Source organism: Oculina patagonica, chromosome 1 (genome assembly GCF_052425735.1).
Source record: "Oculina patagonica isolate OP01 chromosome 1, crgOcupat, whole genome shotgun sequence".
In the NCBI taxonomy this organism is placed as follows: domain Eukaryota; kingdom Metazoa; phylum Cnidaria; class Anthozoa; order Scleractinia; family Oculinidae; genus Oculina; species Oculina patagonica.
In genome coordinates this window covers 42,046,400-42,190,578 of record NC_135758.1, presented here as the reverse complement: position 1 = coordinate 42,190,578, position 144,179 = coordinate 42,046,400, and the positions used below count along the sequence as shown (strand labels likewise).

The following is a 144,179-nucleotide window of genomic DNA, read 5'->3' as shown; positions in this document are numbered from 1 at the left end:
TCACGCTCGAGGAAGAGAAGTTACTTCAGTTCTCGGGCGCGATATTACTCAAATGGCGCCGCAGGTTTTCATCTGGAAAATTTATTGCTTTCAGGAGATATTAACCCCAATCCTGGACCGAGTGCTAGTTGCAAATGAGCCACAGTGAAGTGCCACTCGTGTTCCAGATCAATAGCTGCAAACCACCGTGCCATTCCATGCAGTAAGTGTTCTCAGAGGGAATTTATTACTCCCCTACCCTTCATCACCCCCACGAAAGGTGTGGTAAGTAAACTCACTTCACATACTTTACGTGTTTTTGTCATTTCAACTTAAGAAGTGGAGTTCTCGTGAATATAAACCTAGTACAATTCTGGTGAAGTTACTTTAAGTACCGAATGTTAAGTGATTATCCGTACTTATAGGCATTTTTTCCTTTTTTCCTACTCGTTTTAGATCGTGAAGGACCCACAAGTTAATAAAAAACCTGCCCTTCCACCGAATGTTGGGCAATACCGGGACATTTTCAATTGGTCAGCCACAACTTCTGAGCAAGAGCTCATAAAATTAGCCTTGTCGTCACCCGGATTTTGTGTGACACGTTGGCAAGTGTCTAACATTTCAACCCATCACAAGCACAATTGGTCACTTTAAATCAATTTAACAATAAATTACCCTGATGCGGTGTAAACGCATCGAAATGACCCCATAAAATAATTGTTAAAAACGATTTCATTACAAGATCAGTTGCCACGGGCGTAGTGGGTTGTCCTGTAAAAAGATTTTTGTAGTTATGAGGAAAAGGAGCAATCATGTAATAGATAGATAAATAGATAGATAGAAAGATAGAAAGATAGACAGACAGACAGACAGACAGATAGATAGATAGAAAACTTTATTTAACGACGGTAGCTTTGTTCAAAAATTACAAATAATTGCACTTTTGTTTTTCACAAAAGCCGTCAATTACTATATTAATTACATTAAAAAAATAGTGACTAGATTACAATACAAGTACAATATAAGTTATATTACAATATAAGTTACAATATAAGATAGATAGATAGACAGATAGACAGATAGATATATAGAAAGATAGACAGACAGAAAGATAAATAGATAGAAGGTGGGAAAAATGGATCACATAGAAAAATTTCACACCATCCCTTTCGCCCCCGCCAGCTCTTCGTTCTTCTACGCAAAGAGGAAGAAGGTAAAGGATTTAATTAATTTAACGCTTAAATACCCTGATGTGATTTAGGCACATAGGAGTGATCATCACAATTAAGATAACTTTTCAAAAAAAAAAAAACATTTTAACATGATGTTCGCCGCGGCGTTAGGAGTGGTCAACCATGCAAGACAATCCTCGTTGTTATTAGGAAAATAAACAACTTTATGATAAATGCATATCCCATCCCTCTTTTTTTTATTTCACAAGAAATGAGTTAAAAAATCTTATTCATTTAACAATAATTACCCTGATGCTGTGTAAACGCATTGAAATGATCCCTATAAAATAAATTTAAAAAAAAATTAATTACAAGATCGGTTGCCACAGGCGGAGTGGGTTGTCCTGTAAAAAGATTTTTGTAGTTATGAGGAAAATGAGCAATCATGTAATAGATAGATAGATAGATAGATAGATAGATAGATAGATAGATAGATAGATAGATAGATAGATAGATAGATAGATAGATAGATAGATAGATAGATAGATAGATAGATAGATAGATAGATAGATAGATAGATAGATAGATAGATAGATAGATAGATAGATAGATAGATAGATAGATAGATAGATAGATAGATAGATAGATAGATAGATAGATAGATAGATAGATAGATAGATAGATAGATAGATAGATAGATAGATAGATAGATAGATAGATAGATAGATAGATAGATAGATAGATAGATAGATAGATAGATAGATAGATAGATAGATAGATAGATAGATAGATAGATAGATAGATAGATAGATAGATAGATAGATAGATAGATAGATAGATAAAGAGAGATAGACAGAGAGACAAACAGACAGATAGAGAGACAGACAGACAGACAGATAGAAAGTGGGAAAAATGGATCACATAAAAAAAATTTCACACCATCCCTTTCGCCCCCGCCAGCTCTTCGTTCTTCTACGCAAAGAGGAAGAAGGTAAAGGATTTAATTAATTTAACGCTTAAATACCCCGATGTGATTGAGGCACATAGGAGTGATCATCACAATTAAGATAACTTTTAAAAAAACATTTTAGCATGATGTTGGCCGCGGCGTTCAGAGCGGTCAACCATGCAAGGCAATCTTTGTGGTTGTTAGGAAAATAAACAACTTCATAATAACTGCATATCCCATAGTGTAGGTTGCATATTTTTGTTTGCTCTTATTTTTATTTCACAAGAAATGAGTTTAAAAATCTTATCAATTTACTAATAAATTACCCTGATGCGGTGTAAACGCATCAAAATGATCCCCATAAAATAATTTAAAAAAAAGATTTGACAACGATGTGATTGAGGCACATAAGAGTGATCATCACAATTAAGATAACTTTTAAAAAAACATTTTTAAACACAAACAAGTGAAAATAATCGAAAGTAACCGACGTTTTGGGGTCTTCATGACGCCATTGTCAAGGTAGGATTAAAAAAGATTACAAGTTATGCGATTTCAAAAAGTTGAAATAAATAGAAAATATATATTGTTATATAGAAGGGTATAATATATTAACTTTTAAAAAAAAAATTTAACATGATGTCGGCCGCGGCGTTGGGAGCGGTCAACCATGCAAGACAATCTTTGTGGTTATTAGGAAAATAAACAACTTCATGATAAATGCATATCCCATCCCTCTCTTTTTTATTTCACAAGAAATGAGTTAAAAAATCTTATCAATTTAACAATAATTACCCTGATGCTGTGTAACAGACAGATAGATAAATAGATAGACAGATAGATAAATAGATAGACAGACAGATAAATAGATAGATAGACATACAGACAGTTACACAGACAGACAGGCAGACAGATAGAGAGACAGACAGAAAGTGGGTAAAATGGATCACATAGAACAAATTCACAGAAATTGTTCATAATGGATCATGTTGAACGATTCCATGTTCTACCGTTTGCGCCCATTGGTTCTTCGTATTTTTATTTCTCAAGGAATGAGGTGAAAAATCTAATTAAGTTAACCGTAAAATACCCTGATGCGGTAGAATCGCATCGAAATGACGCCAGTAAAATTATTTTAAAAAAAAGATTTAACTATGAGATAGGTTGCCACGGGCATAGTGGCCTGTCTTGTAAAAAATATTTTTAGTTGTAAGGAAATGGAGTAATGAACTAATCACGGCATACCCAATACTATAAGGTGGTGATGTGCGTGTGTGTGTGTGATAAAAATAATTTAAAAAGATAGGTAGGAAAAAATATATGAAATCATAAAACTTGACAAAAATCGCGCCTAAATTTCCCGCCTACTTACCAACTACCCGTCTCTGCCAAAATACCCCCCTCCCCCTATCCAATGTTGTAAAAAATACCCCCCTCCCCTATCCAATGTTGTAAAATGGTAGCAAAGGACTCTTAGAAACAAACTACAACATTGATTGGGGGGAGGGGGGTTGGAAAGGTGGGGCAAAAGGACGAAATTGGTCCATATAACAATAAAAAGGGCGTAAATTGACAATGTGTCAACACTTTTGTCAATGATTGTAGCTTTTTACTTTTTATAGCACACAGCATTCATATAAAGCAGAGTTATGTTATTATAGATTAGTATTGTTTAGTTTTTAATATTGTATTTATTACCATTAGTTTTATAATTATAATTGCATTTCTGATGAATTTACTGGTATAAATAAAGTTACTATCTATCTATCTATCTATCAGCTGTGTCGGTCGGGCGCCCTCTTCCAAAGTTTTGGACCGCGGTTCTCTTGATACATTTCTGCCAATCAAGTAAGCTTTGTTAACTGAACATGTCTAATAGAAGACCTCACGCTCATTGCCGAGCAGCTCACTTAGAGGCTTTCCTTCGGACAAAATGTTTTATCTGTTTCGACGACCCTTCAGCGGGGATACCATCTTCTTGATTGCCCTGTAGTAGAAAGTTCGCGCATGAGTCCTGTCTTCTACTATGCTTCGAGCATGCTTTCAATCGTATGTACGAACACCAACGCGGGCGATATAAGTTCACCTGTCCGCACTGTCGTGGAGACCTTGTCCTGTCTAATCATGATGAAGACAGACCTCATGTGCCTGACAACGCCTTTCACTTAGCGTTTTACCATGTTCGATACGTGCCACAAATTAACCATGAGGCCTTGATAGATCGTTTCGAACAGCCACCCCCACCCGAGCGACCGTCCTTATGGAAAGTTGCTCGTCGGGTATGGGGAAACGGACTCGATCGTAATTTAGGGATGTAAATAACGTACTTACTTACTCACTGCCCATCATGCCTGTGTGGCACATAGGGCAGCAAATAACGTACTACCTTGTCTTATCCGAGAAAAGAGGTATCAGAAAAACAGAAAAACGCATCGGGGGTCGTCAACTTCCAGTGGATGGATTTCACAAAGAAAGTCAAACGGTTTTCCAATTTCACGGGTGTAACTGGCACGGCCATCAATGTCATTTAACTCATGGAAAAGAAATGAATGAAAAACAAGAAAAGTCTATGGCGGAGCTCTATGATGGAAAGAAAGCAAATACGAAGTATATTAAGGACCAAGGATATTGGGTAGTTAACCTCTGGGAGTGTCAGTGGTTGCAGATGAAGAACACAAACAAAGATCTTCAGCGCTTTATTGCCACCAAATTAGGCAGACCGTTTGACCGAGTCCATTCTCCTTCCCAGGAACAAATTCTGGAGGCGGTTATGAAGATATTTGGCTGTGTCCTCTGCGATATTGAAGTACCTGACTCTCCCAAGGAATACTATGCAACACAATGTAATGGGGCGCCCCATACGAAGCTTGATAGGAAGCATGAAAGGAGAGAAATTTTTTTAGGCCACACCCTTATTGAAGTGGTACTTGGAACATGGTCTCAAGGTTTCTTGTGTGTACAAGATTATTGAATACACTCCAGATCGATGTTTTGAACCATTTGGCAACGCCGTCTCTGACGCACGTAGAGCAGGTGATGTGGAACCCTCAAAGGCCATAATTGCTGACACCATGAAATTGGTAAGAGGTGGTAAAAATATAATAAGAAAGTCTATAATGTTTAATTTCTTTTTTATTTACTTGTCTAATTCGATTTATTATTTTTCCTAGGTCGGTAACTCGTCTTATGCCCGTACTATCACCAACAAGGAGCGCCATAGGGAAGTTAGATTTTGCAGTGAAGCTTCTGTCCACCAGTTAAACAACAGTCCATTTTTCAGAGACCGGATCCTATAGACGGAGATACGTATGAAGTGCAATCTTTCAAGACAGAAATTAGGCTAGATCTACCCAATTAATTAGGTTTCTTCGTATACCAGTACGCAAAGTTAAGAATGTTGCAATTTTACTTTGATGGCATTGATAAATATTTTGACAGATCAGATTTTCAGTACCGTGAAATGGATACAGATAGTGCCTACATTGCAATTTCTGGAGACAGAAAGAAAATTTGACGGACACAAAAGTAACTGGTTTCCTAGAACTAACACATCAGCGCACAGGGCCTATGATAAACGTACACCAAGATTATTTTAAGTAGAGTGGGAAGTGGATCGTAGCACTCTGTTCAAAAACAAACTACTGCTGGGGAAGTAAAGATAAGTTTTCATGTTGAGGTGTCAACAAGCGTTCCAATGAAATTAACAAGGAAAAATACATCAATGTTTTGTTGACTAAGGGTTTTCGTGTTATGAACAACAGCATGTATACATCTACTCAAGTAAGAGATGCCTTTTCATATTTTTACCCAAAGAGAAAAGTTTTAGAGGATGAGTTTAGCAGGCTTCCATTAGATATTAATAATAATAATAATAATAATAATAATAATAATAATAATAATAATAATAATAATAATAATAAAACATTTTTATAGCGCCTATCCAGGTCTGCTCTAGGCGCTTTACAAATCTATAAAAATTCGTTAAAATTAGCTGAATAAATCTTAAAAATTAAAAATGTTCATTAAAAGTAATAAAAAGTAAAAATCGCTTAAGGAGTAATAAGTTTTTTAAAAAGATAAGTTTTGAGTTTTGATTTAAAAGAACTTAAATTGTCACATGAGCGGATAAAAAGAGGTAGACTGTTCCAGAGTTCAGGCGACAAAACAGCAAAAGCTCGAGACCCATACGACTTAAGGTGGAATTTGACAGGGTTAAGGCGTGAAGAGTGTGATGATCGGAGGGTTCTTCAAGGTTGGTAGTGCATTAACAAATCTTGAATGTAGATAGGAGATTGTTGATGGAGAGCTTTGAAGGTAAGTAGCAGAATCTTAAATTTAATGCGTTCAGAAACAGGAAGCCAGTGTAGTTCTTTCAATATCGGAGTGATGTGGTCGTATTTTCGGGAACAGGTGATAAGTCGAGCAGCGGCGTTCTGAACAGACTGGAGCTTTTTTAAGGCATACTTCGGCACATTGTATAAAATAGAGTTGCAGTGGTCGAGTTTGGAAGACACAAAAGCATGGACCCAGATCTCGGTTGTTTTCGTGGATAAGTACTTCCTTATACGGGAGATGTTTCGGAGATGATAAGAGGCTGCTTTACAAATGGAACTGATATGCGGAAGCATAGTCATATTGCTGTCAAATATTAAGGTTTTCGTTAATAGAGTTGTAAATACAGTTTCTATATTATAACAATATTTTTTTTCTTAAAAAAGTATTGTTGTACGTAGTATTTTGTAAATAAAGATGGTTTGATGTAATAAACATGGCTTAATTTATGTTTAGCCACGCGCATATAAACTCCGCACGAGATCCCCACGCATGCTTCCAGAGTAAACACATTAAAATTTGTTGCCCTTGTTGCCTTTGCTGCCTTTATTACCCGAAAAATGTAATTGACTATCAGATTTATTTCAGTTGCAGTCCAACTTTCACACCGTAAACATGAAAAGACTAAAATGTAAGCACTGCCCATTTCCTAGCTGTGGTTCTAAATTTTAAGTTCGACTCGCAAATCATTTGACCAAGTGCACAAATTATCAGAGTTGGAGCGGAAGTATTGGCTACAGTTCTCAAAATTACAAAACACCTGCATGATTTGTGTTTACGAGAAAGGGGCTGAAACTTAAACAATCTTTCTATAAATGAGAGAGCACACAGTTTTCTAAATCAGTAGTGATCATGAATCCGAGGTGGAAACATCCTTTTCCCGCTCTCGTCTCCAGGCCCACGTGTAGCGAAAAGTCTCGATTTGTTAAACGCTTGCTTCAATTAAGCGAAGACATGTTTGATGGCGCACCTGAAAACATCATCTGGTGCTATGGAATTTATCAACCCGCTTATGATGAGATGCAAAGGACTATTCCAAATATTACATTCGTCGAAGGCCTTCACGTGAATTAGAGAACATGATTAACCCCTCCTTAAGAAACCTAGTGGTCATTGATGATTTGATGCAAGAACTGGCTAATGATCAGCAAATTACCAATATTTTCGATGCATTTTGGACTGTTTACAAACAAGAAGCGATGGAATAGATTGAACGAGCTGATTGGATCTCCTGAGGTAACTATGATGTAAAAATAGAGTTCAACATTTCAGAAACCTTTAAAAATCTTGCATACGTATTATCACTAACAAATGTTTTATAAAATTTTACAAAAAACGACTTAATGAGCTTTAATATTTGTTAAACAATAGTTTCTTTCTTAGACACCTCAAGCCAAGTACAATATCTCACTTGAACCATAAATTAGGAAGCCATTTTAAATTGTTTAAAAGATTAAGAAGGGAAGACACTCAAAATAATTTATTTCTTTGTTATCAGTCACGGATAAATATTCTTACATATGCAAACAAAGTCGTCCATGCTGTGGTGTGTCACTTCATATACATGTATTAAACAAAATGAGCACAAAGGACAAGTAAAGAGAACAAGACAAGGACACTTATTCAAACTATGGAAACTGGAAGCAATTTTAGAAACATGCTGTGGCTCAATATGTGGACAATATTTCGACCAGGAAGAGCAAGCATGGAAGGCCGTTTTTCTTGGCAACTGTGAGGAACAAGCAATTTCGAGAATAAAATATATAGGTACAATAAATTGTGTAAATCATTTATGTATTCAAACATGGGTGACTTGTCATTAAGAGTCACAAGTCCCTTTTGTGATTACTGTTTCAAAAAAAGCAGGGAAATTGTTATATTTTTTGTCTTTTTTTTATTACATGTCTAAAATGGTGACACCAAGCGTACATCGGATGACAAGCTTGTAAATGCTCTATCATCTCAAAATGATTAAAATATTCTTCGCACACTTTGCAATAATGAGTTTTATCCTCTTTAAGTTCAGGTAGCCATAGTGAAATGGCACTTCGTTTTCGTTGGTGACAAATTGTATACAGACAGGACACGCTTTCACCATGGCTTACCTTGTGTTTTTTCTTTCTCTAAACTTTTTTTCTTATCTTTTACAAAAGCTTCACTGCTGGATCTGTTGTGTGTTTTTAACGGTTCCTTCTTAATTGCTCCATTTATTGAAGAGACCGATTACATGTGATCACTTCGAATAGGGTAGAGGGCACCCCATTGTTTTTCTTTGAAGTTAATCTGTGGTATTAACTCTTAAAACGAACTAAAAATAAAAAATCAACATAGAGTTAACTCTAATAATTAATTGTTAACGTACGTGTTAAATAAACGGAATGTAACTATTAAAATTAACTTTAAACGAGCTGATAGAATGAAATCAAAATTTAAGGTTTCACTAACACTTAATATGAGGTTAAAATTAGCTCGTAATTCAACAAATGATTCAATGAGTTACAGGTGATTGGCTGTTCCCAAAAGTAACCCTTGATTGCAGGAAGTCTACCTAATTACATTCTAATTTGCTCTTTATTTTTTCTTTTGTTTTGATTGGAAGAAACATCCTTATATAAAAAAATGGTGGGATTACGCAGGGAGGGCTACCACATGATTGAAATGTGGGAATGTCAGTGGAGAAAAATGAAAGAAACTCGACCAGAAGTAAAAGCCTTTGTCAAACGACTGGAGATTGTAGCTCCACTTAATCAGCGAGAAGCTTTTTTCGGTGAACGTACCAATGCTATTTGTTTAGCGAAACAAGTTGACCCGGATGAAATAATTTTATACCAAGACATCCCTTTACAATTCTGGTGAAGTTACTTTAAGTAGCGAATGTTAAGTGATATCCGTACTTATAGGCATTTTTTCCTTTTTTCCTACTCGTTTTAGATCATGAAGGACCCACAAATAAATAAAAAAAAACTACCCTTCCACCAAATGTTGGGCAATACCAGGACATTTTCAATTGGTCGACCACAACTTTTGAGCATGAGCTCCTAAAATTAGCGCTGTCATCACCCGGATTTTGTGTGACACGCCGGCAAGTGTCGTTATATTTTAACCCATCACCAGCACAATCGAACATTTTAAATAATCACTTATGTAACAGTTTTTTCTTCAGGACCTCTGACAATATAAAATATTTTCCTAATTTAGGAAGAAGAACGAAGACCGACGACCTTGAAAACGAAGACCTCGAAAACGAAGACCCCCTAGAAAACAGCAGATAGCAGACAAACTTGTTTTGCTGCAGTCCCGAAATTACGTCAAAGCAAAGTGAAAGTTTGCTTGCGGATGAAATCTGTCTTAGAGCTCATCTCATGAGAAATAAAATAGCGGACATCATAAAAGACATTTTTGCGAGGCAGATGAATTATCTTGTTTATGAAGTGGTCAGAAAATGCTGCCAAGGATGCGAGTTAGACGACCCAAGTCAGCTACACCGTGAGTGCTTGATGGTCGAGGAAGAAGAAAATTGGATCAGATACTACGAATCAGCAAAAGAACATTTAAATGTAGACAAACTATGGACTGCAATTGAAAGAGAGATATTGTCTTAACTAGATTTGTATTTGGAAGACTCGTGGTTTAAGTATTTACTTAATCTTTTAAAAGTGGATGAAACTTCTGTCTTTTTGCTGTATAAAGATGCTCAACGTAGAGAATATGAGAGTGAAGATGAATGTCTGAGACTGGAATGCTATGGTTACATGTATCACTAATTGTATTACACACAACTCTTGTTAATTATCTACCTTGTTTGAGTGAAAACTTTCATGTTTACAAGATGTTTTGATTGTTTATGAATAAAGACAAGTTAGATCAATGGTTGTATGTCTTTGTTCTATTCAATTTTTTTTAATCCTTCGAAGTACTTAAGAGTATCGTATGCTCCCAGATTGCGAAAGTCATTAAAAAAGCATAGAAATGTGAATATTTTATTGCTTGATCATGAATCACATCAAGCAGCAACATATGTTACCCTATGCAACATCTGGGTCAGCTACCTTTGTTTCTCGAGAGGTTAGTAATGTAAAAGGTTTAATAGATAAAACTATTATCGTAAAGATAAAAGTAAAATAATTTTAAAGAAAAAGTTTCATTATATCATTGGGTACCATGGTTTGTCTGGTAGCCGCTGTAAGGTATACCTTTTTGGTATAATACCTTTTTGTATTACTTGTAGTATTAAAAAGATAATAGATAGATAGACAGACAGTTAGACAGACAAACAGACAGACAGAGACAGACAGAAAATGGAAATGGTTGTATGTCTTTGTTCTATTCAATTTTTTTAATCCTTCGAAGTACTTAGGAGTTTTGTATGCTCCCAGATTGCGAAAGTCATAAAAAATAAGTAGAAATGTGAATATTTTATTGCTTGATCATGAATCACATCAAGCAGCGACATATGTATTTGGTAATATTTTTCTAGTAGAAGCCTTGACCTTATTTTCTCACGTTCTGTAAATGACAAAAACCGTTTTACCTATTGTACAATTTTTTTATTAATTTTTGTTCACCTTTGTTTGACCAAACCAGGAACGCAAGTATTCTTTTAAATTCAGCTTGTACAAACGACTGCTCTTAACTTGTAAACAACATAGTATTCATTTGTGGAAAGGGTTCGAGCTTATGGTGCCATGCTGCATTGTATTCTGCGACCTGCCATGACTTCTGTGAAGCGTTCAATCCAATGTCGGTCTATTTACCCTGTTGTAATGGTCTCAGAGGACCACTCGTTGGAACATTTATTGGCGAGAGAAAATTTAAACTTGATTCAAGTCACATAAAATCGCTCCGAGCGGAACGTGGTTATATCAATGATCGAGGATCTATTCTGGAAATTCGCAAGAATTATGAAGAACAGCTGTGTTACGTCTGCCCTCGAATTCGTGGTTTGATGTTTTACAACATTGTTCACAAAATGGATCGGACGGACGGAGTTTCATGGCGCATTTAAACACGATGAAGTAACGCGTAACCAATATACTGCTATTCAATGGCAGTAAGATACTTTGAACTTTTTTTTAATGTAAGCAAAAGGTCTTCAGTATTGTTTGTTTTGAATGCACTAGAAATTGCATTCATTAAAAATACATTTTTGCATTTACGAACGTCTGCCAGTCTGACTTTTTTTCGCTTTGTAACCGAAATGACCTGTGTGCATTCTTTTGTTCACGAGTAAAACATCTCACTCAGTCGCCAGTGAAGGGTAATGTAAGGGGTCGGTGACGTTAGGGTGTTATGCTTTGTTTGAGTCACGATATTGCCGGATAAAAAAAGGAGCCGTGATTTTATTGTCATGCTTTATTTGAGAACCATAGGTCAGTATTGCTGGATTAATAAAAGAGGGGCGGTGACTAATGAACGGGGTGGATATAAAGGGGGAAGCGATAAACGGCTCATTACTTGTTGAACTGATCACGTCTGAGTGCTGAAAAAAGAAGCAAGATGGCAGAACAGAAGAAGCAAAAGACAACTAAAGCGAATGCATGGACATAAAACTGGGAACCCCAGCATCAAGTGAGTATGGATGAATGTTGGCAGAAGTTAGGTAGGTAGGTAGGTAGGTAGGTAGGTAGGTAGGTAGGTAGGTAGCGACAGACAGACAGACAAACGGATAGCGACTGACAGACAGACGGATAGAGACAGACAGACAGACAGACAGACAGACAGACAGACAGACAGACAGACAGACAGACAGACAGATAGATAGATAGATAGATAGATAAATAGAGGTAAAAAATCGTATCAATTTAACAATAAATTAACCTGATGGGGTGGAACCGCATGCAAATGACCCCATAAAATATTTTTTTTTAAAAGATTTAATTACGAGATTGCAGTTTGTGTGACTTGTGTGTTTAATCTACATTTTAAATTTAATTCCATTACCCCACAGCACCCAAACCAACGGCAGAAACATTTGTAAAAAGAATCGTGCACGCAATATTAAAAGAAACTGAAACTGTACAATGTTGTGTAACTCTCAAAAAAATATGTTGTGTGACTGTTTTTATCTTTCTAGTCATGTCATCCAAGTGCTACGTATGTAAGCAGAACCGACCCTGCTGTGGAAAAACTCTCCACAGTTTGTACTCTGAGAGACACTTTAATAAACTTACAAAAGTGGACAATCAACTGTCTAGAAAATGGATCCGTGGCCCCGTATGGATCACGTGCTGTGGGTCCTATTATGGAAAATATTATGACATCGAATGTCAAAGAAAACATTTCATTTTTCTCGGCGATACCATGGAACAAGCATTGATTAGATTTAAATTAGCACTATCGATTGCGATAGGTATAAAGAGATAGATAGATAGATTAAGATAGACAGACGGACGGATAGAGACAGACAGACAGACAGATACATGGAGGTATAAAATCGTATCAATTTAAAGATAAATTATACCGATGGGGTGGAACCGCATGGAAATGACCCCATAAAATATATATTTTTAAAGATTTAATTACGAGATCGGTTGCCACGGGCATAGTGGGTAAATGTCCTGTAAAAAGATTTTGGTAGTTATGAGGAAAAGAAGCAATCATGTAATCATGGCATAACCAATACTGTAAGGTGGGGATGTGTGTGATAATTTTTTTTTTTAATTTTTCTTGATATTTATACACTTAACATTACATAGGTGATTGAATTAAAAAAAGGAACAAGTATTAAATTTACAATTAAGTAACAGATGATGGCAATTTCTTACTTAATTGTGTGTGTGATAAAGATAAATAGACAGATAGACAGATACAGATAGATAGAAAGATAGACAGACAGACAGACAGATAGACTGAAATTGTATCACTCAATGTTTCCTGTTTTGAAGGCTATTTCGACTTAATTGGCACAGACGAAAATTCTATCAGGCTTAATAACGTCTCGTTTGAAGAAGTTGCTTTCTTGCTTATAGTTGAACAGGATCGGGCTCAGTGCCTTTCCTAGTGACAGCTTTGTCAAGAAAGACTGTAATCCGCCCTGTTATGGAGCCCTTGCGAGTTACAGTTTTCCAAACCAAATATCGCGGCCAATCTTTTTTTCTTTGACAGTGAAATAAGGGCACAGCCTCACCACAGCATCCACTTCATTTGCTGATACATCTTCCAGCAGCGATTTTCTATCAAAGATTAGATCTCTATCAAACGCCTCTTCGCCTTCAAGGCTGACAAAGAAACTAAATGTAACCAGCCATTCGCCATTTTTCAAAAAAGCAGATGTGTTAATCTTTTAATCTTGTCCGCATTTCGTACAGCAAGGTGTGGTAATGCTAATAATATTCTTTTCATGGTAAGTGAACATGCATGACACGTGGCTTGTAATCACTCTTTAAAAGCTATAGTGTCTAGTTTGCGCCATTACACTTCTCGGATAGCTGAAAGATGGATGCAGCGAATCAAAGGGTGAATATCGAATTGAATTATGAAGACTTCTCCTTGAACACAAGCAAGACGTTACAAAATCAATACTGTCAACACTCCGCCTATATTACGCTGCAAGCAGTTTTTGGAACAAGAGGGTGAAAATAGACGGGCTCAAAATTCGGAGAGGTTTACTTCCTAGGGCAGTGCATGTAGAAGATGGAGAGATAAGTTTTGGACACAAAACCTCGGAACTTGAAATAGAACACTGTGGTCGAGCTGTAGAAACAAGCCCGCACGCAAGAGGAAGGCAAAGAAAATTTAGATGTTGATATAAGTGATTTCCTTTATTTGCACTATACATAGTTTCTTCTGTTGGCACACAATTTTATATATTTCATATTAGATTTTATATTTCCAACTTATAGTTGGTTTGGGTGTTTTGAGTGATTCAGCATGTTATACGCCCTCCTCTATGCAATTTGTCCCTTGGCAGGCCGCTGTCTCAAATCGTACCACAGTGCGTCTGTCCCATCCAGTATTCGACATACCTTCTCCAACCAAACTCAACACAGTGGTCTTGGCTGACCTTGATTTAACCATGGCTATGTTGGATAGAGAACTGACGTCTATTTTGATTGCTAATGACCAAATCGACTCGCTTACAACTAGAACCGCAATGATTTCCTCAGACTATACATGGCAGGCGTCACTTGAGGCTTTAGCCTACTCAGCTGCCTGGGAATAACTTATCTTATTTTCCAATACAGACAACATGGCATATCAAAACGAGGGAACCGCCGCTGTCAATGCTGTCAATGCCCATGAGGTCCCTCCGGAAGACCAGCGGCTGGAGCTGATGACCCACCAAGACAGGATGGAGATCAGCACCTTCACGAACACCCTGATAACCAAGCTATGAGAGTTTAGTGACTATATAAGAGTCTGGGATGATCAGGACCGATCAAGCCGGCCCAAAGTTTCGATGAACTTTGGCCTTGACCAGATTTGCCAATTGACAGTGACATTTTCTATTTCAAATTCTGTTCGCCAGATGAAGAAGAAATCATAGAAAGAGGGAAAGAGAATGAGCAGACAGAAAGATGATTGAAGACAGAGAAAGGCGTGACAGAGTACAGAGAGAGAGAGAGAGAGAGAGAAGAAAGTAAAGAGTGTGATGAGAGAGAGAGTTCGCAAGAAAATTGTTAAAGATTTTGACAAAACCTCTTAAATAGGGGTTCAAAAATAGTCGTTTTCCCCCACGCAAATCCTTACATTTCGACTGCGGTGTTGCACACAATACGGACGGATGGTATCTCAGTTATTTTATAAAATAATAATTTAAACAGTTAAAACGCGTATAGATCAAATAAAAATAAAGATTATAAATGTCGCTCCGCGAGGCAAGGGAGAGTACTTTCTTACGTATTCTTTTACTTTTGGATTCTATTTTATGATCCTATGGGTTTTTTTTTCTCACATGTCACGATTTACTTGCAGAAAAACCAAACATAATTGTTCCATGGCCAGTTGTGAGGACAGTACCAAGTCATGTCATGTGGTGTTCTGCTGGGGGGTTTCCACCTATTAACATGTCATTGCTTTGGAACTCTACATCCTTGGCTAATGGAATTGGAAGGGTAATAAAAACAGCAGACAAGGAAGATATCTACACTTGTTTCGCTAGGAATGAGGCCGGCACAGACTCAAAAGAGTTCCCAGTAACATTTGTAGGTGAGTCTCTCCTTTTTTTATTAGTCACACCTATTTAATAGATTTAGACAAACCTAAAAGCGCCCGGTTGGACCTGTTTCACGCTCAACTAGAGCGCAAGGATATTGCTTCAGAGAGTCGATGGACATTAACTCCGCTGAATTTTCCACCTTTCCCAGAAGAAAATCTTGAAGAGAAGCCTGAAATAACACGACCAGTGACCAATGAACTTTTTAATGAAATATATAGTTTACTTTATGATAAAAGGTAAATTTTACAGCTTAAAACGATTGAACACATGTTCAATTCTTCAGGAAATTGTTCGCTTTTTTTATTGAATGAAATACACACATTTACAGTAAATAGACACACACAAAATACAGGAAATAAAGTTCGCTTAGTTTCAGAAAAAATGTGGTAAATAGCATTGTTGCTACGGGTATATCTTTGTAAATAAATATATTTTTCCTGTAAGTCGGGCACCGGTCATTAGGACCAGAGGCAAAAATCCCACAGTGTATACATTTAGGTTATTAAAAATAAAAGGATTTTGGACACTATCTGCCATTTGTCATTTTGACTTCTGGTCCCTGTCAATAAAACTCACTTGCATAACACCAAAACGAAGCTTAGCCCGTAGGAACACCAAAATGAGGCTTCTCTTTAGGAAAATTAGGTCACTTCAGCTTTTTTACATGCGGTCATGATGTTATCCCCCATTATATGTGCAACATGAAAGCGAGGTTTTTGCCAGAAATAATGTTGGAAGAAACCCCGCCACAAAGTCCATCGGGCAATTCATCTACCAATTTTTTGTCAGAAGTTAGAACTAAATGCGTAGAAATTTGAATATTTTATTGCTTAAGCATGAATCACATCAGGCAGCGACATATGTTACCCTATGCAACATCTGGGTCAGCTACCTTTGTTTCTTCAGAGGCAAGTAATGTAAAAGGTTTAATAGATAAAACTATTATCGTAAAGATCAAAGTAAAATAATTTTAAAGAAAAAGTTTCATTATACCATTGGGTACCATGGTTTGTCTGGTAGCCGTTGTAAGGTATACCTTTTTGGTATAATACCTTTTTGTATTACTTGTAGTATTAAAAAGATAATAGATAGATAGACAAACAGACAGACAGATAGATAAATAGATAGACAGACAGATATCAAAATAGATAGATAGACAGACAGTTGGACAGACAGACAGACAGACAGACAGAAAGTGGAAATGGTTGTATGTCTTTGTTCTATTTAAATTTTTTTAATCCTTCAAAGTACTTAAGAGATTTTTTTTCCCCCAGATTGCGAAAGTCATTAAAAATGCGTAGAAATGTGAATATTTTATTGCTTGATCATGAATCACATCAAGCAGCGACATATGTTACCCTATGCAACATCTGGGTCAGCTACCTTAATTTGTTTCGCGAGAGGTTAGTAATGTAAAAGGTTTAATAGATAAAACTATTATCGTAAAGATCAAAGTAAAATAATTAAAAAAAAAAAGATTCATTATACCATTGGGTACCATGGTTTGCCTGGTAGCCGTTGTAAGGTATTGCTTGTAGTATTATAAAGATAATAGACAGACAGACAGACATTCTGCCTAAAGTCGACGGCACCAGTTGGTGCAAACAAGGAGCCAACACGGCCATACGTACATGGCAAGTTATGCTACAAAAAAAGGTCAATGTGTGGTTTAAAAATTAGCGATTTGCTGTGTTGCTTGATTTGGGATATGCTTCAATCAGGTACAAGGATGGCACTGACAAGACAAATCGACTAGAGGGCTTTAAGGACTGTACCATTAGAGAGGCAGCAGAGCGAGTAAGCAAACAACTTAAGGGGATGGTACCCAAGTGGGCTGAGCTCGTCAAGTCGGCCCAAAGTTTCGATGACATCACTTCCAAGAACCTTCGTCTTGACAAGATTTGCAAATTGACATTGACATTTTCAATTTCGAATGCCATTTGCCAGGTTATTAGATCGACACTTCCAGGTGAACACCCTTTTGATGTGGAGGTCATCACCAATAGATTGTCTAGCTCGATTTTCAAGGGTCTTTTTTTTACTTCTATGACATTGACAGACAGACAGACAGACAGGCAGACAGACAGACAGATAGATAGATAACACAGACAGACGGACAGATAGATATAGATAGATAGACAAACAGACAGACAAATAGATAAATAGATAGACAGACAGACAGATATATAAATAGATAGATAGACAGACAGTAAGACAGACAGACAAACAGAGACAGACAGAAAGTGGAAATGGATGTATGTCTTTGTTCTATTCAGCTTTTTTTAATCCTTCAAAGTACTTAAGAGTTTTGTATGCTCCCAGATTGCGAAAGTCATTAAAAATGAGTAGAAATGTGAATATTTTATTGCTTGATCATGAATCACATCAAGCAGCAACATATGTTACCCTATGCAACATCTGGGTCAGCTACCTTTGTTTCTCGCGAGGTTAGTAATGTAAAAGGTTTAATAGATAAAACTATTATCGTAAAGATAACAGTAAAATAATTTAAAAAAAAAGTTTCATTATACCATTGGGTACCATGGTTTGTCTGGTAGCCGTTGTAAGGTATTACTTGTAGTATTAAAAAGATAAAAGACAGACAGACAGACATTCTGCCTTAAGTCGCGGCACCAGTTGGTGCAAACAAGGAGCCAACACGGCCATACGTACATGGCAAGTTATGCTACAAAAAACGGTCAATGTGTGGTTTAAAAATTAGCGATTTGCTGTGTCGCTTGACTTGGGATACGCTTCAATCAGGTACAAGGATGGCACTGACAAGACAAATTGACTTGAGGGCTTTAAGGACTGTACCATTAGAGAGGCAGCAGAGCGATTAGGCGAACAACTTAAGGGGATGGTACCCAAGTGGGCTGAGCTCGTCAAGTCGGCCCAAAGTTTCGATGACATCACTTCCAAGAACCTTCGTCTTGACAAGATTTGCAAATTGACATTGACATTTTCTATTTCGAATGCCATTTGCCAGGTTATTAGATCGACCCTTCCAGTTGAACACCCTTTTGATGTGGAGGTCATCACCAATAGATTGTCTAGCTCGATTTTCAAGTGTCTTTTTTTTAGTTCTATGACATTGACAGACAGACAGACAGTATCTCCAAGTATAGGAGATTGTTACGTTCTCTCAGGCGTTTGGTGAACATTGCAAAACCTAAGATACATAAGATAGAATAATATAGATAGATGAGACAGACAGACAGACAGACAGACAGACAGACAGACAGAAGAAGAAGTAGATAGATAGATAGATAGATAGATAGATAGCTAGATAGATAGAAAGGAATATTCTAATAATAAGAACAATGGATCATGTAGAAAGATTTCACATCATGCGGGTTGCTCCAATTAGTTCCTCTTATTTTTATTTCACAAGAAACGAGGTAAAAAATGTTATCACTTTAACAATAAATTACCCGGATGTGGTGGAACCACACCAAAATGACCCCCATAAAATAGTTTTTAAAAAAGATTTAATTACGAGATCAGTTGCCACAGGCATAGTGGGTTGTCTTGTAAAAAGATTTTTGCAGTTATGAGGAAAAGGGGCAATCAAGTAATCACGGCATACCTAATACTGTAAGGTGGGAATGTGTTTGTGTGTGTGGGATAAAAATAGATAGACAGACAGACAGGCAGACAGATATTCTTCAGAAATTCTCTCTCCCGTTACAGAAACGCGGAATTCCAACCGAGCAGACAGGAGGGGGAGATCTTTTCTCCCCACCAATCTCTCAAAAGGCATTGATCAACAGGTTCCACAATTGTGTCCTTCAAAACCAGGTTTTGTCGATTTATCTTTCGATTTGTTAAGATGTCGATTTATCTTTTGAAAAATGGAATTGTGGCATCAATACAGAAGTTGAAGAATGACAAGAAAACTGCTTATAGACAACTTTGATGTGTTGCTTCTCAGTTTCAAAATCGTCTTTCATATTGAAATGAGCTTTTATCATTAAAAACACTCCATGCTTTTCATTGAGTTCTCTTTCGTGGACTGGAAAAATTAATACCACCTGCATTTTACGACTGTCTTCATGGATAAAAAGAAGTCTACAAGTAAAGATCCTTCTTACATGAAAAAATGGAGGGCCGAAAACAAGGAAAGAGTTCGACTTTACCAGGAAAAGTACCGTGCAACGCACCTTGAAGAAAATAAACTTTATATGCGAAGGTACAGGGAGAGTAAAAAGCCAAAACCTGTCGATAAAGGGAACGTTGTCCAGCAAGCTATGGATCTTGCTTTTCAAACTTTTAACCCAGCGGAGGAATTAACTGCGGAACTTTTTTTAACCTCCCGGAGAATTTAACAGATAATCCTTTTCAAAAAAGAAAAGCAATAAGCTTCATTATTATCATCATTACTATTATTACTATTATTATCTTTTTATTATTTATATTTTTATTATTATTATTACTATTATTATCATTATTACAATTATTATTATCATTATTAGTATTACTATAACTGTTATTATTATTATTTATCATTTTTATTATTATTATTACTATTATTATCATTATAAGACATTATTTATAATAGTGCTTATAATTGGTTTAATTCCAAAATATTATCATTCACATTGTTTTGCAACTTGCTTATTAGATTTTGTCGGATTTTCAAAGAAACTATTTTTTGTCTCTATTCTATTTCAAAAGAAAATTATTGTTACCAATATGTCTTTTTTATGAGAAAACGATTAGTACTTTTAAAATTAGTTTTGATTTGTCTAAAATGGTGCTGACAAAGAGTCTGTCAGACTTAATAACTTCCTTTAATAAGTTGTAGGGGACTAGATATCAACATGCCTTCATCAAAGGGAGTTTCCAGAAAGCGAGTGCAGAGATGAAAGGAACTTAACCAGGATAAGGAACAGAATTGCATGTACATTTGTAACCAGAAAAAGACATCTTGTACTAAAAGCTCTAGAATAAAATAAGAACAGCAGAGAAAAACAGAAAGAGATAAAGAGCAAGTATAGAGAAAAGCAAAAAGCAATCAAGGCAAGATTCCTTCAGTTTAAAACAGTGCGATCTATGAAGGGAATTTTAAAATCTTTATAATATTACTTCATTTATTCTTATTATCTAAATTCTCAAACACTTTTAACATAAGCTTTTATTACTTTTACTTGATAATCGTTTTTAAACAATTTCCAAATGAATTATAAATGTTGTAAACATATTAAGGAAACATTTTGAATGACAACAATAAATGCAGCTAATTCATTCATTTAGAAAATATTTATAACTATCTGCACTTTGATAGTTACACCAGTTAGTTTTCCGGAAAGGGAGACTAGGCTTGGAGGGATCTAGAACTAGAGAAGGGAAGAGAGGATAACAGTGGACTTAATTGCTCAGCTAGCAAAATCCGAAACAGGCGAGGTCTTGGAGGAGGAGGTGGTGGTCGAAGAAAAGACAGATTTTGAAGGTAAACTGGACTTCTCTTTTCTTTTTAAGCCCAAAAATGATGTTGGAAGATACCCCGCCACAAAGTCCATCGGGCGATTCATCTACCGATTTTATGTCAGAAGTTAGAACTATCTGGGGAGAACGTCCATTTTGGATTGATGATAATGGAAGATATATGGGTCAAATTCGAGACTCATTAGACGATTACTTAATGACAATTTCGTTAGGATTGCATCCATCTGATGTGCTATTTAATATGCATAGAAACGAGTTTCATTTCGATTGTAATCAAGAATACAATGGCTGGGAACATTACCAAACATAGTTTTTTTCTCCCACAAACAGCCTTAGAAAATCTGACAGTGTGGATACTGCGACCGCTCTGGCGAAGAGGAAACATTTATTTTGGACAAATGATAGTTGCGAGATCTAGAACTGTAATGACAGTCATGCTTGGAGATATGAATGAAATTGAACGCAATGCAGAAAACTACATTCTTGAAAATTTTCCTCAATAGCTATTCAGTAGCTCATATGATTTCAATTGCATCGACGAACTGAGATTTCATTATACATTGTTCTTGATTCGCTTTTACCAGAGAGATTTGTGATGATTTGGCACCATCGTCCGTTTTGGAGGCAAGGAAACGAAGAATATTATGGAGAAATCTTCAACGCTGTCAACGGAATACTTATCATCGTGGAACTGGGCAAAACCGAGGAAAAAAATTCTTCGTAATATGTATAGATGATGGGCATTCCAAAAACCCTTTCTTGTTGAGCAAAGAATTATGCATCTGGAGTTATCAATTTTCTCGCTGCTAAAAACATTGTAATGTTAGAAGAAAATGATTTCTTTGGATCATTTTAATCTGTGACTAAAAAAAGGCGGGAAATATTGGTACAGGGAATTAGAGTGTACAAAAGTACGATTTAAGAAAATCAAGATCTTATTACAATTTTTTATTTCAACGTTTTACACCGCAGCAGGTTGGGCTGATAGCTGTATAACCCCTGCATGTCAAGTCCCATGGTACGTGACAATGTATGTAATGTTGCGACTAATCTTGCTTTAAACTGCGAACAAGCCTCTGAACATTGTTCTTGATTCGCTTTAAGCAGAGAGATTTGTGACGATTTGGCACCATCGTCCATTTTGGAGGCAAGGAAACGAAGAATATTATGGAGAAATCTTCAATGCTGTCAACGGAATACTTATCATCGTGGAACTGGGCAAAACCGAGGAAGAAATTCTTCGTTATATAAGAGATGCTATACGAACGTACAATCCTGAACAATTGTATACAGAAGCATCTGATTACGTGCTCTGGAATGTAGACTCAATTATAATTTTGTAGAGGGACACTAGTCAATAGGAGTTTAGCATATACTCCCGCTTGTCAATAGATTTCTTGTAATAAAAGAATGAATTGAAAAACAAGATCTGTTGTTACGTGACACTTATTGCGTGACTGCAACCTGTCAATCATGTTTCCTTGACAACCAGATTACTTGAAAACTGCAGTGATAAGTGCTTGTAACATAAGCTTGATTGTCGAGCTAAGAAACTATCGCCCAGTTTCATAAATATATTTCAACACAGTTTTGCTACCTTTTGACGCATGGAGCGAATGATTGATCAAGACAGGATGAAAGTGAGCATCTTCACAGATAGCATGATAACGAAGAAGAAAAAAATAAGGGACTGTGACTGTCAGAAGCTGTTCCCTTTCACCTGCTCTTCAAGGAGGAGGAAGTAATACAAGTATTTTTGCAGGATTTCAAGCCTGTAAATGCTTGAACGGATTCTACTGTGTTCATCGACTTTTTGAAGGTTTTTTTTTATTATTTTCAAAATTATTACCCTTACAATATTACAATGAACATTTTTACAGTAACATCACCTTTTACATTACAAGATTAGATTAGATAACATAGATAGTTTAGATACGATAGATAAGATAAGATAGATAAGACAGGCAGAAAGAATAGTCTAGAATTAGAGGAAGGAACAAGATCAAAATTCAAACGAGAATAACTTAATTTATTTGAAAGATGAAGCATGGAAGAACAGGAAAAATAATTTAAGAAAAATAGGGACTGTGACTGTCACAAGCCCTGTGGACGAGGAAGTTAACTCAAAATACAAGTATTTTTACTGGATATCGAGCATGTAAATACTTCAATGGATTCTTCAGAGTTCATCTATTTGAAAGTTTTTTATTATTTTCACAACCATTACCTTAGTATTACAATGAACATTTTTTACAGCTACCTCACAGGTCTATTAAATTACAAGATAAGATTAGATTAGATTAGATAGATAGATAGATGAGCTAAATTAGATAAGATAGATAGATGAGATAGATTAAATTTGATAAGATAGATAGATGAGATAGATTAGATAAGAAAGATAGATAAGATAAGATTAATTGGCATACAACGACCATAATTAAGTACATGAGCTCATAAATTACCGTTGTGCCACGGTAATTCAAACTGTCAGCATTGTTTCAGCTTCTATAGTTTTGTATTTTTTTATTTTGTTGTACTTGTAGTTAGGTAGGTAGGTAGTTACCTAGTTAATAATATATTTTTAAAATAGGCTAATTGAAATATCACGTTAAAATAAAGTTATCCTCAGTACAATACTGAATCACAAACGGGTTCTATGATTGTCTTTTAAAACCAGGTTTTTATTTCAGCTGTGATGCTCTCGATTCATCTTTAGAAAAATACCATTGCAACATCCTCCAGCCCAAGAAAACATGAAGAAGAAAAGAGGAAGAAGGAAAGAGAAGTGAATAGACAAAGAATTGAATAGAGAGAAAAGCACGGGAGTCAAAAGGAACGAATCAATGGGCAAGTGAGGGAGAGCATCAGGGAGCTCTTAAATGAATTTTTCAAAATATACCACCAGGGCAACCTCAACCAACACAGCACCATCCTCCAGCCTAACCTTGAAACTTTGAAAGAACTGACTTCTTTTCAGATTAACCATTCCTTGACGAATATCTTTTTAGTCAGGAGTTTTGCTCATCCTCGTTTCTTTTTTTTAACTTTCCACTGGTATACATTTGGCAACATATTTAGAGATACCATACTTAAACTCTGATTGCTAAATTTTTTAGACCCACCAGGAAAGTACAAGCACAAAAGAGTTTCAAGCTAAGGTTGGAGGAATGTAAGGAGAAAACATTGATTATTTGATCTCATTTTACTTAAAAATTATAATTAATTTGTTGTGTAATGGTACATTGTTAGCTGACATGTACAATGTGTAAAACAATATTGGCAATAGGATTAAATGTATGTAGCTACAGGTTTTAATTGTTATGTTAGTAATAGTTTTGTTACAGTGTCCCCCATTATATACAGGAGCTGATGAACACTTCAATTGACACTTAAATAAAGTTTTCATTACCTAATTTAATTTTATTATTGTTTCTATTGGTTTTTGGTTTGGTTTTTCACATATTTATCCCATAACTTTTCCTCTTAAAATGTTTTATTCACATATAATAAACTTGTTTGAATTAATGTTTTCACTGCAGTAATTAAAAGTCTACCATGATGGCTTGAAAGCCTATCAAAATAAGATTCATGCAGTTTTGATAATATAAAGTTAGGCAGGTTAAGATCCCACTCATTTGGGGATAGATCTTGGCAATTAAACCAAACTCTGGATCAGAAAGCAATGATGGAGGTGTAGTAATGAGGGAACTCTCTCCCCAACAACAGCTTTAACTTCACAGAGAGACCCACGGTCTTCAGCAGAATTGTCAATTTGTGTAGACAAGAAAAACTTATGGCAGATGTGACAAAGCCATGCTTAACTCACATTCAAAAGCATTTCAGGCCTTGAAAGTGTTTGAATTTAAAGTATTCCAGAGAAACCATAATAAGCTTAAGTTGACCTTCCAGTTTAGGAAAGGTCTTTACAATACCGATAGAAAAGAGGATAGAGCATAGTTTGGTTTTCAATGTCATAATTAGGGTATTACAAGTTAAGTCCAAGTTGATTTGCTCAAGGTTCAAGTAAACCTTCTTAATATAAAATTTTCAGTAAGTCATTATACATCAAAACGTTTTCAAGTAAGCCAGTTGTTTAGCTTACAAATTTAATCATTGTAATTAAATGGCTATAATTATAAATCCTTACTAGTATTAGATTTCCCATTTGTTTTTTCTAATATTGTATAATATTATATTGTTATCAATGTTGTGTGTTGTATTTTACTTCATTTATCTTGTAATAGCATTTAAATAAATACTATTGCATACAGTTCATTTGGTTTTCTAATAATTTGGTTAAACAATAACACCTCTGTAGTTGTATATTATAACATTTGTATTACTTTTAGTGGAACTTTATAAAACATTATGTAAATTTGAGCATGCCACCATTAACCCAAACTGCAATTATTTACAGGTTGCTATTATTGTTTCTAAAGTGTTGTTGTCACAGTAACAAACAAGAGACCCCATTTTTGTGTTGTTATTTCATGGGCAAAGCAGCAGAAGACATTTCAACAGAATATCTGTTATCAGTTTTATCTAAGTAATCTACAACCCGTTTGAATCATAATATTAAAGATGATTTCCAGTCCGTACTGCGCAGACTCAGGGTTTGTTTTCATTTTTGTTTTGAATTAGTTGAAATGTTACACTTCGGTGATAGCGTACATGAAGACTTTTAGTTCACCATTACGGATCGTTTCGTTCAAGAATTCACGATGAGCTAAAACGTCCGTTTGAAATACGTCGAGCTTCTTTTACTCGTTATTATTGTTTTGCAAGGATATCTGGCGTTAAAAATGAAGAAAAAGGTAAGTTTTGTCCCGGAATTTTTATTTTTGCTAGTAAACATTCTTCTGTTTGTGAGACTCACAAACATTGCAGGCGGAGATTGCGCAGTACGGACTGGAAATCATCTTTAAGTCATGAAGTATAAAAAATAATTCTTTACCCATCAGAAAAGCGAAGAATCAATACATTTATACAATAAACTGCATTTCATTGGTTCACATTATGGGGCAGGCAGTTACAAATTCAGTAATTTTTTCTTACTTGAATATGGTGAAAGAGAGTTCCCACCACTGAGGAAGAACTTTTCACTGCATAATGATTGGAAAAAAATATTTCAAGGTTAAAAACACTTACCAGTGAGGTCCTTTTCTGATCAAAATGCCACAGCATCAAGTGTGAAATCAAGGCCATGATTATTATCAATATAGTACTTTATTTCTTATCACAAAACACAACATACTTTTCATTATGTGTTTTGAAAAAAGAAATAAATACTGATAACAACTGACAAGCCATTGATTGGTCTTGAATGACTTCCATTGCTTCACAGAATGCACTGTGTTTTACTCTGAACTGGCCTGGAGACCACTGAATCTAGAATGATAAAATAAAATGTATCAAGACAAATAATCTTTAAAATAACCATGTTTTCTTTTTAAATTTACACCTTGTGATAATTAATATCCACAAACCCAACACACCAAGAATAATGATATCAAGCATGCACTAGTTTGGTGTGAAAACTTGCATGAAAAGGCAGGAGGTTTGGCAATGACAAAATACATAGATCATTTGCAAACACTTGAAAACGTGCTTTGGAAAAGCTTTTGATATGCAGGCAAGTGGTATCCACATTTGTTGAAACTCAAAATGAAAAAAAACAGGAATCAAGAGCAATATGAACAACAATTTGCAAAAAATTGCTCAGCAGTGTTTGGGTAAAGCAAATCCATCCCCCATGGCAACCGATAATTCTGGCAACCACTTTTGTTTAAATTTTATAAATCGGGAAGCTCAAGTAATGTCAGAAGATAATTGCTCAAGAGTTTTATTAAGATTTAGCATTTTAAATTCACTTATTCATCAGCACACAACTTCTTGAGCTTAAAAACAATAAAAAGCTACCAACTCTGCCTAAAAACAATGACACGTGTACAATTATTAACTTACATTCCAAAGTTTTCCTGGCATCAAATAATTTTTCGCGTATCTGGCCACTGCTGGAGTGAAGACATCTAGAAAAGACAAAAGTTTCAAATTAAATTCGAAGAAAGAATTCAGTTAACCTCACCAAACACTAAACACGTTAGAACAGTTTGAGAAGTTTGGGGGTAGCATTTGCATAATGGCGGGGCGTTCGCATGAAAAACGCGCCATATTGAGTTTAGATCGAAGTTCGTTCAAAAATCAAAGTTTTATGAAAAGAATTACAAAAACGTGCTTTCACTTTTAAGCGACAACGTGGCCAAGTGTTTAAAACTAGAATGAGCCCACAGAAGGTAGGAAAAGAGCGCTCGCGAGGGCTTCGCGCTTCAAATTCGTTCGCCAGCTCGCTTCGCTTTAAGCCAGCGACACACTGGACGATTTTATTCGCCGATCGCGGCGAATTTGATCGCCAGATATCGGCGATTTTATACGCCAGTCGCGGCGATCGGTGAAAATCGCAATCGCTGCACCGGGCACACTTGGCGATTTTCGCAATAAAATCGCCAAGTGTGTCGCCGGCCTTATCGAAGGTCTTGCTTCTACAAGCCTGTCGATCTTTTTAAATTTATATTCTGCCCTTCAAGAGTTTCGTAAACTGACAAGTAAAAATACTAAACCGAAGGGAAATGGTTGACTTACCGTTGTATTTGAATCAGCAGCGCGCAGATAGGCGAAGAAGAAACCAGTTGAATCACTGCCGTTTCGACCTGTTTTCCTCAGCAAGGATAACCAAATGGCGCTTTGAAGCAAGCTTGATAATGACTTTATCGGACGCTTCTATTGTTCAGATATCGTAATATTCATATATTGGCGTTCTTTCAGCGTCTTTTGTTTGAATAAAAAAGAGCGCGATGCGTCCACTTTTACAATAGTCCACACTGTCAAAAGCAAAATGTCGCAAAGCGCCGGTTCCAAACTTTGTCAACCCCTTCAGCTCTTTGCTTGAAGTTTATCGCTTGAAGTTTAAGCGCTGACTTTCCGGATTCCGTGTTAAGATATTACTGCTTGAAAGAAACGAAAATATTAGCCCGCGTGCAAACAATCGTCCAACAAACAATATGGATAATGGACGTGCAAGATATTTGCATGACAGTGATTTCATTGGCTTTTCTGATTGGCTAGAGTACAATGAGTGGCGTTCTTGGCCGTACTAACGTGACATATACCTTCGATTAAAACCCTTCGATTACCCCGTACTTTTTGTAAAAAATCTAAAAAGCCGAAACGCCAGCCTCCGCCGCGTGGTTAAGAAACTATAAACTTGCTTCACTGCTCCAAAATTTAAGTGCTGTTGTGCAATTGTCTTAATTAGAAAGCGGCACAATATTGTTCTGAATAGTCCCCATTGCTTGAGAAGGATTAATAAAAGAATTTAAAAAATGAAGTGGCTATTCATATCAAAACAAATGTCAGACCAAAGTACAGTTTTAAGTTGGTTTTAACGTTAGGGGGTTCGCCTTAAATTTACAATCAGAAGTGTAGAAACCGAGTATAAATCAATTTTCCACTTCATGTCCATAAAAGGGGTACCGTACCACTTCAAGTCCATAAAAAAGGTACCTGATAAAAGTTGGTAGCTAGGCACCCAATGGCTGGAATAAATCTCTTCGGCTTCAATTGTGTACCCCGAGGGAAATTAAGTCTTTTTGTGGAACACGGTTTACATTCTGAAAGGCCTATGCAAATTAAAATTGCCCTGGTTGGTGGTACAGATCAGTGTAAAAACGCTAAATTTACGGCCAAATTTGATATTCCAGTTAGAAAAGAACATTCCTCGAGCTACTGTTCGCCTGCTCCTTCGAGGACCGGGAGCTCTTATAAGAACAAAACAAGGAAATATTTTTCGGCTGTCCAATATGAATCGGTAAAAAACAGTTTATGATTGCCTAATACATAAATAGCCGAAAACATTTTAAACAGTACAGAAATACTTTTCTCATTTTGCAAGATGGTAGTCTGTGGTAAAATCAGCAGACGTGTCAGTCATGACGGCGAGCCGCGAGCCGCGAGCCGCGACTAGCTTGTACACATGCATATGCTAACCCTCGTATGTTTGGGTTTGTTTGCGCGGTCACAGCTTGCTAATATAATTATTCTAATTTCTTCGTTAATTGCTTCTGTAAATACATGAATTTTCGCCTCCTAAAATCGTTTAATGCGGCTGTTTATTTGTAATAAAATGGAGTAAGAATATTTTCGCATTGTTTAAGTTTGTTTTTATGTGGTTTTGTCGGCGATTTAAAGCATGTAAAAGCAGTTCTATGATTTTAAGTTTTCGACTCGTATACAGCAAAGACAAATATTTACACAAGGCGTACACCTTCTACATCGAAGAATCGGGTACCGCCTCTGCAATGTAACCGAAAAACGTTTTTCCTCGACTCACTTTCATCAGAGCTCTACCGTCGTCGAAAAAACAGTCCTCGAACTGTAGGCGGGCCTAATTTGAGTTAGTCATAAACTAACTGCAAAAAAAAAAATAACTCACCCAACGAAATATCAAATTAAGTCGTAAATTTGCCGATTTACGATGATCTGTACCACCAGCCGGGACAATTTCCTCACTGACATTGATCAAAATTTATACTGCCTTCTGCCCTTCATATCGCCTGTGCCCTTCCCAGAAAGAACATCGTTGAAAAACCGGGCAACGCGTAGATATTTCTCCTCCATTTTATTACAAACACACAGCCAAAAAGCTGATTTTCGAAAATTTGCATATTTATATTGGCAAGCTATGTCCACGCAAACAAACACAAACATAGGACGGAATCCTGTGGTTCAGGGCTCCCTGTTTTCGCGTTCGATTAATTTTTTGAGCAGATGAGACTGCTCGCAGACTTCAACATGCATGCCTTGTATCTACGTACTTAAAACCGCGATGTTGTTATTCACATATTCGTTTCGCGCGTTATTTGTGCTTTTACTGGGTAGAGTTGAACTTTTGTGGCGGGAAAGGGCGCAAGTAAAGAGAAAGACTTTACTTCTTCTTTACTTCTAATTTGTCCAAATCTAGTTTGGACCCACCGTTTTCGCAAATTCAAAGAAAAAGAACATTTTAACGATCACACACCTCCAAGCCAGTGGTTTCTTACGAGAAATGTCATTTTTAAAAAAGAAAGAATGCAAGGAACTAAGGCAACTTTTACCGCATTTACTTGTTATTGTTTGTTTTTTGTAAGAAAGTGTTACCAAAGAGCCGACTAAAACATTAAAAATTCCACTTTATTTCTTTTCAATGTACCTTTACTGATACTTGGAAAGAATGGAACCTCCCCCCTCTCTCCTCCTGTGGCCTTGAGGCTGAGTTTGCCGCTGGTGACCCCACAGTAACTTCGGGTTGCGCTCGGGATATTACGATCCATCTTCGGGTTTCAGAGCGTTCAACACATTTGTAGCTGGTAGTTAACTTCGGAACACTCAGGCAGTGAGTTCAAAGTTTGTGTGTTACACCATAGCTGGTAAGGGAAGATGTCCCAGGTGGGCACCGCGAGCTGTGCTCAAATTTCACTTGAGAACTTGATGCCAATTAAGTTCACGTGATTCCGTTCCAGTCCTGACCCGTCCAGGCAAGGTAGCTCTAACGGATCGTCATCAGATATTCCTGTAATGAAATAGTGTGGTAAGTAACCCATGCAAAAAAAGTTGTCCTCGTTAATTACCATATTAATCTCTCCTATCCAGTCGGGGAAACTAGTGCCAGTTGATAGCTACATCATAGCCTGCGAGCAGGCTCACCTTGGGGCACGCGCACCGCTCACGTGTCGCGACTTTGCCTTTCCCGTGTAGCTCTCGAGTTTGCCCCAGAGTGAGCCTGCTCGCAGGCTAGCTACATCACTTCTTCAAGAAGTTGCTGAGCAAGATGACGTATTTGTTCGCGCGGTTGCTTTTGGAGTACTCGTGAGCGGTCGCGCTAGTTTTTAAATTGGATGAAATAATTCAGATTCTTCGAGCGCTTCAACGAAGAATAGCCAAAACTGGTACTTATTTCCCCGACTGTATCCTTAACTAAACGATTTCTATTCTCGTCACCTGTTGCTGGGAAATGTATTGTTCTTAGAGGGGGGATCGAGGCGTTGATCAATAATAAGACCAGGGCTTGGGGTTGAAATAGAATTTTAAGAAAGCCTTTATAATGGGGTTCTAAGGAAATGAAATGAAGGCGCGGTGTCCTAAAGGTTAGGACACGCGGTCCGAATTGAGCGGTCCGGGTTTGAGCTCTGACCGGGCTCATTGTTGACGTGTTCTTAAGCAAGTCACTAACTCATAGTGTCCCTCTCTACCCAGGTGTATAAATGGGTACCCGGCGAATTTAATGCTGGCGGTAACCCTATGATGGACTGGCATCCCAATCAAGGGGACGTAGAAATACTCCTAGTCTGAAGCCTAGTCGTCTCATGCTACAGAACCCGACGTTACTAATCGAACAGTTCGGTAATCGAACTTAATCGAACTGAATCGAACTTAATCGAACGATTCGGTTCGATTAGTTCGATAATCGAACAGAATCGAACCCAAAACTTTGTGTGAGAGAGTTCGATTCCGTTCGATTTCCGAACTAATCGAACCAAATCGAACTTAATCGAACACAAAAGACAAATCTTAAATTCACCCTCATACAACCAGATAATTGAACAGTCTGTCTAAGTAACAGTAATAAATGAATAAATTTTTTATTTATGGACTTTCGGCAAAAAAACCCGAAACGCAAAGTTCAACAGACAATAGAAAATAAATCCTCCTTCACTCTAGTTGCACGTGGTCAACTGGGGCATCTCGAACGTGTGCTTGTTGCACCTTTCTGGCCAATTCGGGAGGAACTAAAATGGTAAGCAGTTTATTGTAAGTTTGACATTTGACACAAAGCTTCTCGGCCGAACAATTATTTTCTAGGAGGTAAATCCTAGAGTTAATCACTGTTTTAATCCCGTACATTTTAAATTTTTAGTGTGGTTACTGGACAACCATTTGACGATCCCAGAGGACGCTGGCGGGTTGGCGGGGGAATAAATGTTCCACTCAAGGTCCAAGTGCAGATGACGAGAACTAAAGCCAGAAACCTATCGAGAGCCTTGAATCAAATTGGAGTACAAAACACGTTGAAAGAATGTGAAGAAATAAGCGACAAACAGTAATAAAATTGACATCAATTTCCTTTCTGTTTATTTATTCGTTGTTCTGGGCTAAACAACCGCGCCTGTGACACTCGTATTCACACCCGTTTATTGGGAACATACCGTCATTTGCAGCCAAATGTAATTAGACCGTGAATTTTACGACCGTTGTTTTTTAATCAACATCCATTTTCCATGATTTTCAAATCGAACCCAGTCGAACTTAATCGAGCCTAATCGAACTTAATCGAACGTTCGATTTAGTTCGATTACTCAAAATTTTTTGTGAGAGTTCGATTCTGTTCGATTACCGAACTTAATCGAACCTAATCGCGTGATTACAGTTCGATTCAGTTCGAGTAAGTTCGATTAATCGAACGTTCGATTTGGTTCGATTAGTAACGTCGGGTACAGAAACAGGAAAAAGCTCCAGTCTCCGGGGTCACTGGGCTCGAACGCAGACATTACCTTTTATACCCCTTCCGAAAACACTCGGGCGATTGAGCTCACTATCACGATGGAAGGAGTTTTGTGATTATTTACGTTACACACTTGCAATATGAGGGTTTTGGCGCAAATCCAAAAAAATGTGTTCGGGGCTTCGCCTGGCTCGCCTGCCGGCTTCGCCATTCTCGCCCCTCACTGTTTTTTTGGATTTGCGTCCAAAACCCTCATATTGCAAGTGTGTCGGGGTTAGATGACAGCCTTTCAACCCATGCACATGTATCTAGGCAAAAAGGCACCCTTTTAACACTTGTTGAGGACTGTCCTAAAACAAGTGGCCCCCGCCAAGCCCCAAAGAACAGGCGCGCCAGAATTATTTTTCAATTGAACAAATATTTTTTACTTTGTATATGCACCAAATGGCTGCCGCAAGATATTCGTCAGAAGTTTTGCAAGCTATGATGGAGGAAAACCTCCGTGAATTTCAAAGAAACCCGCAAAGAAATTTGTCTTTTTTACTGGCCAACACCGATTTTAACGATTGGCTCCGAGTATGGAAAATGGACATACCCGAAACCGAAAAAAACAACAAAGATCTTTTAATTTTTGCAAAAAAACACAAAAAAAAGTTTTATGATCTTTTGGAAAGTGAAATTGAAGAATTGAATGACATAAAAGCAAGCTTCGGGCTTAAAGTAAAATTTTCGATGAAAAGAAACGGAGTTACGCAACACATGGAGCACTATTTCAGAGAAAGAGAACCGCGTCTTTTTACAAAAAACACCAAAGACCGAATAAAAAAAGAGTTTGACGAATTTATTGACAAAGCAAAGGGAGAAATCGAGGCTTGGTCGGAGAGGGGCTCGGGGTGGGTTGTTGAAAGAATAACAAGGGCGTACACCTATGTTGCGCGTTATCGGCCATTGCGCGGAGGAACTTACTTGCCTTTGCCTCCCAAACTGGCAAACAAAAAAGCAATTATTAACGTGCAAAACAGTGACAACCAGTGTTTAAAATCGGCTTTGAGAGCTGCTTTATTCCCGCCTGCGAACGGAAAAGATCCTCAAAGAACAAGTAAATATCCCGTTGATGACGGCATAAACTACAACGGAATCGATTTTCCGACACCCCTAAAGCAGATTGACAGGCTTGAGGCGCAAAACAGAAACCTTGCAATAAATGTTTTTGGGTGGCACTTGAAAGACGGGTGTGTGATACCTCTCAGACAAAGCGAAAAAGAAAACAAAATACCCCGTATAAACCTTATGTTGATTGAGTCAGGATTGAAACAGCACTACTGTTTTATAAAAAGAATTAGCGCTTTGTTACACGACCAAACCAAACACAGTAACAAAAAACACTTTTGCATGATGTGTTTGACAAATTTTACAAGAGAAGACTTGCTTGAAAAGCACAAAAAGTATTGCAATGGGGTCAAAGGCAAGCCAACAAGAATCGAAATGCCAGATGAGGAGAAAAACACCCTTTCTTTTAAAAACTACCAAAAACAAATGAAAGCGCCTTATACGATTTACGCCGACGGCGAGGCATTGTTAAAAAAAGAGCGCCGAGAAACGCCCGAGAACCGCCAGAAAAGTTACACGTACAAAACAGAAAAGCACGAGGCATGCGGATTCGCTTACACGCGTGTAAGAAGTGATGGTGAACACGAAAAACCATTCGTTTACAGAGGAGAAAACGCCGTTGAAGTATTTTTGAACTGTCTTTTAATTGAAGAAAAGAAAATAAGATATGAATTGTCAAAGCCAAAACCTCTCCTTATGACGCAAAAAGACTGGGCAAACTTTAAAAAAGCCGAAAACTGCCACATCTGCGAAAAATCGTTGGTGAAACAAAACTTTTTAGACTCTTTGCCGGTTTGGCTTAAATCTAATAAAAAGGAGTTTGATTACTTAGGACAGTTACACAAAAAATGCTATTACGAAAGAATAGAATTGGCGAATACTCTTAATAGCGGGAACCATTATAAGCTAAAAAAGCTTGAAAAAAAATCACACAAATTAGCCGCTGAAAACCAAAAAAACTGCCTAGCGTGCAAAGAGCCGCTTATCCAGCCGAACTACAAGGATGCGGTGAGGGATCATTGTCACATAACAGGCAATTTTCGAGGAGCCGCGCACAACGTGTGTAACTTAATGATGAAAATAAATCCAAAAAATATTCAAATACCAGTTGCATTTCATAACCTGAGTGGCTACGATGCTCACCATTTGATGCAGTCAATTTCGAAGATTTCAAAAGAGGCACAGAAAGAGGTAAAGTGTGTTGCAAACAACATGGAAAAATACATTACATTTTCACTGGGGGGTTTAAGGTTTATTGACACTTTGAACTTTTTACTTGGAAAGCTTGAAAAACTTGTAGAAGATACGCCGAAGGATGCATTAAATATGACGAAAAAGGTTTTCTTTGAAAAAAGTGAACTGTTGTTAGACAACGGAAAATATCCAAGCGAATACGTTGAAGTGTGGGAGGAATTTAATTATAACAACTTGAGTGAAAGTTTTTTTAAAGGTGGGGACGAAACTAAAGAAAAATGGCAAATTGTCAATAACATCCACATAACAGATGAAGGATACAAAGAAGCAAAAACCATTTTTATAGAAAAATTTGGCTTGTTAACACAAAAGGGGATTTATCCCTATGAATACATGGACTCATGGGAAAGATTTAAAGAAACAACTTTGCCGAAAAAAGAAAAGTTCTACAGTAAACTTACAGGCGAGCACATAACAGACAAAGAGTATGCACACGCGCAAAAAGTGTGGGAAACCTTTGGCTGCCAAAATCTTGGAGACTACCACGATTTGTATGTCAAAACGGACGTTACCCTGTTAGCGGACGTTTTTGAAAACTTTCGAAAATTATGCCTTGAGAAGTACAATCTGGATCCCGCAAATTATTACACGTCGCCAGGTCTTTCTTGGGATGCGCTTTTGAAAAAGACAGGTGTGGAGCTTGAGTTACTCACAGACTACGAAATGCACCTCTTCGTCGAAAGGGGAATAAGAGGCGGGATTTCGTCGGTAAGCAAGAGATATGCAAAGGCGAACAACCCATATGTTAAGGGATTTGATCCGAGTCAACCAAAAAAATACATAATGTATCTCGATGCGAATAACCTTTACGGGTGGGCAATGAGCAAGCCGCTTCCGAAAAGTGGTTTTAGATGGAAAAAGGTTATGCCAACAGAAAAAGAAATAATGACAAAAAAAGAGCATGCAAAAACTGGATGGATTATGGAGGTGGAGTTAGAATATCCGAAAGAGCTGCATGACGCTCACGACAGTTACCCATTAGCGCCAGAGAAAAAGAAAATAGACAAAGAAATGTATTCGCCTTACCAAAAGAAATTAATGAATGATCTTGAATTAAACCCCCCAAACACTGAAAAGCTTGTTTTAACGCTTGAAGACAAAACCAATTACGTCGTGCATTACCGAAACTTGCAGTTTTATTTAAAACAGGGAATGAAACTCAAAAAAGTGCACAGGGTTTTAGAGTTTGAACAGGAATGCTGGATGGAGCCCTACATCCGGATGAACACAGAATTCCGAAAAAAAGCAAAAAACAACTTTGAAAAGACCTTTTACAAGCTAATGAACAACTCGGTTTTTGGAAAAACAATGGAAAACCTGAGAAACCGTGTAGACATAAGAATAGTGAGAAGCGACGAGACAAATAAAATAAGAAAATTGGTCGCAAGTCCATTGTATTCAAGGCACGTGATGTTTTCAAACGATCTTGTCGGAATAGACATGCGAAAAAGTAAGCTGTTTCTCAATAAACCGGTCTACACAGGCATGACTATCCTTGACGTAAGCAAGCTATGCATGTATGACTTCTTTTACAACCATCTGAAAAAGGAGTACGGGGAGCGTTGCGAGCTTTTGTATACAGACACAGACAGCCTTTTGCTTGTGATAGAAACAGAAGACGTTTACGCGGACATGGCAAAAAACATCGGCGAGTACGACACAAGCGACTACCCCGAAGAGCATTCACTTTATTCGAAAGAAAACAAAAAGGTGTTGGGGAAAATGAAAGACGAATGCGCAGGAAAACTGATTTCAGAGTGTGTTTGTTTGAGGCCGAAAATGTATTCAATAATGACAGAAGGTGAAAGCGAAAATGAAATCGAAAAAATAAAGAAAAACTTTCCTGAGGCAAAAATAAAAGAGTGCACTTGCGAAGGGGAAAAAATGCAGGTAATAATGGCAAACGACGAAGAATTGGTCAAAAAAATAAAAGAGAAACATCCGAAAGCAAGTGAGTCAAAATGTTGTAACACGCTGAAAGTGGACGAAAAAAATATAAAAAAGGCAAAGGGGGTGAAAGAGTGCGTGACGAAAAATGAGATAAATCATAAAGACTTCAAAGATGCACTTTTTCAAAACAAGGAAAGCTTTCACGAAATGCACATGCTAAGAAGCTATGCCCACGAGATGCATTCAATAGTGGTAAACAAAAAATCGCTGTCGCCATTTGACACAAAGAGATGGATAAATGAAGATGGGATAAACACTTTGGCATATGGGCACTATCGGATGGGTGCGGAGCACGAGAGCGAAGCTCTTGCAGAGAAGGGGCAAAAAAAAGAGCCCACCGCCCCATAAAAGGGGGTGAAAAAACTAACTAGCCGCCAAGCAAAGGTCTCTCTAGAGTGCTTTAATAAATAAAAAGCCACTCAGGAGTGCCCAAGGGGCACCGGCACGCACCCGTGTGAGAAAAGAAACCAGTGACAGCGACGACGCAAAACACGAGGAGACAGAACATTTTTTTTGCTGTACCGAGAAGGGGCAAGTGTTTAAATGACTCGCTGAACAATAAAAGAAGTAGCAACGCCGGCTGCAACGCCAGAAATTCCCATAAAAAAGGTTCGTATTTTTGTTGCAGGGGGCTGGGGCCCCGACAGAACGTTTATAGCTTTTCTGAGCCCAAGGGGCTCAAGCACTAAGTGCTTGGTGGTAACTGTGTATTTGGAGGAATAACAAGCAATTCTTCACGCACGAAGCCGCGCTTTGGACCATCGTGCAAGTAATAAAGAACTGGCTGATTAGGTTTAGTAACAGACCTTTCAATGCTGTAGACTTTTAATGACCAAATCGGATCTGTAGCCCTTTTTACGCCGCCTTCCAGCTCGCCAGGTTGGTAGAGAAAGCGCACATTAACGAGAGAGGGGAGTTTTTTTCTTTCAAGCCAACAGGTCTTGTATATTTTGAGGACGGCTTGGACGAAACAGCCTTTTCTTTGATTGCAGCAGCAGGTTTCTTACCAGTAAGACTGGTTACTTCGTTGTTCAGAGCGGCAACAACTTCGGGAAGCCTTTTTACCCACGCTGTCGACCGCTGGCCAGATGGCAGGTTCATCTCGACACCGTACTGATAACCAAACAGGCGCCCTGCCAGTGTTTGATTAAAACGTTCAACAATAGCTTGATCTCTGTGAATGTTAACACGCCCGCGTCTAATATAGATTTTGTGATTTTCCATTTCTTTAGTAACAGCTCCCATGAATTCGCGACCAGGGTCAACTTGCAGCATCTGTGGCCATTTTAGTGCACTTCGCCTGTAAATTGTCTGAAAACCTTTTGCAACCTCAGTTGAATCTTTGGAGGTCAAAGGCTCGGCCTCTTTGAAACGGCTGGCAACGTCAACAACAGTCAGCGCGTATTTGTAAACTTTTCGCCCTCGCGGCAGTTTGTCGTGTGGCAGAAAAAGAAGGTCCGCCTGGTGGACCGCGTTTGGAGAAGAAACATCGAATTTTGGGCGAGGAACGTATCGTGGTGCCGGTAGGTAGATCTGCCAAAGGGCCTGCTTAACTAGCCACTTTTTTGCGGCATCTTCGGAAACCTTAGAAGCCTCGGCTAATTTTTTTATCGCAGCAATTCCCTTTCAGTAGCCCTGGGGGCTATAGTAGACTTTCGAGATTTTCTTCGAAAAGTTTTGCTCCGCAAAAATCTTTGCATCCATGCGTATACAAGAAAAAAAAGAAACGTTTAAAGAAACCGAAAGGCAGCGTACCCAAGAGCAAGAGCGCCTGCGCCAACAAACATCAGTTCACCTTGTTTCTGCTGCTCGCTTGGCTGATAAAAATCAGAGAACTTGGGTTCTTTCGGAGGAATCATTTGTTTGTCAGGATGTGCCTGGTTGTAGAGTTTGAAAGCGTAGTCTGTGTTCGTAAAGTTTTGTTTCGCTTGCTGTTTGATCTCATTGTTGGTTTCGATCCAGTCGAGAAGCTTCGTGCGGTCGCGAGAGTACTTCGCGTAAGCTGCCTGGTAAGCCTCGAGAGCTTTGTCGTGTCTTTCTTTTTCTTTCAAAGCGGCGTCATCTCCGCCACCCAAAGCTCGAGCAAGATAGTTGCCGCCAATGAAAGCAGCAGCGTTCAAGATAGCTCCGCCAGCCATAATCGCTACGCTTGCCATTGTGTGTTTTTGTTCTTATATTATGATATTTTTTTTTTTTAATTGGTGGGGAGAATTTTCTGGTCCTCGAGATACTGTTTAAGTGCAACGCTGCCAGCCATGACGGCTGTGAACTTTACATAGTTCATAAAACTGCTGCTTGGGTCGGATGTGAAGTTTTCTTTTACAACTTTTTTGGCAGCCCAGCCGATTCCGGCGGCGAGACCTGTAATGGTGGCGGCATCCATGAGCGTTTTCACGAGCTTGTTGTCGGACATGGCGGTTCAGTATAAAATAATAAAAAATATTCAATTGAAAAATTTTTTTGTTTATTCTTCACCGTTTTGCGAAGCAAAGTTTGCAACTTCTTCACCAGATTCAACTTCTTTTGTTTTTTTTATACCTCTTTTAAAAATTGTATCCTCATCCTTTTGCACCCGAATAGCGGTTTTAACGCAAGTTTTGGAAAATTCAAACCAAAGTAATGCAATACCAGCCATAGCTGCACCTTTAACAAGGCTGTCAAGAATAAAACCAAGGGACATTGTCGGTATAATAAATGAAAAATAAATGTTCAAAAGAAATTTTTTAATCCATCGGACGGATTCCTCTTTGTTTGCGAGGTCTAATGGCATTTTGGATTGTCGAAGGCGTGTCTGAAGAACGCGTTGCAACCCTTCCAATACTTTCTGCTGTAACTGGTGTGTCATCAGTTATAAGAGTTGGCGGAGCTTTAAATGTTGGACTTCTTTTTTCGTTTATAAAGGCTTTTATGTCTTCGCGTTTCACATAAGTTGTAACGATTGCAACGCCGATACCAAGCAAAGATATCCATTGATTTGTGGTGAGACCGCTTGATTGCGGCTGAGCCTCGGGCTGAGCTGGTTCCGTTACGTCCGGTGGTGTTACATTTCGCTTTGCAGCAGCAGATTTCTTTTCCTTTTCTTTTGCAATTATTGCAGCAGCCTCGACAGCAGCTTTTTTCTGTGCTTCACGAGCCTGTTTTGTTTTTTCAGCTGCAAGCTTGCCAGCAGCAACTCGCTTTGGATTTTTGGCAGGCTTTGTTGCTGGAGTTGTTGAAGTAACTTGTTTCTGTTCTTCTTGAGCGATCGGAGTTTGTTCGAGCTCGGCCATTTATAAAAAAAAAAAAAATAATATTTAAATAGAAAATTGCTCAGCAAGATTTTTTGCTAAGCAATTGCTAAGCATTGTTCAGTAATTACTTAGCATTTTCTTAGCATTGCTCAGAAAAATCTTCAGTAGTGTTTGTGTCCGCATCTTTGGAAGCACCTTTGGTTTCGCACAGCGAAGTGTGCGACTTTGTAGCTTCGTTTAAATCAACGTGCTTTGTTGTGATGAGCGCAGCATTTGCAACGGCAAGAAAGCGACCACATTTCAAAGCCAGACCGCCAGCCAAAGTTGACAGCTCTTTACTGATGATGTAGTCGTTTTTTAGTTCCTTTTGATAATCATTGACGTCCTTGATATTTACGGCCATACCAACGACTTTAGTTACAAGAAAAATAAAGCTGTCGATCAAGCTGTCGGTTGTTTTGGATCCAACGTATGCCTCATATCTCTTTAAGTACTTTTCAACTTCTTTATCTGTCAAGCGCTTCACCTGCTCGTGTGTCAGTTGCACACCGATTGCTTCTTTGGCTTTTCCTGTTGAAACAAGGATTGCAAGCTGTTCACGCAAAGCAGGAATGTCAGGGCCTTGAATGAGTGCCATAGCGCTTTCTGTACTTTCTGGTTCAGCTCCTAGCAGTTCCATTACGGAAGCTAATTCTTGTTCACTTGCAGCGCCCTTGACGCTCTCGGGAGGAGAAGTTGCGAACGGGTCAGCCATTTATTACTCTAAAAAATATGTTCAATAAGAAAATTTTGTGCCGTAAGGGTGGCGATGAGAAATGACAAGATGCGAAAACTTATTTTTTTTTAGCTTTAAAATGATTTCTTTGTAATCCTCATGGGCAAGTTCGCCAGCGTAATCCTCAAAGATTGCCTTCGTGGTCTTGGCAGAGGGGGTGTAAAAGAAAACGATTGCCGCAACATTTTCGCGGAATGAGGATGTTATGCTTGTCAATTTTTGAGTTAACACCCATATGCTCAAGCCTGCGTGGCGAGCAGAGAAAGCAAGATTCACCAACTCCCCTGTTCTTCCTTTTACATCTTTCGAAGCAGCACAGTCGTCGAGGATGATAAGCGTGTTCGTACCCTCAAAAAGAAATCTTGAAAGCCTTAACCAAGATTCCACCTCGTGCTGCTCGCAAATGAAAACAAAAAATCGAATATCTTCCTCAGCAAAGCGATAATAAGTCTTGTTGTGCTCGAAAGTCGGGCAGATGAGCACGATGTAGTCAAACTTGCCTCGGAAAGGGCCACAAAGCTGATTGACCACGTATCTTGTTTTTCCTGAGTTCGTTGGTCCCACAATGAGGGCGTTGAAGGGTATATTGGCAGGATCCATCTTCGTTCGTATATGTACCTAAGGTACACTTTTTCAAAGAAAAAATTATAAAAGCACAGATTCTAACTGCCTGCCAAGTATATTCATTTGGGCGTCGCTGATTACGTAAATGTGGCAGTTCAAATTACCTGAGCCGCTTGCTTTCCTCTCTAGCTCAAGCTGGACACCGTCCTTTGTGTTCACAAGGCGCGTGCCGCTTCCGTGCATCGAGTGGTCAGCCATGGAACGCAGATCAATAAGAAGGCCAAACTTGTCTTCTGTGTAAAACTTTTGCATAGTCATGTGCTGCGTTTTATTTTTTTCTTTCATGTAGAATCTTTTAACTTCTCCCCAAATGTCCATTCCTTCGATGCCGTTGTTGTACAGCATGTTTGGCGAGCCGTTGACAGTGATGCTTACTTTTGTAAGGTCCGGGTTAATGTACTTTTCCGAGCTCCTTGCACCTTTGTTATATTGCTCAATAAATAGGAGCAAGATACCTTTCATGGACCTCCTCTGCGGGTTGACCCTTAGATTCAGACGTGTGTCGGAGCCTTTTGCAAAAGTCGTCACTTTATCACGCTGGATGTGGTCGTAAGCGAACTCTTTGCCGCCCGAATAAGCGCTGAACGCTTCATCTGCAATTTCCTCGCTTCTTATCATCTCGTACTCCAGCTGGATGTTTGTCAACTTGTATTTTAGTTTTGTTGTATCTGAGCCTCTGACCACATGTTCGGCTGCCGCGAGCTTCAGTTCGAACACAAGATCGTTGTATAGTGCCTGAGGATAAAATGCCCCATGGTCAGTTAAAATCTGGTGATCCAGTCGGATGCGGTATTTATTTCCATATATCTCATTCAGCTTTTTTTCTGCGTCCACACCTGAAGTTTTCTTATCGCCAGCATTTGAGCGAATTTTGTTGAGGTCCTCGCTCTGAATGCCCTCTGGCACCCTGTCGTCGCGCTCCTCCTGCGAAAGGAAAAAGTCCTCAAATATTTTGTAGATGTCATAGCCAACCGTGTCCTGCACGACGGTGCCTTCGTACTTTACAACAAACTTGTCGACCAGAGCTCGGCTGACGTTGTCAACCAGAAAGTTATTGGCATGGCCTCCGCTCAAGTCGATGTTGAAGCGCAGCGCCAGCGAGCCGGGCACAATGACCTCGTTTTCGTTCAGCTTTGGCACTGAAACATACAACGTTTCCTCTGGATTGGCTTCAGTGCGGTCAAAAGTGATTCGTTTTACAGCGCGCTCGGCTTTCAGTGCGCCGAGTATTTTCTCTGTGCGTCCCGGTCGAAGGTTTTCTTGAACAGCAGCCATCTCTCGATTGGTTTTATTGTTAAACTGAAAAGTTTAATTTGAAAATATATATAAATTACGTGATGGCGGAAGGTGGTGGTGAGTTTGGATACGAGGACCATGATTTGGACCGAGATCTTGACCACAACAGTGATAACGATGATGAAGAGGAACAAGAGGTCGACACAACCAGACCATTTCAGCCCGGGGAGGCATCCACACCCTACCATGGGGGTGAACAACATGAAATGCAAACGATGCAGCACGAACAGAGCGGGCTGCCAGACACATCCTGCGAAGAAACACCTTTTTTGGGAAGCTTTATTCATCAAGATGACAAACCGGCAATGATTGACAGAGCTAAAGATTTTATCAAAAGAAAATTCCCCAAAGTGAACTTCGCAAAATTAGACCCAATAGGTTTTAGCAAAAAGAGTGGCAATGAAACTACAATTGTATCCTTTGGATCAAAAGGTGGCGAGACCGAAATTTTCAAAAAAGACGGAACTGGCCTTCTCAAAAAATTCACAGACAAGTTTAAAGCCCCCCTTGGGCCAAAAGCGGAATCTCTGATTGCTCAAGACAATGAAGAAATAAGAGAAAGAAGACAAATATTAAGAGAAGCTGAAAGTCAAATACAACAGGGAGAAACAATTGCCATGCAGAAAGAAAAAGCCACCCAAGAAGTAGAAGATTTCAGAATAAGAATCGAGCGAACAAATGCCAAGATGGATCAACTTGGGTCAAATGTTGAAAATGAATCAGAATTGCGCAGACTTAAGCAACTGAAAAAAAATCTTGAAAAGGATTTTGAAAACAAAAAAAAAGAAGTTGCTGCTCTTGAAAAACAAGTTAAGCAAATTGCAAAAGAACAAACACGAGTCGACCAACTAAGGGCAAGCCTCGCTGCCAAAGAGAGCGAAAGAAACACTTTGCAAGAAAGGCTCAACGACACAAGAGCGTTGGATGATCTTAAAGAGCAAGAAGATGAGCTCAAGCGCCAAAACGAGGAAGACAAAAAAATTATTGAGGATGAGAATGCCTCCCCCACTGACAAACAAGCCGCGGAAGAAAGAGTTGCGGAAAGAACCGAGGAGCTCGGGCGTTTGCAAACGCAGATTGCAGAAAGAGAAAGGGCGCTTCCACTTCGTGAGAGGATCAAAGAGATCTTCAAAAAATATGGCGTGACAGTAACAGCAATACTTCTTGCTGCTGGTGTCACGATTGGTTCTGTAATTGGTGCCATTACAAACTCTTTGAAGGCCACCGGCAAAGCGTTGGGAAAAGGCCTAAGTGATATTGGCTCAAAGGTAGCATCAGCTCTGCCTGGTCTCATTGGCTCGATTGCGAAATTTCTTTTCAAAACCGCTGGTCAAGTAATTGGATTTCTTGCAGAGCACACCTGGCTGCTTATCCTTGCTGTGGTTGCTTTTCTTGTTGAAAAATACATCAAAAAGAGACGTTAACGCATAAGGGTGTAGAGCAAAGCTGCTGCTCCAACCGCGCCAACAGCGACAGTTGCTTTGTTTATTTCGTGTGAATCATTGGCTACGGCCTTCGTAGCTTTAGCGCTTTGCGCGTTGCTAGCTGGTGTTTCAGCAGCGCTTGCGGCGGGTGCCTGATTTTTTTTTGCTGTGGCGCTCTTGTGTATAGGATTTGAAGGGTGGCTGTTTGGTGGGTTGATTTTTGATTTTCCTCCGGCCATCAGTTTAAGAGCTGCTTTTTTTGTAGCTTTATTAACCTCATCATTCACTCCTAATTTCATCCCAACAACAGCCTGCTTAAGCTGGTTATTGTAGCCAACAACGCTTTCTGTGTTTATCACCATACGAGCGGGCATCAGCCAGGCACCTGGGCAGACTGCAAGGTTAAGCCGAACCTTAGCTTCGTCGATGGCTAGTTGGTATCTTTGGACCGACTTTGCCAGATCAGGTTGCCTTATAGCGTCTTCAACCAACACGAGGAACTCACTTTGCGCTTCCTTTGCACGGCCGCCTGTTCCAAGTATGCTACTTCGAACGTTCACCTGCGAACCGAGAATACAGTAGACAAAAGCCTCTATCGACTGGTTTACTCTCGACAAACCTGCCTGAGTAAGCCCTTCAGTGCCGTTAGGACAAAACCAGTCTGCCTGTGCATATGCAGCGTCGTCTGGCTCGATGTATTGAATCAAGTTACCTTTGCTTGCAGTTCCACCTTCATCCGAAAATTTATCGTAATCGGGGTATTTTGCTCCAGTTTTGTTTGGTCCAATGTTAGTAATCCAGATATAAACGTTACCAAGTCCGTGGTTTGCGCCTGTTGTGAAACGGAAATCGCTTGACGGGTCGACACCGAACTCAGCACATATTCTTTTGTAAGAAGCCACGTCGTACTTGTTGTCAAACTGGCTAAACGTTGGGTCGCCAGGCAAGGCGCTTACGCTCTGAATCCCCCCCATCTGAAACAATATTCGCCTTATCGTGAAATAAACGTGAAAAAGGTAAAAATTTCGCACAATCGGTGGCAAGCTAAGAGATGAGTGTTCTTCATCGAAAATTTCTCGGCTTACCCCACTGCCTGTTGTCGCACACCAAACAGCAAAGTTAAGTTGCTGAGGCCAGTAGCCCATATTTTGGCTAGCAAGCCACCTTTTTGACTCTTTTCCTGATGTATGCTTCAGTTTTGTTTTTTGAAAAATCTCTCTTAATTTCGTTGTGAAATATTGGTCTGGTGTGACGTAGATGTTTATTTGGCTGTTAAATATTTTTTTCAAACTTGGTGCGGCTTCGTGAAATCCAACAGCTGGAATTGGCAAAGATGAGCCTTTTGCGCCGCTTGGTGACAGCTGTTGTGGAAAACCGCCTGAAATTTGATTCACCCCCAGTGCTTTTTTCATCTCTGGGCTCCAATATTTGCTGTCAGAGCCAAAAACATTTATCAAATGGCCTTGCCCTGCCTTGTAATAAATGTCTGCCGTTGCTGTGTGGTTGTACGCGAACTCAACCTGTGCAACAAATTTTGTTCGGTCAGCGTTTGGATATTTTGCAAGAAAAGGTTTCCATGCATTGTCTTTTGCCGCTTCAGAAATTGTAGTTGCTTCTGGGGTTTTCATCCACTTCATAAAATCTCTTGTTTTTGCATCCATGGTCCTCTTTTATATTAAACATTTTTTTATTTTTATTTAATATAAAAATGGTTGTGCTGACTGTTACCACAAAAGAAAATCCGAACACTGTTTATTTTGACCAGCCTATTCCAAAACCAAGCTATATCCGGCTTTTAAGTTGTTCTCTTTACAACAGCTGGAATAGTTTGGAAAAGGATGGAATAGTTTTTTATAAACAAGTGAACAAGGAAGAGAAGGCGCGTTATATACGGCAAGGAAACTTCTCACTCGATGACATTGGGAGTATTTTTGAAAAAGGATTTCCAGAGAAAAACATGTTTTCTGTAACAAAAGGCATTGCAGGTCGTTCATTGGTAATAAAAGCAAAAGAGCCCAATTTAAAAGCTTTTGGACTGAATGAAAGTCTTATTAAGTTCTTTAATTTGCCTGGGTTTGAGAATTACGCAAGTATTGAAAAGGAATTTTTTGAAACAATTGAGGTAAATAATGTTTCAAATCCTAAAAATTACTTCATCAACTGTGACCTTATCGACAAGCAACAAAGCTTGCTAAATGGTAAGCCATCAAGCCTTTTAGCGTTTTTTGACATACGTGGAAAACCGTATGAAAAAGTTTATTACCAAAATACACATTTTAACGTCTTGCGCGACGTTTCTGCTGAAGAAAATGTATCATCTCTGACTCTTTCGATTAGAGATGAGAATGGAAAGCCATTCGATTTTAACGGCACAAATCTTACATATGAGTTGGAATTGAATTAAATTAAATACAAAAATAACTTTTATGTATACGAGACCATGTCATCTGCTAATGTGCTCCCGAGTGCCCCTGCTTATGGTGATCGCGAAGAAAACAGCGTAAAACAAACACTGTATCCCGCTTTGCCAAATCAACCAGAAAACTTTAGGTTAACAAAAATCAATCAAATTTGTTCAGAATTTGACAAAGAAGTTGCAAAATACCGAGCTGTTTTGAAAAAGTATAAAAAGGTGAAGTCTTTTTTTCATTATTCCGCAATTTCAATGGGTGGTTTGTCCAGTGTTCTCTCTGCTTCCAGCCTTGGAACAGCGGTAACAGTCGTTGGTTTGCCGGTAAGCGTTCCTTTCGCAGCATGTGCTGCAATTACAGGCGTTTTGTCAGCCGCTTTCACTGGAGCGAGCAAAAAACTTGAACCAAAAATTATGAAAAATAATGAAATTTCTTCTCTTGCTGTTGCCAAACGTGAAACTGTCAATAGACTTGTTTCTGCAGCTCTCATTGACAATAAAGTTGATGACAAAGAGTTTCAAATTATTTTGGATGAATATTCTCGTTACATGGCCCTCAAAGAGACTGTTCGCATGCACCTTACAAAAAATTTAAGCCAAAAAAAGTCATCCCCACAGCCTGACATTGAGAAACTGAGACAGGAAATTCGACAAGAAGAATTAGATAGGTTAAAAAAAAGAATATCAGCAGAGTCGAAATCAGATTTGAGAAAATAAACACTGGATTTAATCTGAGTGTTCAGAAAAATAAAATTAACGCATGACACAAATAGTGACATTGTGTTACACACAGCGTGTCATTGTGTGACACAGAGCGTGACAGTCACGCGTGACGTTGCGTGACAGGTCAAACGAAAGGGCAAAACCCTGGTCGGGGGGTGCTCGTTGGCTGTTTCTTGCCTAGCCCCGGCTAGGACTTTTTCCCCGCCGCTGACAAGGCGGCTGTCCCACATTTTTACCTCTGCCGAGGTTTGAAATCCCGAGGAATTTCTGAGCACCCCCACGTTATCAGTAGGGCCGAGGCGGGTTCACCCAGGGGTATCTCCCACTGAAAGGAGTCCCCCTATACCCCGTAATTCACCATCCGCACAAGCCATTATAACAGGATTCAAGTGGTTGGCCATCCACTACCTCCCTTGACTTCACCAGAATTTGTGAACTAACAAAAAATTACGGCCGCGTTAACTTATATATAGTTCACTTTGTCACGTTTTTCACTTGTGGTACCCTTTCACCTATTTTGAGCAAGTACGCATGCGCTTTTGGGCATCAGGATGATGTCATCATTAATTAGACACTTGGTAAAGTTTGGTAAATAGGCTAAAATGTTGGTGCTTTTCCAAGCGATTTGCTTTATTTTAACCGAACTTTCTACTCCCGTTTGGCAAAATGAGGTCAGACAGATAACATATCAAGTCGTGGAAGCAATGCTTGAAGCAGAAAAAAAATAAACAGGCCCGATTGAGTCCGATGTTTCGGGAAAGTTCTTTCGATCGATCGATAAACTTCTGTGATCAAATCCTGTTATTTCTCGATTTCTTCTCTTCGCTTCACTTCGGCAGCTTCTGTGGGGGCACAAAAAATTACAGCGCGTTAACTGAGCGTATTTTTTTTGTAATATCTGTTCTGTTTCGTTTTTTATCGGCCCAAACACTAAATCCTGATTAGGCCGCCATGTTTCTTTCTGCTCGTCCAAGGGCCTGAGAACTAGAAATATGGTTTCCAGACTCTCTCTGAAAATGTCACGCAACTCACCGGAGCGTGCAAGTTTTGTTTAGCTTGTTAAAACGTTTGCGACAACACTGCTGTCTAATTTTTTTTAATTTTTCAATCAGCTCGTCTGTTAAAAAGATTGTTATTTGTTTTTCATTTTCTTTAGTTTTTTTGTATGTTGTAAACGCTTTTCCATGAGATCTTTTCAAGTTTTTCTTTACATTCAAGTTAATTTCTCCAGTTCTCCCTCTTCCCATCTTCGTTTACTCAATAAGAGCATTTGTTCAATTGAAAAATAATTCTGGCGCGCCTGTTCTTTGGGGCTTGGCGGGGGCCACTTGTTTTAGGACAGTCCTCAACAAGTGTTAAAAGGGTGCCTTTTTGCCTAGATACATGTGCATGGGTTGAAAGGCTGTCATCTAACCCCGACACACTTGCAATATGAGGGTTTTGGACGCAAATCCAAAAAAACAGTGAGGGGCGAGAATGGCGAAGCCGGCAGGCGAGCCAGGCGAAGCCCCGAACACATTTTTTTGGATTTGCGCCAAAACCCTCATATTGCAAGTGTGTACGTTTGGTATTGTTTGGAAAAGGGGCTGCGTCTCAGCATTTCTGTGTGCAAATATAATTTCATTTTATCGAATAAACAGATCTGTTTCCTATTTAAATGCTCCGCGCTCGAACAAAATTTATTTGATGAATGGAGCCGACAAGTGGGAATTATTCCGTCTTGAAGGTAGAGGGCACAATCAAAATGCCTCTACAAAGATGCGTACGGGGTGCGTCATGAAAGACGGGATCAAACAAATAAATCATGTTACAAAATGAATTTTAATTAGTAGTACATACTATGTATATATATCTCATTTATTTATCGAAGAATTACCTTATTATAGGAATATAACGACGCATTTTAACAACGCGAACAAAATGTACGCGTAATAAAATTAACGCGAATTTAGGAAAAGTTCTGGTCAAATGCTTATAGTAAAAAAGTTAACATACATAAAATAACGCGAATTTTTGAAATTCGCGTTAATAACATTTATCGTTAATTTCCTATAATAAGGTAGTTAAATTTCGAACATCTACTTTATTAGTCTAGCTTTTAGAGTGAACATGTCACACACCATCCTTTTAAAGGATGTTTCTCCATATGATATAACCTTTGTCTCGTTGTAGGTGATACATATTATTTTGATATCCAAATAGTTTTGTCTGTCTACGTACGTCATTTCATTCGCCACAGTCATGAAATGCAATTTTTAAAATTAAAAAGCAAGATACTGACTGATCAAAACAACCAAATATATAGAATGATGCAGTCGATGCAAAGCTCTTTGAAGGACGCTTTCACAAGACTGCGTGACAGCTGAAACTAAACATGTACGTTACACAAGGCAACGGTCTGGACAAAATGTTTAGGCAATTACAAAATGGCATGGATTACAGTTTGTTGAACACTAAAGCTTCATATACGTCAATTGCATACAGAACTACAGGAAACAGGCATTTGAAAAACAAGTATATCGGTTCATTACTCTTTCAAGATCGATATTTTACTAGGAACCACGCTGAAAATAAATGTAACAAAGTTAAACCCTTGATGAAAATTTGAAGAACATAAATCGCGTCTTATTCAAACGTTCACTCAGTTGAACAACGTACCAAAAATAACCGCAGATGCACATATTGCACGAATTCTAAAGTTCATGTAAGTGAGGGCTTTCATAGGTACTTTTTAAAAAAACGTTATCGAATGTTTACATCGGGTTACGTAAAAAGAGATTTTTTTTCTTTAACAAAATAAAGCCAACACAATGCAATGATGTTATAACCGTGTTTTCATAGCCACATGCCAATCAACACAGCAACCAATCAGAGCACGCGTTATATGGTGAAAATTTTATAAATTAGCCTCGAACATGCCGGGGGAAAGCCACTAGCTCCAAGGAGTTTTAAAGCTAGTAGCTCCATACTGAAGTACGGGGGCCCAACGGGGGATTAAAAACCGACAAAAAAAAGGGGGGTTAATTGACAAAATACGGTACTTATTTTCTAATTAACAATAAGACTACGAGCCGGAGTATTATTCGGCTGCGCCTCGTTGACTATTCGCTCATAGAAAACGAGGGCGAATAGTCCAGTTGTTTTAGTAGACACTCTAAGCAAAACTTACAATTTTTGTCTTTAAGGCAAAACAGGAACAAAAATAATTGTCTTAAAAGAGCGACAATGCTATATAAGCGAATAGAAAACAGTGGTAGAACCAATCAAATTCGTGGATTCTAATAGAACACAGCTGAGTTTCTACTAACTATTAAAAAAGAATAAAATAACCAAAGATTAGAAACAATTTAGTAGAAACTCAGCTGTGTTCTATTGGAAATCCACGAATCTGATTGGTTCTCCCACTGTTTTCTATTCGCCGATAGAAAACAGTCGCGCGCGCGTAGCTCTTTAAGCGGTAAATTTTCTTGATTTTTGTCTTCAAAGTGCACAATATTGTAGGTTTTGGACTGCAATCCTTTAGAGTTTCTACTAAAACAATTAGACTACTCGCCCTCGTTTTCTATGAGCGATACTCAACTCGGCTGCGCCTCGTTGACTATTTGCTCATAGAAAACTCGGGCTCGTAGTCTAATTGTTAAAAATTCTTAATTATATTCTCTTCATTTGAACCACATGAATTAAGCGTGTTCATTTTGAAGGCATGGTTAATCTGTGGCTCTCGACACTAGTGATGGAAGCACTGTAGTGACATTTTTTCTAGAGACAAAACTACTGAGAATTTCACTACAGCAAGGTTTGTTTTGGCCCAGTTGCTTGCTCCATCCATGGTAATTCTAACATTTCTTCTGGTGCTGAAAAACAAAGTGACCATCCATATTAGATCACATGATCTTCCTTCAAAAAAACAGGTTGCACCACAGGCTCCTGGTTGCAGCCAAGAACTATGGGCACCTCCTCAGACCTTAAGCTCAAAGAAAACAGAATTCTGGGGATGCACCTATAAAAAGTATGCCTTTTTGTCAACACGGTGGGAGGCGCAGTAGCCAAAGGTTATTGCGCTGGACTTCGGATTGAGCAGTCTGGGTTCGGGCACTGAAGGGTCACTGTGTTGTGTTCTTGGGCAAGACACTTTACTCTCACAGTGCCTCTCTCAACACAGGTGTATAAATGGACACCAGCAAATTTAAAGCTGGGGGTAACCCTTCCATGGACCAGCATCACATCCAGGGGGGAGCAGTAATACTCCTGGTCGCTTCATGCTACTGAAACATGTTATGCTCCAGCCCGATGGGCCAGTAGGCTTGAACCTCAGCTTTTTTGGCCAACACAGCTTCTAAAGCGGGAAAAAAGTGGGGAAACTGTCTTAAGAATAAAATTTTTTACATCTTGCAGTGTAAGTCCGCAAAGCATGCAGATGAAGATAATATTCATTATGGACAATGAAAAAAAAATCAGCTAGTTTTATTAGACCTGACCTGTGTCTATATCTTATCAAAAATCACCACAGCACTACCACTAATATTGGGTGCGATTATGCAAACATGTTTATTTATTTATTTATTTATTTATTTATTTATTTATTTATTTATTTATTTATTTATTTATTTATTTATTTATTTATGTGTATGATAGACTTGTTTATCATGATTAAATACAATAGGCAGCAATGCTACCCAAGCGCAACAGATATATGTACCGACGCGACCGCAAGTATCTGGCATATTGCGACAGCTATTGGCCAAGCAACAACAGCAATGAGCATAGTTAGCAACTGTAAAAATCTTTTTGGGAATTTGCGCATTGGTCATTGCAATAAAGACCGGAAACCCCAATGAGTTGTTGTGTATTTATTTATTTATTTATTTATTTATTTACTTATTTATTTATTTATTTATTTATTTGACAAGTGGCAGGTACAAGACAAAAGGAAATAAGTTGCCTACGAGCAGTAACTTTTTAAGACTTTATTGCTCATCAAACGTGTTACATTTATGTTCAATTATTATTATAATAATTATTATTACTATTTACTTTTTTCTTATATTTAATGGGAGATGAAAAGCAACTACAGTATCATGTGTAATTGCAAAAAAAAAACCTCACCAGCTTAAGCAAACTGCATCTTCACTCTACAAAAGGCTTTTTTAAACGTGACTGATTTCTTTTTGTCATGTTCGACAGACGATGGATAGGGGAAGATCACGTGGTGGCAGACAAAAAGAAGGGAATGCAGCAGATGAGGAAGAGCTCGAGCAGCATTTGAATCACAGTGAAGGACCAGCAGACTGTTGTGGAGGGATCGCATTGCTGTCCTACCCGCCTTGGGGTACTCTCCTAAAATACCTATACATGTACGGGTATGTGCCGCCCAACACAAAAATTTGGGGATTCTTGATCTAGAACAGGGCATCCATTTTAGAGACGACTCCTAGAACGGGGTATGATTATTTGAATGCACGAAAGTTTCATCGTATTAAAAATCAGAATGGGGTATAAAAATGGACCTATTTCTAGAACAAGGTATCATTTTGAATGTGCAAACTCTTTTTAAAACAGGGTGCTAATTTGGAGACCCAGGCAGTACATACCCACCAGAAAAATAACCAAGTCCCCCCCCCTCCCCAGGCCTACCTGGCATAAAGGGCATGTGTAAGTAAGTGTTTGTTTACTTGTTTGTTTTAAGCCATGACTCACCTGGTTCATCGCTTACTCCAATGCTTTTAGTCCGCAGGAAATGTTTAGAGGCCCTCACACAAAGAATGATGGAAATAAGAAGACAAAGAGCACAAAGTCCAAATGCTACCCAAGAGGCATTCTGAAACATGACACCAATAAATATCTCTCATTACCAGACGTTATTTAAAACAGTTTATCTTACGAGTTAAGATTTTCTTGCATTTGAATAGCAGCAGGCATAAGTTTCTTATTAACATACCGTATTTACTTGATTGGTCACCGCATATGAAGCAAAACATATTAAAGAGAACATCCCTCAAATATGCACTGCATAACTACAATGTTTTTAAGTTAGAAGTGGCTACATTTTATTGCTTTCTCCCTTCTATCTCTTCCCCGGGGAGGGGGGGGGGAGGGCACTCCCATATATCAGCTATATAGGTATGTGCTGCTGAGAAGGGTATGGTTTTCAAGCAGTTTAGTCTGGGATAGGGCATAGAAATCAGAGAGTTTTGGTCTAGAATAGGATATAATTTGCCAAGAAACTGATCAATGGTATGAAGAATTAAGTCCAGAATAAGAGTAGAAACTCGGAAGAGAAAGAGGCTTCCCTAGACGTGAATAAAATCATTGTGACAACGTTGTTGACAGATGGTTTCCCATTAAAAACACTTATAGTGAAAGAAGCAAGTCTGGGATAGGGTAGGGATTTTCAGTATCTAGTCTAGTATAGGGTTGCAAAACCAGCTGAAGATGGTCTGGTATAGGGTAAGGGTTTCAGAGTCCCGGCGGCACACCCCCACCCAAAAATATACAGGATGCCCCCGGGGGTCTCTCTTCCCTCTTGTTATCATTTACAAACGTTATGATTTTTTCAAGAGCACCACCCGCAAATAAGCAACATTAAGAATTCAAAGAGCACTGCGGCACTCAATCAAGTAAATACAGTAACCTTATGACTAGAGTTGAATAATAAGTTAGTTTTGATGCCTTGCTACCAATACTTTTTTTTAATTAAATTCAAACACAAGCCACACAAAAATAGCTATTGCTTAAAACAAGATAGCCATTGCTCAAAATGTCTGAGAGACACTCGTGCAATTTCTATGTAAACATACCATTCCTGCTGCATAATGATGACAAACAGAACCAGTCAGCCCATGGTATATGTTCGACAAAGTCTCACATCGTCCAACCTGAAACCGGACCTGAGAAACAAAATAAAAAAATTATTAAAAAATAAAAAAACAATTTTTCAAAAAAAAAAAAAAACAAAAAAACAAACCAAAAAAAGAAAACAATTAAAACATAATTTAAGTTTAATGCACTATATTATTTGCCAAACTGCTCCATGGCTGTGATTGGTCCCCTGAGCTGGTCTGAAAATTTGTTGTATATGGACTGCTTAGATAGACAGCCAGGAATTAGCCTTGGCCAATTGTGCTTTCAAAACACTGTGCAAAAGTTGTTGTAAAGTAGAAATCGTTTCCTATAAACATGCTCCCGCATGCTTTTTGTATTTACGTAACTATACTCATTGTATTTGGTAACTGGTAAAAAAGAAGTGTTTGAGCCTATTGGCAATTTAAAGGCTGGCGTTCATCTCTGCTTTCAGTAGCATGAAACAACTAGGGGAGTTTCTACACCCTTTAGGTTGATGCTAGCCCATTCCAGGGTCGATACCGTGACCTTGACCCAGCATTTGATTCACCGATACCCATTTTTATAGCAGGGCAAACAAAGACACTAAAAGAAAAGTGTGAGAACACAACAAAACTCCATCTCAGCATGGCTTGCATGAACACAGACTGCTTGACCTGGAACTTTACCTGACGAATTACATGGTCCAACAGCCAATCCACGTCACCAAAAACAGTGTCCCAGTGCTTTGTAACTCCCTGACAAAAAATAAATAAATAAAGGCAACCATTTACATTTGATATAAATATTACCATACAGTGGAACCCTGAGATGACAAAGGGCCAAGGGACTGACAAAATATGTTCACTATAACGAGGTTTTGTTATATCGAGGTTCTTTTCCATATATTTTACTATTACTGGGGCGTAGAATATCGTTTGTTATATCGAGGATTTCGCTATATAGAGGTTCATTAAATCGAGGTTCCACTGTAGTATTCTTGTATCTACACCTATATATTTTTTATACAATAGCTTATAAATACAGTAAGCGGACCTTCACAAAGCGCTAATGGTAACCTCAAGGTCCTCCAGTGCCCAGTGTACCTAGTTGAGCGCAAATTTGAGAACAGTCTGTTTTGTAAGATCAGCAGTAACTTAAATCTATCTCTAGCAGGTTTGTTGACAGCACCCTATAGACCTGCAATAAGTGCCCTCCTTGAGATGCCAAAATTTTTATAAGTTCCCCAGGCACTAATAAGTCAACTTTTACAGTTATTATGGCTTCATCAAGTCACGCCTTCTGTACCATTGAGTACTGTTATTTCTTGTATAATTAACAAACCTCTTTAAGGCAAGCATGTATTTTTTAACAGAGTAAACATCTATTTATACCAACCCTAGCAGCAATTGAAAGGGCTTCATTTGCCAAAAAATGTTCCACTTGATTTAGACTTATCATCGTCCTTTGAACTGAATTCTAGAGAAAAAGAAAATTACTATTATGGAAGCAATAAAGAGCAACTAGGCAGGTCAGGTAATATTGAACACTTAATGACTGGTCCCAAGGGAAACAGTTAATTTTGTTCCCTGGAAATCTCAATGTTTTCTGAGGCAGAGCTGCAGAAGGAAACATTGAGTTTCGAGGGAAACAAAATTAACTGGTTTCCAGAGAGACCAGTCATTAAGCGATTTGTTTATATAGCACAACAAAGACTTAGAAAAAATGGTGGTCGTATGGTGGTCGTCAATCAACATTGACCGATAACAGTTCCGAGTACTTACAACAGGTTAAACTCTCAACCATACTTCATGCTCAATATTTATTAACTTTTTAAATCTTCATTATCTACTAACTGTCACTGCATTCTAATACATACCATTATAACATCTCCCTGATGTTGAAGATCACTTGCTAGCTGGCCCAGTTTAGCCTGAAAATAACCATAAATTATAGGAAAAAATATATACTAGTGGCTTTTTTAGTTAGTGAAGTTAGATCAGCAATGTTGCTGATTCTATAATCCTCTAGCCACTGCAAAATTGAGATGTATACATTGTAAAGGGCCGTCTCCTAGAATGATGTTTTATGATTTAGAATGAACTATTAACCATTTGATTGTGCCATATTTATACTAACCTTGAAACACATCTAACTGATGATTGTCAACTGGAAGTTGACAAAGGTGAAAAACCATTGTAGTAAATTTTGACTGCACAACAGTTTCATTAGAAACTAATAACTTTGTTCATTTTCTTAGTCTAAAACAAGTACATTGACTCATATGACCAACAGGGACTCGCAATAGACTCACCGCCTGTTCCTGGGCTGACTTAACAACTGATGTATGTACTTGTTCAAGTCTGTTGGCCGTCTCCATCAACTGATCACTAACTGCATTCTAGTACAAAACAAAAGAAAATCATCAATAGTTTGGAAGCACTGATTTTGTCATAAAATAACATGTGTGGTAGTGGTGGTGACAAGTTAGGAGAAAAATTCTGTGGAGATAATCAACCAACATGTTTTATTTTTATTATATTTATATTCCGTGCACTGTAAACACCCGCAGATAAGCTGCACCTTTTTTCCAAAAGTCCTCACTCCAAATTGGGGGTGCAGCTTAATTCTGCGAGAACATTTGGAAAAAGTGCCGTAAATTTCCGTGAATAGACAATTTTATGGAAAAGTATTCATAAATATCACATAAAACTACAAGAGAGTACTGGTCATTGCTAAAACCTGGTAACCTTCTTCCGATCTACCTTGGAACAGTTATATATACTGACATCTTGTACTGAGTAATTACAATAAGTTTGAGCCAGAGTGATGTCTATCAGGTGTGGTCAATACTACTGCATGCAACACAACATACAGTTAAGTTTCCATGGTTATAGTCATTTATTGTACTATCGTACCTGCCCAGCAGCTTTTGCTGCATTAGCAGCTTTACTGACGTTGGATGCAAATGATGGCAGAGGAACTGTCACTATGGGCTTTTTTACCTATAATACGCAGCAGTATACATTAACAACTATCAATCATATTAATCAAATACAACTCACTCCAACAGTTTCCAGACAAAGCATAAAGCTCACCCAGCATATTCCATTCCAACAAAACTGTAAGTACTTTTACGACATTTTCCACATTCACCCTTTGCTGTTGTCATTTACTTAACAATAATACACCATTTTTTCCTTTCTTTCCATTTACTTATTCTCTGACTCGCCACAGTTAACAAATTTATTTTTTATTGTCCACCTGTCTTCTTGTTTCCCGTCTGTCTGTCTACAGCCTGTTTGTCTGGCTTCCCAGGCACATCAGCCACTTGATTGGCATTCCTCTCTGTTTTTCAGCCTGAGTGATGCTTTCAGGCATGCAGGCAGTCAGTCTACCCTGTCTGTCTGTCTGTCTGTCTGTCTGCCTGTCCGCCTGCCTGCATGTCTGTCTGTCTGTCTGCCTGCCTGCCTGCCTGCCTGTCTGTCTGTCTGTCTGTCTGTCTGTCTGTCTGTCTGTCTCCAGTCAGTCAGTCAGTCTCAGTGCCATCTACCTTTAACTTTCCAATGTCATTCATCAATTGATGGCATATATAGAAATAATTTCTAAATGTTCAAACCTGTTCATCATACTGTGTGAAGTTAATTTCCTGCACGCCAGCATCTAATGAATCATTTACACTTGTCTTGGCCTCATCAGACAACACAGTAGTATCCTCAACAGTTTTGTTTAGTTCACCAAACACTTCATCTATTGCAGGAATTTGCTAAATAAAAAAACATTACATAATTCACACCGTGTTGTTCCAGAAAAAGAAACATTTTTGGTTTTGAACAGCCCCCCCCCCCCCACTCCCTTTGGAAACAATTCAATTCGCTTCATATTGTCTTTAATACATGTACTTTGCTTTTGAGACCCCTTCCCCCTCAGAATTTCCAAATGACCTTCCATGGGGTGGGTATGCATCGATACTATCTGGAACCACACATTGCAGTAATATTTACAGGTATTTCAATTAATGTTGTCACATCAATGCTTCAAGTTTACATGACAAAACTGAAAGGTAGTATGGGAATTAAGAAAAGGGCAGTTGCATGAATACTAATAACAAACAATTATATGGGATGATTTTTTTCATTTAACTTTATCAAATTTGTGGAAACAAGGTAGTCTTAGGGTAACCTAGTGCATTTTAGAGGAATTTTACCAAGCTCAATGCCATGTAATAGTGAAAGAAGATCTCAAGAGAGGACAAACAAACTTGTAGATTTCATCTACACCAATAGGCAAATTTCCAGTGAAATTTGAGAAAAATTTCCAAATTTCAGAATGTACAGTTCATTACACTTACATCTTTATAGTGAAGCACATCAGAGAGGTTGTACAAATGATCCATCTTTAGAACATCCCAAGGGGCGTGATTCTTAGAACAATCTCTAGAAACACAAGACAATTTCTGCGCCATGAATAACTGTATCAACTATTCTGGATAGCCAGTTAGGCAATAGTCAAAACAATCTATAGCATAATTTATGTATTATGTGAGATTTATAAATTATAGTAAGTATCAGAAGTAGTAGAATTTCAAGATGGATTTTATGTCAGGATGTTACGTCAGGTTTTCAAGTCATGTACCCTTCAATGGGGTAAGCATTACAATACCCATTAACCACTAACAGCAAACTCTATTCCTCACTGTCAATTATAATCACGATATGGCTGTTCCAGTGTGTTCTAAAGTCAAGATCCTGAATTAAAATTATGTTCCAACTTGCCATCTTCAAGACTCCAAGAATATGAGACTTGGACCCCTCATAAGGTAGGCTAGGTAAAAGCTGGGTAGAGCTCGAGTCTGCGTTTGAGCCTTGTGGCCCATCAGGCGGACACTTATCCTGGTTTCTGTAGCATGAAGCAGCTAGGAGTATTTCTACTCCCCCTTGATGGCATGCTAGTCCATCGCAGGGTTACCCCCAGCAGTGAGTTCACCACTATCCATTTATACACTGGGTGGAGATAGGCACTATGAGAGTAAAGTGTCTTGCCCAAGAACACAATGCAGTGTCCCAGCCAGGGCTTATACCCAGACCACTCGATCTAGAGTCAACTGCTTTAACCATTAGGCCACTGTTCCTCCTCCCTCGTGGCGTACCCAAGATTGTATTAAATACACAGTACACATACTGGATTCTGATTGTTTGATTGCTACAGCGTATACTTGTCTTAATCTTTTTTGCCTTGTTATTCATCAAGTGAGATCGAGTGGGTAAAAAAAACACAAGAGAAGATTATGGCTTGTGCGTAATATTACACTTGTGGCGCTTCTGCCTTGTATGTAATATTACGCTTCTGACTAAATGTTCTATGCAGAACAAAGGGGACCATCTATTTGAAAGGCTTTAAGTCCAGGTTTAAGCTGGTTTCTGCAGCATGTAGCAACTAGGAGCATTTCCATTCCTTCCTGGATGAGATGCTAGTTCATCACAAGGTTGTCCCCAAGCATTTAATTCACCAGTATCCATTTATTATACATCTGAGTAGGGAGAGGCACTGTGAGAGTGTCTTGCACAAGAAAACAACACAATGAACCCAGTATTCTTGTAGCTATCTACAAAATAATTTTACTTTAAGCAAAAACAACATTGCATCTCACCCAAGCACTCCTGATATGGTCAGTGGAACATTGCCGTCCTTGAATAGCATTTGGGCCAAGATGTACTCTCCCATAACTTTTGGGTCATCTACAGTCTAAGAGAAACAAACAAGGGATGATTGTTTACACTAAAATAAAAGGTTAGCATGATTTCAAACTCTTTGATGCTGTGTGGAATAGGGTCTCTATATACATGGCTAGGTCTGATAGTATAGCTGATACCATTTCTGAATACATTGACATTCATTTCTTTTTACAATAAGATTCTTTATCAGAGAAAATAAAAAAAAATTAATAAGACATTAGAACACAGCGAAAACAGAGCTCGAAATTTTGTAGGGAGTATTTCGAACCGAGCGAATTTTCGCTCGAATTTTCAAAGTCAATTTCGAAGCAAGCGAATTATCGCGCGAAATTTCACGATGTTTAAAACAATAGGCTGAGCGAAAAAGGCCACTTTTTTGCCACAAATTCGCTCTGAGCGAAATATCGCACTTTTTTCATCGAAAAACCAAGAAAAGTTGCGTATTTCGACGAATTTCGTTTGCATTACTTTTGCACAGTACTGTAATCTGATTTAAGAATAAAAAAAACGAACTGTACTATAAATGAATGCTGACACTTTCTAGAATACAGAAGAAGTTTTCTTTTAAGAAATCTGACTCAATTTAATTTTCACCGTTCTTTGGAATTGATTATTTTTAACTGTCAAAAAGCACTTTTGTCACTTCCATGTACAATTATTGCCCTGCAGTGATTGACCATTGCCAAAGCCAAATCAATCCCAGCTTAATTCAGATTAAAACTTACATGCTCATGAACTCATGAACTTCTTGAATTGAATCAAGATAAACTTACCTTTTGAAGCAGCTTATAATCATCAATATCCTCACAAACAATTGCAAAATTTGATCCTAAAAGGAACACAATTCCAGCCAGCAAATTGATGAGGAATGCAGAAAAGAAAAACAGACCCGCAGCTCTAAAATGAAACAACATAACAAGGCTTTTACCAGCTGGCTGCAACATAGCAACTTCTTTGGTTACATGTGAACCAAGATCTCACTGAATTAAATTTGAGCGCCATATTTCCCAACAACTGATGCTGACAACATTATCATTCAGTCTGTAGTATTTTCTGTTTTTTTTTTTTTTTACATAATTATGTCTGGATTTATCAAAACCTGGTCAATGAAAAGTGACCTTAGTTAGCCTACAGTTAGCTTAGGTAGCTTGCAGTTAGCCTTATATTGGGATTAGGGATTTCTGGCTCGCAAATCATGAGAGCCATTCAGGTTAGCCTAAATAGCACTTTAGTTAGCCTACATAGCACTCTGGTTAGCCTAAAATTAATAGTACTCTGGTTGGCCTACAGTTAGTTTAGGTAGCTTGTGGTTAGCCTTAGTGTTGGGATTTGGGATTTCTGGCTCGCATGGCTCGCATGCCTCGCTGGCTCGCATATTATCCTATCTCTTATAATAACATTAATCCTATCACTGCCTCTCTCAGTAATTACTAACACCTACCCAATCATAAGCCTTCCTCCCCAGTCAGCGACATTACTTCTGCTGTTGGGTGTATCATATCTGGTTGAGCCACACAGGCCTAGCATCACAGCAATTATTAACAACAAACCATCCACCAAAGTCAACACTCCTAATAGAATGAAGATTACATGCCTGTACAAAACAAGGAAAGGACATTCAAATAATTTAAAGTTTAAGTTTAACAACATGGTTCTAAACCATGAGGAGCAGAAATGACACAGTGTTGAGAGTGCTGATTCTCGCCTTGCTCTGAGGGTTTCTCTCTCAGCGCCATGAGCCATGGATATGGCGCTATATAAATCTTTATTATTATTATAATTATTATTATTATTATTATTATTATTATTATTATTATTATTATTATTATTATAATTATTATTATTATTATATTACAGGTTACTCCGTTTTCCTCCCTCCAGAAAAACCAACATTTCTAAATTCTAATTCAATCTGGATAGAGGACCCGCATGAAAACCAGCTGGAGCTGGTGTGGCATCCTCTTAAAATACTGCAAATTATTATTTTATTATTTACTGGTATTACTAACACAATTTTGCCTCTAAAATTTCAACTTTAATCCCTAATTTGATGATTTTACAAATGATAGTCTGGTGGGCATTTTACCCATTTCAGTATTTTGCCTCACCTCCCTTGATATGAGCTACCTTCCTTTGGCAACTCCTAAATATCCATGCACAATTTTATGTGTAACCATTTACAGCATTAAAAAACAACTGGAAGTTCAGGCAGTAACTGGAACAAAATTTAAGTGGAAAACAATTTAACTGGAAAACAGTTGGAAGTTCAGTTTTTTACCTGTATTTATCATATTTAGTCAACATTCCATCTGGACCAAGATACTGTTCATCTACATCATCTTTGATTGGGTTTAGTGTATCCTGCAGGTACTATAACAAGAAAAATAAATGTCATGCATCTTAAATTACTGTTTAAGGGAAGTGGTCATAACAAGTGTACGCAATGAGGACCCACGTTGTGTAGAAGTAGGGGGCTATGCAAGATACCACCTGTCTGATTAGCCAAATGGTCAAAATTTATTGGCCTCAAAATTTGAGTTGACACTTTCATATTCTGCATTGCTGGAGAATGGCACAAGGACGTTTGAATCTTTTTCTTAGTTTCTACTCCTGATAGAGTGGGAGCTATACAAACAAGACCCCATCTTTTAACTTAAAGGTGGAAAAAGTAGGGTACATGAAGAGACCATCTGTCTGTTTGTAGAGTGGTGGGTCCTGCCTGAGTACAATAGTTTTGACCATTTCCCTAACAACTGATAGTAAGAGCGACCCCAAAAAAGCTGGGGGTAACCTATGCTATACAATAACTGGGAGAATTCTAGAATATACATGTAGACCATGAAAATGACATAATTTGCAACGCGACATAAAGATAATTTCAGAAAACTTGAGAAATTGTTCCGGTTTAAATACCCAAAAAAAAAAGAATCTGCCAAGTTGAAGCCTAAATGTTCCAGCTGACTTTCTTCAAGTTGAAAAATGCAATTTTACAAGCTGCCACACACACACACACACACACACACACACACACACACACACACACACACACACACACACACACACAATTTTGCACTGATTTTCCATCTAATTTGGCAGAAATTTGTTTTTGTTATAATTGAATAAAATAAATCGTACACATTTTTCCATGGTCTAAATTCTTATTTTTTTTTTTTTTTTTTTTTTTGTTTAAATTAAAAAAAAAAAAAAAAAAAAGAGAAAAAAAAAAAAAAAAAAAAAAAAAACCAAAAAAATATAGAGAGCTTTGTGCACTAATTTAACTAAAAATTAAGCCATAAAATGTTCAAAACTTTGCAGTGAAGCCACTCACCAAACAGCTCATAGTCCACTTGAGTTTTGAACATTTTTATGCTGTTATTTCATATGTTTAAATATCATTTAGCAGGGGCACCTTGCGACCTTGATCTGCATTTGCTTGCTTGCAAATATTTGCAACAAGTCTCTTGTTCAGCACTTTGCTTGCTTGCAGTGAGTGTAGACCATGTAAACATGTGGTTGATTTGCTAAAGAATGGATAAGTGTCCCATGAAGTTTAAGTAACAACACTCCTATATAGTCACTTTATGTCGGGTTAATGAACACAATATCAGCAATATTGTTTAGCTTAAGCTGGCAAGAATGAAATCAAGTCCATTAGCAATTCTTGGCCAAATTTTTATACGTTTGCCGTACGCCATTTATCAAATTAATATCTCTGGCCACGAGGCGTTTCATCGGCAGCTATAATTTTGCTGCACGAGCCACTTTGGTTCTGAGCTGTGAGGCAACTTTCACTCTCAGAACTTATACAACTGAAAGTCAGAAATGTATGGAAATCAATACCGACGATTGCATCTACCTGTGAACGCACACAAATGATGTCAAACGTCAGCGTTTCAGGTGTCAAACTTTGAAGTTTAGCAGACCGTAACTGCAACTTTCGCGCCAAAAGTTCAACACATAATTTTCTGGTTTCGAAATGCCAGAAAGATTAGATATAGAGACTTCTTCTGAGAAACTGATGCTGATCTGTGTCGATATGCATACACAGGTTCACTTGAATCATTTCTAGTGTAAAGTTTCGCCCGTACTCAGTGTTTATGGTGAGTATTTTGAGTGCAAAAGATCATGTTACGGTCTGCTAAACTTCAAAGTTTGAAACCTGAAACGCAGACATTTGACGTCATTTGAAAACGTTTTTAGCGTGTGCATTCACAGGTAGATGCAATCGACGGTATCAAGAAGGGACTGCCACTTGGCAAGTACAGTTATAACTAATAAGTATAAAAGATTCTGAAATTATCATTATTTACCTTATTTATGTCATCTTCTAGAGGCTGCAATACATCTACTTGCATGTTGTCTATTTTAGATGAAAAATTTTGAAACTCTGTAGATAAAATAAAAAATAATAATTAAAAGGGATTTAAGACACAGAAAACAATCGCTTGGTTAATATAACCCAAAATCAATGATCTAGCCAATAATACACGGATTTGCGAAAAAACCGGAAGTTTCATGGAAGCGAGGCTAAGTGGCCCTTGCCAGCTAAAAAATGTAAAGTTTACATGAGCGCGTGGGGCATTTCAAGTCGGAAAAAGCATTTCCTTCACAAATTCGCCACAAATCTTGATCCTTATGTGCTCAAAAGTATAAAAGAAGAAATTCAGTTAAGGTCTAACAGGCGAGAGGTGAAATTTTACTTTTACATACAGTTTAGCGGTAAGATGTTGTTGACTTCTCTGTAATCGAATAATTTAATACTCAAAACCTCAATTTTATTTCTTCTTTGCTCAATTTTGGATTTTGTTGATCAATAAAACACCTTGTGATTCACAAGAACTTTAAAAAACAGATTTTGTTTTGGGAGGCTCTTCGGTTTTCAGTCCGACTGAAATTCCGGTATAAACAGATAATCTAAGAGCAACTAGCACTTGTGTAGGCGATGTCTCCGGCAAATATTTTGAAGATTCTAATTCTGTCACTTTTAAACATGTGCGGCAGCTTTTTTAGTAGAATTTCTGATGGACATGAACTGTTTCAGGTGTAAATTGAGTTGTATATGTTTTTGAGTAGCAAGGAAAGTCCGTTTAATATCAATTAAATAAAGCTGCCTTTCATATCAAAAGAAATATTTACAAATAGAGCCGTTTGTTTTGACAGAGAAACTCGCATGTCATGCGGTTTGTTGTGACATGTTTCAGTCAGGAAAATCCCTCAACAATGGAAACATTCAGCCTTTTTTATTAGTAGCATTTTGCACAGACGTGAATTGCTTCATTTGTGAACTGGATCGAATTTTAACAGCAAGCGAAGGTATGGTCTGTGCGTAGTAGCGGGAGCGATGAAAGGCAGGCAGGCAACAACTCAACATTTGCGTCTAACAATCTATACATTTACCGTAGATTAATTGTAATGTCTTACCGCATTTCGGTCACACAAATTGGAGCGACAGCTAGATACCTCCACTTATATTTTAACAGTAACAGAATGTAGAAACGGTAAGATTGTGAGACATGTTAATGCGAGCTTCTCTGTCTATAACAGTTCTACAGTATAACTTCTATATAAAACAAAACAACTCTGATTCGGTTCCTTATAAATATTTTTTGGATACAAATGGCGGCTTTATTTTATCGATATTACGGTAACCTGGATTAGTTTTCTCTAGCAACACAAATGCATGTTAAATTTAATTTGATTTTAATTTGAAAAAGTTTATGCCTATCACAAATTCTCAAAAATATATGCTGTATTTTATCAGTCACAGAATTATGGAAACTTGACATGTTTGCCACTGACATGTTTACACAAGTTTCTCTGTCAATACTAGAAAGTTTTTGTTCATATCGAAAACCAAAGGACCTCCCAAAGTAAAATCTGTTTTTTAAAAGTTCTTGAGAATTATAAGGTTTTCATTTTATCGATCAACAAAATCTTAAATTGACTGTTATCCACCTCAAGCGAGCGGCTGAAATTCATCCTTCATTGGCGGAGGAATATTCATTCAAGCTAGCGCTCAGAAGTCGGCAGCAAAATCCATCCGCCAAGCTGTTAAAATTTCACCTGTCACCTGCTAGACCATACAGTAAATTACTTCTCTTTTACTTTTGAACTTATAAGGATCAAGATTTGTGGCGAATTTGTGAAGGAAATGCTTTTTCCGACTTGAAATGCCCCACGCGCTCATGTAAACTTTATATTTTTTAGCTGGCGAGGGCCACTAAGCCTCGCTTCCATGCAACTTCCGTTTTTTTCGCAAATGGAGTATTCAAATAAGTAATAGCTCTCAGTACTTCAAATTAATTAAACGTCAAATTATAAATGAACCAAAATTTTGACATTCTCTCTTTAACCATTTTAAAGCAACCAAACACTACACCAACCCATTATTAATTAACTTAAAGAGAAGTTTTGCTTTCTAAGCCTTAAAGCACGAACCACAGGAAAAACTACGCAGATTTCCAAAGGCTTCACAAAACGTTTCCAAAATGACCACGCACTGGCCATGGAATAGAATGAATGGCACAAGCTCTGAGTTTTGTGAGGTCACAATATAGGCTCTGCATGACACTGTCACATGACCTTATCAATCATTAATTAAAAATGGGAAGTAGCAAAAATGGTTGCCAAAAAATTTCAAGAGGCTCTGTGGTTTGAAAGACTGAAACATTTAGAGGATTTATATGGGAAAAAGTTGCTGATGAGCAAGCCTTGCTAACTTCAACTAAGTAAACTCATTTACAAGCTCAGTCGGCTTTTCTTCCCTTTATACCTTTGGAATTACTCCAAGTGTTTGTTTTAGTAAATGTAAATGTAAAAATTGTAAAAATGGAAATGTTGTTTATAGTGGTCATGCACTTAGCTTCGAGATAGCTAGTTTACAGGCATGCCACTGAAAGAGAGGAAACAAATATTTTAAATGAACATAACAAGCGAAATTTCAGCCGGTGATAAGCTCTCTTTCAGCTGGAGAAAATTATCTGGTAGCCTGCTCTTACAGCGATACATAATAATTATGAAAATTCAATCCATACCATTAGTTAAATTTGTTGTCAGGTTTTGAACTCTCTCAGGAATGTTGTGAACTGACTCATTGCCCTGAAATGTTAAATGTTTACAAAGTTATAATAACACAATCAAATTCCAGTAATTATTATTTAATAATGAATTATTATAACGGATGCAAAATATAACAAACACTTGTTATAAGGCCAACCTTTCCAAAATGATTGCAAACACTTACTTTCACAACTTCATCTGTTAAATTTGTCTGCACAACATCCTCTACTTTCTTATGGGTATCAGTAACATTAGGGACCTTTAGGAGGAAATAAAAACATGCTTAAATTGACTTGATATATTAATACCAAAAAGAACAAATTTTGTACCACCATACAGCTTTGATTTTAATAGGCTTTCGACCTTAATGGTCCTAGTCAGTCTAGATACATTTGAAATGGCAATGTTCAGTAGCATGATGTATGTACAGTATACGATGTACGGAGATCTATAACGAAGTAATGACGGTGCACAGCGCACATGGATTAACCCTATTAAGGCTATCGGGTTTACTTAATAAAGTGTGCAAATGACTTATCCATATGGTATCTAATTCATTTTATTTTTCAGGTAGTGTCTGGCTCCATACTAAAACCTGAAATGTTTGGTTAAAATCAGAATGGGGAGAAACTAAATGAATTTTAAGGGCCAACTCCTTGCTGTTTCTGTGTCCAGTAAATGCAGTGTGAACATGAGGAAAATAACAATATAATTATAACAAACATGCATTTCAAAAAAAAATACCATCAAAATGTTGAGTTTACCGGTAAGTCAAGAGTCTAAAATGAGCCCAGACTGGCTTTGCATTTCTTTTCTGGAACATGTGTTCCTTGACATTATATACATGTATAGTCTAAAGTTCATTATTATATAATTTTGTTTTTCATTTAAAGCAGGCTGCCAGTTTCAAATTAAAAGGTACCAGGGAATGCACTGTCAGTAATATTTCAATTGACTTGAGAAAGTAGATCAAGAAACACTGTGCGCAAACCATAGCAAATTCCTATCAGTTATATTTTACTAATATTTCACCACTATGCATGAACATAATAATTAATCAAAACTTGTCATGACACTGATCAATACATACCTTGGTAAAGTTTGCTTCAGTAGCCAGTTCATTGCCAACAGGAATTTCATTACACGTGCCTCCTCCACCATTGTTCTTACACTTGTCTTGTGCATCTGTCAAGTTTTGCTGTGCTGTTGTTAGTTCATGTTGAATGTTGTTACTTTTTGAAACCAGTGATGACGTTATGGTTTGAATTTCAGTCAAAAGATAGAGAGACTGGGTGACGGCTGAAAATTAATTTAACGATTATTATTAATGTTACAATTAATGTATTTAACAATTAGCCCTCGTTAACTCGGAAAAGAGTTGTAGTGAGCAAACAGAATTTCTCTCGATTCCTGTTAAACATAGGCACGCAACGGGTGCAAGTGTTTTAAGGCCTCTTAAGAATTGGACCTGTTCTCTGATTTTCTAGTTAAATTGCATAATATTAACATGCTTAACTATCAGCCAAAATTTTGTATTTTAATTTTTCTATTATTATTATTTTGCCTAACCTTCAAAAAGCAAAAAGGAAAAATAAAAAGAAAGAAAACAATTTGCCAAGGATAGGAACTCTATCTCTTGGCCTTTCAGCTTGTTCACGTTAGCAGCTAGATGACAATCAAACTAATTATTAAAAATAAGTGAAGTAAAGGTGCGGAAAGTTTAACATCATTTGTTTTGGCCGATCTTTATTTGCCAGTTTGTTGTTTTGAATTCTTTTTTTCATAATTACATTTTCCAAGTTTAGTGGCTTATAGCCACTTTGATTTTCTACTTTTGTCAACTTGACATGTACTAGGAGGCAAGCATACAAATCCATTTATTTATTTTTTTTACTTTAACTTACCAATTGCTATAAGTTCTCAAAATTTACAGACATACTAAATTCATCACACTCTTTCAATTTCTGATATCCAATTTGTTCCATGTTTATTTATAATGATCGTCAAGGTCGCACAATGATATGACAAGCTTTTGCTAAGAACCTATTATGCAATTTAATGCACCATGTACCTTTTTCAAGATCTAAGACAGCATCAAAAAGTTCGTTGAATAGAGGTGAACCTTTTTGCATTACAGGAACAACTATATCCATGCCCATAGCTGAAATGATTAAAACAATTGAGTATATAAATTATTCCATTCATTATCAATGATTCAATGATTCAAATTTTCCCTCTAGTGCATATCACCAGTCTAACCACTGCATTTTATGGTACTTAACTACCGTATAAACCCGCAGATAAGCCGCACCTTTTTTCCAAAAAATTTCGCTCGAAAGCGGGGGTGCGGCTTATCTGCGGGAACATCGGAAAAGGTGCCGTAAATTTTCGTTAACTGATGCTAATTTATGGAAAATTATGTAAATTAAAAAACTTAAAACTACAAGAGAGTACCGGTCATTGCTTTTGCAAGTTTGACAGCTCCTATACTGTTTGCAGTGTCGACAATGGCCTATAACTTTAACAGTAATATTGATACTTTTACGAGCGAGAAAATACCACGAGTATTCACGAGTAAGATGGCCAATTGTTCTCTCTCATTTTTACACTTTGATGAAAATTTGTCGAACTGATTACAAAACTCTCATTATGCAACAAGTTTATCTCCAATAGATGGCTCCCAATCTCTTTAATTTGTCGATATATTATAGCCACGAAACTCGAACGCCTCCATCGCCATCTTGTTTTGCTTTACGTTCTCGCCCTAGTCCCATATTTCGAGTTCGATCAAATGCCTGGTTACTAAGCTACGACAATCAGCAAACGAAAGTTCTTGTTGTTGTCACACAAAAATCTATGGAAAAACTGTTGATGAAGAAATACCTGTCAACAAATGCAGAAAAAGATCACCCATAATATGTCAAAGTTGGTTTTCATTATATTAAAGAGCTCAAATTGTGGGTAAGACTGAAGTATTTTCTGTTTCATGTTCATTGAGTTTACGTTCGTGAAGAAGACTCCTAAAGACTCAACTTTGGATTTTTGACTCGACTTTGGATTTTCTTTGATTTACTTTCAAAAAACTTTTTTTCCAACATTTGAGTTGTTAAATTTAGGGTGCGGCTTATCTGCGGGTGCGGCTTATACGCGGGTGTTTACGGTACATTCAATAAGGGTAGATAAAGGTTAAAGGTTAGGTCTGCATGCGAGCCTAGTGGCCCAACCGACTGGAGCTTATCCCAGTTTCTTTATAATAAACATTTATTATAAATAGTTAATGTAATTTACAGCTAAAACTATAATTATAATTACTAAAAGTTTTAACATTTTATATCGAAATTTTATACACAGCCATACAGTAGGTCAACAAAAACAATTGAATTTATGTCATTATCAACTTTGACTCACCAATGACATCATCAACCAAAATGCCAACCGTAGGAACAGCTTCCTTTGCAACAATATGATTCAGTTCCTGAAATTTTAATAGCAAATGACAAAACATTACCTATGGTTAACTGATGATATTTGCATTCTTATTACTCAGGGTTGTCAAAATAAGCCAGCAACCGGCACATTTGACCAGCTATTCTTAATACTGCGCCGGCTACTCTGGACCCTTGTAGGTCAGTTCTGAGCGTGATATTGGGGAAATCAAATGAAAATAAAATTGTTTAAGCCTGGTTTTCACTAGCGACGCAAGCACAAGCGCAAGCACAAGCGCGATCACGCAAAAAGGACAAATTTTGATCCTTGTGCTTGTCCTTGCTGCAAGCAGAAACACAAACATCCAAATACAATGCGCTTGTGCTTTTACTTGAGTCAAAGCCGCGTTTTCACATAGATACAAAAGCTGAACATTATCCTTGCGCTTGTGCTTTTGCTTGTGCTTGCGTCGCTAGTGAAAACCAGGCTTTAGTAAATAATTTGTTTGAACCCAAATTGGGTCACGGGGAATAAAAAATATTTACCGACGGTAGTTTCTTGGTTATAAGGTGCCCACGGACCCAAACTTGGCAACTTTGTCATGCTTAGTTTCCAAACTGAAAATTTTCCCAAAACACACGGTTATTGGACGCACCATGAGTTCGGGAGTTAAAAAGATGCAGTCATCAATTAAAGGACAGTTCTCCTTACAGAATTTGAATGTTTACAAGTTGCTCATAGTCCTTAGCACAATTTTCGAGTAAAGAGGTAAGATTTCATGCTAATGTTAGACGTAAATTCGCTCGAGATAAGCATCTTTCTAACAATGATGCTTCGTACGTGGCTGCTTAGTAACCTGGCAGATGTGTAGTTACCAGTGACCACTAAGTTTATAAGAAATTTGTTCAAATAATGCGCCAAAATATCTAAAATTATAAAGCGGTAAAATTCTAAATGCACGATTGCCAATTTTATCTGGCGTGCTAGACATAATGTCACTTCTGTTACAGTAATAAGTTTTTGAGAAGTTTTTAGTCTCACTAGGTTTTAAGTTTTTAAAAGGACGATTTGATAATAGTAACTTTGATGAAAGAAGTCTTACAGGAAAAGGAACGAAAAGTTTTTTTATTGCCTCCCTGACCATTTTGTGTCTTTTACATGTATATGAACACTGAATTTGAGAATAACTTAATGGAAAAGGCCGGTTTTTAAGCAAGTCTCATTATTTTCGTTTTTTAGGAGAAGTTGTAAGCGCTGTTGAAGCAATGGTGACTTGTTATATACGACTTCAGTTATTACTGTCTTATTAAAGTACATTCCAGAACTATAACACCAAAACAAGAGTGGGAAAACCATCTACACAATGTTGGCCCAAAATAACCCCATGTTGCATCTCTGGGAATCATTTTTCAAAAATTTTCCCAAAGTGGGGGGGGGGGAACCCCTTCCATACTCTCATCAAACGATGTGCAGTGTGCATCATGTCAAGCCGCTTTGCGACTCCACGCAAACCCCAGCCGCCTACTTTTTGGGTGGAACCTGCTACTCAAAAATCTGCTGACAACCCTGATTACTGAGCTGTTACTATTCCTAACTTGTCTACTCTTGTAGATACTCTCCGAGACTCTCTCAGTAATATTTTTTCTGGTACTTTGTAAAGTAAATATATCACTACCTTGAGTGTATTGCCAGTGTAAATCTGAATATCACCAAATGACTCTGTCCATACAGTCCTTGCATGTGGAATACTGTTGCTCATTCTAACACTTGAAGCTAAAATAAAACTACCTGCAAGACTGAATGAAATTTATACTAAAAGTCAATCAAACTTCTAGGAGTCTATTAAATCCTACATTGCAAATCTTTCAGGTCACAAGACTGGAAAAAAACTGTGCAGTACTTAGCACTAATTTTATTGTTTTACGGTAAATTAATTAATTTTTGATTAATAAATTTGATGAAACTAGTAAACAACTAGATGGTAAACCTGATTTGCAAAAGAAATAAACAATAATTACATCAGAAAAAATGCACAAAGGATAATTCCAGTAGAGTATGCTATCCTTTCTTTAGTTGGATGTTGCTTGAGTTTACTATCTTCAATAGAGCCCCCACAGTTTCCTTTACAGCGGCAGCAACAGAACACAAGACCAACAATGGGAATAACCACCGCGGCAAGCAGAGAGAATGATGCCAACACTATCAAAGGAACTTCATAGTCAATCACCTAAGTATGAATTTAAAAAAAAAATGAGAAATAAAGACATCGATTCTCTTCGGGTGCCTGTACTCAAAGTGCAAAACTAGAAAAAGCTGTGGAAACACTCGCCTATTGGCTTATGTTCCCAAAGCATTTCTTGTTCTCCCAAACTTCAACTTGTGTTTATATACAGGGTTGTCGCTAAGGGCCGGCTGCCGGCTAATTTCACCGGCTGAAAGAGAACTTAAGTCCGGATAAAATTTCACATGAAAACAAAGACTTAGGTAAACTTTTAGAGCTGCCAAGGCCATAAAGGCCAGTTGGACTTGTAGGTGAGCCAGCTCAGCATTTTCTTAGCTACATCCCTGTATATTAACTCCACAGAAACACCATGTTCTCTTTATTTCTTAATTAAACTGTAACACTGGAAACTTAGCACTGAAAAGCCTTGCTATTGTATTGTATTGCTACCTGCTAATGGAAAAGAAATTGAATTCATTAGCGTAAGGTTTCTTCAGTTTGAACTTAAGTTACAATTAAGGCATTAGATATTGTTCTGCTGCTTTTAAATTGTATGTTACTAATTTTAGTATTGATATCTACACATGTGTCAATGATGCTCATTATCTAGCCTGCTGAATATGGACAAGGGACGCCCAGACAATACAGCCACCTCTGTGTGTCCCTTTGGTGTCCATATCAACCAGGTTCCACTGTAAGTGCATATTAAGCAACTAATCAAGGATGTCGCTAAGGGCCGGCTGCGGGCTAATTTAACCGGCTGAAATAGAACTTAACTCTGGCTGAAATTTCACATGAAAACAAAGACTTTTAGAGCTGCCAACACCCGAAAAGCCAGCTGGGCTTGTTGATGAGCCGGCTTAGTGTTTTCTTAGCTACATCCCTGACTAATACAGTCAATTGTAATCATAAAATTTCAAATGTACCTCAGAGATGCTAAGTGACTTCCCTCCTTTACCAAATGACTTACTCAAAGTATTTCCAATGATGTCTGTCAAAAAGGAGAAAAAACTTAAAGTATCATATAGAACTTAATGCCACCAATGGCAAAAATCATATCCGATTATTTTATAAATTCATTTCAATCAATCAATCAATCAAACTTTATTTATAGAGGGTTACACGTGATAGTTTTACAACTAATAAATATGTGGCCCTCTCTAATGTACTAAAAAAATTAAGAATCTACTATAAACAATAATCTAATTTAAAATTTAGTTAAAACCTAATTTAAAATCGAAATGTAAGTTAAAAATTTAAAAACTAATCTACAATATTGATCCAAAGGTAATTGTTACTAAATATAACAATCTAAAAGTTATTATCTAAAAAAGGAGTAAAAATATTATTCTTGAGCTGACTTAACTACTGACATTAAATTAGTGAGAATAGGGTTGGCTATTTTAACTGTAAGCCTGGAATGTTCAGCATTCATGATCTGCAACATGTCATACAGGTGGTTCCCAGTACCACACGTCGCTTACCTATTAAAATAGTAGCTGAAAGCCATTAGCAGGTACCAATTTTTGCTAGCATCAAATTTTGCCTTGTCAACACTCATTTCATAAGCAGAGGGGTGGTGCAGTGGTGAGAGGGCTCACCTCCCACTAATGTGGCCCAGGTTTGAATCATGACCCAGTGTTAAATGAGGGTTGAGTTTATTGTTGGTTGTCATCCTTGCACCAAGGGTTTTTCATTGAGTTCTCCAAAAAAAATCCAATTTGACTGGGACATTTAATGGCGACAGGTTTGTCAGTGGTAAGACAGACAAACCTGTGGCAAAAGAATAAGCTGTCATTTTTAATGTGCGTTAGATGAACAGTGTAATACTAGGGAATGACCTGAGGCGGTCAGTTGGCTATACCGTAAAATTCCGGTTGTAAGCAGCCTCTGCTGGATGACAGTGCAGAACAGGGCTAAATGTTGCTTTATTATGACTTTTTAACTTAAAAAAAAACTCAAACAACATTGCCGTAGCTCGTTTTGAAATGTTTTTTTTTATTCCACTTATAAGCCCCCCTCCCTCCCCAAATATATTAATACCCTCCCATTTTCAAGCCCACCACCCAAAACCCCTTTATAAAAAAGTTGTATAAACCCAGGGCTATTAACTGCTTATAACCTTACAGTATCCTGTGACCGCTAAATAGAGGTTTGACTATATGGCAGACAGCTTTGTGTTGCACATTGTGCAGCCATATTCACGTTATTCATCTTCGCTCAAGACCTTGTCATTCATATGAGAGCTTTGTGTCTACATTACTTTTTCTTTAGCCTTCACTTCTTCTTATGGCTTGTTCTTTTGATTTGCCAGCTTCTGCATGATTTGTGGCATTCTCTGCCTCTTTAGGCATCTTGGTATTTACTTGGAGAAAGGGGAACATTAAAAAGGAGGGCACCTGCATCCACTGAGAAAGGCATGCAGGGCTTTAATTTTATGAGCTTTTTTATGAGTGATTCAACAAATCGATTATTTGCCAAAAATGGCACTTGTTTTCCTGACTGATAAAGTGCCACCCAGTGATCGATTTAAACAACCAGGGGCCTGGAAGTATATAACAGTGGCCCTGGCTTTAATTATATCAGACATGAATTAGGTTTCTTTAAAGTAGCATGAAATTGTTTTCAATGTCTTTTCAATTTCTACAGCTACTGAAAATAATTGAGAATTTTTTAAAGACTTAAGCTAAGCTTTAATATATGCAAACGAAGAACGAGAGATAGCTGCACCTTCCAAACGGGCGAAAGGATAAAAGCTTAATTAAAGTTTTGTAACTGTAGTGTATTTTTTAAACAACAAACCCTTACCATACGGCGGCTGACTTCTCAATGTCAACGCTATACCAGTTGCAATGTTTGTAAGGCCGTTTAGACTCCATGTATCTTGGTCTGAGTTGTGCAAACTGTAGTCTTGTCCCTTGGGTAATGGCGGGAACTCCGTATCCCTCACACACTCGCCGCATTTTGCACAAAGCAGAAAAAATAATACCCAGCTAGCGGCATTGCAACTGATTTTGAATTTCATAAACTGTTCAGCAACTGCAGAAAACCCCGCCTGAGATTCACCGAGTCGGAGCTCTTCGAAGAGGAAGGAATGATATAACTTATAAGATGCAAATTATTCTGCAGTTTATCCCCGATGGATTTTTGCAGCTGACATGGAAGTTGGAACGAAACTTGAGAAACTGGAAAGTCGCTTCACATCTTCGGCTGAAAAAGGTAAGCTCTTAGCAGCAGGCGGAAAGGTTGTAAAAGCGGGAACATCGAAAAAGAAAATACCCTCTGCTTCTGTGGGTGTTTGTAATTGTAGCAATGCAAACATATTTGTCCAGCATTCGACCAATGACATTTTTAGGAAAAATAAATCCGAACACAAGCATCTGTTTGCATCTGTCAAGTGGTGACAAGTTCTCCCACAATGCCTTGTTGACTTTGCTGTTTTCAAAGTATACGGGAGGGGAGGGAAGGGGACGTATGGTTAGTTTCAGCTTGTTACTCCATTCAAGAGAATCGGCGGTTTCCAAAAATAAGAAAGACATTTATTCCTAAAATAGTTTTTTTTTCTGGAAAAGGACATCATGTCGGTTGTGAATCTCCATTATCTCCAATCTTCTTCCTTTTACGTATCCTGTTTGATTTGGGCTGATATTCACGGAACTAGGACGAGGGCAGTTTTGAATTTAAAGCTGTCAGCCATGATTTGACCAAGAACGTTCCAGAAATGCCTGTAGACAACAGTAAAGCCCTCAAAGCGAGGTGTTTTATTGTTCTTAAAATGTTCCAATAAATTCCAAAATTGATAGATTCCGGTGAAAGTTCTTCTCTGTTCTTCTAAGATTTGTTTGCTACCACTGAGACGAGCTCGAGGTGACCTAATGGTTAACGTGCTGGACTCCGGGTCAAGCAGTCCGGGTTCGAGCCGTGGCCGCGGTCTCCACCCAGGCGTATAAATGGGTACAGGCGAATTAATGCTAGGCGGTAACCTTGCGATAGACTAGCATCCCATCCTGGGGGGAGGGGGGGGGGGGTGACTAAAAATACTCTCAGACCATACGCATAAGCTCCGACCTGATGGGCCACTTGGCTCGACGCAGACTTCACCTTTACCATGAATTATGCTACCGTCTCCTTTTGTTAATTAAGTTATATGTGTTTCTTTTTATCGTTTCTCTCCTCCAGGTTGTAAAAATATCTGCTGCGTACCAGATACTAGCGTTGCGAGTTCTCGTTTGAGTCGATCGATTTCTATTTTGATCTATTTTGGCCGCTTCACTGGCGTTAAAAATCATATTTTTTTCTATAGTCAATTTGATTGCAGAACTGAAGTAAATCTTTTTCATCATTTCGGTTGTTTTTTTTTCTCGCTTTTGGTTATTGTTGACATTCAAATTTCCATTTTGACCGTACCAGAATAAATCTTTGTCGGTGAGGCTGCGCTGCAGAGAAAACAATGAACTCTGCTATTTGTTTGGATTTCATCTCAACGTAGCACGTGTCTGTTAACAAGGAGTTATTAAATTCCAGTAATCTTGGTCCGCGCTTTGTTTCATTGTTTTCCGACGAAAATGACAGAGCTACAGCAAAATGATCTGAAAAAATGTTCGGTAAGATTTAAACATTTCTGATTGAGGATTCCATGTTTTCGATATAAGAAAGGTATTTTAAACTGCAACGGACTTTCATCAATGGATTGTTCCATGTATTAAAATCTTTGTTTAATAGTCTTGTTAAATCGGGCATTTGTATGAAATTAAGGTTCTTTTCCTGAATGACTGTTTTTGTGTGTTCAATGGATCGTTCCCCGTGTTTTTTTCTATTTCGTTTGTTACACAATAAAGTCTCTGTTGTAGCTTAAAATTAATTGCAGGTCAAAATGATTAAACCAGTTTGTTTTGTATTTTCTTTGTTTAAGGATTACGCTAATAAAACTTAAAAAAGGAAAACACAAATCAAACTAATTTGAATGAATCATTTCGATCGGCCTTAAACTCATTTTAAACTGCAACACCATCATTCTTTCCCTAGCTTGCATACTTGCTTAGAAAGGAATTCGATAACTTTGATCGTTTGGTGAATATTCAAGAAAACAAATTTCTTACCTTCTATCAACACATTAGAAAGAATAAATCTGCCATTCTTATCACATGAAATTTTTTCGATGTTTACATCGCTCGTTTCAATTTAAACAGAATCATGACTCCTCGACAATGATGAGAACCACAAATTTCAATTATTTTACCATCCCATTCTGCTTCTCACGTTTTGATATTTTGCGCGGAAGAGTATGTTTCTTGTAAAAAGTCTATTAAAACGGTAACATCCGATGTTTTTGTTGATGCAGCCATCTAAGTACTTGACGCCATTAAAATTGACAGAGAAAACATTTAATAAGCTCCATACTGTATAGAAAAGATATATTAGAAAGGATAGATTGCTAAACGTTTTGCCTTTCGGCAGGTTCTGTGTGATGTAATAAGTTCCTGGTCTAAAGAAAGCGGACACTCTCGCGATAATTGGTCTTGGATGCTATTTTTCGTTTTCGCTTGGTTACTTGGGATTCTATGAATCGGCTCTCTCGAGTTCAATTTCCTTTATGAGACCTTCTCTCTATTTTGTTGTGTTGGAACCCTCTATGAACTTCTTCGTTGTCATTGGGTGATTTGTGCTCCTTTATGCCGAAAAATTGTATGTTGTTTCTTCGGATGGAACATTCTTGTGTTGTTACTCTGCGCACCATTTCACCCAATATGGCAATCTTTTCGCTCAGCAGCGGTCGCGCTAGCGCGCTGAGGTATCCGGTCACCTCGCCACCAGAGAATCTCGCCACCAAAACTGGTGTATTCTTCGTTCTTTAATCCATGAACCGAGGTGACTTCGCTTGGTGGCGAGTTGGTTGGTGGCGAGATTGCTTGGTGGCGAGGCGACCGGCATTCCGCGCTGATATGTCGAATCACTTATAACGTTAGAAAAGGAACCTGGGAGCGACGCGACAGATGGGTTAAGTTCCCTCTTTCACACAGTAAATACCAAGATGTCTATGGAGGTAGATAACGCCATAAACCTAGCAGAGGCTGGCAAATCAGTCAAAAGAACCAGCCGTAAGAAGAACTGAAAGTCGAAGAAAAAAATATTTCTACAGGTACTGAAAACAATTTAGTACTTTTTATTTTACGAAACGAATAACTAGAGCTATCTGTAGTATATGACTTTTTTAAACAACAAAAGCCTTACCATATGGCGGCTGACTTCTCAATGTCAACGCTATACCAGTCGCAATACTTGTAAGGCCGTTTAGACTCCATAAATTATCTTCTACCTTGGGCAAACTGTAGGCTTTTCCCTTGGGTAATGGCGGGTACTTCAACTTACTCTCGGTACATTTTGCACAAAGCAGGAAAAGCAGGCTTATTACCCAGATCGACATTGCAGCCGATTTCGAATTTCTAAAACTGTTCGGAGCAACTGGTGACCACTGCAGAATACCCTGCAAATGAGATTCACCGAGTCGGAACTCTTTGAAGAACGAGGATTGAAACAATAGGAACTATTGTTCTTCGATATTAAAAAAAGATGCAAATAAGTTGTGGGTTATTATTCTGCAGTTTAGCCTCGATGGGTTTTCGCATCGATTTCGCAGCTCACATGGAACAAAACTAAGAAGTCGCTTCGGGTCCTAAGCTGAAAGATAAGCTCTTATCAAATTGGAAAAGGGGGAAAATCGGAGTTAAAAAATGCCCTTTGTTTCGCTGTTTGCATCAGTACAAACATATTTGTTCAGCAATTCAACCAATGACATTTTTTGGAAAATACGAAGCATCTGTCAAATATTGACAGTCTCCCACAATGCTTTGTTGAAATTACCTTGTTCAAAGCGTACGGGAGGAGAAGGTAGGGAGAGAGAGTGACTAGCATAAAATATAATACAGGAACAGGGCGGTTCAATAGTCCTTCATATCTGGTAACTTGTAATGTTACCTGACCATTGCACCCTCATTCAAACCTTGAGCTTGGGCTGCCTGTGAAGACGGATAATGATCCACTAGAAGCGCTCCAATGAAGGGAAGAAATACTTTTCTATGAATATGTGGATATTGAAATCTTCTATCGGAAAAGAGATAATGAAAAGTACACGTAGACACCCAAAAAAAAGTCATTTGCTCCGGCTCAATCTCGTTCCCAGAGCCTGCGTTCGGAGGATCGCTCCGACCTGAAGAATGGGTGTCCTGTGAACGACCGTAGTCTCGATGAAAGACTGGGTCCCAGGAAACGAAAACAAATCAAACAAAATGGCGTCAAAACTACATTCAGTCTTTCCACTACAAATAACTACCAAAACTTCAGTCTAAAGCTGTTTCTTTCTTCGAGCAAACGATGTCAGTCAGGGAAGCGAACAGTGCACGGACAGGCAATCTCAGTTTATACACTTCACTAACAGCAAGCCGAGGAAAAGACTTCGAACTCGGCGAAGAAGATTTACCAGAAACTTGCAGCGCAAAGAGCGAAGATCTAAACCCACCACTGTCGTCAGGATTTGTAAATTTATCCTTACCTCCTTTGCACGAAGCTGCTGAACGAGGTGATTCCAGTGCTGTTTCAAGGCTGCTTCTGGATAAAAATGTTGATGTGAACGAGAAAGCTGGAGGGCATCGTGCCTACAGGACTGCTTTGCATCGAGCGGCTGGATATGGACATCTTGCAGTTGTTAGGCAACTTCTTAAGGTGAGCTTGACTGGAATCAAGACACGTTGAATTTCAACTGAGACAAAACCACAGTCGTTCGGATTGTAAATAAAAAGCGAATCGGTCAATTGCGTCTTTAGGAAAGGTAGCAATGGGCCATTCCATTTAATATCTGCACCCCCCTATTGAGGGTCAAGGAAATCCTAGGGGGAGGGGGGGTCTCCGGCAGTTATTTCCGAGGGGGTAGCCATATCGGAGCCTTTGATCTTTTTATTTTTCTGAAGGGGGGTATGTGTCGGCACTTTGATCAAGAAAATCTGAAGGGGTCTTCAAATCAAATTTCCGAGGGGGTTGAGACCAAAAACCCTCAATAGGGGGGGATGCGGATATTAAATGGAATGGCCCAATGTGTGACATTTGCAGACTCATTCACTCCAGTTAGTCTACTATTCACTCCGGTTAGCCTACTATTCACTCCGGTTAGCCTGAATCGCACTTCGGTTAGCCTGTTTACGGTTAGCTTTCAATAATGGTAACACAATACCGACTGGTATACATATTCTCTTAGTCTGCAGTCTGCAGACACCGAAAAGTCAGTGATACATTTCATCAGTTTTACAAAGAAGTGTTAAATAATACTTTTTGGTATTAGAAATTTTGCTTAGCTGTTTTTAGGAGTGTATAACCCAAGACCTAAAGAAATACAGTTGACGTGCAATTATTGTACTGTGGGTGTTTGATCACAGCAAACCAATTATGGAGTTGTTAATTAATAATTAGGCCCTCACATTATTGTTATTATAGCGGAGCTCTTCAGCGTCCCGCAGGGCCGCAGAGCAGAGCCCCATACGCATGAAAGAAGGAACACTATCGAAATGAGTTTTCATGGTCAACATGGACAGCGGCATGGTTCGCGGGCGCGTACGTCGTACGTACGGAGTCGCGCAACATGGCCGCCATAGTTTGATGGTAGAAATAGTGAAGCAAGAAGGCCGTATAAAGGCGGTCGTATAAAGGCGGCCCGTAAAATTTAAAGAGGTTTGAAAAGAAAAACAAGAAGCAATGAAACAAAATGTGGCTGAAAATTACGTGTAGAAAGTAGTCGACCGCCAAAAAAGTGGACATTGAGAGCCATAATCGATCGATGACTTTCGTGTCTATCTGTAAAGCCAGCATCGTACATGAAGGAGCATTCGAAAGCTAAATCGGGTTGATATAATAAATAAACCATTTTATTGCAACGGGGTAAAAAAAAAAAAAAAAAAAAAAAAACTTGACCATGTGGGATTTGAACTCGCGACCTCCCGATTCGCAGACTTTCACCTTACCGATTGAGCTAATCCGACAGACTCAATGCTGCACGTTGAATATACCGTAAAAACCCGCAGATAAGCCGCACCTTTTTTCCAAAAATTTTCGCTCGAAAGCGGGGGTGCGGCTTATCTGCGGAAACATTCGGAAAAGGTGCCGTAAATTTTCGTTAACTGATGCTAATTTATGGAAAATTATGTAAATAAATATAACATAAAACTACAAGAGAGTACCGGTCATTGCTTTTGCAAGTTTGACAGCTCCTATACTGTTTGCAGTGTGGACAATGGCCTATAACTTTAACAGTAATATTGATACTTTTACGAGCGAGAAAATACCACGAGTATTCACGAGTAAGATGGCCAATTGTTTCTTTCTCATTTTGCACTTTGATGGAAAATTTGTCGAACTGATTACGAAACTCTCTTTATGCAACAAGTTTATCTCCAATAGATGGCTCCCAAATCTCTTTAATTTGTCGATATGATAGCCACGAAACCCGAACGCCTCCATCTCCATCTTGTTTTGATTTACGTTCCCGCCCAAGTCCCATATTTCGCGTCCGATCAAATGCCTGGTTACTAAGCCACGAACGTTCTGCAAACGCGTGTTCTTGTTGTTGTGACACAAAAATCTATGGAAAAACTGCGTTGAATGAAGAAATACCTGTCAACAAATGCCAGAAAAAGATCACCCATAATATGTCAAAGTTGGTTTTCATTATATTAAAGAGCTCAAATTGTGGGTAAGACTGAAGTATTTTCTGTTTCAATGTTCATTGAGTTTACGTTCGATGAAGAAGACTTCCAAAAGACTCAACTTTGGATTTTTGACTCGACTTTGGATTTTCTTTGATTTACTTTCAAAAAACTTTTTTCCAACATTTGAGTTGTTAAACTCGGGGTGCGGCTTATCTGCGGGTGCGGCTTATACGCGGGTGTTTACGGTATCCTATATCAATGTAACAGATATTGTGGAGTCTACTAAACTGCTGCGAAACTATAACAGGATCACGAAACTATTTTCTATTGCTAGAAAGCAGGTAATTTACTGTACTCTAAAGTAATTTTTCGTGCCATGAGTAATGATTTTGCCCCGCTTTAAGATTATTATTTTTGTCGTACTGCTGACATTCAGTTTAACCGTGAGCTATTTAAATTTGTCTTGCACCTATAAACCGCCATAAACATTAGTACTTTGGCCGCTTATTCACTAGAATGAAAACATTGTAAGCTCCATCATAATGATATGGGAAAATCTCATTTGCATTTACTTTCAACACACTTAATTAATTAATTAGTCGTGTATATTAATTAAGTGTGTTGAAAGTAAATGCAAATGAGATTTTCCCATATCATTATGATGTTCAGTAATACTTTCTTGGCTTCAGCGAACAGAATTTCACAAAATTGTAAGCTCCAGTGAAAATTAAATAAATGGGGAGCTCCGCTTTTAGGCGTGCCTAAATCTATATATTAGCTCTAATTACATAAACCTTATCACTGTTTTGGAAGCCATCTTGACAGGTAGGCAACACCGTTGGAAATAACAGTGCTTCTATGGGAATCTGATGGCAGTTTTTTTCCTGCAGATTTAGATGAATCGATCAGTTGACCGTTTGCAGAGAATTTATTTAACAAATGTATGGAAAAATAAAATGCATACATCCTTAATAAGCCATGCGTTGAACTGTCATAAAACATTCGGATATTTGAGAACACTTAAGAGAAAGGTAGAAAACACTACAGGCATAGCTCAGAAATTAAAACGTTGTACATATCGTCCTGTGAAGGAAGATAAACTCAAAGTACAAGAGACAGTACTTTCTCTGATGTTTTCAAATTCCCATTATGATTTATGATAGTTGAATAAGTGGCCATAGTTTCTCTATTAATCAAGTAAAAGTAATATAAGTCAAATCTCTCTCTAGGCAAGTGCAGATCCTATGAAATGTAGCAGCGTACACAGGACACCACTCCATGAGGCATGTATAGGTGGACACAAACACGTGGTGCAAGAACTGCTTAAGTACATCACAGATTTTGATGTTGTTGATACTAATGGACAAACTAGCGCTCATTTATCTGCATATCATGGGGAGAGTGAATGTTTACAGGTCCTGATATCAAATGGTAGCAGCATGGCTCTTGAGGACAAACAGGGACGTTCTCCCGCTCACTTGGCAGCTATGAAAAATCACCCAACTGCACTGAGGTATGAATAATAAATTACACTAATGCTGGCAATGAATTTTGATCAGTGAATCAAAGCATATAATACTTTAGACCTAATTTTATAAGTTTGTTTTAATTGTCATGTCATCACTTAAGGGGTTAAATGTACCGGTACCCTTTATTTAGCTTGGGAGTCTAATCCATATATACATGTACACGACCTCACAAGCTTGAAGGTTAAAAAGTCTTGTGTTTTAAAAATGGTTATTTGTTTGTTTGTTGGTTCGTTCCTTCATTCGTTCATTCATTTGCCTGTTATTTGTTCATTCACAACTTGAAAACAAACTGGATTTTTTTTTTTTTCTTTTTAATATTACTGTTTTTGTTCAATTTATAAAATGACCCACTGTGTCATGAAAAATAATGTTGGCTCAGAATCACCCCATTAGTTTTATAAATGACAAAGAGATATAGTAGAATCCTGGTAACTTGAACCCCCGCTAACCCGAACTGTTTTTTGTTTCCCTTTGAGTTTGAGTTACCTACTGTAGCTGATCTAAAAAAAATCACTTTCTTTGAAAGGTGCCTAATTGAGAATGATGTGGAGGTTAGTTGTGTTGACGATCAAGGACGTACGCCCGCCCACTGTGCAGCAAGTGCAGGAGGTTTGGATGCCTTGAAAGTGCTCGCTCACAATGATATTGATGTTAATTCTAGAGACACAGCAGGGTGTGTTCCAGCCCATCATGCAGCAGCACATAATAATTGCTCTTGTCTTGTGTTCTTGCTGGGTGCAGGGCTTGCTAAAATGGATGTTAGGGACAGGTCTGGGAAATCATTACTGCACATGGTAAGGAAGTTTACACTTTAGGCTGTTTGATACTCTGATTCAAATTGTAAATATACGGTAATACTTTCTTGTTACTCATATCGCGGGAATTTAATTTGGCGAAAATCGAATGGGTATATTTTGCAGGACTTAATTTTCACGATTTGGCCAAAAATATGTAATTAACATAAAAAATACAATAAAAACGTTGAAAAGAAATTTTCGCAGGTTTCTAATTTCGCAATTTTTTTATCATGAAAATTAAGTCCTGCGAAAATAAATAACAATAAGATATTAGGGATGTCTTAATCTCTGTACTGTCTTGAGCTGTAAACTAAAATGGCTAACAAAACCCTACAGAGTAACTGGCGAAGCTAAATGACTGCCGGCTCTTCTATACAACCCTGTCAAATCAAGCAGAACCCATCAGGAAAAGTTAAAATTTGCAAAAATTTGAAAACCCTGATTAAAAGTAAACTTTGACAAAACTTAGCTGTGCATGCTGAATCAGATGACAACTTGTTTAGTTGTCACTGTTATATATTTTTCAATAAACACTTTCTTGCCAATGGTAATATTCTAGGCTGCACAAAATGGTGCTACTGAATGTGTTCACTGGCTTCTTGAGCACCGAGCTGGTCCAAACATCAGAGATGGTAAAACAGCTCTTTTCAATTATTAATGCTTTCTTGTAGCACCTTTAAATTTTCTACAAGATATTTTTCTTGATTTAACTAACTTTAGCTAACTTTCGTTTCAGGTTCTGGCACAACTCCTGCCCACTTAGCTGCATCAGGAGCTCATTTACAGAGTCTGAGCTGCCTCATTAAACATGGTGCTGATATTGATGCTCAAGACGCCTGTGGTGACAAGCCTCTGGATTTTGCCAAACACACAGGCAATCCAAATTCATTTCTCAGAGCAGGTACTAATTGTAATCCTCGACATAACTGAAAATATCAGTACCAAGAAAGGAGCATTCAAACCGTGAAGCAGGGTGCAAAGAAAAAAAAAATTCCCAGTTTTCTTCAAGGTGGAGCTGTTGGGGGCTTGCCCATAGGATTTCTCAATGGCCTTAAAAATGTACATGTACTTCATCTGCTGCTTCTTAGATAATTTTAAAATAAAAATATATTTTAAGATAAAATGATGTTTTTAGGTCTGTTATCTACGTGTGAAACCATTCATACGAAAATGAGTGTCACCTACAGGTCCATTTTCATGCAAATCAAACTCATTTTCATTTGAATGGTTTTGCACGTAGACTCGTAACTTTGAAACAGAGGCAAAGGGTTACTTGGAAATGGCCTACTGATTTCAGTTTTATGGCTTTTGAGTGGAGTTTTTAACTCGGAAAATTCCGAGTTTAGTTATGGGGCCGATTTCACTCCTTCCATCCTTCACTCGATTCCTGTCCACAATTTAATTCAATTAATTAATTAATATCAAATTGAATTAATCAATTAACTTTGTGAAGCGAGTAGGGGGCTGGGTAAAATGCGAGCCATATCTGTCTTACTTTATAAGAAGTACACAAATGCTATATATTTGTTTCTGAAACCCCAAAGTTCTCCTTGTGGTATGCATTCTTTCAGGCGTAGACTCAAGCACACGGAATTTTGTGCTGAACGCATGCGCATATATGAAGTACACAAAGCCTATATATTTTCACCAAATCTTACTGAGAACTGGTTAAAACTCAACAAAATTGGGGTTTCAATTTATCGCCGAGTATTTCCGAAAAAAAATTCGATGGTACTAGAAAAGAGTTTAATTTGAATGAAATATTCATCTATAAGCCGAGGCCGAGCGATCATCAACAAACGAAAATTATTAGCAAGCATTTGTAGTTTATTCTTGGTCATTACCTTTCATTTTAGTGGCGGCTCTTTAGAAACCATTTGGTTTAATGAAGCAACGTTAGGAATGAAGTTTTTATTCGCCTTTTCTTTGATATTTAGGCTGGAAGTCGTCGTCCATCGGCTCGCTCTGGAATATTATTTATTTTGTCGGCGTACTGTGATCGTCTTTTGAACAGACGATGGCATTCGAAATCCCGCATGTCTTAAACAATTTCCTAAAAGTCTAGGGTCTCGGCTTATAGCCGAATAAATACAGTACATGCATGCTTAACTACCAGCCGAAAATACTAATGTCAGTTTTCTTGAAATAGACCAAAACTTAATTTTTCTAATGATATTATTATTTTGCCTAACCTTCAAAAAACAAAAAGGAAATATAAAAAGAAAGAAAACAATTTGCAACTGATGGGAACTCTATCACTTGCCCTTTCGGCCTGCTCTCGATGAGCAGCTAGATGACAATGAAACTAAGCAAGTGAAGTAAACTGAATAGTAGAAAGTTTAACATCATTTGTTTTAGCAAATCTCTATTTGTCAGTTTGTTGTTTTCGATCCTTGTTTCGTAATAAATTTTCCGAGTTTAGTGGCTCCTAGCCACTTTGAATAGTTATTTATATATATTTTCTGTCCTCCCAGTTTTATGTTGGCTCAAACTCCAGTAGTATAGGAGTTGGGGGTACGAGATCATAAAAATTTTTATAATCTCTTACATCCCAACTCATATACTACTGCACAGCACTGGATTCAAAAATAGAATCAAACATGGAATCAAAAATGAAATCAAAAATAGAATCAAAACTGGATTCAAATATTGGAATCAAATATTGGATCCAAAACTGAAATTCAAACCCTAGAAAAAAGCCTGTAAAACCAAGCCTGAAAAACCAACGCTAACTCAACCCTAGGTTCAAAATAAAAAAAAACTTCTTATACCTTTTTTCAAAATGTTTTGATTATTTAATTCATGCGTTGATTCAAGCTTCTGCTTCTGGTTCTGGTATCGGTTGATTACGTTCTTTGAAAAATTTTACGATGTCGAATTCTTTTTGTTTGTTGAATAAGAAAATGTGTCGAATGAGCCCAATTGGATCGTTATCTATTTCATAGGTTATGATGTCACTTACTAAATTTATTTCTTTGTTTGAAAGTGATAATTCTTTTCCTATTTTTTTGCGATTTTTAATTTGACATTTATGTCATCTGTTTTTTTTTCATATTTTTTTATTGTGTTTGTGACCATGGTCATGTCTTCTAAACTTATCATCGTATTATATTATAGAAATATGTTTTTTATTTTTATATCGGTGCGTTTAAAACAAAAATGAAAACAAATATTAGAATATTAAAATGAAAAATTATTGTTTGATATTATAATGCCCGTATGCATAACTGGTTATACCATCGTCAAGTATATATCTTTTGTCATCAAAACAGCTTAGTGATACTTTATTGATTTCATAGCTTCCGAGTTGATGATTTTGACTTCTGATGGTTTTCATAGTATGATGCATTTGTTTGTTATTAAAGAGTGTGTCTTTGTAATTCTCATGTGTCATATCTTTTTTAATGACGTTTTTCTTAATTCCTTTTGCGGTTCGTTCTTCTTTATAATTGTCTTTTACATATGAATACATTTTAGATCTCAAACCAACGAATTCGCATATAGGCACTCCTGCGGATTCATCTTTGAATTTACCGATAACCTTCTTATTGGTTTTATTATAAAACTGGGAGCTTTCAGGATAGTCACTGTTGTCGAATTTATGCTTATCATTCCAAAAATCTTTGTATACATCTTCAGCTCTAATTTCATAGCATAAAGAGTCAGTGTCTGTAAATAAAAGTTTGGCTTTATCTCCATACTTCTTTTTAATGTAGTTGTAATGAAAATCATACATTAGTGTTTTGCTTAGATCTAGAATACACATTCCTAAATATGCCGGTCTGTTTAGAGTAAGTGTTTCTTTTATCTTATGTATAGCTACGAGGTTTTCATTGAATATTTTACTACTAACGTATGTTGGTTTGGAAGTCATCTTCAGCAGTTTGTTTTCATTAGTCACTAATCGGACATCAACACGTTTGCGCAAATTTTCACAAGTCTTGCCGTAAATGCTATTATTCATTAGCTTAAAAAAGTCTTTTTCGAAAGCATTGTTAGCATATTTACGTTTTTCGGTATTAAAATCGATGTATTGTTTTAACCATGGAGATTGATTGAATTCAAGCACTCTGTAAACTTTTGTTAGCTTTAATCCAAGATCTAAATACAATTGAAGGTTTCTATAATGTAGTACATACTTTTCTCTGTTGTTTAAAGTTGGAGTCAACTTATGAACTAATCCTGTTGATATATTGTATTTTTCAGCAATGGTTTTGCAATAATCTGATAGCATGTCTTTGGTTACTTTAACTTTTTCTGCTCCCAATGGATAGTCATTATGAAGGTTATGTAGTTCATTAGGATACTCTAGATCAACTTCTAAAATTAAACCCTTATTAGAATCTTCTTTGTACTTAGCTAAGTTTGTTTCATCTATCTGTTTTTGTGTTAACCATCTAAATCCACCTGTTGGTAAATATTGACTCATAGCCCAACCATAGAGATTATTAGCATCAAGATACATGATATACTTTGAGGCTGAATTTTCATCATATTCTTTCATATATTTATTGTTTGCTTTACCATATCGATTGGCTATATAACTAATACCTCCTCTCATTCCTTTTTCAATGAATTGGTACATATCAATGTCTGTCATAAGCTCTAGTTTGATATCTGTCATTTTAAGCATTGAATCCCAAGACAAGCTGGGACTGCTAAAATAATGGCATGGATCTAGCTTATAATACTTAAGACAGGTCTTGCGGAAGCTTTCAAATACATCAGCAAGTAAAAGTACATCGCTTTTAAGATATAAATCGTGATATTCACCCATATTTTTGATCTTAAACGTTTTCCACACATTTTTAGCATGCTTATAGTCGTCATCTGATATATGCTCATCATTTAATATACTGTAAAAGTCTTCTTTTTTGGGTAGTTTTTCATTAAATTTGTCAAAGCTATCCATATAGTCATACGGATATATTCCTTTTCTTGACATCAGATTGAGTTGCTTACTCTCGAATATTTCAGAAGTATATTTTAGTGATTCCTTAGGTAGATTACTAACCAGCTTCTCAAGACTAGAACTCATGAATTGGAAGCTATCGAGGAAGGTTAAATGAGTACCAAGCATAAAGGCCATGTATTTTTCCATATTGTTGGGTATAGCATTGATATTCATCTCTTTGATCTCTCCTTTTTTATTTTTGTATGTATGGTTCTTAACAATAGCTCCGATTTCTTGCATTATAAAGTGACTGTCATATCCTCTTAGATTATGAAAAATGACTGGTATTTTAATTTTATCGGGCTCTATTCTTAATTTAAGATTGCAATCTTGATGAGCTGATCCTCGATATTTACATGTACCAGTTATATGGCAATGGTCTCTAACTCGTATATCTTCGTCAGTATATTTTTTGTCACAAATATGGCATCCGTTTGCTTTTTGAAATGCATCTTCATCATCTTGAGTCATTTTTAGTGGTTTTTTGAAGAATTTTCGCATAGTCGTTTTGCAATATTTAACTTCATCTAGCATAGCTTCCATGAATTTGTAAACAGCCTTTTCACCTCGGTATATCTGAACAGGCTTTGAATATTTATCATTATAGCAACAAACAACCTTATAACCATATCCACAATCTTTGTGTTTTTGATAAGCTTCAGTAAATGATTTATCATCATTAGGCTTACAACCAGATATCTTTTCTGTTATTGCTTCAAAATCAGCATATATGGTGAATGGAACTTGCTGTTGCTTATGAAAGTTATTGAATTTCAGTATATTATTATCTTTATCAGGCATCTTTACTGCTTGAGTCCCATTGACTTGAATGCAATTATCTTTGTGATCGTTTAATACTCTCTCAGAACTAAAGCACTGGAGACAATGCATGCAGAAGTACTTCTTTTCTTTGTGTTTTGTTTGGTTATACATGAATTTATTGAAATCTTTTATTAGAATATAATGCTTGTTTTCATTTTCAGTTATCAATAATAAATTCATCTGATTGTCATACTTTTCTTTTGATATAAAAATGGGATATGGTTTCTTGTCTTCGTAACCGAAAACATTTATATTGATTTCATTCTGTTTCTCGATTTTGTTGAACTGCTTTATATTCACAGGAAAATTAATTCCATCATAATTTAACTTTTCAACATATGCTTTATCCGATTTTTTGATCCTTTGAGGGTATTTATCTTGGGGATTAAGATGCCTGATATGACACCAACGGAAGCATTCATTATCCTCATTTTTCATGTTAATCAATCCTTTTGCGCTGTTTCTAAGTTCTTGAGGAAGCCGAATATATGAGGAGCCTTTCATTGGTTCATATTTCACTATATTGAGATAGTGACCATCAACAGATTGCAATACCCAGCCCGAGCCTTCTGATATCCACTGAGCTACGAAATTTAAGATTTGTTGTTTTGATTTTTGTAGCGATTCAGCAATCTCCATATTATTGATGATTGTTTGAGGTTTGCTGTTGAAATAGGCTGTTTTATAAATAATGTCATCACCAGACATCTTTGAAAATGTTACCTTCAGCGTTTCAACAAATTTGATTCCCTTTATAGCTATAAGGGTTTTTATGATATGATATTCAACAGCTTTCCTTGTGTTTTGTAGTTGTAATAACGGGTCTTTGTTGTGTTTTATACCAATTTCGAAAGACTTTGTGTAACCTTTCATAGCTTTAGCAACTTCCTCTATCTTATTCCTTGGTAATGGAATTGGTTTTTGTTTTATAGTCCTAGGCATTGGTATAGGCTTGTAATCATCCCTAAATTCAGGAGGTGGTTGAATGATATTTTCCTCATAATCCTGCACCCTCTGTTTTACACTCTTACGAGGAGTTGGGATTGGTGGCCTAGGTTTGTAAACTCTTGGTTGGTTTGCTTTTAGTGATAATACTAGTTTTATGAGTTCAGTTTTAGATAATTTTTCTAGATCTAATTCATTCATATTAATATATGAGATATTTTTTTCCATTTTTGTGTACTATATAGAATTACCATTTCTTTAAGTCCTTTATAGTAAAAATTATTTTTTAGATTTTTTTGGTGCGTTTAAAAGATAACCAGAAATAAATATATTTTTGGTCACCTAAGGCAACAGATAACAGCAATTCATATATACTGTGCTATACAATATATAATTATATAATATTGCTTTCTATGTTTTCAGCTGGTATTATGTTGTATTGGTCTTCAATAGCCTTGATAACAGTATTTTTAATATGCTTCTTGGTCCTCATGTGAGAGTGCTTTCCAGCGAGCGTGTAGTCATGTTGACATGCATCACATATCCATGATTTGTTTAGCATATATCTGGTCTTGCTTTCCTTAATAGCGTTTTGTCTGTCTTCTTCATTATCGTATTTTTTATTTCGTCCCATTATATATACTATATATTATTTCCTTAAGTGTTTTTTATAGTGCGTTTAAGTGATAGATATAAACAGATAATTATTTTCTTTATTAATATATATAGAATGTGTTATATAACATTAAATATCAAACACCAACTAGAAGCTGATAAAAGCTCGAATGATATAGCCTTCATTAATAAAATGTATTGTATTCAGAGCATCCTTAAAACAAATATTTGTATTATTAAAATGCTATCTTCAGACCTTAACAGCAGATCTGAAATATCAAATGAAGACCAGATTGAACATACACAACTGAAACGACGACGTGGAAGGCCTCGTAAGGATCAACATTAAATACATAATTATTCAGTTTACGGTTTTAGCCATAAGTTATAAATGATTAATGACTAAAAAAGATGGTTCCACAATGTTTACATTTGAAGGCATTCTCGGAAATTATTAGGGGGTTTTTCGATGGCGTGATTTTTCGACTTACGCGTCAGCAGGTTTTTTTTGATCAATGGCGTGATTTTTCGGCTGACGCGTCAGCAGGTTTTTTGGTCAATGGCGTGATTTTTCGGCTTACGCGTCAGCAGGTATTTTAATCTGGTGTGATTTCTATTGACCAATCATATTTCAACAAGTAAAAAGTTTTTTATATATAAACTTTTTGAGTAAAATTTACTCAAAAAGTTTACTCAAAAAGTTTACTCAAAAAGTTTACTCAAAAAGTTTATTCTAAAATTTACTGCCAAAAACAGCTCTGCCGTGAAGTTATGTGTGTTATATATATAATGGTTTGTAATTCTGAAATCCACGATGAATTAAAAATTTTAAAAGAACCTTGCCCTTTATGCGATCAACTATTGATAGAAGGTAACAAGGATGCTGAGCTATGCTGTAGTAAGCAGGATATGTCAAATCAAAATGGTATAAATGTTTGTATTAATTGCGGTTTGGTTCATGGTTCTATTTATTACAATGAGTTCATTGATTTTTATGCAAATATGTATAAAATACGCCGAAAATCGGTATATCAACGGAAGTATCATATTAAAAATATGCTAAATAGTATATGCTATGGAAATAGGGTACAATTGACTAGTGATCAAAGGAATCGGATTTATAAAGTGTTTAATATTATCGAATCCGCTATTCCTATTGTAAACAAAGGTAGAAAAAGACTCATATCAACCAAATTCATAATTAAACAGCTTTTTTTGATGATGAATCTACCTTGTGAATTTATCAAAATTAGCACAAACAAGAAAACGTTAGCCTTTTATCAGTTGTATTGGAATGAGATTTTAGAATTAAAATTTGGCGAAATAAATCGGATCATCCAATAAATTTCTTATCATATTTTCGTAGGTACTTGTCGATTATCGGACCGGTATCCGTCACATAATCGTCAATGTTCTTCATTGAAATTATGACGCTAGACGGATTGTAATCACCGCATCTCATCGTGTTTTTAATTGAGTTGAGTAAATGCTGGTAGCTCTGATATGCATATGTACTATTTTGAATTTTTAAATCGAGATTTTGATGATGCATCCAGCCTTGTATTAAAAGCGCTATTGTACTAATTGCAACCAAACTAACACCTCCTGTAGCAATACTTGATGCAAGGGAGCCGGATGCAAAGAGAATAGACAATGAATTCCCTAATAATTTCCATTTTTTGAAACGTTTAACAGCCTGCTTATAAGCCCAACATTTTCGATGATATGTTTGATAATAAGCTTTCAATTCTATAATTTGTTCTTCAGTCAGTTCGCTTGATATATGGTTCCATGTAAATATGCATTTTCGATGTTTAGTCATATATATTAGTTATATATGATTTTTTTGTTTTATCATTTTGTCATTTTAGCATTGCGCTTGTTCTTTATTGTGTAATACAGCTTCCTTATGTTTTGAATTAATCTCTCAATAGAATCAATAATATTGCTAACCAATTTCACTGTTTTCATATAATTTAGTTAGATAATTTATTCGAAGAAAACATTTTTTGTCTTATCTAAAAATTGGATTTTATGATACTCTTTACCATTTATCGGGTATGTATTTTTACTAAAACCGATTCTTTGTATATAGTAACCTGAAGAAATTTGGAGGCTAGATGCGTTCAGCGTATACCCCGAGAAAATTTTATCGAGACTAATACCATTGTTACAAATACCGATCCGAAATTGACTACCTATTTTAGTATACCAGAGATTCAAATATTTACCTATATAAGCAGATCTAATTTCCTCATAAGATACATCTAAATCATAATCGATTGATAACTGATTAGACTCTATTTTGAACCATGGGTAATGAAAACTACTCCCATTATTGAAGTTTATTTTAATTCTTTTATTATCACCGGTCTTATAGTCATATTTTAATGCCATATATATAGTCCAGTCATCGGATCCAGTTATATTTTCATTTAAATTAATTTCGAAACCACTCATAAAGCCCTTTTTTGGATCAAAATCTGCTAACAATTTTGTGGGATTAAAGACAAGATTACCATTTAATCCAGACACTACAGCACCGTTGCTATTTGACATGATGAAATTTGATGGATCTAATAAATCAAAAAAGTATTCAAACACTTCATTATAATAACTTTTGGGTTGGAGTGATAATATTTTTGTTTCAAGATAGGCCTTAAGATTATCATTGAAGCTATTCAGTTGTTTATAATTGACGGCTTGGCTATCACTATTTCCCTCTTCAATACCATAAATAGCTTTATTATCCATATTGATCGCTGTGTTGAAATTAATTTGGTCATTAGCTATATAATATATTTGATCATAAATACTTGGTTCGACATTGGATTGATGACCAGATATTCCATAAACAGTGAAGTATGTCTGTAGTTTAGGGGCATAAGAGCTTCCTGTTTTATTTTTCATGACTAAATCGAGATACAAGTAATTGTTTCCGATGCTTTGACTTTTTGTGAATTGGCATATCAATCTGACATATTTTTGTGTTTTGAACGTTTTTCTGCTAACGTTATGAATAGTTTCTATGGATGATGTGCCATATATTTCCAAACTGTCAGGGTCAATATCATCACTAACCCACATAATCTCAAGAACAGCAGTATATTGATCATTGGTCAATAAATACAGATTTAGTCCAATTCTTGAACTGTAATAGCCTTTAGAACTGTCAAGCAATAATTTCATGTCAACAACCTTTTTATTTACCTTATGTGGTGAATTTTGAAAGGTTACAACATTACCCAATTCGACATCATCTTCTTCACTCACTTGTGCATTGGGATCATCCATTATATATTTGAATTTATTTTCACCATTAGCTGATTGAACATGACTTTCACCAACATAATCAAGCATGTATTTTTTGTTTACAGCGTCTGTATCATTGGTTGGGTTTTTTAGATGGGTTATATTATACCCACCCATATCGAGATTTGCCTCCATCATGTTACTACCGTGAATATTGAGCCTATTTTGTATGCTCTGAGCTAAGCCATTACCAACAGCCTTCGTTAAAAAAGTACTGTCGGCATATATTTTGGAAACCTTGCTCTGAAGGGTATTAGCCAAAATAGCACCTGTTTTCTTCGTTAGAAAAGTATTGTCGGCATATGTTTTATCAGCTTTAAGCGCGTCTCTGGAGTCAATATATTCTTTATTCATCACATTTGACATATTACTATATCCTGAATCGAATTTCGGGACGTTTATTATGCTGTTAAACGTTTGTTCATCGTGGGTATCTAGATCAGCTTTATTTTGTATTTTACTATCTATTTTTTGTTCAAGATCAGTGTCCATTAGATCTACATACTGTTTTGATACTAAGCTCGTTTTTTTATACATTCCAGGATAGTATGGCTCAGTATTATGAATATTATTTTGATTTGCATCAAAATTGTTCCCTTCAGCATGTTTTGTCAAACAATTCAATTTTAGATAATCTTTGTTAACAGCTGAAGACAAATCAAGAGCATACGAATCGTAATCAGCATCTACTGCAACGTCATTGGGCGTCTTCAATTTGAATATTTTTTTATTCTCCATATCATAATTGCCATCGTCCGTCAGTTTAAAACCAACCCCAGCTGGTCCTTCTTTTACAACACTAACAGTTATTGCATTCGCAGTATGATTGCCGTCAAAAAATCCCATATGTAATTATGTTATATATTTTCAAAATAGTTCTTGATGAATTTTTCATTGTGATTGGTGTTTGTCATTGATAATGGTTTCAAGATGTCAAAATATCCTTTTTTGAATACAAGTGCTTGGTGTAAAAAATAAAGACAATAATAACCACATAAAACAGACTTGAGGTCTTGATATTGAGAATTATTAAAAAGAATATTGGTGATACCATCTCTCTTTGCTCTCATTTCAAATTCTTGGGGGTAATGCATTCCGAAACTGTCGAAATACCATAATGTTTTGTCATTTTTACCTTTTACACAACAAGTCCAATGAGTTCCAGCATTATTCAAATCATCTAAATTGATAACACATGGACTATGTTTTTTAGGCATATGTTGGTTTCTGCTATATATGCCGGTAATATCAATTTTTAAATAATCACACCAATTAATCAAATCTCTATCGCTCAAAGCTTTATTAATGAATTTTGGTTTATTTACAATCTCAATCCAATTATTGGAATGGTTGTTTGGGTTACTTTTTTCTTCATGGTTTTTTTTTTTTTTTTATTCCTGAACCTTTCTGATCCCCAGACCAAGTACCAATGAAAGGGGGGCTTTTGTACTGGGCATAATCGTGGATATTAAATGGTCTGTTACGCAATCCTTGTCCTTGGCTTTTTATTGAAGGTGGATACGGTCTATTTTGAAGACCCATACCCGATTGTATCATTGGTTTAATATGAGAAATTTGTGTTTTTGAAATTTTTATATCAACACCTTTATTGAGGGTTTTCGATTTTTTGATCTTATTGATCTGTGTTTTTGTTAGAAACATTTTGTCGCTTCCAGACAACTCATTAGACGACAATCTCAGTGTTATTGGAGATTTGTTCATGATGGCTTTTGTGAGCTTCAATTTCTGGTTTCTGCTGAGTGATACAGTGTATGGTTTGTATTCAGTCATATATATTAACGTTACATAAAATACATTTGATTAACGAATCAAGCTTTGAGGAGAACTTTACCATTGACGATATCAACACCAAGCTCTTCTTCATGGAGAATGAGAGCATAAAGACTGTAATTTGCATTTGGAATCCCAGATAGTTTATAACTGAACTGGATTTTGGTCGATCCACTTTTGATTTCTTCTTCCTGGTTTCTCAGATCAAAATAGATGAGCCCATATAACTCTTGAAATGATTTCAGTGTTATTGTTGGAGAACTGTAATAAGCATTAAAATCTTTTTGATATTCCATCAATGTCCTGTATGCTTGTACGATCTCTGTATCTGGTTTCAGTTCTTCGTTTGGATAAAAAATACCGTTGCTTAGTTCAAGCCTTGCATTTGAAAATGTTCGGTTATTCGCGATGTTATATGTATTAAATAGAAACGGATTCTGTGTTTGATCATTCATTTTTGCATCATTAAGAGCCCATATAAAAACATGCCTCGGTTTTCGAATTGAAGAAGTAATCCTAAATGTACCTTGACGTTGTCTTGTTGACGAAGAAGTCTCTATCCTTTCTTTGAGATATGACCATGTATGGGGCTTTAGATATGTTTGAAGAAAAATCTGCTCACCCTCAGCATTAAATATCATTTTCGGAACCCATAAAACAAGCCTAGTGACAATAAACCTGCCAGGATCACCTCCAGCACGAAATATCACATTGTTATCAGTTTCAAGATTGACATCAATGGTTACTTTACCATTGGGTGCTATTTCTGTCTCAAAAGAGTTGAAAAAACCATATCTGTTCAATGGTAGTATGATGTTATTTTCAACAGCTTGCGTGAGTAATGCTTTTCTTTTTGCGAAACCCTCATTGTAGTTTACATTATCTCCATCAACGAAATTTCTTACTTCATAAGCATTACCAGCGTTGTTTGCACCGTGTTGTACTGCTCTCATTGTATATTTTTGAATCACAGCTCCGACGGCTGTATCAGGGTAATTAAACATGCTTGGTCCGACTGTTTCAGTGTAACTTGATGATAATTCAGTCAGATTTTTTACATTGATAGCATGATTAACCCCTGGTGCATCGAGAGCATTAACTCCGCTTAATTCAACCTTCAACTGATTGATAAGTGAATAACCGGAATTGACGGTTGCAACCCGATCAGCTACAGCATAACCAGTGTTATCCATCTTTGTGATTTTAAAATCGACAGAAAGGTATGAATTATACAAGTCAAAAGGATGAGTTTCACTGCTACTGTCAATGACGAAACGGTATCCACTCTTCTTTTGAGATTGATTGTTTGCAGGTAATGTTATTGGATTTTGTAATTCAAATGAGACATATTCATATCGTTTGCAATATTTCGAACTTCTGAAAGACATTATATAATAATGGTTTACATTATTTTACATGTTGGTTAATTTGTCGAATTCCAGACTGAGAATATCATTCCTCAATTGTTCTTCCGTCTTTTTCGTTCTTTCTGGTTGGAATTTTTTGTTTTCAGGATGTGATTGTAATAAGCTGACGATCATATCTCCCTTATTTTCTGATTCACTGTATTTTTTCAGTTTTTCTGTTTCTTTCTTGGTTGCTTTATTCAGTCTATTTTTGATGATGTTGCCAGTTTTATGTGCAACATGTTGTACTCCTTTTTTACCGGCTTTTTTTGCCAAATCTTTGGTGGTTTTACTTGTCAATGATTTTTTTGCAGTGGAAATCAAACTGTTCATAATACCACCTCCTTTTTGGTGATCATCAACTGGGTCACCGGTTTCAATGTCGATGTAGTATGACATACCGGTATTCATATCTCTCACTTTTCTGATTCTGCTCATATACGAATACGATATATAATATCACACTTCTTTCAACAGCAAAGTCAAGTTAATTGGTATATTATTGAGATGGATAGGGTTGTTCAATCCATCAGTGATATATATCCTCAATTCTTTGATGATGTTGGTATTGATTTTGTTGAAAAGGGGTCGAGGTATTGTTTCTTTTATTTCAAATGGATAAGATATCTGCAAATTGGCAACACTGAAACGATAAAGTACATCACCTTGCATCCCTGAAACAAGCGAGTCACTCAGAAGATTACAATGAATAAAAATGTTATCTACATTTCTCGTTATGTTAGGAGCATTGTGTCCATATTTTGATGATGTGATGATTTCTTTATTGAAACCAATCAGTTTTGAGAAATCACCTTCTCTGAGATCTAATCTATATCCATCTTCCAATTCGATATACACTTTCAATAATGATGATGAAAATTTCAGTGAAATACCTCTTCCCTTATCGTTTAAATCACCATTCACTTCGAGTATTTGTGAAATATAAGCATTAATGTCTGTATAACTATAATTTCCATCATGGAAAACGATTTCAACCCAATTTGCTCCAGAATCTTTGCTGTATTTTATTTTATTGTTTCCATAATTTGAAGAAATATTGAACCAAGAGTAAGTCATTTCAGCATTGTAAAGAGCCAAATAATATGTTTTATTCCTGTCTAGGACTATTTCAGGCACATGATTGATGGTGAAATCATGAGACATTGAATCTCTTATTCCATCATTGCTATCCAAAAACATCGGGATTTCCATTATATCATTAGATTACATTAATTGAGTCCTGACAAATTTATCGTATTGTGTTTTAGCTATCACACCTTGTTTGAGTAAATAATCAATGATCTGCCACATTTTATTTCTGAGAGCAATACTTGTATTACCAGCCCTTTTGCTTCCAGTCAACAAAGTCAATCTTTTCATCAAATCGTTTGGGTTTGAGTATATGATTGCACCTCCAATCAGTTTTGATTTCCCTGATGATCTGTGTTTTGGGATGTTTGATAACATATTGAGATTATTGAATATTTTGATTGCTTTTGATGAATACTTTTTCTTCGGATTAAACCTCTTTGTGATGAGATCAACGAGTGATTTGTCAGCAATGTCTTCATAAACCATTTTGCCATCTTTCACGGCTTCGATGACCATTTCATTGATTAATCTTGGCATATTTATGAGTAAACCACCATACTGTCCATTGTTTATCTTGTAAGCATTCCGCTTCGGCTGTTTGTAAGACCTGATACCTTCACCTGTTTTTTCCCTCAAATTGATTCCTTTTATAATAGTGCGATATTTACTCAATATCTCTTGATCTTTCCTTGCGTTATTTTTAATAATCAGATTTGAAGATCGTCTTTTTCCAGTAAGATGAGATATTGCTGATCTAACTTCTTTTTCATCTGGAATATCATTCAAATCAGGATCAAATCCATATTTTCTTATGATGTTTTTTTCACCTTGGTTGAAGATATGTTCTTCAACGACTTCTTTTTTTGGGACTTCTTCATCTTCATCTTCTTCTTCATTTTCTTCAGGTACTATGTCTAAAGGATCAAATTTTGATGGTAAATCACTTAACCAACTTTGAACCCCACTTTGTGAACCAGATGATGACATTGTTTCATTCAACATATCAACAGCTGAAATTAATTTTTCTTGTTTTTCATTCAAGTTTTCAATTAATTTATCTTGTTTTTTATCGATGGTTTCTTTCACCTCTTTCTGAGATGTTATAACGGGTTTGAATAATTCCTTGCTTTCAAATTGTCTTGATTGTTTTTCATCCAGTGTGTCTTTTATTTGTTTTCTGATTTGTCTTTTCAAAAGATTATTCTCATAATGCTTCTTCTGATTTTCTCTGAATTTTTCGATATCCATATATAATAGTTTAGATAAATGACAAAATTAATATATCAATTGACATAAATGCTGGAAGACAGATATTTTAATGTACACAATATATATATTGATGAAGATTCCAAACTATGACAACATCAAAAAAGAAGCCCAAAAACGAAGCTTAAATAACTTCTTGAATGAAGAATTCAGAATGCTCATTTGCGGTCAAAGCAATTGTGGTAAAACAAACCTTCTGATGCACATATTGAGAAAACCGCTCGTGTTTTATGACAAGATAATATTTTATACTCCGAATAGACATCAAGACAAAATAAAAGATCTCGAATCATTGATGGATGACATATCAAAAAAGGTTGGTTATGATGTGTTAGAGATTAAGACTGCTGATGAAATAATGGATACTGAAGAATATCCCAACAATAACAGAAAAATAGTGGTCTTCGATGATTTGATAAATTGTTGTGACAAAATTCAATCCAAAATAGCGAATCATTTCACTGACGGAAGACATCATAATATAACTCCCATTTATTTGAGTCAAAGTTACTATGATGTGCCTCAGAAAATAAGACTGAACAGTTCACATATGTTATTATATCCACCAGCCACAAAAAACCATTCCAATCTGATCGGCAAAGAAAACAGAATAGATCCCAATTTATTTGACAAACTGATGCCCTTCGAATTTTTGTTCATTGATAAAGAAAAGAGAAGCTGTAAAAAAAATTTTGATGAAATTGTATAATCAATATATATAATGGTCAAATCGTATTGTGTAAAACAGAAAAAAAAGACTGAATGCATACCTGATAGCGAGCGATATGTAAAAACCAAAAATGGCCGAACTATGATGAAATGCATATGCGCTGAATGCAAAATCACTAAAACCCGTTTTGTAAGCAACAAATCTGGTAAAGGACTCGGAGAATCGATCAACAATAAAATCGGCAATAAGATCCCAGGGTTTCAGCAGGCTCAAGACGTAGCATCCTTTATCATGGGTGCTACAGGAGGTGATAAAGATCTGTTCAAAAAGTATTGGAGTGGAGACATCGCAAAAGGTGCCTTCAACACGAAAACCGGATTATTCTCAAAGAAATTCTGGACATCTCCAAGTGAGCATCAAGATCCGTCATGCTCTGGAACCGTTTGGGATAAAAAAGCAGGGAAATGGAGAAATAAATACTGTGATTAATATCTAATCAATATATATATATGTGTCAGTCATACTGTGTTTCGTGTAAAATGAAAACTAATTCAATCAATCCAAAGACAGTCAAAAGTAAAAATAACAAGCTGATGGAAAAAAGTATTTGCTCAATATGCAGAAAAAATAAAAGCAAATTCATTAAAAAGAAAAGCGGGAGAGGTTTTGATATCCACAAAGCTATTCTGAAAGTAGCTCCAAAAGAAGGGTTTGTTATGCCCGGCCATAAATATACCGGCCCGGGTAATCCTCTTGAAAAACAGGTAAAATGGGATCCAAATACAGGTAAAATACTAAAAATATATCAGTCACCAACTGGTAAAACAGATGCTGTATCGATGCAACATGATGTAGATTACAGCGTCTGTGCAAATAAACCCTCAAAAGATCAGGTTAAATGCAAAAACGAAGCTGATAAAAAGATGGTAAAAGCCCTTGATGCTATCCCATGGAAAGACAGACAATGGGGTCATGCTATTGCAAGGAACACTATTGCTACCAAGGCTAAAGTAGGTATGGGTGTAAAACAAAAGAAGACAAAAAACGGAAAACGGCGTTGAGTAAAAATGATTGGTCTCAACAATTAGCCGATGAGTTACATAAACCAATCAGACGAAAATTTAAAACTAGAAGAGTAATATCAAATGGAATTGACGACATATGGTCTGCTGATTTAGTTTTTATGGATAAACTTTCAAAATGGAATAAAGGTTATAAATATCTATTGACTATAATTGACGTATTCAGTAAATTCGCTTGGGCTATACAATTGAAAGATAAGAAAGGTGCATCAATAACTAACGCTTTCAACAATATTGTCATTAATGACAAGCGTAAACCTGAATATCTCTGGGTCGATAAGGGATCTGAATTTTATAACAAAACATTCAAGGAATGGCTAAAGCAAAATGATATTAACATATATTCCACTTTTAATGAAGGTAAAGCTGTTGTTATTGAGAGATTTAATAGAACTTTGAAAAATAAAATGTACAAACAGTTTACTATTCAAGGTAATACACAGTATCTTGAAATACTTCCAAAAATAGTAAAAGAATATAATAATACAAAACATAGCTCTATCAAAATGACACCCACAGAAGCTTCAAAGAAAAAGAATGAAGGAACTGTTTACTTTAACCTATACGGTGATATGGAGCCATTATCAGCTAAACCAAAATTTAAGGTTGGTGACAAGGTCCGAATATCTAAGTATAAACGAATTGTTTTCGATAAGGGTTATACACCGAATTGGAGTGAAGAAATGTTCGTAATTACTAAGATCCAACATACTAATCCCATTACATACAAAATAAAAGATTTGAATGATGAAGAAATAAAAGGTAGCTTTTATGAACCTGAACTGTTGAAAGCAAAGCAGGATGTATTCAGAATTGATAAAGTGATCCGTAGAGACTACAAAAAGAAACAGGCTCTTGTCAAATGGAAAGGATATAATGATGATTTTAATAGTTGGATACCAATGAAGGATCTACAACATATATAAACGCACTATTAATGATATAAGAAATTAATATATTGTGTTATTAATATATAACAATTGATGTTTTGGAATGATAATATTGTTAATGGCCGATACCAGAGATGGTTTACCAAAGAAGACAAAATGGAAGCTATAAGGCGCACAAAAGCCCGTTATATGCGAAATACACGATGGTTTTGTGAGCAATGTAAAAAAGAGTACAGTCTGGGTAGCAAGTGGACCCATATAAGACAATCCCATTCGAACGCAGTATAAAAAAAGTTTGAAAAAGAGTATAAGAAGTTTTTTTTTATTTTGAACCTAAGGTTGAGTTAGGGTTGGTTTTTCAGGCTTGGTTTTACAGGCTTGGTTTTCAAACTTGATTCCATTTTGGTTTTCAGTTTGGCTTCGAGGTTTGGTTTCATTTTTGATTCTATTTTTGATTTCATTTTTGATTCCAGTGCTGTGCAGTAGTATAGGAGTTGGGGATGTAAGAGATTATAAAAATTTTTATGATCTCGTACCCCCAACTCCTATACTACTAACTCCACAAAGCATTACCAATGACAACACACCTTTATCCAAGAAACGTTGAACCCTTGACCATTTTTAAATCCCAGGTTATGGCTTTTTAACAACCCAGCCCTGGTCTATTTGACCAGAATTTCTTTGCATGCTGGTAAAGAACAAATTCTCTCTTTTTCCAAAGTTGCAAAATGGGTTATTCCAGAAAAAATCCACACACCCCAAACGGATGGGGTCGTTTTTTAACCCCCCTCTCACCTGGATTTCCTGAAGCACAAGACCCCCCCCCTTCTGTCTGGATGGAGCAAGAATACGAAAAAGTGAACGAGTGTTTACATTCTTAGCTCATTAAAATCAGTTGCCCTTTATTCTACTCTGCGCTAGATATAGTCCTAAAGTAATACGATTAGTAAAAAATATGATAAAAGAGTCAAATAGTCATTCCTCTTCGCCTGCTTTTCGAGACATAAGGTCAGTCCCGTCCACTGAAGATCGAGAACTTCTAAATCAAAATCTTTTGATGGGTTCTCTTTAATTTTATATCTTGTTTTAACGTTTTCTGCTGTAAAAGGACCTGTGAAGGAACTTAGATTATCATTTATGTCAGGTGAGAAATATATGAACAAAAATATAATCTACTTTTTCAGGATGATACTGATCATGAGGGCGCTGAAGTGTCACCGAACTAAACGTTCGAAGCGCTTGAATTATCGGTTGAAATGAACCCTGCAGAAGACCTTTTGAAGTTCAACCTCCCCTCCCACCTGGATTTCCAGAGCCTTTTACCCCCCTCCCGTGAGAATTTCCAGAATCCCATCAGTCGGGGGGGGGGGGGGTGGATTTTTCCTGGAACAACCCAATGAAAGAAAATACCTAAAAGTGCTGGCAAAAAAGACTGTGGCTGTCACAGTGTGTCTCCAATATTTGAGGCAGATACCCCGTAAAGGACTGGAAATAAGCGTTGGGCTTTCAAAATATTTCTCAGACTCATTTAATAATTTATCAAGTTAAAACAAAAAAAATCATAACCCTGAAAGAGGCTTGGATAGCTGGTCTTATTCAGCATAGATTTTTTATGATTTTATTTCTCTGCTTACTCCGTAGTTTTTGTTTTGATTGAAAAGATATATAAAACACTTGAGACAGTGTTTCATCAACTATCCATTAAAACACCTCGAATGTCGTCCAAAATACTCTGCTGCGTGTCGTATTTTCAACTCTCTTCCTCTGTCTTTCAATATCGATGAAACACTGTTTCGGATTACTTCAAAACACATTACAACTTCTTCAGTCACCAGTGAACATTGATAACGTCAAGTGGTTTAAGTGTTGATATGGTGCCAAACTCTGTTAAGCTTGATAAAAAGTGTAATATAGAACTTAGCAGTAGGGGAATTCTGGTTATTATAAACATTGGGAACAAAAGCTGTCAAACTTCAGTAATAAAGTGAGTGCAGTTTTGAGCTAATGTTTTCGTTTTCTGATCTAATTTCAGTGAATGGCGAGGTTCCTTGTAAATTCTGTGTCTCCAAGCAGCGGAAGATTGAATACGACCTGGCCCACCAGCCTACACCAGTGGAAAGAAATATAATTCAACAGGAGTCAGAGATATTTATTACACCTGAGAGCTCTGAAGAAAGGTACAGAAATCTGAGACTAGTTCCTCTTTTCCCTTGCATTTGGTCAGTGTGAAAAAATAAAATAAATTTGTTGATAATATTTGAACTACAGAACCAAAAATTGAGAAATACTTTAAAATGCTGATGATACCCCCCTCAAAATAAGACCCCCCCCCACACACAAAATTTCACCCCCTCCCCCCCAACAAGAAAATCTTAGATGCAAAAATCCTTTCAGTGCTAATCAATAATAAGCTCGTCCCCTCCAATTATTAGCCCCACATTGAAGATTTTCTTTTGTGTTTTATGTTGTTACAAGATTTGTGATGCACACTAACGACTGTAGCACTTGTTTAATATATGTTTGACGTTTCATGTTGTTTTGTCATAGAGTCTCACCATCAGGTATTCTTGTATCTGATTTGTAGTTTAAAATCATATTAAATGATTTTTCAAACTGCAGTCGAACCTCTCCTTATGGTGACCTCTATAATAATTTTTTTACGGACAGAAAGAAACCAAAATTCAGATTAACTCTACCTCTGTAATACAGACACCCCAGGGGGGGGGGGGTACTCCGGTTTGTAAATGACGGGGATGATCGAATGGAGGCAAAACTCAGGACCCAAAAAAATCCTTAAGTCTTCCGACATTACCCAAAAAAATCCCTGGACCAAAAATAACCCCCAAAAAATCCCTTATCAAATTACCCCTAAATTGCCAGGGGCAATAACATAACACAAAGAACGCTCGTTTTGTTTATTCATCATACCATAAATACGCCAAGGCCGCGCCAAGGCACTTTAGTTCGTTTTTAATACCCCCAAAAATCCCCTATCTAAATCAAGTCACCCAAGAAAATACTTGCCAAATTTTCCAACCCAAAAAAATCCCGGAATCGAAAATTTCAAACCAAAAAAAATCCTTCGATCATCCCCGTCATTAACAAGCCGGAGTACCCCCCCCCCCTCCGGGACAGACACCTCATAATACGGATACTCTTCCCAGTTCCTTTGTTGTCGGTATTAAAGAGGGTTGACTGTAGTTCGATTTGTGCTTTCCTTTGTTCCAGATTATCATCATAATCCTAAGACAAAGAAAATTACAAATCAAACCACTTCAAAATTATTTAAAGTTATTTTATACTACAACATATGCACCAAACGTTTTCTAGTCGCAACATCACATTCAATAATATTCAAACATTTCCAAAAATAAAATTCTTTCCTATAATAAATGCGTCTTCCGCTGCCACCCCCCGAAAATAGGCCCACCGAAACCTTCTTATCAGAATTTTGCAGTATTATTTGTCCCGAATTTTAGAGACTCGCTGTCGTCTTAACCAGCACGTTTTTCTTAGCATTTGATGTTTTGCAGTTCACACACTGACAGACTAAAGGTGGATTTCCACTGTCGCGTTTTTGTTTACGCACGTTAACGCGCGTAAAAATTATAAACGTACGTAAAATGAAATTTTACGCGCGTGATTACGTGCGTCGAATTTACGTTGTCCAATTTCCAATGCCACGTTTTTTTTCAGGTATTTACGCACGTGACGCGCACGTTTACGCGCGTAGCGATTTTGGGGGTTTTGAAAAAAGTTGAACCGAGTTCAACTTTTTTCGCGGTTGTCTGCGGTTACGCAACGATTTACCCAATCATACTTTTGGATTTCGTCACATGTCACCACTTACCATGTGGAAAACCATTTTGTTTTAAATCGCCCATCGATTTACTTGGGAAAACATTTAGATGTAAAAACACTTCTTATCGAGAAAGTCTTAAAATTTCAAGAAATAATCTATAGAACTGGCTACAAAACCAAATTACACGAACGCAGTAGTGAAAGAAAGCGCCTGGCGTCAGGTCACGTAGACTTTGAACCGGGAATCCGGGAAGGTCGCCTCAAATCCTCTTTTACTTGATGGTGTCTTTCGGAAGTATTTATAAAATGCCTCTTGGTCATATTCACGCATTTCTTTTTCTAGCGTTTGGTACAAAGTGTTTTCATGGCAGCCATGTTGGAAGAGTCAAACAACAAGATATTTGCATAAAAATGTTAATGATTTTTTCCCAAAGGAAAAACAACTTATTGTTTCACTTCTCCAAAATGGCCGACAATCACGCACTCTATTCAACAACTTGATAATTCAGTATGGCGGGCATTTACGCACGTTCAACGCGCGTAAAAAGGAAACGCTTTTTATTACTTTTTACGCGACAGTGGAAATTTGCCTACGTATCTTTTTTTACGCACGTTTTACGTACGTAGATATTTACGCGTCAGTGGAAATCCACCTTAAAGGTGGATTTCCACTGTCGCGTTTTTGTTTACGCACGTTAACGCGCGTAAAAATTATAAACGTACGTAAAATGAAATTTACGCGCGTCGATGCGTCGACGCGCATTGACATTTGGGGGGTTGAAAAAGTTGAACCGAGTTCAACTTAAGTTAAGTTAAAGCTAGCCATAGAACGCATTCTCCATTATCATCCCTCCATGTTTACAATCTCTTTCATTCTCCTTCAGCGATCCCAGAGTGCAACATGTTCGTTCATCCCATTCTTCAAGAAGACCTGGGTCCAAATCAAGCGGTGTTCAGCAAGTTCTCCCAAAACGAGACCTGGCGACCAAGTACTTTGGAGAACATCTCTTCTCACTTCCGGTTAGCGTCACTGGGTCAGAGTCGGTCTTGAGTGCCAACAAAACCCGTCGAAAAAGATAATCTTAATTTTTAAATCTTGATGGATGTTACCTGAATCACGTTTTTGAAAATTAAGCCAGACATAGGCAATGGCCTTGTATATTTAAAAATTTTGTATTTTAGTCAATGTTGATTGTCAGATTTTATAACTAGCAAGGTAACAGTGTATTTATGGAAAGCAATATATTTGACAGTGAAAACAAATTCAAGCGACATGTGCAGAGACACTCGTAGCCAGTAGCAAATATTGTTTGTGACAACTTTGTACATACACAATAAAATATATTTTCGTAAAGTTACATCTACAAAATTTAGCCCAAACGTCAAGTCTCTTTGTAGCTCATGGGGCGATTCCCGTCGGGCACTCAGAGTTGTTTCTTTGTCCCACGCTCGTGACATAATGAACATTGTATCCTTCCCATTCTACTGCCGAGCTTATAAATTTACCATCTTTTTCTATCAGCGAATAATGAGGGGCCTGAAGGGGTAAAATGAGAACTGGGATTTGGGCAAATTTTCCTTGTACCCAATGTGGTACAGTTTTTTTTTAATGGGACGTGTGCAGCATGTCGGGCGATACGAACAAGGAAATGTGCGAGTACAGGCTGCGGAAAAGCAATATTTCCAGCTCAGTAATGTTCGTGTTACTTTTATTGCCGTACAGTTTTACACTGATTTCTTTGTCAGTCTACCACTATTTGATTATAATAATAAAACAAATAAACAGCATAGCGGCAATTCGCTTAATTACATTACTTATTTGTTTAAAGAAAGTCAATGAAGGCTTTATTGTTCACTCTTGCTCAGTTGTGATCTCCACCGGATCGCAGACAGCAGATCCTGAAGAAAATGAAAATCAATAATCTGAAATTCAAGAGTCGTGATTACTGAGAAATGTAAAGCACATGTATTGCTCTGTTTTTGTTATCCTAATTTGATTTGAATTGATTTGATACGTTGTTTTCATACTCGCTACTATGGTTTACGAGTTATTTTAGTCTAAAATAGCCTATAGATTTTTCCCTTTCTGGCAAGAAATAAAATATACTAAAGGACTGGCAAGATCGACACTTATCGGTATATTTTTTTTAAACGCAAAAGTTAATAAAGACATTAAAATGATTGGTGATAACAATTCCGAATTCCGCCTCCCGTCCGTCCGTCCGTCCGTCCTTTCGTTCGTCCGTCCGTCCCGTCCGTCCGTCCGTCCGTCCGTCCGTCCGTTATCGTTCGTTCGTAATCGTTCGTTTGTTTGTTTGTTCGTTCGTTCTCTAGATAATTCAACGTATCAGCGATCGATCATTTTCTCGGTCCTCTTTTTTATCACAGTAAAAACGCCTTACCTTAACAAACATAAGGAGTGGGATCCACTCTCCTGCCGTTCTTGTACATCTGCAGATGGACGTGTTGCGTCATACCGGGGCTACCAACAGTCCTGTCAATACTGTAACCGACGAAGTCCCCTGCATCTACTTCCTCTCCACTGTCAACTTCCTTTGACACGTAAAACAGCAAGACTTCGTAGCCTAAAACAACACAAATACAAAATTATTTTGTAATTATTGTTGTACAACATTTATTCCTGTTCCCTGTGTATTTAATTTTTTTTGAAGTGATATTAGTGAATGAGATGTTATATGGGTAGCAAATAATGCGCCATATCTGGTGAAAAAATTGTTCAGCAAAATCTTTTTTTAAAGTCAGGTCATAGTGGATTATCTCAGATAGCCGTTTCGTTTGTCTGAAATAACAATTAGACCGCTATGAACAGATACTAAAAAAATCAATGTTCTCTTCGAACCGTTTTTAGTTTTTAACATTCGCATGAGACACTGCCTAAATTATAAAATTGTATGCACAGCTAGTGTCTGAGCCCATTGTTATGCAAAATGTTTAGCTGAGACTGCGTAGATTCTTTTTTTGTCTCTCTTTCTAGTGTTGTAGTTATTTTTTTAAGTTTGACACGAATATTAAATAAAGTTTAGAGAACAGGTCAATTTACTTCTTAACATGCTTATTCATGTAAATCCGATTCATGCGGCTAAAGCAACCTGAAGGGAGCCAAATTTCGTATGATTAAGGATTTAAAGGGACCGTGTCACGGATTTTAGCCAAACTTAGGCATAGGAAATGACCATCAAATTTGTTTAAAAGTATAAAATAACCTCTTAAAACAGCGAAGGAATATTTAAATAACACACCAAATGCAAAAGAAGGTACGGATGGCCAAAAGTGTCGAAGATTGTAAGGGATTGCGATGTGGGCTTTTGAAATATGTTCCGGCGGAACAGTTTTCAAAGTTAATCTTGTCTGCTTGTAACTTTAATTTATGACGCCCGGGAGACACATTTAGCTGCAAGGAAGCTATGGTTTTGTCATTTAGTATCAAAAAATTAATTTCTTTGCAAACATTTAGTTTCATAGCGAATATTTGACAAAATTTAATAACATAAGATTAACTTAGCCGTGACATAGTCCCTTTAAGGTATTTTAGTTTAACAAAAAATGTTAATATACATAATAAAAAAAGAAATTGAATTCATTTGAGAAAAATAATAATCTACAGTTATTTTTAAACTAAATCGTTTCAAGTCAATAAGAAATTACTGTATTTGAATAAATGATTCACTAATGATAGTTTTTACCATCCCATGCTCCAGTTCCTTCCAGCGCGATACCGGTGTTGAAAGGCTTGTCGTAATTTTTGTCGCCATACGGATACACTATGACCTCACCGGTAACTTCAGCAGGGATAGGTGACCAGACCCATAAGCCTGCAGTGCACACGATATCAATGCCTGGGTGTTTGCGTCCCCCGGTTCTGCATCGAGAAAAAGAAGCCCCTCAGGAATAAAACTTACATTTAAAAATAAGCCGGAAGATCATTCAACAGTTTAAGAGACATACAGTAAAACATGTTTGCGATACGTTTTAATGAATGTCGGTTGTACGCGAAACAATACGTGCCTATACTATACACTGCCTTTGTAGGGAGATAAACTAGGAGAACATGTCTTTCAGGGCCACCAATCAAAAGTCAGTAACATTTTCATTATAACCAGTCCGCCCTCTACCAACTACCTCTCCACAGTGGAAAGTTAATCCTGCCAGTGTGACTGTTTACGACAGGTTCGACTGTATCAAAGACTCTAGATTAGGTGCATGTGTTTTAAGAATATCACATGGTAACTTGTCATCGGAAACGCTCAAACATTCATAACGGACCAAAAAAGTTGCTGTTCAACAAAAACATCGCAGTGTTGCCGCATAAAATAACAATAAAACACAGATGTCCTGTCGTTGTGCGTAGTAGTCTTTGATTATTTCGCTCAAATTCGATTGACTAAAAATCAACTTTGAGCGCACCCTCACAAAATCTCTGTTTTGCAATCAGACTTTGCTAGAATCCGCTTTCTTAGTTCTGGCCAAACGAAAGCGAGGTATGGAGGACAAGATCGCTGTCTAATTTGACATTCCACTTTAGTGTGCATGGAAGAGTTATAACACCTTAATGCGACCTCTAATTATAGCATATACTGTAGTCTAGTTTCTTCCAAATTGACACTGAGAGTAGCTAAAACAAAACACGGTACGTGTATCCACATAAAATCAGACGAAAGTCATCATACCTTCGAGCTCCATAGTATCCACAGCCCAAACCATGTGGATCACATCCTCTTATTTGGTTACCAGGATTGCCATAGCAGAGCTGTGCAAAGCATTTGCTTTCACCTGGGATATACAATCAGTATAAAAAAGGGAGTTAATGCTACAACAGCAACAAACAGTTACACCTATTTGCATGCACAAAAAATTTGAGAGGGGGTGGTTAAAGTTCCGAAGACAAAGGCAGCATTCTAGTTGAACTCAGGAACTGCTTTTAAGCCCTTTAGGAGGAGTCTTTAGATCATGACCTCAGTAGTCTTCACTGGACAGTGAGAGAAGCTGAAGAGAACATTCGTGGGAGACGGAAGAAGAGAGAAAGAATAATGGATACAACAAAGAACAAGGAACAAGACCACGCAAAGAAAACAGATGAAGGAGAAGATAAATTCAACAAGATCGAAGAGAGTAAAAGATCGTTACAGAAAGAAATTCCAAAACCTGGATAAGGAGATGAAGAGGGTGGCCAGCAGGGACAAAAAAGACTACGTCGAGAACCTGGCTGAGGAAGCAGAAGGGGCTGTAACAGGGCAAGGCCTGAAGACACTGTATACCATCTGGAAGGCACTCAGGGGTGGATGCAGCAGTAGAAACATGTCTGTAAAGAATAAGAACGGCAGAGTTTGATCTTGAGCAGAGCATAATCTGAAGAGATGGCAAGAGCATTTCCACAGTATCCTTCGTCGACCAGAAACTAAACACACAATCTCGAGGAGTTTCGACCGTACCTTGGCTCCAAGATGGCTACCGATAGAGACTCAGAGTCAAAGATTTAAGTAAGGCTCTCTAAGGTAGGACAAGCGTTTGCCGCTCTCAAGAACATTTGGTGTAAGAAGGCGATCATCTTAAAAACTAAACTCCACTTCTTCAAGAGTAACGTTCTCGTCACTTTGCTGTATATAGGTGCAAGTCATGGAAGACCACAGAATCGCTGTTTACCCTGCATCCTATCTATCTATCCTAAACATCTTTTAGCTACACAAGATTTCGAACGCAGAGCCACACCGAATAACCTGAACGGACAACATCAGCTTCGTGGTACAGAAGAGAAGGTCGTGCTGGATCGGCAAAGTCCTCAGAATGGAGCCATCAGTCACATCCCCGGAGTCGCCATGCGGGCCCCACATGGAAAAAGAGCAAGAGGAAACCGAAAAGGAAGGAAGACCGGAAAGTTAGAATTATTAACAAAGTAAGAGAATATTTCAAGTACTGTAGTAGGTTTCTTTTTTTTTTTTTTAAATTTTTTTTTTCTTTTTTTTTTTTTCTCGGGGCTTAAAAAATAAAAAAATTTTCTTTTTTTTTTTTTAAAAAAAAATTTTTTTTTTTTTTTTTTAGTGAAAAAAGAGTTTTCCGCCAGAGAAAAAAAAAAAAAAATTAACAAAATAAAAACTACACTATTTGAGAACTATGGCCTATTTTATTTCTGATTCAACTGTCACGAGACAGCGCACAACACGAATTTGAAAAGCTCTATCGTCCTCTGTATGAACTTTTCCTAGTTTGTATCGTAAACCATCGTAAGACTAGAAAAGGCGTATTATTTATCGGGTAACAAAATTTGCTGAGGTTTGGTTTTCAGTACAGTCAACTAACCTTCCTGACATTGAATGAGTCCAACCACGACAACAATAACAAGCGAGAGTTTCATGGTTAACGCTGTAGAATTCCTCACCAACTGTGGCGATGAAATCTGCGGGAACAGCAGATTGAATGCTCCGTATTTATATCATTTCTCTGTGATATTTAGACGAGCTTGTTCGGAGAAGAGCCTATTATTTATAGCCTTTTTCTTGAGATAACAGCTTGTTTGCCTGGAACGTGCTTATGCGGTCGATAAGAGATTGAACGATGGCGCCATAAGCTGATTTCCAGCCTGATAACTACTTTGTTTGCCTGACAATCATGCTAGTTTAATACCAATTTTCAGATGAATATTTTATGCCTCTTTACTGGCTCCGTGATTTCGAAAAAAAAATAAAATTACCACACACAAACTACTTTAGAAATTACTCAAGTTTACCTGCAGTGCAAGCCCAAATTATCAGGCCGAAGCGGAATCTTTACTTTCTTATTTTTTAAGGTTAATATCTCCCTAAAATACTTGTACTGTGATTTTTGTCAAGCTTTGCTTATTGGGAGGGGGTTCTACTACCGTTTAGCAGTAGCCGCGCTTTGTTTATACGAAATAATCGATTGTTTCTTATTCCGAACTAGGAATTGTTGATATATATTTATTTTACAGAAACAACGTAATTGCTGAATACAAATCAAGAGAAAAACAAATGATAGGTCGCCATACTTGTTAGCGAGAAAATGACGATTTACCTCTCTGGCGCATAAAGAAAGAACCGCCACTTTTTTAATGTGCGTGCGCTAATTATGCATGAAATTATGCAAAGTGAGAATATATGCATTACTAAGGAATGACCTTAAACGATAACTTTATAAGCATTTAGGCATGACATTGGCGAGAAGCAGGTTTAATATCAATATCATGGTAGTTTTGGCCTTAATGATAAGTATAGATTTCACTTCTAAATTTAACTATAAGTGGTTTGTCAATTTGAGCTTTCTTTTGTTTTAACTACCGATTATTAGAATAAATAAAGGTCTTCTGTATTGTCTTTACTTATCTCCCCCGCTCTGACCGGCCAGCACAAGCGACGTACGCCGAAACAATATACGTAACTAGAACCATGTGCCTGATAACAACAACAGCAACAACTTCAAAACAAAAACAAGAAGCTTTATAGCCCTTGTCCGAAGAGGAAATCTCTTAGCTTTTGAAAAAGCGAAAGGAATTAAGTCGCACACTCTAACAAACTCATCTGATGTCATTTCCACTAGTTAGCCAAGGGTTGCCTTTAAAATCACTTTCTTTTTTTAAAATGATTTATTGAACACATACACACTAAATGACATTTAATTCAAATCACTTTAAAAATGCCGATATTCTTTACATATTCGAACATATCCTGGGCACTCTTGTAGGAAACTAACAAGCGTTTATGCACTGCGCAAAAAATTAAATCAGGTTTAAATTTCTCTCGTATAAGGGTGTTTTCGTTAGCCAGTTGTGTTGAAGGGCTTAATATGAATCAATTGAAGTGAAAACTAATCCTAGACTAGCTTTATCGTGCTTTGAAAAACCCGAGTTGGGCTTTACAACACCAAGATCAAGTTTATCAGAACACCAAAATTGAACAATATCTTTTAGATTGAGTTTGGCAGTCCACTAGTTCAATGATAAATTTTTACGTTGGGAAAAAAACAGAAAGCCTACCTGATCTCAAAAATCACTGAATTATTTTTTTTTTTGAGAAAGAAAAAATTCATGATGAACGCTGTATAATCCTTAAAAAATGTCATTTCTTGATTTCTTCCCAAATTTCTCATTGAAATTCGTGAGATGAACGTAATGAAAGTTCGTTATTTATCGCTTTTATCAGCAATATAGCTTGTTCAAAAAGTTTCGTTATTTATAGCATTTTCCCATTATAGTAGCTTGTGTGTCTGCCATGTGCTGAAAGACAATACAATTACTCTCTCGAATATTAAGGATTTACAGCGCCGGGCGATCCTCACAAATACAGTATCTAACTCAGATACCTAATTTGATAGAGATTCCAGTCTGATAAGACGAAAATGCGTTCAAGACCAATACACCGACTATGTCCACACGTATACGCATACTAATGTATTGTCCACAATATTCAAGCGATCGTTTACGCCTGTCCTCAAGGAAACTATAAAAGTAGCAGGACCGTACCTAGCGGGGGTGGGGGGGGGGGGGGGGGGGGCAGTTGCCCCCGCCAGGAAAACTAAAAAACCAAGAAAACTAAAGAAAAAAACTAAACTAAAAAAACCCAGTTGCCTCCGCTAGAAAAACCCCTCGCAGACAAAAAAATCCTAGGTACGGCCCTAAGTAGTCCCAAAGGCTAAATATGTATGAGACGAGGACGCCTGGGTACCAGAATAACATTAAAAGCAACATCGAGCATAAGTATGACGTAAGCTTTTACAAATGCACGAGCTTGCGAGAGCTGCTGTACCCTCACTGTAATTGATCGATATTTGTATGTGACGCAACCGTCGCATAACAGTAGAGCTAAAGAAAAATTAATGTGCTATAAACCAAGTAGTAGTAGGAGTAGGAAGTCACCAAGGCTTTACCTGAAAAAATAAAACTTAGACGACAGGTTCCGCGGACCCCCCCCCCCCCCCCCCAATAATTTTGAAAAAAAAAATACTGTTTTACTGCTCTCATCTGAATCTTTCGCCAGTGAGTGTTGTGGAATGCGGAAAATTGATTTCTTCATTTAGGACATGCAATATGGCGGCTGTTCGTAAGGCATGGTGGAGAGATTTTCTCTTAAATTCTGTTATAAAAGTCGTTGTTTACCTACATCAAAAACCCACGAATTTTATGGGGATCAGCTCAAATTTGGTGGTATTTATAAGCCCGATAAATAATAAAACAATTCACTACGTCTGGTATATTAGGATGCATTTTTAGCCATTCTGGGAGCATTTATTATAAAGATTTTCCGGGCGAGCATACCCCCGGACCCCCCCCCCCCCCCCCCAGTAGACGAATTGCGCCTGCGACGCACGCAACAAATGCCTACGGCATTTAATTTAGCCCCTCCCCCCTCAATCGAAAATATGCTCCGCAGTCCCTTGACGAGTCTCGTGAAAAATAACTTTGTCGGCATTTTGAAAATAGAGAGGTCATTCAGCATCCCCAACGACCAAAATATGAATTTTTATTGAAAATTGAATATTTGTATGAAGAGCGTTCAAGTGCTAAAAAGACATGAAATATTTACCTTCTTAAATATTTTAATTCAAACCACTGTGACACAATACCTCCATTTATTACACGACTAAGGCGGTCCAAGGGCCAATAACTGAATCAGCCAATCAGATTACTTAATTTCCGGTCCCGCGAGGGCCGATATTTTCCAAGTATCGGACCGGGTTTTGTCCCGGATGATCCCGCACTAATTCCAGCGCGATTTAGCGCAAGATTTTTTGCAAGATTTTTTTTTTGCAAGATTTTTCCGGAGTTTTTATCGCTTTAACAATGAAATGACCTTAAACACAGAAATAGCTATAACTTCTTTTTAATAGCGCACGGAAAAGTTTTGCCGCACATTGTTTTCCAGGACATCTACCGGGTAGCAATTCTCACTACACAAAGTTTCCAGTCGTGTAATAAATCTCTTATTAACCAAGCTTGCTCGGGACCGTACTTGGCGAATATTGACCCTCGGTCTTTTTTGTACGGACCTCGCTGCGCTCGATCCGTACTGTCAAGACCTCGGGCCAATATTCGCCCAGTACGGCTCTCGCGCGTGGTTAATAAGATATATAACACCAGGCGAGAGTCACGTTTCGCGTATTCAAACGAGTATTATGTTGATTATTTAAACTCCTCTTATCGTGAGCTTGGGCTGCCTGTGGCATGGGAGGAAAAACTCTCGCTTGTTATTGTTGTCAAGTTGACTGTACACTTTATTACAGCATACATAGTACATTAGGGAATAACTAATGTAATCAACAAAACACTGGCTCGTAGCTTCATTTTTTTGCCACGTTTATTACATTCTCATAAGTTAGACTGCTATTCCATGTGTCCAATGGTGATTAAAGAGAGGACAATACATGGTTGCGCGGAGATATGAAATTTATCTTCGAGTGTTCAAATCGATAGCTCAAGAGTGAGCGCTACGAACGATTGAGATATCGGTTTTGAACACGAGAAGATAATTTTCATATATCCAAGCAACCATGTATTATTCTGTTTATTATATAAACCTACTAATTACGATGTTTTTGACGAATTTCCGACGATTTCCAACCATTTTCCGAAGATTTCCAAAAATTGTCAAAATGTTTCCCGAAGGTCGTGCGAATTTTTCCGAACATTTTCCGAACTTTTCCAAAGATTTCCGAAGATTACCGAAGATTGCCGAGGAAGATCCGAAGATGTTTTGACTTAATATAGATAAACTTTGGCTCATGAGCATTGAAACATGGCAAACTCTGCGAGCTGATTGGTCATAAATGATATCACGTGTGGATATCATTTTTATCCACATATGTGTGATACCATTTTTATCGATTTGCTACCACTCGCCATACCACTGCAGTTTATATAATAATACAAGTTTATAACACAGAAATTCTTCTTTAGCTCTACTGTTGTGGGACCTTTGCGGCACCTACAAATATCGATCGATTAAATTAAGAGAATATGTTAAAGTTTAAAAAAGCATATTTTTATACGTTTAGTCCTTTCATCCACAAGAAAATGGCATCGATCATCGCTGGCTTATATTTTTTAAATTCATAGCGGCAGCTATCGTGTATATTCGTGTTGGTGGCATAAACCTGTGCAGTGCATTTGAAAAAGCTTTAGTTGTACGCATGCTCGATGTAGTTTTTAGGATTATTCTAGTAGCCAGGCGCTCTCGTTTCATAGATATTTGGACTTTAGAATTCCTCGTTCCCTTGTTGAGAGGTGTAAACGATAACCAGAATATTGTAGATGGAAACATTTGTATTCGTTTACAGATTTAAACGCATCCGTGTGGACTAGACTGTGTATTGGTCTTGAAAGCACCTTCCTCTTATCAGACTGGAAATCCATATCATTTTAGATATCAGTTGATACTGTATTTGTGAGGATCGCCCGGCGCTAATCCCTTATCATTCAAGAGAGTAATTGTATTGTCTTTCAGCACAAAGCAGACACACAAGCTATTAAAATAGGAAAATGCGATAAATAACTTTTTTGAACAAGCTATATAAATAAAAGCTATGAATACCGAGATTTCTGTATGCTGTTCTCACGAATTTCAACCTGAAATATGTACAGCGTTCACTATGGAATATTTACTTCTTTAAATGAAAAATTCTAGGATCTTTGATAGTGAGGTGAGTTTTCGAGATTTTCCAACCTAAAAATTTATCATTGAGATATCGGATTACCAAATTCGTTCTAGAAATTATTGCTAAACTTTGGTCTTATCGCAAATCTCCTTGGTCTATATTGTAAGTCTATATTAACGTTCTGTTTAACTTGATCTTGATGTTGTAAATTAAAGCCCATCTCGACAGGAAAGTATGCGTATTTTCTTCCTATTTTCTTTCTCTCTGCTCGGTTGTTCAAAGCGCGATAAATGGTTAGTTTTGACTTCAGTTGATTAATTTTAAACTCTACAATACAACTGGTCAAAGAAACACTCTTATACGAGAGAAATTTAAACCGTGATTTACTCCTTGCGCAATGCATAAGCGATTGTCAGTTTCCTACAAACGGGCCCAGGATACAAGAATTTCGGCATTTTTTTAAAATGATTTTTTAGGCAACCCTCGGCGAAGTACACTAGACGTGACGTAAAATGAGTTGGTTATGGCGGATGACTTCCCTTCGCTTTTTCAAGGCTACGACAACCACTCGTTTTTTGTTCTTGTTGTTGTTGCTGTTGTCAGTTGGTATCGGGCACATGGTTCTAGACTCGTATATTGTTTTGGTGTGCGTGGCTCGAGCCAGCACTTACATTTAAATTTAGACGTAAAATCTATACTTATCATTAAGGCCACAACTACCATGATATTGATATCAAACCTGCTTCCCAATAAAAAAACTTAAACTTTTACTTAACTTTTTATACGAAAAACAACCAATAGGCAAAATTTGGCAAAATCTCATTGCAGGCTCTATTCCAGGGAATGACCTTAAGAACAGTCAAATTTTTTAAGAGATTCCGCTTCCGCCTTACATTTTAAGAAATGGGTAGCACTGCAGGTAAATCTGCTTTTAAAGTTGTTTGCGTGTGGTAACTTAATTGTTTTGGAAATCACAGAGCCAGTAAGGAGGCCATGAAAAATTCATGTATAAATTCGCATTGGACTTGTGAGGCAAACAAAGTTGTTATCAGGCTGGAAATCAGCTTATGGTGCTGCCGTTTAATCTCTTATCATCTGTTTAAGCACCGTCCCAGAACAACAACCAAATATCTAAAGAAAAAGGCTATAAATAACAGGCTTTTCGCCGAGCAAACTAGTGTAAATATCACAGAGAAATGATATAAATACGGAGCATTCAATCTGCTGTTCCCACAGATTTCATCGCCACAGTTGGTGAGGAATTCTACAGCGTTAACCATGAAACTCTCGCTCGTTATTGTTGTCGTGGTGGGACTCATTCAGTGTCAGGAAGGTTAGTTGACTGTACTTAAAACCAAACCTCAGCAAATTTTGTCACCTCTCTTGACCCGATTAATAATACACCTTTTCTATTCTAAAGATGGTTTACGAGACAAACTAGAAAAAGTTCAGAAAGAGTACTGTATTTTCAGAGAAGACTTTTCAAATGCATGCCCGTGAGATTTTCATTAGTCGATTACGTGATGAACGTGTACTATCGGGATTTTGAGCACGCTTACGTATACTGAATTTGATTGCGCGGCTCTGCTAGCTATGTTATAGAACTGTTTTGAGAAGGTAGGTAAGGTAAAGTCTGCTTCGAGCCTAGTGGCCCATACAGGCCGGAGCTTATCCCGGTTTCCGTAGCATTAAGCGACTAGGAGTATTTCTACTCCCCCCTGGATGGGATGCTAGTCCATCGCAGGGTTACCCCCCAGCAGTAAATTCGCCGGTACCCATTTATACACCTGGGTGGAGAGAGGCACTATGAGAGTAAAGTGTCTTGCCCAAGAACACAACGCAGCGCCCCGGCCAGGCCTCGAACCCGGGCCGTTCGACTCGGAGGCGAGCGCGCTAACCATTAGGCCACCGCGCCTCCCACAAAGAAGATTGAAAATTAAAGATTAGGTCTGAAATAGGATACAAACCTTAGAGCAGGCGTCTAAAATAAATCGTATGAAAGCTCCTATAGTTTGTTTGAATTAGGATTATTATAGAGTTTCCGACCCCCACCAAAACATCCGAAGATTATCCTTCACTCCAAGTACTGTGCTTGACAAAAAGAAAACTTTCAAAAATACAAATTGCCTATAAATTCTCCAATATCTTTTTAACTGATTATAATGTACTATCCCCTGACTTCCAGGTGAAAGCAAATGCTTTGTACAGATCTGCTCCAGCAATCCTACCAACGAAATAAGAGGATGTGATAATCATGGCTGTGGACACTATGGGGCAGATAGGTACAGCAGCTTTCACATGTTTTTTTTTTTTAATTTTTTATTTGACAAATAGCTGGAATAAGTTGTAGCCAACTTTCACATTCTTTTTTGATGTCTCTGTTAAAGTAGTTGGACCATTTCCGAAAGCCTGCAGGACACGCGTACTTGTCCTGAATTAAGGAGGCTCGATGTAGCTTTTTTAGGCCTAGGGTGGTCGTTTTGAAAATAAAAACTATCTAGGAAGCCAATGTTCTGGATGTTCGATTTTTGCCAAAATACACCATAATGATCAAATATAATACATGATACATGTACTAACACCAAAGAGTCCTAAAGAAGTTCAAGGGTTCCAGATTAGTTTTTAAGGAATGGTGTTGATGAGAAACTGTGACGGCTCAGTACATCTTTACCACGGGTTTCACCAAATCGTTAATAGTTTTCCTTTAATTTGTAGGGTCAGCTACACTGTAGCTGACTATGTCAGGTTTATAACCCTAGATCCTTGTCTTATTTGAAGCAATGGATACGACTGTATATGTACACGCTTTAAGGTTTTCATTTGGCAAACTGTTTTCTTTCTATTTGCTCTGTCTGGTGTTCAGCCAAGCAGACCTCAACGGTTAAAGGAAACCAAAACCCTGTGAAAGATCTTATGGAAATTTATTTATCTTAGTGACCCAGTAATTAAATTCTAAAGCATTCTCGAGAAAATTATAGTCAAACCTCGGAAAAATGTTCAAAACGCGCGCCATTTTGTTTTGAACTGGCGTGAAACATCCGTTTTAACTGAAATATAGATAATTTCAAATCCTTTTTTCTCTCGCGGGGTCAGCTCGAGTGATAAAGTTTTGGCAGGTTTTTGTTATTTGTACTTTTAAGTTTAAAAACTGTTGCCATGCTAAGAGGTCTCTTTGGTAACTTTATTTTTGCCTGTTTTGCTCAAATGTTGGGCGGAAACCGTCTTAATTTTTTACTCATATAGCCATAGCCATGTTTTCCTTTTATTTCAATGCAGGCCTGGTCGCAAACACCGAGGCATTGATATTGTTTGCGCGGTAGGCTCTCACGTCTACGCACCTTTTCCTGCTGAAGTCGAGCGCAGGTCTGTACCGTACTCGTGTGACAAACACCCCCACGACTGTAATCAGGATTACAACTCCGGTGTCTTATTGGAAGGAACTGGCGCGTGGGAAGGTAAAACGCTTTCGGTGAATCTGTTAATTGAGTCCTTGTTTAAAAGAAATTGAAAAAAACTGCACACAAAAAGTTTATCATCAGAGTAACATAAGTTGCAGCTGGGCGTAGTATTTCTAGTGGAAATAAAAGCTGGTGTAATAGAATAACATAATATAACCCAAGTTTGGTATATCACATTGTCAACCCAGCAATCTTAACACAAACACACATACCATTCTTTCCACCAAGCTCCACCATCAGCAGTGGCAGGCCATTATGGAGTGTTTGGTAATGCTAAATGGTGATTTTTTTTTTTTGGGGGGGGGGGGGGGGGGTTTGGCCAAATCTTTTAAAATGTCGATGATGACACTTACCCGACGGGAATCGAATCCATGGCCTCCCAGATACCGGTTGGGCGCTCTAACCAACTGAGCTACGAGAGACTCGTTGCGAGCTGGGTCATTTACTAGGTTGATAAGTGACACGCGTCCTGCATACTGCTAGGATCAGCAATGTCGAAATCATCCTGTCGGGGCTTAGATTTTTCCTTTGTCCCATGCTCGTGTCATGTTGAACACTTCATCTTCATTATTTATTAACGAGCTTAAAATTTACCATCAATTTACTATTTATTATTTATTTATTAATTTACTACAAACTTGATGATTTCGACATTGCTGATCCTAGCAGTATGCAGGACGCGTGTCACATATCAGCCTAGTGAATGACCCAGCTCCTGGGAAGCCATGCCGGGTTCGATTCCCGTCGGGTACTCAGATGTTTTCTTTGTCCCATGCTCGTGTCATGTTGAACACTTCATCTTCATTATTTATTACCGAGCTTAAAATTTACCATCTTTATTATTTACTAATTACCAATTATATGGTAATATTTATTTTGTCTATTGGACCAGACTACGAGGTCATGATGTGGTATTTTTCAAAGGACGTTAGCGATGGACAGTACCTGTCTGCGGGTTCATTCATGGGCACCATGTATGACAGGGCTGCTGGGGCTTCGCCGCCTGGTATGACAAACCATGTTCACGTGCAGCTCTACAAGAAGAATACATGGGATACATGGGAAAGAGTGGACCCCACTCCTTATGTTTGTTAAGGTATCAGTATGACTCAATTTCACCCAAAATGTGTAAATTTTCAGACCGACGTGCGTTTCTAAAACGTCCCGAAGCCTTTCCGGGAACGAGAACTGTTTAAAACTGTAGTTTCTGTCAAATGACGATGTAGTTTCAGGCCAAGATCCGGCTCTTAAAATTTTAGACATGTAAGGTTTTATTGCCCGCATTCAACAAAAACCGAATCTCTGTTAGTAAACATTTTACACATACAGCTTTTCGGGCCCGCAATGGCTTCAGAAGGTTTGAGAAATGCAACCTGATCTTGTCAGGGAAGTTTTATCAGTGTTTGATTTTCTCGCTTCTCTTTTGTGTTTGAAAGGTATTCAATCAGTAAATCAGTCTTATAGATCCCTTTACAAAGCATGCTTTATTTGAGACCAAAAAGCGAAAATCAATGACTTCTTATTAGCTTCACATTGCTGCAAAACAACACCGTACGAGGTGGTACCCGGAGAGGGGGCACACGGGGCCATACATAGCGGCCAGGAAAACACAAAAAGGATGACAACTAAGGAAAAAAACTAAACTAAAAAAAAACCAGTTGCCCCCGCCAGGAAAAACTTGTCCCGCAGACAAAAAATCCTAGATACGACCCTGGCACTCCCGAAAAATGAGGATTATAGGTGTGTGCCGCGAAGGGTTTTGAACCCCTTCGTGAACCATTTAAAATGGAGAAAACGAAAATGGATAACCCAAAAAATGACACCCTATACAAAGGACGAGAAACTAAGAATGGCATAAACGACCCATTGACGTCTAATCACACACGGCAAAACCAACAAAGTTATAAAATCGCTTTGCCAATACTTTAACGGATCGTTTTCGTTAAGCTGCGCGCTTACGTACTGCAATTTTAGCTGATTAAATTAAGGTACCCTATCTAAGGATCACACCGGGAACACACCGCCGAAAGGAAAATGATACTCTATTAAGGACGAGAAACCCAAATTATCTCCGGGCACATCCCGATATAGCCCATATATGGGAGTACCCCCACCCCCACTCCACCTCCCGCGGCACATACCGTGATGCAGAGGAGTGCCCCGGCGTCAATTTGTTTATTTGTAGTTGACGACAAGAGCAAACATTTGCTTTACATTTTGCGGTTAGTACATGATCTGAAAGTTTTTTACTCATTGATTTATTTTATTTTTGTCAGGCTCTGCAGTCTTCTCACTGGTGTAATAACGGCCAAGCAAGTATGAAACTGATCAAGCCTGTAGTACAGTAAAGTCAATTGCCGCTATGCAGTTTGTAATTAAGTAATCGAACAGGGGTATACTTACAAGAGTAATGTAAAAGAAAATGCACGGCAATAAAGTAGTTTTCAAGAAATATCTACAGTTTGTGTCTTGTAGTTTTCGCTGGAGAGTACGTTTGTTTCGCCGACCCTTTATACCAATACTGTAAAAGGATGCTCCTGTTTTGCCTTTAACTAGGCTAAGATTGTGTTTTATTCAGCTTTTTACAATAAGCAAGATATTACGCAAGTTCTTAGTTTTTCATTACCAGTGAACTATCAGAGGACAGACGTACAGATGACGTCAATGCTTGGTATGACGCGCATGCGTGATCGTGATCTTAATCCAGAGACCAGTCATTCTCGTTCCCAGAGCCCGCGTCCCCCTGGAAGAGCGGTTGGGAAACCGCTGGTCTAGGGGGATGCGGGCTCTTGGATCGAGAATGGAGACCAGGATATCATGCTTGTCAAAACTGGAAACATTATGCCAGACCAGGTTGGGTGGGGGGGGGGGGGGAGGGGTTGGGGAAAGTCGGCACTTTTCTCTGATGACATAGCAGTGCCTAGAAACGGTGCGAGTCTATATCAATCAAGTCGTTGCTAAAAGAGACGTCACCCAAAGTTTTGTTTTCTCAGATGATTTAAATATCAATGACTGCATGTGTGTGAAATGCGAATAGTGGCAGTGTTTACGTTTGATGTTTCACGCCGCTGATTTCTCACCTGATGTTTCACGTCACTGAGAATGTTGTGGCGGCGTGGAATACCAGGCGAAAAAATGGTCGCGGTTGACATTTAACAACCAAAAAATGGTAAATCATTTCAGAATCATTGACGTTATTTTTAATTGGTATAATTCGTTAGCCCTACTTTTTCCACACCGGACACCGTTATCACTGTTTGTTGTTGTGATGTCCAGCAAACTTCAAAAGAACAAACAAAATGCAAATGGTTATTGTGTCTTGTACGCAGTCAAGACCAAAACATGCGAACTAAACAATGAATTTGTCAAGCTATTCACTACGCCCTTAGCAACCATTCGATAAGTACTGCGCACACTCGGTTGCCAGGCAACGCTATGACTCCTTTTTCAGTCGTGTAACAAAGGAAGTTTCTCCCCCCCCCCCCCCCCCCCGTCCTAGACTGGGGCGCATTCTTTTGGGGATATTCCGGAATTGGAATACTCTATTAAGTACCATATTTGGAAAATCAGCAAAAAAACTTAGCCAATCAAAATTGCAATATTTGGACAGCGCGCGCTTATTTTGTTTTTGAACAAGCTTGGTTGAATAAAGCTGAATTTGGCTTACTTCTCCTGTTCTTTCGTCGTTAAGTACAATGGAAAACATCGCTTGGATGCATTTCATAAATTTCTTTAGTTTTGTAGGAAATTTACAGCGTTTAGGTCAGAATTTAAGTAACTCACCGCAAAACAGAAAATGTTGTTTCGTGTGTCATTAAGTAAGTAAAGCTTTCGCGTACAAATTAAAGTCTTCGTGTTTCCAAATATGGTACTTGGCAAGACTGATTATTCAAACGCCGTGAAAGCGCGTTACACGTTTCAACCCGTATGAGTTTCTGTTGCAATCCATTTCATTCCTTGCTATCTGTAGCCAAAGACGCTTGTTAACAATTTTAGTGCTCTAACATAGGAATTTTTAATAGAAAAAGACAATGTTTTTAGGTTTCCTACGAAACAAATGTAAATTCTGGCTTTTCGTGTTTCTGTTAAAATCTGTGACAAAGACCCTTTTAAACATTAATGTGGAAAAAGCTCTTAGTGCCAAGCGGAGGAAAATTTAATTATGAACTTTCCCAAAAATAACGTATATTCTGCTTATTCCGAGTAAATCGTATTCTGTTCATTCCGTTTATTCTGCTATCGGGAGCAAAATGAACGGAATAGTATTCCGTTAATTCCGAAAACGGAATAGGTCACAAAAAACGCGATCACCGTCTGTTCCGAGTACTCCAATTCCAGAATATTAAGTTGGGGTGTGGTGGTCACCCTGAAAAAACGACCAGTTTTGTTTTCCCTTGACCCACATTGCGGGTCTCGGAAAAACAAGTCTAGGCAAAGAAAGATTTGTATACAGCTATTTCGAGAAAGGTTGTCGGAAAAAAAAAACATCAAAGTGCACGCGACAAGACCGAAAGGTGGTCTGGGTATTCACTGGAATTTTGCATATTGGCCTAGAGGAAATTTACAAGTTTGTATTTTTGCACGTGGAGAATTTGTTTTTCTTCTCAGGAGGCCTATATCTGTAGCTTTACTTTTACTGTCGCATGTCTTTGAGTGAGGAAAAATTCTTCTGAACTTCAGAGGGTCTAAACGTACCTTGTTTCTACATGTCTGAAAAGAAAGAAAACCTGAAAATTGCGCTTATTTTGTTGTTATATCTCATTAGTATTCAACACGTGCAGTAGCTCAATACGTCTACCCATACTACCTTTAGGGATTGGCTTGTGCAGTTTTGTGCTTTTTTCCGACAACATTTCTCGAAATAGCTATATATCTTTTTCAATATGGTGTTTATTGTAAGCTACCAGTAAACAAAAAATAGGATCTTAATCGATTTCGGTGATGATTTGCTGTTTCAAGGACGCAGAGCGTCTTAATTCTCAGTTAACTCTTAAAATCTCAAAAAGACAACAACACAATCTGAACATAAATGTCTTCTTGCGTCCCCTCGGTAAGTTTTGTTTTGTTTATTTTACATATGTAAGCTCATATGAATTCCTTTCATAACAAATCAATTATGCAAGCTTATGCAGAAAATCATTCTGGCAGAAGCCATCGAGTTTGTCGATAAATATTTGGTTGGGAATACCTTCATCTTGTTCTATTCTTTCACCTTATTCTTTATATTTAAACTTTGTTTTGATAAAGCAGCTTTATAGAGATGAATTTGGCTTATAAAAATAATTTTAAGCTCACATTTCTGTTTCAGGGCTTGAACAATCAATGCTTATCGATCGATTCCAATTAATTAATTGATGTTGATAATCAATGAACAATCGATAGCAAAAGTTTTGTATTTATCGATTGTCATTGCAGTGTGCAAATATATAAATCACGGTTTAAATTTCTCTCGTATAAGGGTGTCTTCATTAACCAATTGTATTGTTGAGTAAAAATGAATCCGTTGAAGTGAAAACTAATCATGGACTAGCTTTTTCGTGATTTGAGAAGTCACAGGAAGAAAATTTGCTTACCTTGTTATGGGAGAATAACGCTTTATGAAATTAGCGCAAATCCTCAAATTCACGTTAATTTCCGCGACATTATTTAAGTGAGCGTTTATTTCCAAGACCTTAATTTCATTCCAAATACTGTGCAAACACATACAGAAACCAGGAAACAAAAAATACTCTCTTTTCTGTACAATATTTTTTTAGTTTTTTAAAATTTCAGAGCCTTTAAGATATGTCATCTGCAATATTTTCAGTTTATTCTTCCTTTCAGAAGAGCGGTACAACAGCAAACTTATCTTTAGAGACATCACAAATCGCGTTAATTTTCTCCATTTTGGAAGTTTGCCCCGTCCCTCGCGTTAATTTCCTTTATTCAAAAGAAATGTTCCCTTTAATTCGCATTAATTTTAGTCAAGTAAATAATAAGATACTTTTCTGTCGAGATGGGCTTTATAACACCAAGTTCAAGTTAATCAGAGAGTCAATATGGACGACAACCATCTTTAGTAGACTAAGGAAATTATGATAAGACCAAAATTTAGCAATAATAGTTTTTGGATTTAGTTTAGTAATCCGATATCTCAATGATGACATGATTGGGAAAATCCGAAAGCCCATCTGACTATCAAAACCTCACCCAATTGTTTTCCTTTGAACAAGTACAAATTTCATGGTGAACACCGTATAATTATTTTAAGAAATGCCTGATTGAAAAGAATGAGAACAGAACACTGAAAGCTAGGTATTTATAGCTTTTATCACGTAATAAAGCTAGTTCAAAAAATTCGTTATTGATAGAATTTTCCCATTATAGGTAGCTTGTGTGCCTGCTATGTGCTGAAAGACAATACAACTACCCTCTCTCTCTTGAATGATATGGTGCGGTTTGTAGCACTGGGAGATCTTCACAAATACATTATGTTACTGATATCTAAATTGATAGAGATTTCCAGTCTGATAAGACGAAAATGCGTTCAAGACCAATACACGGTCGATGTCCACATGTTTACGCATACTTATGCCATTCTTTTTTTTTTCTTTTTTTCTTTTCAAAAAATCAAAAAAAATAATCAAAAAAAAAAAAAAAAAAAAAAAAAAAAAAAAAAAAAAAGAAAAAAAAAAGAGAAAGAGAAAAAAAAAAAACACTACACCACAAAAAAAAAAAAAACTACCTTTTTTATTCATCCAATAAAATATACTCAACAAGTTCTTATGCCATTTTTTTTCGTGAACGTAAACGTTTGGACATAGGCTTGTTTCCTTTTTGGATTTCTTTTTTATACACTCACTGTAATTGATCGATATTTTTGTGCCGCAACGGTCGCGTAAAAGTAAAGCTAAGAAAAGAACCATTATTTTTTGAAGAGTGTCGAGGTTGGGCAATTACCAAAACATTCTTGCACAAGAGAAGTTGGAGAAAAATAATAATGACAAGTAGAACAAAAAATTCAAACAAGCCCCACCTACTAAAGACGGATGGTGCAAATAAAAATCTTGCAGGAGGTTATGCTGGTAAAGAAAATTTTTGCAAATACCAATGCTTAAAATATTCTTACTCATGGTCAGTCCCAAAAAAAGAATTGATGTGCTATAAATCCATAGTAAAATTCGAGTAGGTGGTCAACAAGCCTCTCCCTGAGAAAAACAAGGACGAGCCTCGTGAAAAATAAACTTTGTCGACATCTTGAAAATAAAGAGCTCATTCAGCATCCCAAACTATTATTTGTCGACCAAAACATGAATTTTTTTATTGAAAACTTGAAGTTATAAAGGAACAAGAGCGTTCAAGTGCTAAAATTGATCGCTAGTGGACAGGCGTAAACGATCGCCAGAATATTATGGACAACACATTAGTATGCGTTTACAGACGTAAACGTAAACATGTGGACATAGTCGTGTATTGGTCTTAAAATAATTATAATTATCGTCTTATCGGACTTGAAGTCCATATCAGTTTAGATATTAATTTAGATTATGTGTTTGTGAGGATCGCCCGGCGCTGTGTCAACAACAACAACAAGCTTTATTTGCATGACTGTAAATTTGTTACAATATTGCAAAAGCGTAAACTTATTTAGTAATAATAATAATAAAAATAATAATCCCTTATCACACGAGAGAGAGGGAGTAGTAGTGTTGTCATTCAGCACATAGCAGACACGCATGCTACTAAAATAGGAACATGCTATAAATAACGAACTCTTTCAACAAGCTATATTACTGATAAAAGCTCTAAATACCGAGCTTTCAGTATGTTGATCTCGTGAATTTCAATAAGAATTTCGTTAAAAAATCAAGAAATGGCATTCTTTAAGGAGTACACAACGTTCACCATAAACCATTTTTCCTTCTCAAAGGAAAATATTCAGTGATGTTTGAAAGTCAGGTGGGCTTTCGGGTTTTTCGCAACGTAAAAAAATTACCATTGAGCTATTGGACTACCAAACTCAATCTTAAAAATATTGTTCAATTTTGGTGTTCTGATAAACTTGATCTTTGTGTCTTAAAGCCCAACACGGTTGTTCAAAGCACGAACAAAACTAGTCTAAGATTAGTTTTCACTTCAAATGATTCATATTAAGCCCTACAATACAATTGGTTAACGAAAACACCCTTATACGAGAGAAATTTAAACCGTGATTTATTTTTTTGCACAGTGCATAAACGCTTAAAGTCAGTTTCCTACAAGTTAGGGCCCAGGATATGATAAAGAATATCGACATTTTTCAAGTGATTTTAAAGGCAGCCCTTGGCTACTATACTGGAGATGACATAAGATGAGTTTGTTAGAGTTTGTGACTTCCCTTTGCTTTTTCAAGGCTAAGAGATTTCCTCTTTGGACAAGGACTATAAAACTCTTGTTTTTGTTTTGCAGTTGTTGCTGTTGTTGTTATCGGGCACATGGTTCTAGACACGTATATTGTTTTGGCTTACGTTGCTTCGGAGCGGGGGAGGGTAAGTAGAGACAATACAAAAGATCTTTATCTATCCAACTAAACAGGGTTACTAAAAACAAAATAATGCTAAAAATTGACACACCACTTACAGTTAAAGTAAGAGGTAAAATCTTTAGTGGATAAATACTGAGGCCTCCGGCCCTCAGCTGCCTGCAATATACTCATTAATGCTGTGAGCCTCAGTAATTATAAAAAAACCCTATTTCTCTCTCTCTACATTGCATCGACGATTTCGGTCGCTTTCACACTGATGTTATGATTCATGGCTGCAATCGTCGATATACTGCAAAGCGAGAACAATAAGATTTTAGGAGAGTCAGTAATTATATACTTATCATTAACAACTACGGTGATATTAATATGAAACCTGCTTTCCACGAATGTCTTGCCTAAATGCTGATATAAATATTGTTCAAGGTCATTCCTTAGCAATGCGCATATCCTCACCGTGCATAACTTTATGCATTATTAGCGCACGCACATTAAAAAAGTGGCGGTTCTTTCTTTATGCGCCAGAGAGGAAAATCGTCATTTTCGAGTCTAGTAACCTATCATTTGTTATTCTCTTGATTAGAATTCAGCTATAACTTTGTGTCTGTAAAATAAATATAGATCAATTCCTAGTTCAGAATAAGAAACAATCGTCGTCGATTTTTTCGTATATACAAAGTGTGGCTGCTGCTAAACGGGAGTAGAGTCCTCCTTTCTTTAATTAGTTTTTTATGCTAATTACCATTGACACTTAAATAAATTCTTTCATTCTCCCATTTTTCTTTAGAATTTAACTTCCTTTAATATAAACAACCAATAAGCAAAGTTTGACAAAAATCTCAGTGCACGTTCTATTTCAGGGAAATGGCCTTAAAAAAATTACTTATCGTTGAGAGTTTCCGCTTCGCCTGACAATTCGGGAGATGGGAAGCATCGCAGGTAAAGCTTTTTCTAACTAAAGGTAGTTTGTGATTCATGTATAAATTTGTTATGGACTTGTCAGGCAAAAAAGTCGTTATCTGGCTGGAAATCAGCTTATGGCGCCGCCGTTCAATCTCTTATCTCCCGCATAAGCACCTTCCCAGGAAAACAAGCTGTTATCTCAAGAAGGGGCTATAAATAACAGGCTTTTCTCCGAAAAAGCTCGTCTAAATATCACAGAGAAATGATATAAATACGGAGCATTCGATCTGCTGTTCCCACAGATTTCATCGCCACAGTTGGTGAGGAGTTCTACAGCGTTAACCATGAAACTCTCGCTTGTAATTGTTGTCGTGGTGGGACTCATTCAGTGTCAGGAAGGTTAGTTGACTGTACTTAAAACCAAACATTGGCATATTTTGTCACCCGATTAATAATACACCTTTTCTAAACCTTAGACGGTTTGTATAAGTTCGGAAATCTAGATTTCGTGGAAAATCTTCAGAAGGATGGTGGATGTCAGAGATTCTTTCTTTTTTTACCAGTTTAGCACAGATTTCATTTGCTCCAGCGCTTTCTCATTTTTCATCTATATGAAGGCCTCTTTAATTTCTTGAAATGGCGGTAGCTCCTGCCTCGTCCCCAGGCGTCCTCGTCCTTGGTCGTGCACGGTTCGCTTGGTGTTGTGGGACTGACGTGCACGGTTCGCTTGGCGTTCTGGGCCTGATGCGGACGGGGAAGCGGACGGCGCTCCGCGGCTCGCTCCCTAACCATCAATCCCCGCGCTCCCTGTTTTCCCGCCTTACCGCCTCAACGTCCGGCCAATCGGCGCCTGGGGACGAGGCAGGCGGTAGCTCAGTGTTTATGTCATAGCCTCGAGTGGCTTCTGGAATTGAGGTTCTGATCAAATGAGGACACTGTGGTAATACTCTTGCCATCTCTTCAGAGTATGCTCTGGCCAAGATAAAACTCTGCCGTTCTTATACTTCACAGGCATGTCTCCCTTGCTGTATCTACCCCTGAGTGACTTCCAGATGGTATACAGCGTCTTCAGGTCTTGTTGTGCAGCAGCCTCTTCTGCTTCATCAGCCAGGTTCTCAACGTAGTCCCCTCTTAGCCACCTTCCTCACCTTTTTATCCAGTTTTGGTATTTCTTTCTGCAGCGGTCTTTCACCCTCTTTGATCTTGTTGAATTTATCTTATCCCTCATCTGTTTTTCTTTTCGTGGTCTCGTGTTCCTTGCTGTATCCATTCTTCTTTCTTTCTTCTTGCGACTCCCAGGATCTTCTCTCCTGCTTCTCTTACTGTCTGGTGAAAACTCCTGAGGTCATGATCTAAAGACTCATCCTTAAGGGTTGAAAGACCTTAAAAGCGGTTCCTTGAGTTCAACTGTAATGTTGCCTTTTTTCTGTTTGGAGGCATAGATCCTCTTCGTTTTATCTCCTCTCAAATCTTTAGTTTAAATAGGAGTAAATACTGTTAATATTTGTTGCTTATGTAAAATTAAAACAAGTATTAATTTTTTACTCCAGGTGAAAGCAAATGCTTTGCACAGGTCTGCTTCGGCAATCCTACCAACCAAATAAGAGGATGCGACAATTATGGCTGTGGATACTATGGAGCACCAAGGTATGATGACTTTCGTCTGATTTTATGTGTTTTGTTTTAGCTACTCTCAGTGTCGCTTTGAAGGAACCTAGATGCTATGATTCACAACCAGGTGTAATTACTTTTGCATGCACACTAAAGTGGAACGTCAAATTAGACAGCAATCTTGTCCTCCAGAGCCCGCTTTCGTTTGGTCAGAACCCAGAACGGGGACCCTTGCAAAGTCTGATTGCAAAGTCCGATTTTTTGGCACATGCCTCTTCTTCGCATATTACTGACATATATTTAAACGTATCGCAACCATGCTTTCCTGGAAGGCAGTTAAACTTTTGAAGATCTTCCTTGTTATTTGTAGCTGTAACTTTAATATCTGATCGACTTTCTTCTCAATGCAGAGAGGGTGGCACCCACTGGGGCATTGACATCGTGTGCACTGCAGGCTTATGGGTCCGGTCACCTATCCCTGCTGAAGTTGTCCGTGAGGCCAAACCGTATGCGTTTGGCCACGATAATTACAACAAGCCTTTCAACACTGGTGTCTTGCTAGAAGGAACCGGAGATTGGGATGGTAAGAAATATTATTAGTCAATCTTTTGTTCAAACGCAGTAATTCCTTGTTTACTTGAAACGATTTGGTTTTAAATGAATTATCCATTTCTAATTCATATGGTTATTATTAAGTTATATCTTAACATAATTTTAAGAAAATTCATATCAAATTAAACAAAAATAACTACAACATTGAAAAGAAAGACGATAAAGCATTCACGAAAATCAAACTGATAATAATACTACTAATAATAATGAAGATGATTATGATGATAAAAGTTAAAACTTTTATCAGCATAATCATCTAAAAGAAATCACAATACGCCCACGGAGTGGCTCTTCGGTTGTGAAAAAGTAAAAAAACATTATGTTACTAAAAAGGTATGACCAAACTCATAGCTTTGCAAAGTTTCAGCTAAAATACTGACAATGGGCTCAGTCATCTTGCATACGATTTAATTCACGCACGTCATCGTGTGAATGTCGAAAACTGTCTCAAAGTTTTAGCCCGTCACACAGAACGTCTATCTAAGAAAATTCACTATGAACAGACTGCAGGAGATTTTGCTGAACAATTTCTTCTCCAGACATGACCCATGATTTGCTATTGGATCCTTTGTTTTAAATAGCCTATAATGGTTTTACAACACCAATTACAAAGTGATTTTCATTCACTAGTTGTTCCCCCGGGAGGGGTGTTTATCTGATCCTTTGTTTTCAATAACGTATGAATGTTGTACAACACCAATTACTTCCTAAATGATTTTGATTTTGTGTTGTTTCAGCTACGAAGTCGCGCTGTTTTACGTGTCAAAGGAAGTTGACAGTGGAGAGGAAGTAGATGCAGGGGAATTTGTCGGTTACAGTATTGACAGGACTGTCGGTAACCCCGGTATGACGCAACATGTCCACCTGCAGCTTTACAAGAATGGCTATATAGTGAATCCCACTCCTTATGTTTGTTAAGGTAAGGCGTTCTAACTGTGATAAAAAAAGACAAACGAGCAAATGGTCGATTGCTGATACTTTGGGTTATCGAGACAAAGAACAAACAAAAGAACGATTGGACAGACGGACGGACCTTCACACGCACGCACGAACGAACGGAAAATTGGGCACGCTTCTTGAGACAGTATTCAGGATTCTGAAAAGTGTTCAATTGCGGTAAATTCGAATACAACGACGGACCTTTATCACCTCCAACGGAGGAAGGGAAATGGAGGTAAGGGGGTTGTATCTCGGAATTTTTTTTGTGTTAGTGTACCACTCGTTTCTCGGAACTCTTACTCTTTTTCAGACCAAAATGTAAACCATTTTTTTTCTTGCTCGTTATCCTCAATCATTTTAATGTCTCTCATTTTAATATACCTTATTTCATGCCAGAAAGAGGAAATCTAAAAACCCATTTTAGACTTAAATAACTCGTAAACCATATATATTCGGGAGCGAGAATGAAAACAACGTGTCAAATCAAATTTATAAGATATCAAAAACAGAGCAATACATGTGCTTAACATTTCATAACAACTGAATTTCAGTTATTTGTTTTTAGTTTCTTCAGGTTCTGCTGATAAGATCCGGTGGAAATCACAAATGCGCAAGAGTGAAAAATCAAGTCTTCACTGTCTTTCTTAAAATAAATAAGCATAAAAGCAATGTAATTAGCGAATTGCCGCTATGCTATTCAATTTATTTGTAACAATCAGATAGTTGTAGACTTACAAAAAGAATCAGTGTAAAACAGAATGGCAATAAAAGTAACATGAACATTACCAGCCGTATATGTATTGCTTTTCCGCAGCTTGTGCTCGTATATTTCCTTGTTTCTAGCCCGACATTACTCACACTGTACTACCACTGTACACTGCACTACACTAGGTTCAAGCCGTGTGGCTCATCAGGCCGTTAGTTTAAATAGCACGAAGCGACTTGGAGTATTCTACTACCCTCCTTCCTGAAGGTTACCCATTTTTCACCCAGCAATTAATTTTCGCGCACGCTCATTTGACAAAACGCGTCACGCGCTACAAAATCGGAAGACGGGAACCAGACATTATTAAAAACTAGCAATGGTATATTGCAATTCCTGAGCTCATATACCATGGATCGTAAATATGGTAAGTGTACGCGTCAACACGAACAGGCAGGGAGCTCAAATATTGCAATTCTTTGGGTGTTTTTAATAAAACAATTATTCCACTCACGCTTGTTGGATATGAGATAGTTATAGTCAACTCGGCGCTATACGCCTCGTTGGCTATCTATCATTTCATATTCAACGCGCGCACAAGGAATAATTGTTACATATACCTCGTCCGATTTGATATCCGTTGCCCGATTTTATAGAGAAGTAAAAAACAAACGAACAGTCAACTTTTTAAGTCTAAGTTTTTAATCAAATCAGTGTTAAAAATAGATAAACCAAATCAACTTGCATTTATTTTTTCAGCACAAATCTATCGGAGGTTTGTAAAAAATAAAACATTTTTCTGGATTACTGGTGTATTGGAGGATAATGTCGATGCCTGAAAAATTGTCCTCAAAATTTCACAGTTGCCATATTTCAGCCTCGCACACAATCCTCCAATATACCAGGTGTCCGAAGGGGTTTATTTACTTTATATACTAGCTGGGTGGAGAGAGTCACCGTGGGAGTAAAGTTTCCGGTCCAAGACCAAAATGCAGCATTACGCAGCACTTGATCTCGGCCAGGGCTTGTATCCTGATCGCTTGATCCGGAGTCCAGCACGCTAACCATTAGGCCACCGCGTCTCTCGATACTACATTGCGCTGTACAAGTTATCAGTAGTTCGCATTAGGGTATAGTAATTTGGACTGGTTTCAGTGTTAGACCATGTACAAATGCTTCTGTTTTACTTAACTCAACAAACACATACTTTAGACGATAATGAATAAAGCATAAACAACTTACAACGTACAAAACCAAACAACAAAGCCAATTTGAAATTGTTTCTTGTTTCAAAAACACCTTAACACTTTTGCAATTCCGAAACCTACCAGATTATCAAACATGCAAGAAAATTATTTCTCTTTTCCTCTCCCCAAGACATTACAATTCCCCAACTTTTTCGGTAATTATCTAGGAATTATATCTCATATCAAAATAAAAACCTGCTTTTGTATCTCGATACATCAATGACTCCTGGCTGGTCAAGTGTATTCTGCCTTTATTGCTTTTTTTTGCATTATTTTTGTAACACTTTCTCTATTAGATCACTTAATTACAAGCAACTTATGAGGGCCATTCACTTTACCGCTTACTTTTTCTACGATAAAAGAATTTAACAGAGGCCTGATCTTTTCCTCTTGTTAGTGTGTTGTCATTTGTTTCAGCGGAGCCTGAAAAAAATGAAATTGGCGATTTAATAAAATTCAGGTTCAATACAAACCAAAAAATTATCTGTTTAATTTACCCTAGGCCATATAGCCTATATAGAAAGCCCCAAAGTGCTGTTTAAGGCGTGCATGATTGTAGATTTTGGCTCTTCGTACGAGATAGTGTAGTTTAGTTTAGTGCAGTGCAGTGCAGTGCTGTATTGTGCAGTGCAGTGCAGTCTAGTGCAGTCTAGTGCAGTGCTGTGCTGTGCTGTGCTGTGCAGTGCAGTGCAGTGCAGTGCGGTGCGGTGCGGTGCGGTGCGGTGCGGTGCAGTGCAGTGCGGTGCAGTGCAGTGCAGTGCAGTGCAGTGCTGTGCAGTGCAGTGCAGTGCAGTGCAGTGCGGTGCGGTGCAGTGCAGTGCAGTGCAGTGCAGTGCAGTGTAGTGCAGTGCAGTGCAGTGTGGTGTGGTGTGGTGTGGTGAAATGTAGTGAAGTGTAGTGCAGTGTAGTGTTCTTTAAAAAAGGTTGAACTTCACAAGCTTCAAGCGCACAAGAGATAAAGAAAAGTTTAAAAGAAACGTTATTGAATTTAATTGGTAAACGCGATCAGAGTGAAATAGGGAACATGTTTTAAGATTAAAATTTGAAATGGGGTATCAAAAATCATATATTCTGGTAGGAAATAAAGTAAGAGTTTTGATAATACGTTGGCACAACCCCGTCCAAAAATGTCAAGTGTACCCCCGGGGATTTGATAAGGGAATTTACCAATGAAACCGCACACCCGCAATTTGGTACGTTCGAAATCCCGGATACTGGAAGGAAGTATGTCAAGTGTTTGTTTGATTGGTTGGTTAGTTGGTTTACTGCTTGCGTGTTCGTGCGTTCTTTCGTTCGTTCGATCTTTCGTTTGTTCGTTCTTTGGCTCGTACGTCTGTTTGCTCCTGGTTTGTTTGATTATTCATTGTTTGATCGATCAATGGTTTGCTCGGTGCTCTGTTTTTATACCTCACCTTAACATGCATAGGAAGTGGGGTTCACTACCCTTCCATTCTTCTCGAGTTGCACATGCACGTGATTTGTCATACCAGGGCTATTGGCAGCTCTGTTGGTCATATAACCGATGGGAGATCCTGCAGACAGACTGGCTCCGTTCCCAACTCCCTTTGTTACATACCACATCTTGACCCTGTATTCTGGAATAAAAAAAATTAGAATGCAAAACACATTTTGTAATTGGTGATATCAAAAATTATTCGCTATTTAAAGAGTGGGGCGTTAGGTGCAAGCTCTTCTGAATTTTGCAAGTAGAGTGCTTGGTTTATTGTTCAGCTATATGTATAGGTAATCACATGATTTCGAGTGCAATTTGGGATAAATAAGCACGAGTCAATTTTTCAAAGGCTAACAAAATTGCATGAGCCCGTAGGGCGAGTGCAATTTGTAGTCTTTTAAAAATTTACGAGTGCTTATTTATCGCAAATTGCACGAGAAAAATCATGTGATTACTTATTAATAATATTCATGAAAAATTGTGAGAAAATAACATGCGCACATCTCGTACAAAAATAATTTATTCAAACTCGGCAAATATCATCACGCGTTCATTCAAAACAAGGTCAAAGCCCAAACAGCGTACAGGTTTCTCAATGTTTTAAAAGCTTTTTAGTCAAAAAATCTGGCTTAACAGTCAAACGAATTGTCTGAATAAAAGATTCTGGGTTTTACCTTTTCCAAAGATTTCCTTCTGTTTCTAATACTTGTCGAGCCTTGCTTGGGCGCTTTCCACTCGACGGTCAACCAAGCGAAACTGAAAGCCTATACCTTAGTTATTCGGTTATAAGGCGTACGGTTTTTTCGAGAAAATTCAGTTTTTCTGTTGGAAGTTTATGCCAAAATTGGGGTGCGTCTTATAGACGAGTATTTTCGCCCAACAAAATCTTATGACCGCCATTTTACCGGAACTTACAGTTAAAACAAGAGAAATGAAAACACTTAATGTTGTTTATTGACTTTTACAGTATTAAAGATATAAGAAACATTAAGTTTAAATGCAAAGTTTATTATCGCGCATATTAAACGAGTTTAAGTATAAACACCTGTATATGCCACCATTTTGTTAAAATTAGACAAAGAAAACCAAGCATACTCATTTGCAACAAACCTTTCTAAGCGTGGAAAGTGAAAAATGACTTTAGAAGACAAGGAAAACACCAAAAAAGCTTGAAAAACTCTCGATAAACAAGCGATACGAAGCATGCTGAATAACTTGGTAACCAAGCTACAAACTCAGTGGCCACTGGTAACAACACATCTGCCAGGTCACTCAGCAACGAAGTTCGAAGCACGAACGATGGAAAGATGTTTTGCTACAGTGGATTTACGTCTTTTTAGCAGGAAATGTTAGCTGTTTACTCAAAGATTGTGCCAAGGAGTATGAAAAACATTCAAACATTCAAATTTTGTAAGAAAAAACTGTCCTTAAATTGATTACTACATCTTTTCAACTCTCCAACTCATGGTGCGTCTTATAACCGAGTGTTTTTGGAGAATTTTCAGTTTGTAAACTTAGCATAACAATGTTGCCAAGTTTGGGGTGCGTCTTATAACCGAATAACTACGGTAAGTTCTGTTCTCTAAGTACAGTGTCTTTCAAGCGATGTAAGCATAACTTTGAGGCTATCTGGTCCATAATCTTCGAAAATGTGTTTGTTGGAGCACATGTGTTTGAATTCGGCGAATTCGGCGTAAATAAATTTGCTCAAGCAAAGCGTGAAGCTTAGTCAGCTTGTAGTTTCGATTGTGCTCAAAACGCCAGCCATTTTTTTACTCGGATCTAGAAGCAGATCCAAACTTCGCGCCATTCAAATCGCGTAGAAGCGTTTGATTGGCCCCCTGTGGCTACCTTTGTTTATTAACCAATCAGGATGCCGCGTTTTTTTTTTTTTTGCACTGAATTTCGTCATTTCTGCACTGAATTTCGTCATTTCTGCATCGAATTTCTTAAAAACTGCATTTCTCTAAGAAATTTTTTGATGTATATTATTATATTCGTAATAACGGGGTTTCAGCTGTACTGTACTTTGGTAAAATGCTTTAAACGTCCTCACAAAGACTTTCTTCTTCAAATTTAGTTTTGAATATTTCATCGATCGTAAACGAAACATTCATCAGCTTTTACCTGACCATGCTCCAGTTCCTTGCAGGTAGATACCGGTGTTATATGCTGCGTTGCTATTCACATACGGATTGGAACGACGAATAACTGTGGCAGGGAAAGGTGAATAGACCCTGGAGCCTGTAGAGCACACGACATCAATACCTCTGTGGGAGCGACTTCCCCTGCATTGTAAAAAAGGAAACTGTGCTATTTTGCAAAGAAAGAAACGAAAACTAGGGTAACTCAGTTTTAGGAGGACAAGTCCGAAAGTGAGAAGCAACATTTTAAGCTTCCTCTAAATCCCGACGGAGGAAGGAGATCTCTCCTAAGTGGATCCTTTTTTGAGCCCAAGGGTGTCCGCTTACAGAAGGCTCCACTGCATTTGTATGGTTGGGACCACAACCATGTGTCGCTAAGAAGGTGTCCGCCAATGGGAGGCTAGTGAACGTTAGCTACCAACAAACGAATATCAACACACCGTAGCGACGAAAATAGAAAGCAAACTCAACATTATGAAGGAGTTTTTTATTATAGGAAAATCGATCTATATTGTTCTTTAAAGATGAATTACAGTCCGTACTGCGCAATCTCGGCTGAAATGTTTATGTGAGCCTCACAAACAAAGCAAAACTAAAAATTACGTGACAAACTTACCTGTTTTTTCATTATTAACGCCAGATATCCTTGCAGAACAAATAATAACAAGTAGAAGAACCTTGACGCTATTTCAAACCGACGTTTCAGCTCATCGGAAGTTCTTGAACGAAGCGAACTGTAATGGCGGACTAAAAAACTTCATGTTTGCTGTCACCGAAGTGTAACGTTTCAACGAATTCAAAACAAAAACGTAAACAAACCCCGAGTCTGCGCAGTACGGACTGGAAATCAGCTTTAAATACTTAATCAAAATATTAGCCCGCTGGCCAATATTTCGAGGAGGGAAACTTATTATTATATTTGGGTCCCTTATTTCCGAAGAAAGGGTATTTCGATATCGGGTCAGATTATATTAAGTTTAACGCCTACAGATTTAAAACTAACCACACCAAAAAAAGACGTTACATGTCTATAGATTCTGACATTTTGACAACTTTACATGAAAATCGCCATACCTTGATGCCCCAAAGCCTCCACAGCCCTGACGATCACATCCTCTTATTCGATTAGAAGGATTGCTGGAACAGATCTGCGCAAAACAGTTGCTACTTCCACCTGGAGGTCCGATAACAGCATATTGCATATTGTAAAACAGTAAATATTGCACAATCAAGAAAAAGGAAGGCTTAACTAGCAGGGTGAAAAATTTGTATTCTACTTATAAATGTCATGAATGGTTCGCTTGTTTTCAAGTGTGATTTTTACTTTCTACAAGAACAACAACAACAAACTTCAATACAGTATGTGCAGAATATGGATATATTAACCAATGGCAAGAAACACCCAAGCCGCAGCTATCAAGGCGGGAAGTGAAACGTAAGACTAAAAATAAAAATATTGAGCATAGATCTTCTTCGTTCAGGTACGGGTTAAAACCAAAGAAAAAAAGAGCAAGGAAAAGGGAGAGTAAGTTATAGATTAATGCTATGCCACTCCAGATTTCTGCTCCAAAACGAAAAAAAAAAAACGTTTTTTCTTCTCTAGGAAGCTGTTTAGAAATGGGAAACTACAAGGAACAACTTACCACCCCCACAACCACCACCTCTGCCCCGGAAGCAAGTGACGCGACCGCCGGCACCACCACCACCGCCACGTCGACGACTGCCTCCTCCACAGCCAAGCACTAAAAACGTAAAACGATATAATGAAATGAGCCTCTTAAGATGGAAACCCTCTTAAATGAAACTCTTAAGAGCTGAGATTATCTCTTCTAGAACGAAAATTAAGTTTTGCCTAACTCACCTAGGATTGCACAAATTTCCCTTTCTTAAAACAAAGTACTGGCGATTCTGTAAAGTTTTATGAAGGCCGCATTTTCAGCACCGAGAACGAACTGCGATTCAGTTCAAACAAAAGAGCCTTTCTTGGTTCAAAGTGTTCTCTTCGCAGTAGAGAATACATGTACCCAGTTATTCGAGTATTTTAATATGAATAAAAATAAAAAAAATGAATAAAAAAGGCTTTTCCTCTTGCGAACAAAATTGCAAACAATTTAAAAATTTTCATCAAATTGCCACGAGCGTCAAATGTGAAAATCTAAGTCTAAACTTAAGAAATGCTGCTTGCAGTGAATTACAATTCTGTATTGTAGTTCACTGCGAGGATCATTTCTTCACTTTACATCTCATCCGCAGCTCACATTTATGAATTATTTCATATACTTTACGTCATTCTATTCCTTGCAAGGGAACTGATGTGAACTCACAATTTATCTCGCTCCCAATGTGTGCTTCAATAGCTCAGTTGGTAGAGCATCGCACCGCTATCGTGGAGGTCACGGGTTCAAATCCCGTTAACGCCAGAATTTTTTTCTGGTTCCTTTCTTTTTCAATTTCTTTAACTGCAATTTACTGCGAGGATCATTTTTTCACTTGACATCTCATCCGCGGTTCACATTATATAAACTTTTTAATGCACTTTTCGTATCAAGGCGTATTATTAATTAGGTAAAAATGTTTCTGAAGGTTGCTCTAAATGTTTTGCCAGTCCACTAGAACCACGCTTTTTAAAGAACCATCAACTAACCTTCCTGACAGTGAATGATTCCCACCACGATGGTCATAACTAGCGAGAATTTCATGGTGAACGCTGTAGAATTCCAACCCTCTCAGAAACTGTAGGCGCGATCTGTGATAACAACACTCTAAATATTAAGAATTTATAGCGTTTCTCAGTTATATTAGCTTTTTCGGAAGAAAAGTTCGTTATTTTTAGCATTTTTCTGTCATAGTAACTCGAGTGACTGCTACGGTGCTGAAAGACAGTACTAAAACTTCCTGAATGTGCTTTAAATGCTAGTAGTAGACCTGTCACAAATGGATGTTTGACCCGCAACCCCCAAATATAACATTATGTAAACTGACTTTCTAGGCTGATATCGATATTTGTTGCCACAAGACCAATACACAGCCGCCGCATTTACGCAAGCATTATTTTACTCTACACCGCTCCGACAGGAAGACATAGGAAATGTGACGATAAAATCCACGTACTGAAATTCTTGGGGAGAGGAAAAATCTTTTGACTCAGAAAAAAATTAACGAAGTAAACCCTCTGACTTTTAAATCTCGTTTATAACAGTTACTGTGGTTCGAATTAGTTTAGACATGCAGGTATTTAATTCTATCGTAGTTTTACCAAGCTTGAGTATTTAGATTACACTTTAAGTAAATTTGTAAAATTCATTAATTATTCATGAGGGTGCAAACCAATCCCAGCACAGTATTCAGATCACATGTACACAACTGTAAACCCCAATACAAATCAAACAATAGAATTAACTTTTGATACAAACTCCTGCTCAGCTAGTTAGTATTCATTAACTTTTGATACAGATCTCTACTGATTCGCATAACAATACTTTGCATTCAGTTTATTGTTTTCATTTCACAAGTAGAATAAAATATTCGCGTCCAATCTGTATGGCCGTTTACAATGGCTCGCCTATCGGCTCGCCATTGAAAATGCCCATACAGATCTCCCGCTCATATTTTATCTACTACTTATAACTCGCTCTAATGGACAACGGCTGTAAGGGATGCATCCTATGCTGCACATAGTGCCTCTCAAGTCAAGTCATTA

At 37.5% G+C, this 144,179-nt stretch overlaps 6 protein-coding genes and 2 long non-coding RNA genes across 11 annotated transcripts; 4 read left to right on the top strand and 4 right to left on the bottom strand.

Moving 5' to 3' along the window:
- Nucleotides 1-26,285: 26,285 nt before the first annotated feature.
- Nucleotides 26,286-28,115, bottom strand: LOC144650727 (uncharacterized). Its single transcript, XR_013570177.1, has 3 exons — nucleotides 27,677-28,115; nucleotides 27,002-27,066; nucleotides 26,286-26,425 (listed from the first exon to the last, which is right to left on the bottom strand). It is a non-coding gene; the product is annotated as an uncharacterized LOC144650727 (long non-coding RNA).
- A 2,113-nt stretch (nucleotides 28,116-30,228) lies between these two features.
- LOC144631938 (prominin-1-A-like) lies at nucleotides 30,229-79,065 on the bottom strand. Of its 3 annotated transcripts, none has more exons than XM_078490528.1 (24): nucleotides 78,858-79,065; nucleotides 73,553-73,617; nucleotides 72,424-72,632; nucleotides 72,081-72,201; nucleotides 70,388-70,454; nucleotides 69,051-69,140; nucleotides 68,070-68,278; nucleotides 67,164-67,238; nucleotides 66,955-67,018; nucleotides 64,231-64,307; nucleotides 62,199-62,290; nucleotides 61,362-61,514; nucleotides 60,694-60,817; nucleotides 59,836-59,930; nucleotides 58,537-58,621; nucleotides 57,805-57,951; nucleotides 57,104-57,190; nucleotides 56,500-56,586; nucleotides 56,065-56,118; nucleotides 55,584-55,664; nucleotides 54,875-54,943; nucleotides 54,164-54,253; nucleotides 53,064-53,184; nucleotides 30,229-30,641 (listed from the first exon to the last, which is right to left on the bottom strand). In XM_078490528.1, exons 1-24 carry the CDS (start codon nucleotides 79,048-79,050, stop codon nucleotides 30,538-30,540), a joined length of 2,559 nt encoding a protein of 852 aa, XP_078346654.1. In that variant the 5' UTR covers nucleotides 79,051-79,065; the 3' UTR covers nucleotides 30,229-30,537. The 3 variants fall into 3 exon arrangements, with proteins under 3 accessions (XP_078346654.1, XP_078346644.1, XP_078346662.1); XM_078490518.1 differs by lacking the exon at nucleotides 78,858-79,065 and adding an exon at nucleotides 75,435-76,007 and having other exon boundaries at nucleotides 30,231-30,641; XM_078490536.1 differs by lacking the exons at nucleotides 30,229-30,641; nucleotides 78,858-79,065 and adding exons at nucleotides 50,710-51,220; nucleotides 75,435-76,007.
- LOC144632815 (uncharacterized) lies at nucleotides 31,799-32,191 on the top strand. Its single transcript, XR_013566950.1, has 2 exons — nucleotides 31,799-31,865; nucleotides 31,986-32,191. It is a non-coding gene; the product is annotated as an uncharacterized LOC144632815 (long non-coding RNA).
- Nucleotides 79,066-79,883: 818 nt separating the features above from the next.
- LOC144632055 (uncharacterized) lies at nucleotides 79,884-108,644 on the top strand. Of its 2 annotated transcripts, XM_078490665.1 has the most exons (8): nucleotides 79,884-80,345; nucleotides 83,548-83,831; nucleotides 84,374-84,641; nucleotides 85,204-85,276; nucleotides 85,381-85,545; nucleotides 104,598-104,633; nucleotides 105,522-105,666; nucleotides 108,175-108,644. In XM_078490665.1, exons 1-8 carry the CDS (start codon nucleotides 79,998-80,000, stop codon nucleotides 108,368-108,370), a joined length of 1,515 nt encoding a protein of 504 aa, XP_078346791.1. In that variant the 5' UTR covers nucleotides 79,884-79,997; the 3' UTR covers nucleotides 108,371-108,644. The 2 variants fall into 2 exon arrangements, with proteins under 2 accessions (XP_078346791.1, XP_078346797.1); XM_078490671.1 differs by lacking the exon at nucleotides 104,598-104,633 and having other exon boundaries at nucleotides 79,885-80,345.
- A 338-nt stretch (nucleotides 108,645-108,982) lies between these two features.
- Nucleotides 108,983-113,748, bottom strand: LOC144632617 (leukocyte cell-derived chemotaxin-2-like). The gene is made up of 5 exons (XM_078491303.1): nucleotides 113,606-113,748; nucleotides 111,979-112,081; nucleotides 110,995-111,170; nucleotides 109,693-109,875; nucleotides 108,983-109,189 (listed from the first exon to the last, which is right to left on the bottom strand). The coding sequence occupies exons 1-4, from the start codon at nucleotides 113,658-113,660 to the stop codon at nucleotides 109,694-109,696; spliced, it is 516 nt and encodes a 171-aa protein (XP_078347429.1). The 5' UTR covers nucleotides 113,661-113,748; the 3' UTR covers nucleotides 108,983-109,189; nucleotide 109,693.
- A 6,340-nt stretch (nucleotides 113,749-120,088) lies between these two features.
- On the top strand, nucleotides 120,089-124,823 carry LOC144632608 (leukocyte cell-derived chemotaxin-2-like). Its single transcript, XM_078491291.1, has 5 exons — nucleotides 120,089-120,242; nucleotides 121,095-121,191; nucleotides 122,186-122,364; nucleotides 123,260-123,463; nucleotides 124,644-124,823. The coding sequence occupies exons 1-4, from the start codon at nucleotides 120,188-120,190 to the stop codon at nucleotides 123,460-123,462; spliced, it is 534 nt and encodes a 177-aa protein (XP_078347417.1). The 5' UTR covers nucleotides 120,089-120,187; the 3' UTR covers nucleotide 123,463; nucleotides 124,644-124,823.
- Nucleotides 124,824-132,015: 7,192 nt separating this feature from the next.
- LOC144632626 (leukocyte cell-derived chemotaxin-2-like) lies at nucleotides 132,016-135,714 on the top strand. Its single transcript, XM_078491312.1, has 5 exons — nucleotides 132,016-132,169; nucleotides 133,321-133,417; nucleotides 133,792-133,965; nucleotides 134,731-134,912; nucleotides 135,498-135,714. The coding sequence occupies exons 1-4, from the start codon at nucleotides 132,115-132,117 to the stop codon at nucleotides 134,909-134,911; spliced, it is 507 nt and encodes a 168-aa protein (XP_078347438.1). The 5' UTR covers nucleotides 132,016-132,114; the 3' UTR covers nucleotide 134,912; nucleotides 135,498-135,714.
- Nucleotides 135,715-137,152: 1,438 nt separating this feature from the next.
- LOC144647164 (leukocyte cell-derived chemotaxin-2-like) lies at nucleotides 137,153-141,681 on the bottom strand. The gene is made up of 4 exons (XM_078506927.1): nucleotides 141,554-141,681; nucleotides 140,463-140,623; nucleotides 138,295-138,477; nucleotides 137,153-137,305 (listed from the first exon to the last, which is right to left on the bottom strand). Exons 1-3 carry the CDS (start codon nucleotides 141,679-141,681, stop codon nucleotides 138,296-138,298), a joined length of 471 nt encoding a protein of 156 aa, XP_078363053.1. The 3' UTR covers nucleotides 137,153-137,305; nucleotide 138,295.
- Between the last annotated feature and the right edge of the window lie 2,498 nt (nucleotides 141,682-144,179).

Bases quoted from the DNA above. Each gene is read 5' to 3' on its own strand.
- LOC144631938 (XM_078490518.1), bottom strand. From the start codon at position 75,651: ATGAAATTCAAAATCAGTTGCAATGCCGCTAGCTGGGTATTATTTTTT. The intron at 72,633-73,552 runs GTACATTTGAAA...ATTCATACTTAG, and splicing joins AGTCACTTAGCATCTCTGAG to GTGATTGACTATGAAGTTCC. The intron at 56,119-56,499 runs GTGAGTCTATTG...GGTTATTTTCAG, and splicing joins AGTCAGCCCAGGAACAGGCG to GCTAAACTGGGCCAGCTAGC.
- LOC144632055 (XM_078490665.1), top strand. From the start codon at position 79,998: ATGTCAGTCAGGGAAGCGAACAGTGCACGGACAGGCAATCTCAGTTTA. The intron at 84,642-85,203 runs GTAAGGAAGTTT...GTAATATTCTAG, and splicing joins GGAAATCATTACTGCACATG to GCTGCACAAAATGGTGCTAC. The intron at 105,667-108,174 runs GTACAGAAATCT...ATTCTCCTTCAG, and splicing joins CCTGAGAGCTCTGAAGAAAG to CGATCCCAGAGTGCAACATG.
- LOC144632617 (XM_078491303.1), bottom strand. From the start codon at position 113,660: ATGAAACTCTCGCTTGTTATTGTTGTCGTGGTTGGACTCATTCAATGT. The intron at 112,082-113,605 runs GTTAGTTGACTG...TGTATATCCCAG, and splicing joins ACTCATTCAATGTCAGGAAG to GTGAAAGCAAATGCTTTGCA. The intron at 111,171-111,978 runs GTATGATGACTT...TTCTCGATGCAG, and splicing joins GGATACTATGGAGCTCGAAG to AACCGGGGGACGCAAACACC.
- LOC144647164 (XM_078506927.1), bottom strand. From the start codon at position 141,681: ATGCAATATGCTGTTATCGGACCTCCAGGTGGAAGTAGCAACTGTTTT. The intron at 140,624-141,553 runs GTATGGCGATTT...TTTACAATGCAG, and splicing joins GGAGGCTTTGGGGCATCAAG to GGGAAGTCGCTCCCACAGAG. The intron at 138,478-140,462 runs GTAAAAGCTGAT...TTTTTATTCCAG, and splicing joins AGGAACTGGAGCATGGTCAG to AATACAGGGTCAAGATGTGG.
- LOC144632626 (XM_078491312.1), top strand. From the start codon at position 132,115: ATGAAACTCTCGCTTGTAATTGTTGTCGTGGTGGGACTCATTCAGTGT. The intron at 133,418-133,791 runs GTATGATGACTT...TTCTCAATGCAG, and splicing joins GGATACTATGGAGCACCAAG to AGAGGGTGGCACCCACTGGG. The intron at 133,966-134,730 runs TAAGAAATATTA...GTGTTGTTTCAG, and splicing joins GGAACCGGAGATTGGGATGG to CTACGAAGTCGCGCTGTTTT.
- LOC144632608 (XM_078491291.1), top strand. From the start codon at position 120,188: ATGAAACTCTCGCTCGTTATTGTTGTCGTGGTGGGACTCATTCAGTGT. The intron at 120,243-121,094 runs GTTAGTTGACTG...CCTGACTTCCAG, and splicing joins ACTCATTCAGTGTCAGGAAG to GTGAAAGCAAATGCTTTGTA. The intron at 122,365-123,259 runs GTAAAACGCTTT...CTATTGGACCAG, and splicing joins AGGAACTGGCGCGTGGGAAG to ACTACGAGGTCATGATGTGG.